The following is a 144,179-nucleotide window of genomic DNA, read 5'->3' on the forward strand; positions in this document are numbered from 1 at the left end:
ATACTGTTAACTGGGTAGTATATCACAAGTTATACGGTGTGATTGGTGTGGCTGGTATGAATCTTGGCCTTGGATTAACAAGAATCCTTTCCTCGTACGGTCTGTCTCCTCTGGGCACAGTTTCTCTAACTGAGGTCTGGAGGAGGGGCATAGAGGGAGGAGCCAGTGCACACCCAGATCTAAAGTCTTTCTTAAAGTGCCCATGTCTCCTGCGGAGCCCGTCTATCCCCATGGTCCTTACGGAGTCCCCAGCATCCTCTACGGATTACGAGAAAAAGATTTACCGGTAGGTTTAAAATCTTATTATTTGAGTGCGCCTTGGCAATATTTAAATCTTGTTCAGTGTGCCGCAACTTGTAAAAGGTTGAAAATCTCTGCTATATGGTAATAGCACAAAATTTGGGCCCTACATTTATGCATTTCTGGGATATGTAATGGACAAAATTCTGATTTACTGTAATTTATTTTATAACCAGGACATACAGTAGCTAATCCAGTTACACATTTAATGTATTTTTGTCTTTTACACCTGTCGGGGAAAACAAAAGGGTGGGGGGGTCTGTTTCTACGTCAACACTGGCTAGTGTACCGACATTGAGGTTCTGCATCTATCGTATAGCCCAGTCCTTGTTTATCAACTGCAAACCCTTCTATTCCCCTCGCGAGTTTGCTTCATTCATTCTGGTAGGGGTATATATCCCCCCACAGGCTTGTGTTAAGTTGGCGCTGCAACAACTTACAATGTGCTTAAATGATGTAGAGCAGTGTTTCCCAACCTCGGTCCTCAAGACACACTAACAGTCCTGGTTTTAGTGATATCCAGGCTTGATCACAGGTGACTTAATTAGTACCTCAGTTATTTTGATTTACCCATTTATGCTGAAGCCTGGATATCACTAAAACTTGCACTGTTGGTGTGCCTTGAGGACCGCGGTTGGGAATGCCTGATGTAGAGCATAAACACCCGGACGCTCTGCCCATCATATTAGGAGACTTCAACAAGGCCAACCTGAGTAAGGAATTGCCCAAATACCGCCAGCATGTTAAATGCCCCACGCGTGGTGACATCTTGGACCACTGCTACACAACCATAAAGGACGCCTACCCTGGGGCACTCTGACCACTGCCTAGTCCACTTGCTCCCCGCCTACAAGCAGAGAATAAGATCCGCTAAGCCAGAGGCCAAGTCTGTAAGGAGGTAGTCCAGCGAGGCTGAACTGAGACTGCAGGCATGCTTCGACTGCACTGACTGGAATGCCTTTGAGTCCGCCGCTCCTGATTTTGACAACTTTGTCGATACTGTTACTTCGTACGTTAATTTCTGTGAGGACTTATGAGTGCCGGCTAAAACTGTACGTATCTATGCTAACAACAAGCCTTGGTTTACCACTAATCTCAAGCAACTACGCCTCGCCAAGGAGGAGGCGCACAGGAGTGGGGATAAAATCAGGTACAGACAGACCAGGAATACTCTAACTAGAGAGATCAGGGCGGCTAAGAAACGGTACGTCGACAAGCTAGTGACCAAATTCTCAAACAACGACCCTAGATCGGTATGGCAGGGCCTGAAGGCTGCCACCAACTTCAAGGGTTCCTCTCCCTGCTCCGGCTCTAGTTAACAGCTGGCAGAGCAACTGAATGACTTTTACTGCACATTTGAAAATGCTCAATCCCGGGATTCCGGGATTGCAGTAGGGATCAGTGTAAGGAGCAGAGAGAGTATATGTGGAGGGCAGCGAGGGGTGAAAGGTAGCGAGGGAGGGTGGATGTAGGGAGCAAGGCAGGGTGGGTGTAGGGAGAATGTAAGGAGCAGGAAGGGAGGGTGGGTGTAGGGAGCAGCGGGACAGTGGGTGTGTAGGGAGCATGTGAGGAGCAGGAAGGGAAGGTGGGTGTAGCGAGCAGGGAGGATGTCAGGAGTAGAGAGAGAGAGAGGGAGGGAGGGAGGGTGGATGTAGGGAGCAAGGCAGGGTGGGTGTAGGGAGAATGTAAGGAGCAGGAAGGGAGGGTGGGTGTAGGGAGCAGCGGGACAGTGGGTGTGTAGGGAGCATGTGAGGAACAGGAAGGGAAGGTGGTTGTAGTGAGCAGGGAGGATGTCAGGAGTAGAGAGAGAGGGAGGATGTCTGGAGCAGTGAGGGAGTGTGGCTGTAGGAAGCGATAGTACTTACTAATTGGGCGGGCCGCGGGCAGCAGGTATGGACACACAAACACACACTGACCGCGCTGGCCGCATTTCAAATGTAGCGCTGGCCGCCAGCCAGTCAGAACTGGCAGTCAATCAGGAGCCGCGGCCGCTGCCGCATCCCTGATTGGCTGCCGGTCTGCCAGCTCTGATTGGCTGGCAGCCGGCGCTACATTTGAAATGCAGCTAGCGCGGTCAGTGTGTGTGTGGAACTACCTCGCTGACAGCCAGGCAGCGCTGAGCTATAGTGCCCAGCGCTGTCCGGTAAAAACTGCGCATGCGCACTCTAATCCCGTGAATCCCGGGATTGGAAGCTCCAATCCTGGGATTCAAATCCCGGCATTTTTGGGCCCAAATCCCGGGATCCCACCTATCCCGGGATTGGCCTCCCTTGTTCTGTTTGTGGACTTCAGCTCTGCATTCAATACTATTATTCCAGGCATTCTACTTCCTAAACTGTGCAGCTCAGGGGTATCAGAATCGCTATGCTCCTGGATGGTGAATTTTTTAACGAACAGGGAGCAACGGGTCAAGATGGGGAATTTCACCTCTGGCGTCAGGACAACAAGCACAGGCGCTCCGCAGGGATGCGTTCTTTCCCCCTTCCTATTCTCACTATACACCAACGACTGCATTTCTGAAGACAAATCTGTGAAACGCCTCAAATTTGCGGACGATACCACGCTTATTGGACTCTGAGGGGTGACACCAAAGTGCCGGCTCCTGCTCAGTGACAGGAGCTGGATGCTGCAACCCGGCTCCTGTCACAGTGCAGAAGCCAGCACTGCAGATTCAGCAGTCTCCGGGTGAAGGCCGTATCCCCCGACCCACAATGTGCCGAAAACGGGGGTTGGGACGTGAAGCCACGCCCCTTCTGCGAAGCCACACACCCTTTTCTCACACGACCGCACCGGGTGTTATAAAAGTAAGTGACGCCTCTGCACTCCCCCACTCACAATTGCAGACAACGTAGTAACTGTGGTGGAAACCTTCCGATTCCTGGGTTCCTCAATCTCCAATGATCTTAAATGGAAGACTAATATTGAGGGTATTCTGGGGAAAGCCCAGCAGAGACTGTACTTTCTACGTCAGCTTAGGAAGTTCAAATTGCCGCAAGAACTTCTAATCCTCTTCTACTCTGCAATCATTCAATCCGTCCTCTGCTCCTCAATAATAGTGTGGTTTGGCTCTGCCTCAATCCACGACAAAAATAAACTACAGCGGGTTGTAAGGTTTGCCAGAAGATTTGTTCCTATGATTTTTTCAGCAGTCGAGGATATCTATCGGGCAAGGGTAATGAAGAGGGCGGGGAGGATTATGGATGACCATTCTCATACCGCTCATGATATGTTCCGTCTGCTACCGTCTGGCAGACGGTACTGCTCGCAACTAGCGCAAACTGCTAGACACAGGAACAGCTTCTTTCCCCAAGCAATCAAATTGTTCAACTCAACACTCGCCTAGCATTACTATCATATTCAAATCGCTACTTGTGTATTCTAGTTATGGCACATGTTCTTCCTCTTTTTCTTCTTCTTTGCTGTTCATCATATGTTGTTGGGAGCTGTAGCTATCGGAAACCAATTCCTTGTATATTGTGTATTTTTGTACTGATATACTTGGCAATAAACTGATTCTGATTCCTAAGCAGCAGTAATCAGACTCTCACTTACTTTATACATAGGACAGTGAAACAGCCCTTGTATACATAGCATCTCTGTATACCAGGGTCATTTACAAAGTGCAAAATATAAACTGCACAGAACCAACCCCACGGCAGCCAGGCATTTATATTCATTGTTGAACCTCAGCTATATTTATCAAAGCCCATTGTTCAAGATTATAAGAAGTGTTCACTTATGCCCCTTTCACACTGAAGTCAGTCTCTGACCTGGGATTCTGTACACAGGTTGGAGCTGGTGCTTCAGATATACTTACACCTTTCACACCGCCTTGATGGCCCCATGTCATCACCGTTTATACTAGACGCTTCCATATTACATAATGTTCAAGTGATCCGAGCCCGTCAGTCAGAAGCCTTTTAGGTATTACTTGGGTCATGTATGATCCAGGTATGCCTTCCATACTGCAGCCAACCCGGGTCGACCTTTACACACCAAGGAAGGGCACGTGTTGCACCAGCTTACCCTGGCAATAACCAGGGTCAGAGGCTTGGTGTGAAAGGGGTATAAGTTAATGTATAGCCCTAGCAACGTGCTGTGGGGTGAGGTAGAGCCTTTCCTGTCATACTAACGTTTATACAGTGAAAACTCTGGCACAAAGTATAAGTAAAATACAATGAAGACGTTTGAAATATCTTCTTTGTATTATTCTAATTATTTTTCTAGCCAAAACTCTAGAGCAGGAATGTCCAAACTGCGGCCCTCCAGCTGTTGTGAAACTACATATCCCAGCATGCCCTGACACAGTTTTGCTGTCAGAGAATGCTAAAGCTATGTCAGGGCATGCTGGGATGTGTAGTTTCTCGACAGCTGGAGGGCCACAGTTTGAACATACCTGCCTATCTTTTCCGCACATCTCTGATCAAAACTCACAAAATTTCCAGGAGTTTATACTGCGTCACCTGTGTATAATGCCCAGATGTACCCTTGGGCTCATATATTGCATGTAAACCTGGCCCTGGTGCTAGCCATAGCCTCCTGAGCCATTTACCTCACCGCACATCCCTGAGCCTCACCAACTCTGTTGCCCCATTGTTGTACCACCTTTATCAGAAGCTTGCGGCAACCATGATCATAGTATAAAAGATATTTATATTAGTGATGTGCACCGGAAATTTTTCGGGTTTTGGTTTTGGATTCGGTTCCGCAGCAGTGTTTTGGATTCGGACGCGTTTTGGCAAAACCTCCCTGAAAATTTTTTGTCGGATTCGGGTGTGTTTTGGATTTGGGTGTTTTTTTTACAAAAACCCCTCAAGAACAGCTTAAATCATGGGATTTGGGGGTCATTTTGATCCCATAGTATTATTAACCTCAATAACCATAATTTCCATTCATTTCCAGTCTATTCTGAACACCTCACAATAATATTTTTAGTCCTAAAATTTGCACCGAGGTCGCTGGACGACTAAGCTAAGCGACCCAAGTGGCCGACACAAACATCTGGCCCATCGTGGAGTGGCACTGCAGTGTCAGACAAGATGGCCGATTTAAAAAATAGTCCCCAAACAGCACATGATGCAAAGAAAAAAAGATGCCCCAAGGTCGCTGGATGGCTAAGCTAATCGACCCAAGTGGCCGACACAAACACCTGGCCCACCTAGGAGTGGCACTGCAGTTTTCTAGCGAGAGGATGAGTACTTCCATCCTCATGTGAATCTGAGCCACTAGCCATGAACATAGGCCAGGGCCTCAGCCGTTCCTTGCCACTCCGTGTCGTAAATGGCATATTGGCAAGTTTACGCTTCTCATCAGATGCTTTTAATTTTTGGGTCATTTTACTGAACTTTTGTAGTATACTTGACGACACAGAAGTAGAGCAATGGACTACTGTACTGCTAATTATATATATATATATATATATATATATATATACACACACATACATACATACATACATACATACACACTACACTGGTGGTCAGCAAAATTCTGCACTGTCCTCCTACTATATAATACTGTGCACAACTAAAATGCACCACAGGTATGGATGGATAGTATACTTGACGACACAGAGGTAGGTAGAGCAGTGGCCTACTGTGCCGTACTGCTATATATTATATACTGGTGGTCAGCAACATTCGGCACTGTCCTCCTACTATATATACTGCGCACAACTAAAATGCACCACAGGTATGGATGGATATTATACTAGAGATGAGCGGGTTCGGTTTCTCTGAATCCGAACCCGCACGAACTTCATGTTTTTTTTTCACGGGTCCGAGCGACTCGGATCTTCCCGCCTTGCTCGGTTAACCCGAGCGCGCCCGAACGTCATCATGACGCTGTCGGATTCTCGCGAGACTCGGATTCTATATAAGGAGCCGCGCGTCGCCGCCATTTTCACACGTGCATTGAGATTGATAGGGAGAGGACGTGGCTGGCGTCCTCTCCATTTAGATTAGAAGAGAGAGAGAGATTGACCTGATTTACTGGAGCTTAGGAGTACTGTAGAACTGTAGAGAGTGCAGAGTTTACTAGTGACTGACCACAGTGACCACCAGACAGTGCAGTTTTATTTAATATATCCGTTCTCTGCCTGAAAAAAACGATACACACAGTGACTCAGTCACATACCATATCTGTGTGCACTGCTCAGCCCAGTGTGCTGCATCATCTATGTATATATCTGACTGTGCTCAGCTCACACATCTTATAATTGTGGGGGAGACTGGGGAGCACTGCAGTGCCAGTTATAGGTTATAGCAGGAGCCAGGAGTACATATTATTATTAAAATTAAACAGTGCACACTTTTGCTGCAGGAGTGCCACTGCCAGTGTGACTGACCAGTGACCTGACCACACTGACCACCAGTATAGTTAGTAGTATAGTATACTATATTGTGATTGCCTGAAAAAGTTAAACACTCGTCGTGTGACTTCACTTGTGTGGTGTGTTTTTTTTTATTCTATAAAAAAACTCATTCTGCTGACAGACAGTGTCCAGCAGGTCCGTCATTATATAATATATACCTGTCCGGCTGCAGTAGTGATATATATATATTTTTTATATCATTATTTATCATCCAGTCGCAGCAGACACAGTACGGTAGTTCACGGCTGTAGCTACCTCTGTGTCGGCACTCGGCAGTCCGTCCATAATTGTATACCACCTACCAGTGGTTTTTTTTTCCTTTCTTCTTTATACATACATACATACTACATCTCTTTATCAACCAGTCTATATTAGCAGCAGACACAGTACAGTACGGTAGTCCACGGCTGTAGCTACCTCTGTGTCGGCACTCCATCCATAACTGTATACCACCTACCCGTGGTTTTTTTTTCCTTTCTTCTTTATACATACATACATACATACTACTACTACTACTACTACTACTACTACTACTACTACTACATCTCTTTATCAACCAGTCTATATTAGCAGCAGACACAGTACAGTACGGTAGTCCACGGCTGTAGCTACCTCTGTGTCGGCACTGGGCAGTCCGTCCATAATTGTATACCACCTACCCGTGGTTTTTTTTTCCTTTCTTCTTTATACATACATACTACTACTACTACATCTCTTTATCAACCAGTCTATATTAGCAGCAGACACAGTACAGTACGGTAGTCCACGGCTGTAGCTACCTCTGTGTCGGCACTCGGCAGTCCATCCATAATTGTATACTAGTATCCATCCATCTCCATTGTTTACCTGAGGTGCCTTTTAGTTGTGCCTATTAAAATATGGAGAACAAAAATGTTGAGGTTCCAAAATTAGGGAAAGATCAAGATCCACTTCCACCTCGTGCTGAAGCTGCTGCCACTAGTCATGGCCGAGACGATGAAATGCCAGCAACGTCGTCTGCCAAGGCCGATGCCCAATGTCATAGTACAGAGCATGTCAAATCCAAAACACCAAATATCAGTAAAAAAAGGACTCCAAAACCTAAAATAAAATTGTCGGAGGAGAAGCGTAAACTTGCCAATATGCCATTTACCACACGGAGTGGCAAGGAACGGCTGAGGCCCTGGCCTATGTTCATGGCTAGTGGTTCAGCTTCACATGAGGATGGAGGCACTCAGCCTCTCGCTAGAAAAATGAAAAGACTCAAGCTGGCAAAAGCAGTAGCACCGCAAAGAACTGTGCGTTCTTTGAAATCCCAAATCCACAAGGAGAGTCCAATTGTGTCGGTTGCGATGCCTGACCTTCCCAACACTGGACGTGAAGAGCATGCGCCTTCCACCATTTGCACGCCCCCTGCAAGTGCTGGAAGGAGCACCCGCAGTCCAGTTCCTGATAGTCAGATTGAAGATGTCAGTGTTGAAGTACACCAGGATGAGGAGGATATGGGTGTTGCTGGCGCTGGGGAGGAAATTGACCAGGAGGATTCTGATGGTGAGGTGGTTTGTTTAAGTCAGGCACCCGGGGAGACACCTGTTGTCCGTGGGAGGAATAGGGCCGTTGACATGCCTGGTGAAAATACCAAAAAAATCAGCTCTTCGGTGTGGAAGTATTTCACCAGAAATGCGGACAACAGGTGTCAAGCCGTGTGTTCCCTTTGTCAAGCTGTAATAAGTAGGGGTAAGGATGTTAACCACCTCGGAACATCCTCCCTTATACGTCACCTGCAGCGCATTCATAATAAGTCAGTGACAAGTTCAAAAACTTGGGCCGACAGCGGAAGCAGTCCACTGACCAGTAAATACCTTCCTCTTGTAACCAAGCTCACGCAAACCACCCCACCAACTCCCTCAGTGTCAATTTCCTCCTTCCCCAGGAATGCCAATAGTCCTGCAGGCCATGTCACTGGCAATTCTGACGAGTCCTCTCCTGCCTGGGATTCCTCCGATGCCTCCTTGAGTGTAACGCCTACTGCTGCTGGCGCTGCTGTTGTTGCTGCTGGGAGTCGATGGTCATCCCAGAGGGGAAGTCGTAAGCCCACTTGTACTACTTCCAGTAAGCAATTGACTGTCCAACAGTCCTTTGCGAGGAAGATGAAATATCACAGCAGTCATCCTGTTGCAAAGCGGATAACTGAGTCCTTGACAACTATGTTGGTGTTAGACGTGCGTCCGGTATCCGCCGTTAGTTCACAGGGAACTAGACAATTTATTGAGGCAGTGTGCCCCCGTTACCAAATACCATCTAGGTTCCACTTCTGTAGGCAGGCGATACCGAGAATGTACACGGACGTCAGAAAAAGACTCACCAGTGTCCTAAAAAATGCAGTTGTACCCAATGTCCACTTAACCACGGACATGTGGACAAGTGGAGCAGGGCAGGGTCAGGACTATATGACTGTGACAGCCCACTGGGTAGATGTATGGACTCCCGCCGCAAGAACAGCAGCGGCGGCACCAGTAGCAGCATCTCACAAACGCCAACTCTTTCCTAGGCAGGCTACGCTTTGTATCACCGCTTTCCAGAATACGCACACAGCTGAAAACCTCTTACGGCAACTGAGGAAGATCATCGCAGAATGGCTTACCCCAATTGGACTCTCCTGTGGATTTGTGGCATCGGACAACGCCAGCAATATTGTGTGTGCATTAAATATGGGCAAATTCCAGCACGTCCCATGTTTTGCACATACCTTGAATTTGGTGGTGCAGAATTTTTTAAAAAACGACAGGGGCGTGCAAGAGATGCTGTCGGTGGCCAGAAGAATTGCGGGACACTTTCGGCGTACAGGCACCACGTACAGAAGACTGGAGCACCACCAAAAACTACTGAACCTGCCCTGCCATCATCTGAAGCAAGAAGTGGTAACGAGGTGGAATTCAACCCTCTATATGCTTCAGAGGTTGGAGGAGCAGCAAAAGGCCATTCAAGCCTATACAATTGAGCACGATATAGGAGGTGGAATGCACCTGTCTCAAGTGCAGTGGAGAATGATTTCAACGTTGTGCAAGGTTCTGATGCCCTTTGAACTTGCCACACGTGAAGTCAGTTCAGACACTGCCAGCCTGAGTCAGGTCATTCCCCTCATCAGGCTTTTGCAGAAGAAGCTGGAGGCATTGAAGAAGGAGCTAAAAGGGAGCGATTCCGCTAGGCATGTGGGACTTGTGGATGCAGCCCTTAATTCGCTTAACAAGGATTCACGGGTGGTCAATCTGTTGAAATCATAGCACTACATTTTGGCCACCGTGCTCGATCCTAGATTTAAAACCTACCTTGGATCTCTCTTTCCGGCAGACACAAGTCTGCTGGGGTGCAAAGACCTGCTGGTGACAAAATTGTCAAGTCAAGCGGAACGCGACCTGTCAACATCTCCTCCTTCACATTCTCCCGCAACTGGGGGTGCGAGGAAAAGGCTCAGAATTCCGAGCCCACCCACTGGCGGTGATGCAGGGCAGTCTGGAGCGACTGCTGATGCCGACATCTGGTCCGGACTGAAGGACCTGACAACGATTACGGACATGTCGTCTACTGTCACTGCATATGATTCTCTCAACATTGATAGAATGGTGGAGGATTATATGAGTGACCGCATCCAAGTAGGCACGTCACACAGTCCGTACTTATACTGGCAGGAAAAAGAGGCAATTTGGAGGCCCTTGCACAAACTGGCTTTATTCTACCTAAGTTGCCCTCCCACAAGTGTGTACTCCGAAAGAGTGTTTAGTGCCGCCGCTCACCTTGTCAGCAATCGGCGTACGAGGTTACATCCAGAAAATGTGGAGAAGATGATGTTCATTAAAATGAATTATAATCAATTCCTCCGCGGAGACATTGACCAGCAGCAATTGCCTCCACAAAGTACACAGGGAGCTGAGATGGTGGATTCCAGTGGGGACGAATTGATAATCTGTGAGGAGGGGGATGTACACGGTGATATATCGGAGGATGATGATGATGAGGTGGACATCTTGCCTCTGTAGAGCCAGTTTGTGCAAGGAGAGATTAATTGCTTCTTTTTTGGTGGGGGTCCAAACCAACCCGTCATATCAGTCACAGTCGTGTGGCAGACCCTGTCACTGAAATGATGGGTTGGTTAAAGTGTGCATGTCCTGTTTATACAACATAAGGGTGGGTGGGAGGGCCCAAGGACAATTCCATCTTGCACCTCTTTTTTCTTTTATTTTTCTTTGCGTCATGTGCTGTTTGGGGAGGGTTTTTTGGAAGGGACATCCTGCGTGACACTGCAGTGCCACTCCTAGATGGGCCCGGTGTTTGTGTCGGCCACTAGGGTCGCTAATCTTACTCACACAGCTACCTCATTGCGCCTCTTTTTTTCTTTGCGTCATGTGCTGTTTGGGGAGGGTTTTTTGGAAGGGCCATCCTGCGTGACACTGCAGTGCCACTCCTAGATGGGCCAGGTGTTTGTGTCGGCCACTAGGGTCGCTTAGCTTAGTCATCCAGCGAGCTCGGTGCAAATTTTAGGACTAAAAATAATATTGTGAGGTATTCAGAATAGACTGAAAATGAGTGGAAATTATGGTTTTTGAGGTTAATAATAATATGGGATCAAAATGACCCCCAAATTCTATGATTTAAGCAGTTTTTTAGGGTTTTTTGAAAAAAACACCCGAATCCAAAACACACCCGAATCCGACAAAAAAAATTCGGTAAGGTTTTGCCAAAACGCGGTCGAACCCAAAACACGGCCGCGGAACCGAACCCAAAACCAAAACACAAAACCCGAAAAATTTCAGGCGCTCATCTCTATATTATACTTGACGACACAGAGGTAGGTAGAGCAGTGGACTACTGTACCATACTGCTATATAATACGGGTGGTCACTGGTCAGCAAAATTCTGCACTGTCCTCCTATACTACAATGCAGCACAGATATGGAGCGTTTTTCAGGCAGAGAATGTAGATATTTGCAAGCACACTGAGCACAGAAACTGAGAGAACGCTGCACATCCTCTCCCTATCATCTCCAATGCACGAGTGAAAATGGCGGCGACGCGCGGCTCCTTATATAGAAAACGAATCTCGCGAGAATCAGACAGCGGGATGACGACGTTCGGGCGCGCTCGGGTTAACCGAGCAAGGCGGGAGGATCAGAGTCTGCCTCGGAACCGTGTAAAATGGGTGAAGTTCGGATTCCGAGAAACCGAACCCGCTCATCACTAGTGTGCATGTAGTTTATGGTATTCCCCCCTCCAATTTCCCTGCCCTAAGTCTTATTATTCCTCAGGAATTCTTGTATATGTGTCAGTGGTAGTCTGACCCTTTATTAACCCTATGGCTTTGGCACCACCATTATCTTATAATAGTCACAGCAGTAGTGTGTTACTACAGGGGGGCTAGACTGGCAAATCCGACCTCCGCCTCCTGGATAGGCACAAAGCTGAAGCCTAGCTTTCTAGACTCCAGATAATCGTTGGCCGTGAGCACAGCAACGCTGTTGAGCCTGCCTGATTGGGCCATGTTGGCTTTATATTACAGATGTGCAATGACCCCCATGTTTTGGTTTTAGATCTGGATTCATCTTTGTGGTTTGTTTTTCTAAATTGATTAAAAAAAAAAACCCCCACTAAAATCATGTAATTGGGTCAGTTTTTTGTTCCTACAGTGTTATATGAACCTTAGTAAAATTAATTTCCAGTCAATTTTTACCACCTCATAGGTCACAGTATTGTCCACCAATACAGGCCAAATGCTGGCTAAACGAAGCAACAGAGCAGCGGCACAAACACACAGCAGTTTAAAAGTCTGTAGCACATCTATGCAACATTGCGGCATAGAAGTGGCAGAAAAGATGGTAGTTTAACAAACTATATAACGACATAGGGGTCTATTCAATTCCAGTCGGAATTGCTGTCAAGTCAGAAAGACAGCAGTTTCCGACTTTTTTTTCTTTTTCTTAAAGGTCAAATCAGGATTTGTCCTATTCAACCGAGTTGCTGTTTTTTAAACTTGTCTAGAAACATGTGGATTAGCTGCGGAACCACGTATTTTGTCAGATTTGCAGGCATTTCCGACAGGTTTTTGGCCAGTTATCGAAAATGCTGATTCGACTTAAAAAAATAAAAAGTCAGGATCAGCATTATTGAAAAACGGGCAAAGCCGGTCAAATGCCCACAAATTGAATACTGAACTGTCGGATCCTCTCCGTCTGCGAGAGGATTCGACAGGCATTGAATATACCCCATAGAATTAATGTTTCGGAAATATGTAACACGGAAATGGAGGTGGAGTATGTAGCGGAAGGAGGCAGGTAAAAGGAGGAAGATTAGTTAATTTAGTTGTTTAAGAAAATTTACATGGAAAGAGGGAGGGAGAGGGTAGTATGGCCACCAGGTCAGCCTCCTCTGTTCCTTAACCCTTGTTAGAAAGCCTTGGTTATTAATGAAAATCATAATAGCGATAGTGAGCATGTCTAACCCCAACATCGGCTGCTGACATTATGACGGCATACCATATAATCCAATGATTATCAGACTCCACCTTCAAAGATTTCCTAACAGACCATTTTCATATTCAGCTCCTGATGGTCTTGGCTACTGTCGCAAAGTACCTATTGTTCGACACTTTGCACATGTGCAGGACCTATACTGCATCGAAAGCGGAACGGCAGAAAGAGTCAAGTGATTAACAGTCTGCAGTGATTTGGGAGCAGGGATCCCGAATGCCAGGATATTGACCAGATCACAAAAGCAGCACTCTAATGCTTTTAGGGAAGACCACTTTAACCTGTGTTGCTAAATAGAAAAGATAAGCGGAAGGGATGGGGAACGAATGAAATAAAAACGAAGCACACCACACTAAGCCGGATGAGCCATGTAAAAGATAAAGCGATATTTAATGTGACTGTTGTACAAGCAGACTAGTTTTTCACATCGGAAGCCCTAGATCGTCTCTTAACAACATAAATCACTCCTAATATAACAGAAAGAACGCCGACTACAGTTACTATCCTGACCCACTCCTTGTCCATTGGTTCACTGGGGACTGGAGAACCTATAAGAGAGAGAGAGCAATCAGATCGGTCAGACAGTGTGAGTCACAAGATACATTAGAAGCAGCAGAATTGTAACTGAAAGATTCAAAGCAGCAATGGAAGGCTCAGCATACAGTACATCATTGTCACACTGGAGAGCGTGCCTCACTGTTGCCCCAGAGCGCGTGCTTCACTGTCGCCCCAGAGAGGAGAGGCACCCACACTGTAATGAGTACTTGAAATTATAATACTGGAATTTCCTGTTGCTCCAGACTAGCACCCTCAACCCTCAAGGTCAACATGGTCAAAAGGTTGGCATGGAAATGGTCTACACACGAGAAGATATACATTGCTTTTTAATTTTTTTTTTTTGGTGTCAAATGTTCCTTCCAGCACGTGGACCCCCAATTTAATACACAGTCGCTTTGTTTGCCATGCTTCGGGCAAGGTGCTACGCTCGGCACAGGTTATTATTTCCAATAGTAGTCCACGTGGATTGTAAAGTATGAAAAAGTCATTAAAATAAATAAATAAAAAAAAAAAAAACACACACCACTCATGTTGAGCATTTGATTATTTGGCGTCGACCCTTTCACTGTTGGCCAACCATCTGCATACCTGCTGGTATTAAACAAAGTTATTTCTAATGCAAACTACTCTCTTCCAGGAAAACAATGGCCAGATTCTTCTGGGTTGGACACATGCACAGAAACATGCGCATCTCTGCAGAGGCAACGCTTACCCTCTGGACACCCGGGGGTATATTTACAAAGATTCGTGTTTTGGCCGTTTTGAAGGGTGTTTGAACTCGAATGGTATCGGGTGCATTTTACTGCAACTTTTTGAATCCTGATATGATCATTCACTAAGCTGCCGAGTTTTGCACAATCGTTTTTTCCGATGTCGATGTGATTCGTAATATCAGGCAGTGTTTTACGGGAGTGAATGAGATAAACACTGCCTGACAAAACACAAGGAATCCCGGCCGGATCTGTGAGATCCGTGCAGGGCTTCATTGTGTACCGTAAAAAGGTTTTTAAAGTGTTTAAGAATCTGGAAAAAATTGCGTGGGGTCCCCCCTCCTAAGCATAACCAGTCTCGGGCTCTTTGAGCCAGTCCTGGTTGAAAAAATATGGGGGGAAAAATTGACAGGGGTTCCCCCATATTTGATCAACCAGCACCGGGCTCTGCGCCTGGTCCAAAAAAATATGGGGGACAAAAAAGCGTAGGGGTCCCCCCGTATTTTTTGAACCAGCACCGGGCTCCACTAGTCAGAGATAATGCCACAGCCGGGGGACACTTTTATATAGGTCCCCTGCGGCCCCTGGCATTAAATCACTAACTAGTCACCCCCTGGCCAGGGTACCCTGGAGGAGTGGGGACCCCTTAAATCAAGGGGTCCCCCCCTCCAGCCACCCAAGGGCCAGGGGTGAAGCCAGAGGCTGTCCCCCCCCATCCATGGGCTGCGGATGGGGGGGCTGATAGCCAAGTGTTAAATAAAAGAATATTGTTTTTTGCACAAGAACTACAAGTCCCTGGCAAGCCTCCCCCACAAGCTGGTACTTGGAGAACCACAAGTACCAGCATGCGGGGGGTTAAATGGGCCCGCTGGTACCTATAGTTCTTCTGCAAAAAAAATACCCAAATAAAAACAGCACACACACACACCTTGAAAGTACAACTTTATTACATACATTCCGACACACACACTTACCTATGTTCACATGCCGACTCGGTCCACGTCTCGACGGCGATTCCAGGGTACCTGAAAATAAAATTATACTCACCTAAATCCTGTGTGTCGTATCCTTTTGTAATAATCCACGTACTTGGCAAAACAAAAAAACGGAAACCCGACCATGCACTGAAAGGGGGTCCCATGTTTACACACTTTGCGGTTAGCGGTGAGGTTACTTTCGGTCAATCGCTGACCGCAAAGTTCCCACCATTGGCTACAATGGAGCGCATAGGAGCTACATTGCATCACTGCCGTGTGCTGCCTGACAGACACTACAGGAGCACACAGCCAATCAGGAGGGTGCCACGATGTGGCGCTCCCTGATTGGCAGAAGGGACCCTCTTTGACAGGAGTCAGGGGGGGTCCTGGCAGTCGGGGAAAGGGGTCCCATGTGTAAACATGGGGCACCTTTGAGTGCGTGGTCAGGTTTCCGTTTTTTTGTTTTGCCAAGTACGTGGATTATACAAAGAATACAAGATTCCCTGGATTATGCGAGTATAATTTTTTTCACAGGTACCCCAAGGATTCTACATGGAGAAGAGGACCGAGCCTCGTGGGAACATAGGTAAGTATGTATGTATGTATGTATGGAGGTGTGCATGTATGTAATAAACTTATACTTTCACGGTGTGTGTGTCCTGGTTTTTTTGGGCTATTTTTTTAGTAGTAGTACTACAGGTACCAGCGGGCCCGGTTTTCCACCGCATGCTGGTACTTGTGGTTCTCCAAGTACCAGCTTGTGGGGGAGGCTTGCTGGGACTTGTAGTACTGCTACTAAAAACAATATTCAATTTTTTTTTAAAAGGCTATCAGCCCCCCATCCGCCGCCCTTGGATGGAGGGGGGGGGGGGGGGGGGGGGTCAGCCTTGGGCTTCACCCCTGGCCCTTGGGTGGCTGGAGGAGGGGGACCCCTTGATTTAAGGGGTTCCCACTCCTCCAGGGTTTCCCCCGGCCAGGGGTGACTAGTTGGGTATGTAATGCCAGGGCCACAGGGACCAGTATAAAAGTGTCCCCCGGCTGTGGCATTATGTACCTGGCTAGTGGAGCCCGGTGCTGGTTTCAAAAATACGGGGGACCCCTACGCTTTTTGTCCCCCGTATTTTTGGAACCAGGACCAGGCGCAGAACCCGGTGCTGGTTGAAGAAATATGGGGGAACCTCTGTCATTTTTCCCCCCATATTTTTTCAACCAGGACCGGCTCAAAGAGCCCGAGGCTGGTTATGCTTAGGACGGGGGACCCCACGCAATTTTTTTTTCCAGTTTTTACACTAAACAGACCCTTTCTCATAGATAACCATGCACAGATCTCACTGATCCATGCATGGTTATCCAAACTCGACTGGAAAAAGCAGGTCTATTTTTTTGCTGCTTTTTTTAACGATTCGAAAAAAAACAGACCCGCACTTGAGCACTCAGAAACTAACACCCAAATACGAATGAATAGTGAATGCCCGTATTGTATGAAATAACAGCCGTGTTTGACCGATGGTCTATTCATTCGTATTTCGGAACTTTGCAAATCAAACCATTACGAATAGTCCAAACACTGCCGAGATTGGTGCTTAGTGAATTCCCGGATTGGGACTCAGAAAAAAAAACCCACATATCGGACAAACTCGAATTCTTAGTAAATATTGGCCCCGGTGCGGCGGTTAAATAAAGGGGATGGGGCTTTGTGGTAAGGGGGAGAGTTGTCACTGGAGGGGCGGGGCTTCGTGCCCTGTTATCAGTTTTCTGGCACTTGGGGTTCGGGAAAGGGGCGGGGCTTCACGTCCCAACCCCTATTTTTCATCCCTTGGAGGGGGATCGGGAGGTGCGTGCTACCTCCCGTGGAGTGCTGTTTCTGCAGTGCCACCTCCTGCTCAGTGACAGGAGCAGAGTGCTGCACATAATGTAACAGTGACTGTTCCTCCGCACCCCCCTTGTGACGCCAGTGCATCTCTGGATTCTCCACAGACTGCATGTGTGTTGAAAACTGCTAACAGGGTCTGTGCTTGCACAGAGCTACTGCTATGTAAGTCACATTATGAGCAGACATAGGGACATATACTAAACCGTGATAAAGGTGGAGAAGTGAGCCAGTGGAGAAGTTGCCCATGGCAACCAATCAGCTGCTCTGTATACTTTTATAGTATGCAAATTAGAAATGTTACGTCAGTGCTGATTGGTTGCCATTGGCAACTTCTCCACTGGCTCACTTCTCCACTCTTATCACTGCTTAGTACATCTCCAATAGCCTTTAGTGAAATAGGAAGTTTCTGGGCGGCGGACATGCAGATGCACAGAACTGCTACTTCTCGTGGGAGTGTCCAGGACACATAGCCCACCTGCCATGCTAATTTGAGGAGCTTGAACCAGGTAGGGATGGTGTGCAAGTACCAGTACGAAGGAGGACAGCTGCAAAAAGCAGGTAGAGTAACTGCATGAAGATGCATGACTACTCACATTAGCATAACCTATATAACCTAGTAAGAGGACTGCCGTGGTCGGGAGTGTAAGTGGGCGCAGATGCATTAGACTCATAGGGTGGCATTCAATTCTTTTTGCCCTCTTCTACGCTCGTTCTGTTTCTGCTGAGGGGCGAGGTATCATTTCAGCTCGCTGCCCCTGGTGTAGCGAGGGCACCCAACCCTTTATGCAGCTAAACCTGATTTGTATGGGTGCAATATGCACGATAACGGGGATCACTTTAGAAAGGACATTGGGCGTGATGATCATGATATATCATTTGAATACCACCATAGAATGAGGCCGGGAAAGGGGGGGGGGGGGGGGGGCTTATTGATCTAATGCACACCTTTTCCAAACATATTAGATTCCTGAGCAGGTGGGAAGTACACCGGCCCCTTGGAGGACACCAGGATCGTCATGTTTCTGGCAGCTTCACGTACCGGTCTCTGATCTACAAGATAACAAAGTGTATTAGACAGGGGAGGACCTGCAAAGCTTATATTGTGGATCTAGATCACAAAGTTCCATCCAGCATTTAGATGACTGGTTAGGCCTTTACATATACTTGCACATCTCAGTGTTTCTACACTCCCTCCACCTGGAAGGGAGCATACAAAACAGTGTGCACTGTACATACGTAATGTCCACTCGTGGGCTCGCTGCGCTCACCACACTTCAGGCCCGATGCGCCTGCGGACGACATAGGATTATATTCCAGGTCGGTTGGTGGCGTGGACCACCACCTGAGTGGGGATTTCGGCCGGTGGTCAAGATTCCAGCGTCTGTCTCCTGACAGTCGGGATCCAGACAACCGGCAAATTGACTGCCTCCACTTCTAGGCACCTTCCTCACAGGTCTGCTGGCTTACGAGTGCTCCTAAGACGCAAGAAACTATAAATCTACCCAGGAATGTGCATAATGCTGTATGCCAAGCCAGGTAATAAGGGGAAAGCAACAAAACAAAAGCCAACCACTTTAAAAAAATGTATAAAAAAATAAAATGGTAAGATATATATACAAAATGGTAAGAACTTACTGTTGATAACGGTATTTCTCCTATATCCACAGGTTCCACAGGATAACAATGGGATATGATGGAGCGATAGCGGATTGGCACCAAACGATCACAAGCTTTCAGTCCCCCCAGGATGCAACGGGCCCGTCCATATATCCCCGCCCACTAGCTCAGGCAAATCAGTTGGATTCCAAAGCATTTAGGCAGGAGCATCATGTAGAGCCCTAATCAAGCAAGAAGAACACACATGCACACCCTTCCGTACAAGAAGGAAGAGCTTAGTGAGTAGAAAGATCCTCAAATCAGGTGCGTCAGGGTGGGATCCCTGTGGAACCTGTGGACATAGGAGAAATACCGTTATCAACGGTAAGTTCTTACCATAACGTATATATCTCTGGCTGGGTCCACAGGTTATCCACAGGCTAACAATGGGATTTCCCAAAGCAATTTTTAGTGGTGGGGACGCTCCTGATTGGACAGGAGAACCCTTTGCCCGAATTCAGCGGCATGAGAGGCAAAAGTATCGAAGGCCTAATGTCTAATAAGTGTGTTAATGGAAGACCATGTGGCTGCCTTACCTATCTGTTCTGCTGAAGCACCATGCTGTGCTGCCCATGAAGGACCTACCTTACGAGTAGAGTGAACAGAGACATTAGCCAGAACAGGGAGATCAGCTCAAGAATATGCTTCTGAAATAGTAATTCGAAGCCATCTTGCCAGCGTCTGTTTAGTAGCAGGCCATCCTCTCTTGTAAAATCCGTAGAGAATGAAGAGAGAATCTGTTTTTTCTGATGGCACTGGTACGATCCACGTAGATCCTTAATGCCCGGACTACGTCCAGTGACGCATCTCCCGCAGAAAGTCCCGATACCTGAAAAACCGGGACTACAATTTCTTCATTAAGGTGGAATCTAGACCCCACCTTAGGAAGATACCCAGACCTAGTTCTGAGAACTACTTTATCTGGATAAAACAGAAAAGGAGATTAACATGACAGTGCTCCTAAATCTGACACTCTACTAGCTGATGCCATAGTCAGTAGAAAAAGAACTAATAGCTGTCAACCAATTAAGATCCACTTTTAGTGGTTCAAACGGAGCAACTTGAAGGGCTTTGAGGACTAGACTTAAGTCCCAAGGCACTGTAGGAGGAACAAAAGGAGGTTAAATGCGCAGCATTCCCTGGAAAAAAGTGTGCACATCCTGCAATTTAGCAATTTTCTTTTGGAACCATACAGTCAATGCGGACACTTGCATTCTCAAGGAAGCCACCCTTGAACCTTATCCATTCCTGCCTGAAGGAATGCTAAACCCCTGGAAACTCTAAAAGATTTCGGGTCCATACCTCTTCTATTGCACCAATGAATGTAGACTTGCTATATTTGGTGATAGATACGAGCCAAGGAAGTTTTCCTTGCTCTGAGCATTGTTTGATCTACCTGTGAGAATCCTCTTGACTTCAGGATATAGATTTCAAGAGCCACGCCATCAAGACAGTCAATCCAGATATCTGTGATAACAAGGACCCTGCATTAGTAGATCTGGGCGTAGAGGAAGCAGAAATGGCATTTAACATTTTCTGCAGATCTGTGTACCAAATTCCTTCTGGGCCAAGCCAGAGCTATTAGAATCCCGGCACTTTTGTGGTCTTTTCCTCAATATCCTGGGTAGCAGGATGATTTGAGAAAACACATAAGTGAAAAGAAATTCCCATTGAAAAGACGTCCACAAAGATCACTCCCTGATCCTTTGTTCCTTACCAGATTATGGGCTCTTTGTTGTTCAGATGGGTCTCCATGAGATCTATCATTGGCCAACCCCACTTGTCTACCCGAGTATGAAATTACTTTTGGGTGCAAAGCCCATTCGCTTACCTGAATGGCGTTTCGACTGAATAAGTCTGTTGCCCAGTTTAGGACTCCTGGAACAAGCACTGCGGACAAGGCTGGAAGATGGAGTTCTGCACACTTTAGTATGTGACTTACCTCCTTCCTTGCGTGTTCCTCTCTGAAGGTTGAGGTACACTACTGCCGTTGCCTTGTCCCTGCAGATCTGGAATGGTTTTCCTTTAGGAGTGTCCCGTGCCTGAATCAGGACCATGTATATGGCCAGAAATGCTAACAGGTTTATTAGCAAGCAACTTTCTTCTGTGGTCCATAGTCCCAAGAATCATAATATTCCGGACAATGCCCCCCCCCCCCAGTCCGAATACTGGCATTTGTTATCAGGATCTCCCAACCTGATATCCAAAAGGGTGTCCCCTGGGTCTAGATGGAATGTCTGTAGCCACCAGGCTACTGACTTTCTTACCTTTTCTGGCAATACCACGTACTTGTTTGTTTATCGTCCATCTGGCCCACCTACACCACCTGGTATTCACAGGTGGTCTATCAGAGAATTTAACCAGGCACAACACTGATTAACTTCCAACATCAGAGGAGATTGACCTATCCAGTGTGATGTGGCTGTAGATAGAAACAGATGCTGCATAGGTCTTGAGTGGAATTGTGCACACTCCACCATGTCTATTGTTGACACCATAAAACCCATAATTCACATTGCAGCATGAATTGATATTGTTTGACTGTGTAACAACTCCCCTGACTGTACCTTGGATATCCTGTTCCGAGGTAATAATTTCTGCAGACTTGAATTCAGTACAGCCCTACCGGGAGTCATCCGTTGTGATGGAACCAGAGATGACTTTGCCAATTTATGAACCACCCGTGACTCTGCAGACAAGTTATTGTGTGTTGGAGATGGCACAGAAACCATTCCTGTAATTGTGCTAGGATAAAAAAGGTGGTCAAGGTATGGCAATTTTCTTATCCCCTGCTAGCGGAGATAAACTGCCATAATCATTTTGGTAAATACTCTGGGGCTGTGGCTAACCTAAAGGGTAAGGCCTAGAACTGAAATGTTGCTGAAGGATGGTAAACCTTGAGATAACACTGATGGACAGTGCTATAGGAGCCTGTAGGTAAGCATCCTGACTTATCCAGGAATACCATGTAATCTACGGTCTCCCCGCCAAAAACTTTTTGAGATTGAGAACGAAGCGAAGGATCCTTCTGACTCAAACCCAGGTTGTGCATGGGTTACCGGAATGACTATTCCTGACAAAAGCAATTTCTGAACTGCTTCATGCAAATCCCTCGCCTTCGCCTCTACCCGAGACGGGCTGGAACAGAAGAACCTTCGAGGAGGATGCTTCTTGAAAGAAAAGCATAAACTAGAGATACCGCTTCTTGCACCCATCTGTGCAAACTGAAGAAGTCGGCCCGCTACCTGGGATCCCCCAGAAGGAGACCTGTACCATCATGCTGATGGCTTATCCTCTCGTTTAGAAGCTGGCCCTCTGGTCACTTACGATCCTTTTGCTTTTCCTTTACGACCGATAAGGCCGAAAATCAGACCCCTAACCAGGGACTATATGTGGAAGGAAACGTGACCTTCTTGGAATCTGCTTCTGACTCCTGAATATCTGTTAATTCTTTACTCAACAGAGAGTTCCAGCCAAAGTTAAGTTCCTAGAACCTTCTTTGATTCTGAATCCGCTTTCCATGTATGTAAGCAAACTGCTCTGCGAGCAACTATTGTGAAGGGTGATGCCTCCATGAAGCATTACCCATATCTAGTTCTGCCTGTTACAAGCCCAGGCAGCTATCTTGCTTCTTTCCATGCAAGCTGAAGTCATGGCTGGCCTTATGACTGCCTCAGGCAGACATTATGGTTTTTTTTGAAAACCATTCCTCTTTTGACGTTGACTGCAGAGGCCATATAGATTTTTGCACTATCAAATGACATGCATATCTATTTTGGGAGGCACTTCCCTATTTTAAACAGTCCCCAGCTGGAAAAGGATATTGGAATCCCATTTACTGGGAATTCTATTTTATCGGGTGTAGCCCAAACCTTTTCCATGCATTCTGCCCTTGTGAGGAGGCCCAATTATTGTTATGGGACGTTTAAACACAGGTGCCTTATTTTTAACCCAGACTCTGCTGCCTCTAATGACAGACTAGCCTTTTCTGCTCTCATTAATTCAGCTTATTCATTAAGCTGATACGTTTTACCTGTTATTCGTATGCTGAAGTAGAGTATATAGAGCTTTCATAGTCTGATGATCATCATGTGTAGCCTGTGAAGTCGATGATTTATTTACATTTGGTTCATCAGCTTGTCTTATTGGAGAAGCTGTTGGAGATATACCGTAGGTAGGGAGCTACATGTATGGGTAAATAGTGAACCGTATTCCTGGTATTGAAGCTGTAAGAATTAACTTTTCAGCTAAACTGTACAAGGTCTGTGCAACAATCGCCCCAATGGGTCTATCTATACCTGATCAGGGATGTATTATGCTGTACAGCAAACCATTTTACACATAAACCATCCTGTACCAGATCATAGAAGATAATACAATTTTTACAAAAAAAATATGATATGAGAGTTGGTGTTACTGTAAGTGTACCCTCGTCACTTTTGCCGCTTTTAGACATGATAAATAATCAGCACTTTCACAGTGTACTACACAATTTGTGACAAACCACTTTATCTCTCTAAAGTGATATCAATCTGACCCTACCCATGCACCCGCATTGAGGATCAGAAGATCAACTGACAAACATATATTAAAATCAGTAATCACACTAGCAGTCAGTTACATGTTATATATTAGTCATATGAGCATAATATCAACTACAAACACATTTTAAAGTATGTAGGAGTACATATTACTGAATTCTGTTCTATACAGATCTTAACGTATTGAGACGCAATGCAAAGAAAACTACAGTAATGTACACAGATTCATATGCAATAGGCACTAAACTTAACTATTTATACTAACAAAAGTAGATAGAAATTTTGTGCAGTATAACCAGTACTCAGTAGAGTGGGATACAGGGAGACTCACCTCGCTTCCAAGATCGATCAATACGTTAGTGAACGCTGAGTGGATCCAGACGCTACTAGTGTACACTGCCGCTCCGGGAACTTTAAGTGAACACAGATGCACTGTGCATACAGACGCACCGGTCATACAGACGCCTGTACTGCGACCGGGTCTGCTCGCGGTAGCGTTTAGTGAACACAGACGCAGCAGCCTATGCTGCAACCGAGACCCCTCGTGGTAGCGTCTGAGACGGAAGTGAGGCAACAGTTCATGGCGGGAGACTGACGGAAACTGGTCATGAACTGGGGGGAGGGGTGACCAGGAGAGCGTCTGACTCCCCACCGCTGACATCAACCCTAGGGATTGCGGCCTCATGCTATTCATGGTGCCTTATGATCCCTAAGGCCTAGCGCTGGAGCACCCGTGGTGGCGACGCGCCAGATACTGTTTGGTAGTCTCCTCCCAATACAGTGCGGCTGTGTCCATATTCCCCTTCTAAGTGGAACCGATGCCTTACCTTCTCCCCATGCTCTGGCCACAGCCTGGTAACGTCTGCTGGACCTGCTAGTATATCCAACACAGACGCCCCGCCGAGACAGCACTGTACCGTGGGAAAGCGTTATTGCGACCCAGCGGAAAGTTGTTGGAGCGACTCTTTCCAATATGCGTATAAGACACGGTTAGGAAAGATCACTCAAAAACCATAGTAAGACTATAAAAATAAAATAAGAAAGCTTAGGGCTGCCAAGAAACAGCAGCCCTCTGACCATGATCCGGCTCCTGCCGCACCAAACAGAAAACAGATTTGCCTGAGCCAGTGGGCGGGGATATATGGATGGGCTCGTTGCATCCTGGGAGGACTGAAAGCTTGTGATCGTTTGGTGACAATCTGCTATCGTTCCATCATATTCCATTGTTATCCTGTGTATAACCTGTGGACCCAGCCGGAGAAAACGAGTTTTATGGTAAGAACTTACCTTTGTTAAAACTCTTTCTGCGAGGTACACTGGGCTTCACAAGGAAAGACATAGGGGTGTAGAGTAGGATCTTGATCCGAGGCACCAAGAGGCTCAATAGCTTTGACTGTTCCCAAAATGCATGGCGCTGCCTCCTCTATAACCCCGCCTCCCTGCACAGGAGCTCAGTTTTTAGTTAACCAGCTCAATGCAGTAGCAGGAAAAAGAGACAACAGTTAGTAGCCACATACATCACACACTCACGACAGGAGAAGTGTCAGCGGCTAATGCCATACCAACCGAAAGAAGCTAAGTGCGTCAGGGTGGGCACCTTGTGGAGCCCAGTGTACCTCGCAGAAAGTTTTAACAAAGGTAAGTTCTTACTATAAAACTTGTTTTCTGCTGCGGGGTACACTGGGCTCCACAAGGAAAGACATAGGGGATGTCCTAAAGCAGTTCCTTATGGGAGGGGACGCCCTGTAGCGGGCACAAGAACCCGGCGTCCAAACGAAGCATCCTGGGAAGCGGCAGTATCGAAGGCATAGAACCTTATGAACGTGTTCACTGAGGACCACGTAGCCGCCTTGCACAATTGTTCAAGGGTCGCACCACGGCAGGCTGCCCTAGAAGGTCCAACAGACCGAATAGAATGGGCTGTTATGCGAGCAGGAGCTGATAGACCAGCCCTCGCATAAGCATGTGCAATCAATAACCATTCTAATCCATCTGGCCAAAGTTTGCTTGTGAGCAGGCCAGCCCCGTTTGTGAAATCCAAACAGCACAAAGAGAGGGAATCAGATTTCCTAATAGAAGCAGTTCTCTTCACATAGATACGGAGAGCCCGTACCACTTCCAAAGACCGCTCTTTGGGAGACAGATCAGGAGAAACAAGTGCCGGAGTCACAATCTCCTGGTTAAGGTGGAACGAAGAAACCACCTTAGGCAAATAACCGGGACGAGTCCCAAGAACCGCCCGGTCACGGTGAAATATCAGATATGGGGAACTACAAGACAAGGCACCCAAATCCGACACTCTTCTAGCTGAAGCAATAGGCAGCAGAAAACACCACCTTAAGGGAAAGCCACTTCAGATCAGCTGAACCAAGAGGTTCAAACGGAGACTCTTGTAATGCCTCCAAAACCACCGACAAGTCCCAAGGAGCCACAGGCGGGACATAGGGAGGTTGGATACGCAACACACCCTGAGTGAAGGTATGCACATCAGGTAAGGTCACAATCTTTCTCTGAAACCACATCGACAAGGCAGATATTTGAACCTTGAGGGAGGCCAGACGCAGGCCTAAGTCCAGGCCCTGCTGAAGAAAGGCCAACAACTTGGCTATACTAAACTTGGAAGCGTCATAATGGTTAGATGCGCACCAAACAAAGTAAGAATGCCAGACCCTATAGTAAATTCGAGCAGAAGCCGGTTTCCGGGCCCGCAACATAGTTTGAATGACCGCCTCAGAAAACCCTTTAGCCCTCAAGACGGAAGCTTCAAGAGCCACGCCGTCAAAGACAGCCGGGCTAGATCCTGCTAGACACAGGGGCCCTGAACGAGGAGGTCTGGGCGTTGTGGAAGTAGAATTAGACGCTCTGACGATAGGCCTTGCAGGTCTGAGAACCAGTGCCGTCTGGGCCACGCTGGAGCTATGAGAAACATAATTCCTCTTTCTTGCTTGAACTTCTGAATTACCCTGGGCAGGAGTGACACCGGAGGGAACACGTACGGCAGCCGAAACCTCCACGGCACTGCCAGCGCATCCATGAATGCTGCTTGAGGATCCCTTGTCCTTGCTCCGAAGACCGGAACCTTGTGATTGTGTCGAGACGCCATCAGATCTACGTCTGGAAGGCCCAACTTTTCGACTAGGAGTTGAAACACTTCTGGATGGAGTCCCCTCTCTCCGGCATGTATGTCCTGATGACTGAGAAAGTCCGCTTCCCAATTCAGGACTCTCGGAATGAATATTGCCGATATGGCCGGTAGATGGCGTTCCGCCCAATGTAGAATCCGTGAGACTTCCTTCATTGCCAAACAGCTTCGAGTGCCGCCTTGATGATTTATGTAAGCCACTGTGGTGACGTTGTCCGACTGTACTTGAACAAGACGGTTCTGAATTAAATGCTGGGCCAGGTTCAATGCATTGAAGACAGCCCGCAATTCCAGAATGTTGACCGAGAGGAGAGATTCCTTCTTGGTCCACCAACCCTAAAGGGAGTGTTGCTCCAGAACCTCTGGAGACTGGCATCTGTCGTCAACAGGACCCAGTTGGATATCCAGAAGGGACGGCTCCTGCACAATCGTTGGTCCTGGAGCCACCAGTGCAGCGACAGACGGACCTCCGGAGTCAATGAGATCATGTGAGACCTGATCCGGTGAGGCAGGCCATCCCACTTGGCTAGAATCAGCCTCTGGAGGGGGCGAGAATGAAATTGAGCATACTCCACCATGTAGAATGCTGATACCATGAGGCCCAGCACCTGCATCGCCGAATGTATCGACACTTGCGGACGAGAAAGGAAGCAACGAATCCTGTCCTGAAGCTTCAGGACTTTCTCCTGAGACAAGAACAACTGCTGGTTCTGAGTGTCCAATAGCGCTCCCAGGTGCACCATGCTCTGAGCAGGGACCAGGGAGGATTTCTTCCAGTTGATGAGCCACCCGTGGGCTTGTAGAAACTGGACAGTCCTATCCAGAGGACGTAGGAGAATTTCTGGGGAATTTGCCAGGATTAACAAGTTGTCCAGATACGGCAGTATCCTGACCCCTTGATGGCGGAGTACCACCGCCATCACCGCGGAACCGTAGTTAAACCAAAATGTAACGCCCGAAACTGGTAATGGAGGTTGCCAATCGCAAACTTCAGGTATTGCTGATGTGACACTGCTACAGGAATATGCAGGTAAGCATCCTGTATGTCCAGGGAGACCATGTAGTCCCCAGGTTCCAAGGCCAGAACTATAGAGCGAAGGGTTTCCATACGGAACTTGGAAACTTTCACAAACCTGTTCAATGCCTTGAGGTTGAGAATGGGCTGGGAGGACCCCGAGTGACGACTTCCCGTACCCAGGCATCTGAAGTGGTCTTCAACCATTCCTGGGTATACCCTAGAAGCCGGCCCCCCACCCTGGGATCCCCCAGGGGGAGGCCTGCCCTGTCATGCGGCATGCTTATTGGTCTTGGAAGCTGGCTGACGGGCAGCCCAGGCTCTTTTGGGCTTCGGCTTACCAGGTTTGGAAGTGTGGGCCTGCTTGTTGTACGCCTGACCTTTTGCTTTACCTGAAGGATGAAAGGGGCGAAAGGAAGTACCTTTAGCCTTCGACACAGAAGGAGTGGTACTTGGCAGACAGGCAGTTTCCAAATCAGCCACTATCTTATTTAAGTCCTCCCCAAACAGAATATCTCCCTTCAAAGGGAGTACCTCCAGGGTTTTTCTAGAGTCCAGATCCACAGACCAGGATCTCAGCCACAATATCCGGCGAGCCAGGACTGATGCAGTAGAGGCCTTGGCTGCTAGGATACCGGCATCAGAAGCCGCCTCTTTAATATAGTGAGAAGCTGTGACAATATATGACAACCATTGTCTAGCATGGTCAGAAGAGGTTTCAGCTTCTAACTCCAAGGCCCATGCTTCAATAGCCTCTGCAGCCCATGTTGCTGCAATAGTGGGCCTTTGTGCAGCACCCGTGAGGGTGTAAATCGCTTTCAGACAACCCTCCACACGTTTATCCGTAGGCTCTTTTAGAGACGTGACGGTGGTGACAGGTAGAGCTGAGGAAACCACCATCCTAGCCACTGGAGGAGGCGTTTCCCAATTTTTAGACAGCTCTGGCGTGAGGGGATAGCGAGCCAGCATCTTCTTTTGAGGCACAAACTTCTTTCCCGGGTTAACCCAGGGTTCCTGATGTATATTTACTAGGTGGTCAGAGTGAGGTAAAACTTGTTTAATCACCTTCTGACGCTTGAACCTATCTGGTTTCTTAGGAGGGGCGGATGGCTTGGGATCATCCGTAATCTGTAAAATTAACTTAATAGCCTCCAAAATATCAGGAACATTCACATGTGAACTACCCTCCCCATGAGCAGTATCTGTGTCAGAATCTGTGGGGTCAGTGTAAGCGCCATCTTCATCAGACGAGGTGTCAGTAACAGCAGTGGATTGTGAGGAGATAAGAGCTTAGAGGACCCCTTGGTCTTAGGCGAGCGAGGGTCAGACTTTTTAGTAGTCAAGGACTGGTTCAACTTCTTCAATTGAGCAGATAAATTGTCCGCCCAAGGCGAGTTAGCTGCGGGGACCACATACGGTTGCACCGGCATAGGAGGTCCCATAGGGTGCGTTAGTTTAGTAACTAGCGTATGTAGAAGCGTGGAGAAAGTAGCCCACGGTGGGTCATTATGTACCCCCGTTGCCACAGTCCCACTGGGGGGCAAGGATCCCCCAGAACCAGAGCCCACAGCTGCTATAGTCTCCTCATAGGGGTCTGTGGCTTCAGCAACACTGGCAGTGTGTTCAGCCCCAGAACAGTTACCTTCAGAAGCAGACATGATATAACTTGCAGTATCAGGTAACACAGTACAATTGGCAGCAGCACAATACCTCTTACCCAAACCCCTGCGCATTGTAGTCAGCACAAGCAGAGATACAGGAGAGATATGGTGACCAAAATCACAGAGAAAAATACATATTAGAGTATATCTTGTGAAAATCCTATATAATTATAAAACCTGACGCACCAAGCCCCCTCAGGTTATAGAATATAGGGATAGCAAGTTGAGTGAGAGACACGAAATGGAAACCACTCAGCAAGCTAATGCACACACATATAGTCACATGTAAACAATGCAGAGGTTATTACTAACAATAATACTGCACTGGACCAGCTTATATAGCTATGTGGTCAATAGATGTAACACTGCACAGTAAGAACTGGATGTATATCACAGGGTACTTGTACCAGAGAACCCTGACTAAATGCACTCTTTCTTAACTAACACTGTCTAATAGACATGTAGAATACTTAAGTGTCATTTAAAAAGTCACAGCACTGACAACCAGGCGGCTTTACACAGGAGGATTTGCCCAAGCAGTCCCAGGAACAGTGTAGCTGAGAGAAATGGCGCCCAAACACTGACCGGGAGTGAGGGAGAGACAGATATGCAGCTCCAGGGCGGGAACATTTGCTGGAAATGGTGCCCTGGGGCTGGGGGAGGGGCTCCAGGTCTAAGCCTGATCCCCCTGCTGGCAAAGCCACCGGGTACTGTGGGCTACTAGTAAAACGGTTTTAAGAGAAACCCTGACCTGCACCCATGCCCTGGTGATCTAGTGGGATTGCCTGTACTGCCACAGTGTCCACCGCCAGCGCGCGTGGCCCCCCTCCCACTGACCGCACCGGATCGCGATAAAGTACGGGTCCCGCGAGCGGGACCAACTCACCACCTCCCGAAGCGCGGCCACGCGATCCCGGAGTGCCCCAGTCGTGTGTGCCTGGCTTTAGAAGAAAACCGGAGCCTCCTGCTGTAGTTACCCGGCAACCAGGGCTTGGGAGTGTACAGCACCGCTGGGGAGAGATGGAGCTGCAGCAGTGAATGTCACTAGACATGTACACACTGCTGCAGCCCTTGAAGTCCTCAATTTTCTTCTCAAAAAGCTCTTCTTATGGCTGCCCAGAGCAGCCCCTCTGTTATGTGCCTGCTATCTGCGGCACAAACTACAAAACTGAGCTCCTGTGCAGGGAGGTGGGGTTATAGAGAAGGCGGAGCTATGCATTTTGGGAACAGTCAAAGCTTTTGAGCCTGTTGGTGCCTCAGATCAAGATCCTACTCTACACCCCTATGTATTTCCTTGTGGAGCCCAGTGTACCCTGCAGCAGAAACATTTATAATAAATAATTCAGAAGTACTTTCTTCAGGTCTGCAAATGGGTCATCTGACATTTCATAGGCTTTGTTCCAGGCAATTGGGAAAGCGTGACAGTCCTACAACATAATAAAATCACAATCATCCCCACAATGAGCTACATAAAGATCAGTTCTTTAGTCTTACTTCCTTGCTGGCACAGCGATATACAGGGCTCCAGCGCATCATGAGGGCATGCAGAGGCACGGCAGTGAAAATATACCTGTTGGAAGAAAAAAAAAAAAAATTCAATAAGAAGAGTTAAGGGCCCCATACACTAGAATGATTATGCCCGACTTCAGCCCAATTCGGTACAATATATTGTCGTTAGTGCTGCACTTGTGATAGGTCGGTTCCTGCAGGTATGGCTGGGATCGCATGCTATATAGCGTATGCAAATCGTATGGAACCACTCCCAGGAAAGTTCAAAGGAAATCGCCTCAGACATATTCTAGTGTATGGGGCCCTTTAGAATTGCAGCACAACTAGCTGATTTTAGAAAGCACATAGCTCTCAGAAGCATAGAACAAGGATTTTATATAGAAATTATTAAATAAAATAGAGGGCACACATTTTGTTTTCATTCCCAATTCCAGATACTTTTTCATGCTGTTACTTAAGACCAGGGGCGGATTGGGAACAAAAAGCCCTGGAAAAATTTGTACTAGTGGCCCCACATGGGCAGCACCAGAGGTGTAAGGTCTAGCCATGGGCCATGGCAGCAGCACCCTCCCACCCCCCAAGACTTTCCAGATAGTGGGCATGACCAGCATCAAGGGGGAAAGTTAAAAAGAAATAAAATTAATTATGAGCACATTATATGATACACCTTCAGAATTTAGGAAACTATATCATTCTTTAGAAAGATATATTTTTTTGCTTATTACACCAACCGTATCCCAATCACTATTCACTCAATCTTATATGTCAGCCAAGCAGGCAGACAGAGCATACACTAGATCATCTGCAATCACAGGCTAAGTGGCAAAGTCATTTTCATATATGCAAATTATTTTGCATCTTATTCATTATGTCTATAAAAAGGACCACATGTCCTCAAACAAAACAGGCCCCAAGGGTGCGTCGGCCCACCGGGAATCTTCCCTGTAAGCCCTATGGCCAATCCGCCTCTGCTTAAGACTATAGACCAGTGTTTCTCAAACACAGCCCTAACATTGCATGTTTTCCTTATCTACCTGGCGTACAGGTGTATTAATTCACTTTTGGTGCCCATACAGCAACAATCAGTTAGGCTAACTAAGCATTCTGTAGAGGATTGTGTTTAGAAATCATTGATGTATGGGGTTTGCTGATCAGACAAAAACAAAATGATCAGAATCTGTGAATCAGCTTGTACAGCATGTTGGATCTTGCAGACCATTCGGGACTGTAGATTGCAACTGTATGCCAGCCATTTTACAGACAACAGAGCAATCTTAGCTTTACATGTGACTAGTAAAAGGACAACCCTTTGAGTTGATGCATGGGCACTTTCATGATGCACAGATCCGATCTTTAGATGAAAATGATCTGCAAATCACTGTAAATTATCTGCAATGTATGGATGCATTATGTTGTATTGGAGAACTGTTAAACTGAGGAAATTCATGCTGTATCGGTGTATACATTTTTGCAATTGTTGATGTATGATCTACCTAACACAGTATATCTACAGGTAGTACTAATTATTCTTGAGGACACCTTTGAACATGCACGGTTATAGTTCCAGAAGAACAGAGTTTGAGAAACACTGCTATAGAGGTTTAACTTGGGTTTTGTAATAGACCGCATAATGAGAGATATTGAGGCTTTCATCGCTATTGTAAAATGGTGTCCTAGCATGGCCAACCAGCCAGGGAATGCTGCACCTTTTAGTTCCACAGCCAGAAAACGATTGCTTAGGTAGTTGCCTGATGTAGTCGCATCATACCTTGCCAGAGACACCTGCAGCTGCTTATGGAAGCTTTAACATTTTTTAAACACAATTATATCAAATAAGGGTCAAACAGCTCTAATTAGCATAATTTGATCATTTTTTTATTTAATTTGTTAATGTCCCAAAATGTTTTATTTTTATTTTCCTTTTTAGCAAGTAATGCAGTCAAGTAGTCAATCTTGGCATGTTTTTCTAGAAATGGCTAAATAATAGAATCCATCTGTGTAGGATTATCACCTAATTCCCCATCTAATATGCATCACTAGTTAGCACTGCTGGCAGTCTGCCAGGGGCAGATGTAGTGACCATGTTAGCCCTACAAAGGGGAGGGGGCCTACATTATATCTCCCCTAATGCTTGGAAGCCAACTTCAATCTCATTATCTTCTTTTCCGTTACATTGGTAAATTACAATCACAGTAAGATGTGCAGTATAGAATCAGGGGTGCAGCGAGGGTGGCTCCAGTGGAGCTCGAGCTCCGGAAAAGTTAGAGGGCGCGCCACCACCTGCCCCCCCCCCCTTACTCTGCCCAATATACCGCAGGCCGCTGTACAGACAGCCGCATAGCAGGAGGAGAAAAAGCAGAGGGGCGCACACAGACTCGGACTCTGAGACTAGGTAGGGAACAGGACAGGTCAGAGGCGACAGCAGGAAACACTGACAGCTGGCACATGCCGGAGCTCTGCCCACCCTCTTTATATGTCTCATTGTCTGCTTGTAGCTGTGCAGCAGGGTTATTTCTTTCCTGCTACATCACTCTGTCACCTCGGCTGCAGCACCTTTCTGCCCCGGCTGCTGCAGCACCTCTCTCTGTGCCAGCTGCTGCAGCAGCACCTCTCTCTGCATTATAAGCTGCAGAGTAACATGTATAAGCGGCTCTACTGCAGCATAACATGTGTAAGCGGCTCTACTGTGTTGTGTAATGTGTATAGGGGGCTCTACTGTGTTGTGTAATGTGTATAGGGGCTCTACTGTGTGCCGTAAAGTGTATAAGGGGTACTACTGATTGGTGTAATGTGAATAACGGACAATACTGGGCGGTGTAATGTGAATAGCAGACAATACAGTAAGGTGACATCTGAATTGGTACTATGCTGTGGCCACGCACCTTCTCCATGAAGCCATGCCCCTATATTTTTGCTGCGCGCCCCTATTTTAAACATGGGGGCGCCCAAAGGAAACCTTCGCCCTGAGAGCCACAAGGTCTAGAACCGGCCCGGTCATCAATTTAGGATTTTTAAATATTTTTTATTTTCAAATGTAACGTGTACCTAAGTCAGTACAGGAGAGTGGGCGCCGAAACATACCCTTGCTCCAGGCACCATGGCACCTAGCTACACCTCTGTATAGAATGTAATGTTAATTGACTTATTTACCAAGGGAAGGGGTTACAGAAAAATGAAAGGGTAGGAGTACAAGAAAAGGGATACAGGAGTCACATACGCATATATTACAAAATATATATATTAGTGATGAGTGGATTCGGAATATAATGGAAGAACAATGGCGGCACTCTGGAGACTTTGTTCAAAAAAGTGAAAAAATCAGTGCAGTTTAATCAACGTTTCGGGGGTACTGGCCCCCGTCTTCAGGATACACTCACAAAGTGACACAGTGCAAAACAACAGACTTTTAAATGACTTACCAAGCACGCGTCCTGCCGCCCGCTCCACGCCGCTGCCGACTTCCGGACTCAGCGCTTCCTGTCCCAGGATCCGGTCACCTGACCTGATGCAAGCTCCCAGAGCCGTCATGCAGGGGTGGGAGGAAGCGTTGCTATGGAGAGCGTTATCAACAAAACAAACATGACATGATTAAAATTGTGCACAAAGGACAAATAACGGACATCAAGTGCATTATTTGATATACTGACAGAGTGTAAAGTGCTTAAACTTATATTAAAACATACATATCTGTGCTGAATACAGCTATTGCTAAATCAAGTGAAAAAACTTCTACCAGTGTATAAATGAACTATACCAATAAAAATATATAAAAAATAGCCGATGTTGATGGAATATGGAGCCAATATAGTGGACTTATAACTTACAATAAGACCTACTTCCTCTGTACCTGGCAGTAAACCTAATTTAAAGCAAATGTATCAGTAAACTTACTCATTTGAGTACAGCGTGGTCTATTACTATTTTGCCTATCTAATATAATAATTAATAAACGTGATGGCTTAACTCCAAGGTGTGTATACCACAATGTTGGCAAATCAGATAGCTCAACCTATTAAGGGCATAATGTGATGTGTTATGTTATGTCATAGGACGCGAGACAGATTATACTATACTAAGCTGCTGTTGAAGAAGGACCATTATAAAAATAGTGACAGAGGTCCGGGATCAGCAGTTGGATGAGATGATTCGTAAATTTAAAGATCGGGGTTATCCCAATGGTCTGTTACAACAGGCTCGAGACAAGGCCACGAGAATACCCAGAGGTGAACTCCTGAAGATCCAGGAGACCAAAGAAAAAGGGAAAAGATTTCCCTGGGTCAACCAGTACAACACTACCAGTAAACATACGGGTAAAAAAGCCAAAGAGTTATGGTCCATTAATAAGACGGACCATGAGTTATGGATGCTCAAAGACACAAAGTTTATGCCCAGCTACACACATAGCAGAAATATTAGAAGCATGGTTGTCAAGACTGATGTCTCGACAAAAAAGGAAACTGAGAAGTTTCTTGGGGTCTAGGAAGGGTTGCTATAGGTGCGGATGCACCACCTGCAACTTTCTTGTACCAGGGGATTCTTTTAAGCATCCATATACAGGCAAAAAAAAAATAATCTCAAAGCTGCCTACACCTGCAATTCTAAATTTGTGGTGTACTTATCATGTCCATGCGGCCAACATTATGTTGGCAAGACGGAGTGCACATTTAAAGTTAGGATGACCCAACACAGATCATCTATCAGGGCAGCCTTACAGACAGGCACAAGTGAACAACCAGTAGCGGGGCATTTTGCTCTGGCCAAACACCCCCTGGCATCATTAAGATACCGCATTATAGACCAGGTACCATTTTCCATCAGAGGGGGAGACAGAGCCAGACGACTCCTACAATTAGAAACAAGATGGATCTTAACTCTGGATACACTGAGTCCTAGAGGGCTCAAATGAGTCCCTTGGCATGGGTAACTTTTTATAATGGTCCCTCTTCAACAGCAAGTTAGTACAGTATAATCTGTCTCGCGTCCTATGACATAACATAACACATCACATTATGCCCTTAATAGGTTGAGCTATCTGTGATTTGCCAACATTGTGGTATACACACCTTGGAGTTAAGCCATCACGTTTATTAATTATTATATTAGATAGGCAAAATAGTAATAGACCACGCTGTACTCAAATGAGTAAGTTTACTGATACATTTGCTTTAAATTAGGTTTACTGCCAGGTACAGAGGAAGTAGGTCTTATTGTAAGTTATAAGTCAACTATATTGGCTCCATATTCCATCAACATCGGCTATTTTTTATATATTTTTATTGGTATAGTTCATTTATACACTGGTAAAAGTTTTTTTTAACTTGATTTAGCAATAGCTGTATTCAGCACAGATATGTATGTTTTAATATAAGTTTAAGCACTTTACACTGTCAGTATATCAAATAATGCACTTGATGTCTGTTATTTGTCCTTTGTGCACAATTTTAATCATGTCATGTTTGTTTTGTTGATAGCGCTCTCCATAGCAACGCTTCCTCCCGCCCCTGCATGACGGTTTTGGGAGCTCGCGTCAGGTCAGGTGACCGGATCCTGGGACAGGAAGCGCTGAGTCCGGAAGTCGGCAGCGGCGTGGAGCGGGCGGCAGGACGCGCGCTTGGTAAGTCATTTAAAAGTCTGTTTTGCACTGTGTCACTTTGTGAGTGTATCCTGAAGACGGGGGCCAGTACCCCTGAAACGTTGATTAAACTGCACTGATTTTTTCACTTTTTTGAACAAAGTCTCCAGAGTGCCGCCATTGTTCTTCCATTATATGTAATCCTATCTCTGAATGGCCAACCACAGAACCTCCATCCACCAAGCAATCACAACTGGCACAGCTACATTGCCAGTAGCTCGGCATTTCATGACTACACGACATCAGGTATCGGACCTCAGATCGAAGCTTATAGACTGGATACCCCCACCACCTCGAGGGGGAGACCGTACCCTGCTGCTCAAGAAGAGAGAAAGTTCATGGATCTACAGATTGGACACTATTGCCCCTAGGGGTATGAATGAAAATAATCAGTTGTCAATTTTTTTGAAATAACCTTGAACCTTAATGTTCATTAATATCCCATTCTTTGTACCCTTGTGGACACACATTATGTTTTCAGTATGTTTAGTATGATTAGTTTAACATCACTCTTGTAATTATTTGCACTTTTCTGCTATAGCACTATACACACGTTTATCCTGAAGTGATCTCACAGGTCTCTATATATACCCTATCCATATTAACCCCACTGGTAGACCCATTATTAATGGGTAAACACATATGGATCTCTAAGCCCACTGCCTATAAGAAGTAAATGCAATTTGGACATTTACTCTTGCTACACCTAGTATGACGCAGCCCACTTCCGGTATCACCAGAAGTAACGTCTGCGGTTCACTATGTCTTTTCTTTAGCTCAATGTAAGTGGCGTCACTTTAATACATCACCCTCTGTTGTGTAACCAATACATGTCCCCTTATGATGCCCTATTCTGTAAAGATAAGTTAAACCCCACTGTCCGGCTGCTAGCGCGGCTCACTTCCGGTCAATACCGGAAGTGACGCCTGCGTCTCAGCATGCGTTCTGCCAGACACATCACCTGGCCCCGGCGCGAGGGTGCTACCATGAGTAGCTCCCCCTTGGGCTCCAGGTACTTTTGAGCATTCTGCTCCACACCATGGGTACATAAAGACAAGTAGTTCGACATTTAAAGAGCATGTATGTTTTGTCAATACAGCGCGACGCACTTCCGGTGTTACCGGAAGTGATGTTTGCGTTCCACCACGCCTCCAGTGACATTGGAGGCGGGAATGGCACCATTTCCAGGGTATATAAAAGGGGCCTGTGAGGCCCATTCGGTGCTCCAGTTTCCCTACTTCATTTGACTTATGCTACACTGCTGTACTGGATGTTTTGTTGCTGTATACGTTGAAAAAGGTCCAGGTGTGGACCGAAACATTGGACATTTCCTGGAAACTGTGAGATAGACTTTATATAAATATCCACTTTTTTGATTTTTGAAAATTTAATCTGGAGAGTGCTGCCTTTTCCACATAGTGGAGATACTGTATGTATGTATGTATGTATGTATGTATGTATGTATATATATATATATATATATATATATATATATATATGTATGTATGTATGTATGTATGTATGTATGTATGTATGTATGTATGTATGTATGTGTGTATATATATATATATATATATATATATATATATATATATATATATATATATATATAATATGGAGCTTTATGGTGAAAACTTACCTTTGTTAAATCTCTTTCTGCGAGGTACACTGGATTCCACAGGGAATAACATTGGGGTGTTGAGTTGGATCTTGAACCGAGGCACCAACAGGCTAAAGCTTTGACTGTTCCCAGGATGCCTTGATGCCTTGCACCGCCTCCTCTATAACCCCGCCTCCATGGAAAGGAGCTCAGTTTTTTTAACCAGTCCAATGCAGTAGCAGGTAAAAGAGATGATAACAGTTAGTGGCCACAGCGAACCACATTTTCACGACAGGAGAAGGTACCAGCGGCTAATGCCATACAAGCCCAAAGAAGCTAAGTGCGTCAGGGTGGGCGCCCCGTGGAATTCAGTGTACCTTGCAGAACGAGATTTAACAAAGGTAAGTTCTTACCATAAATCTCCTTTTCTGCAGCGGGGTACACTGTATTCCACAGGGAACAACATCGGGGATGTCCTAAAGCAGTTCCTCATGGGAGGGGACGCACTGTAGCGGTCACAAGAACCCCGCGTCCAAAGGAAGCATCCTGGGAGGCGGAAGTATCAAATGCATAGAACCTGATGAACTTGTTCATCGAGGACCACGTAGCCGCCTTGCACAATTGTTCAAGGGTCACACCACGGCGGGCCACCCAAGAAGGTCCAACAGACCGAGTAGAATGGGCTTTGATGGTAGCAGGAGCTGGAAGTCCAGCCTGTACATAAGCATGTGCAATCACCATTCTAATGCATCTGGCCAAGGTCTGCTTATTAGCAGGCCAGCCACGTTTGTGAAAACCAAAAAAAAAAAAAAAAAAAAAAAAAAAAAAAAAAAAAGGAGATCTGATTCTCTTTGTTCTCTAAGCGAAAATGTTCTTTTCACATAAATACAGAGAGTACGTACCACATCCAAAGACCTCTCTGGAGCATAAACCTGGAGAGGTAAAGTCCAGAACCACAATCTCTTGATTAAGGTGGAAAGACGACTCCACCTTAGGCAGATAACCAGGGCGAGTTCTAAGAACTGCCCGGTCACGGTGAAAAATCAGAAAAAGGTGCCCAACCCAAGTCTGAAACCTGTCTGTCTAGCAGAGGCAATAGCCAGCAAAAACAGGACCTTAAGAGTAAGCCATTTAAGGTCCACAGACTCAAGAGGTTCAAACGGAGACTCTTGTAAGGCGTTCAGAACAACCGACAAATCCCAAGGAGCCACAGGAGGAACATAGGGAGGTTGAAACCGTAAAACACCCTGAGTGAATATATGAACATCAGGCAGAGTCGCAATTTCTCTGAAACCATATCGACAAGGCAGAAATATGAACCTTGAGGGAGGCCAGACAAAGGCCTAAGTCCAGGCCCTGTTGTAGGAAAGCCAAAAGTTTGGCAGTACTGAACTTGAATGCATCAGAATTCAAAGCAGCACACCATCTGAAGTAAGAATTCCAGACCCTATAATAAACCAGAACAAAAGCTGGCTTACTGGCCTTCAACATAGTTGGAATAACCGCCTCAGAAAACCCTTTGGCCCTCAGAACGGAAGCTTCAAGAGTCACGCTGTCAAAGCCAGTCGGGCCAGTTCCTGGTAGACACAAGGGCCCTGAACAAGGAGGTCTGGGGGCTGCGGAAGCAGAAGAGGACACTATCGAGAGACCCTGCAGGTCTGAGAACCAATGCCATCTGGGCCACGCCGGAGCGATTAGAAGTAGTATTCCTCCTCTTGCTTGAACTTCCGTATTACCCTGGGCAGGAGTGACACCGGAGGGAACACGTATGGCAGCCGAAAGTTCCATGGAATTGCCAGTGCGTTCACGAACGATGCTTGAGGATCCCTTGTCCTTGCTCCGAATCAGGAACCTTGTGATTGTGTCGAGACGCCATCAGGTCTACGTCTGGTTGGCCCCACTTGTCCACTAGAAGTTGAAAGACTTCCGAATGAAGACTCCACTCTCCGGCGTGTACATCCTGACGACTGAGGAAGTCCGTTTCCCAGTTGAGGACTCCCGGAATGAACACTTCCGATATGACTTACAGATGGCATTCCACCCATTGAAATATCCTCGACACTTCCCTCATTGCCATGCGGCTTCGAGTGCCACCATAATGATTTATGTACGCCACTGTGGTGGCGTTGTCTGACTGTACTTGATCAGGCTTGTTCTGTACCAGAGGCAGGGCTAGTGTCAATGCATTGAACGCTGCCCACAATTCCAGAATGTTTATCAGGAGGAGAGATTCCTCCCTGGTCCACCAACCCTGAAGAGAGTGTTGCTCCAACACCGTGCCCCAACCCGAAGACTGGCATCAGTCGTCAGAAGGACCCAGTTGGAGATCCATAAGGGACGACCCCTGCTCAATTGCTAGTCCTGTAGCCACCAGGTCAGTGACAGGCGAACCTCCGGAGTCAAGGAGATCATGCGAGTCCTGATCCGGTGAGGCAGGCCATCCCATTTGGAAAGAATTAACCTCTAGAGAGGGCGGGAGTGAAATAGAACGTACTCTACCATGTCGAAAGCGGACACCGTGAGGCCCAGTACTTGCATTGCCGAGTGTATCGACACACGTGGGCGGGATAGAAAGTGACCTTCTCCGGAGACAAAAAACAACAACAACAACAACAACAACAACAACACCCCCAGGTGCACCATGCTCTGAGCAGAGACCAGGGAGGATTTCTTCCAGTTGATGAACCACCCGTGGGCTTGTAGGAATTGGACAGTCAGTTCCAGATGACAAAGGAGAACCTCTGGTGAGTTTGCCAGGATCAAAATGTCGTCCAGATACGGCAGGATCCTGATGCCCTGACGGCGGAGGAGAGCCGTCATGACCTTGCTGAAAATTTGTGGAGCCATGGTTAGACCAAAAAGGTAAGGCCTGGAATTGAAAATGTAGGTTGCCAATAGCAAACCTCAGGTATTGCTGATGCGACATGGAAATAAGAATATGCAGGTAAGCATCCTGTATGTCCAGGGATACCATATAGTACTTGGGTTCCAAAGCTAGAATAACGAAGTGTTTCCATACGGAATTTGGAAACTTTCACAAATTTGTTCAAAGACTTGAGGTTGAGAATGGGCCGAGAGGACCCATTTGGTTTCGGGACTAGGAACAGCATTGAATAGTACCCCCTGCCTCTCTGAGCCAGGGGCACTGGCACTATCACTCCTGTATCCAGGAGAGATTGTACCACCAAATAGAGTTTTTCTTTTACCTGATCTGAATGAATGTTTGTTGAGCAAAACTGGCGAGAGGGACGTTTCTTGAAAGAGATGGCGTATCCGTGACTGACAACTTCTTACCCAGGCGTCCGAAGTGGTCTGTAACCACACCTGGGCAAACCATAGAAGTCGGCCTCCCACCCTGGGATCCCCCAGAGGGAGGCCCGCCCCGTCATGCAGCAGGCTTGTCTGTTTTGGAAGCAGGCTGACAGGCAGCCCAGGCACATTTAGGTTTGGGCTTAGTGGATTTGGAAGTGCAAGCCTTTTTCGGGCACGCCTGACCCTTTGCTATACCTGGCGGTCGAAAGTAACAAGAACAAGTCCTCTTATCCTTCGGAGCCGAAGGAGTAGTTCTAGGCAGACATGCAGTCTTAGCTGATGCCAAGTCAGGAACAATCTTGTTGAGATCTTCCCCAAAAAGTATGTTTCCTTTAAAAGGGATCCAGATCTACGGACCAGGACCACAACCAGAGAATCCGGCGAGCCAGAATGGACGTAGTAGACACTTTGGCCGCCAGGACACCTGCATCAGATGCCGCCTCCTGAATATAATGAGAGGCTGTAATATATGAAAGACATTGTCTAGCATTCAGGAAAATCAGATGGTAGTTCCGCTTCAGCTTCCTGAACCCAAGCTTCAATCGCTTTTGCCGCCCAAGAAGCTGCAATAGTGGGCCTATACACAGCTCCTGCAAGAGTGTAAATGGACTTCAAGCAATCCTCCACACGCTTATCCATCGGTTCCTTCAGTGAGGTGACGGTAGTGACAGGCAGAGCAGAGGACACCACCAGACGCGAGACTTGGGAAACACCACCACCGGTGGACTCACAATTTTTAACTTAACTCTGCAGCGAGGGGATAACGAGCTAGCATCTTTTTAGACAGGGAAAATTTATTTCCTGGAAATTCCCAGGATTCCTGCTGTATGTCAATCAAGTGGTCAGAATGGGGTAAAACTAATTTAGTAACCTTCTGACGTTTAAACTTATCTGGTTTCTTAGCGGTAGCTTGAGGCTCTAAGTCGTCATCAATTTGAATTATCAGCCTGATAGCCTCCAAGAGGTCAGGAACATCCATTTGTGACAGAGATTCCCCATCAGAAGCATCTGCATAAGTGTCTGAAAGGTCAGTGTAAGCGCCATCTTCAGCGAATGAAGTATCCAACACAAGTGTGGATTGTGAGGAGGTAATGGCCCGTTTAGATGACCCCTTGGTCTTAGGCGGGCGAGGGTTAGGATTTTGTTTAGCCACAGACTGATTTAATTGCTGTAACTGAGAGGACAGGGTATCTGCAAATGGCGAATTAACTGCAGGGATAATATGCGGCTGTAATGGCACAGGAGGTCCCATAAGGGGCACAAGTCTAGTTACCAGCGTAGTCCGTAAATTAGAGAAGGTAGCCCATGGCGGGTCTTGATTTGCCCCCAGTGCTGCAGACTGACTGTGGGGTATAGAACCCCCAGTACCTGGACCCTCAGCTGCTATGTTTTCCTCCGGGTGATCCGTGGCGTCAGCACTGCCTGATGCAGGATCAGCCTTGGAGCTATCACCCTGTTTAGCAGACATTATTTGTAAGCGTAACCTTAGGGTGTAATAGTACAATTTAGGCATTGTTGATCTCAATTATTTCTAAATCAACTTCCTTTAGTTCATGCTTTCTCTCTTGTATAATTAGTCGAACTAAATCTTTAGAACAATTATCAAGAATGCCATACCAAGCATCAGTAAAGGACTTTTTTTCATTACCAAATGTGGGTGCCTTTAAGATACGTAAACCTCTTGGTATACGATCAGCTTCTAAATATTGCTCCAGTGTTGTTATCTCCCAGCTCATTTTAATTTCTTTAATTAGGAGTTTTTCCATCTGTGCACAGATCTCATCTAAATTGCAGTCAGTTTCTTTTTTATTAGATCTGATGGTATTATTACCTAAATGCTCACTAAAAATTTTATGGCATTCCTCAAATCTCCGCTGCCTATTATCCATTTATAAAATCAACAATTAATATAAGTACTAATAAGCCACACACAAATTAACCAGCAGGAAAAATAAACAAGACTAAAAAATGCTAGAATGCAGCAGACAGTGGGTTAAAATAAAACATGGACAAGAAGTCGCGCAATCCCACACAAAGTCTTTGAAATATATATCAGTCCAAATGTACTTTTGCAGCAGTCCTCCTCTAGGATTAAACCCGTACTCCTCAGCACATGTGAAAAAAAGAAATAATGGAGGGCGCAATGGTGAGTATAGAATTACAAGTTTTTACTGGCATCAGTATCACTCACGTACATTTAAAGTAAAAGTTAACCAGCGCGATGTAGATCATCAGTGGAGCCTCCGGAAAACCGCACCAATGAACCCCGTCGCTCACAGGATAACAGCAGCCGCTAAATCCTTCTAGCCGCACGGACTTGAATCACAGACCACACACGCCGATACTTCAGACAATGGATCCTTGAACCTCGTCCTGCTGGCCACGCCCAACGCGTTTCGTCGTAAGACTTCGTCAGGGGGTGTGGCTAACGTCAATGTCCCATACAATTTATAGCAGACCGGCATAATTGACTTTAAGCAGCATTAATAATTGAATTACATCATATAAAATGCTAATAACATCAACAAACAACATACAATACTCTTAAAACATATATGTTATCCATAATAACAACACTGGCAGTTTTTATATAGTTTAAAATACATGAAAGATAAAATACACAAAAATAAAGATAAAATGACACTAATTACATCAATTAAGCATTTAAAATCACCTGAAAAGTAAAACCTCCGTTTCTATGTGGTTTTTTACTCCATCTATAATGTTTAGACACTATTATAAACAGGAACACAATGGAGCCAATGGCCCGACTACTATGCGTAAGAGTTAATAGCGTCTAAACAGCAAGTTTATAGTGCAGAAAATAGGTATTTAGTGTAGAAAAGGGGTAATGTCATAATTTTCATTCAGCCCAAAAGGGCTGATAGTATTGAGTGTATGTATCCAATACATTTCTCTCTTTCCCAATAATTTAGAGACATCACCTCCCCTATCATCTAATTCTACATGCTCAATAGCTTTAAAAGAAAAATTGCTGAGCAAACCCCCATTACAATAAAAAAAATGTCTAGGTACACTATGATCTTTCAATTTATTTGTAATACTCCTAGTATGCTCAAGTATACGAATTTTTAATTGTCTTTTAGTTTTTCCCACGTATCTTGCACCGCAAGAACACTCTAAAAGATAAATTACGGAGGTGGTCAGACAATTCATAAAACTTTTTATTTCCCAAGATTTTGATTTGGCACTATTCCAAATCCTCTTCCTATCTTTATCCATCAAGGGACATACCTTGCAATGATTGCATGGGAAACATCCTGTAATGCTGGTTTTACCTAACCATGTCTCACCTGGTGTATAGCTTAAATTACTTGGAGCTAATGAGTTTTTTAAGGATCTTGCTTTTTTGAATACTACTTGTGGGTATTTAGGTAACAGGTCTTTAAGAACAGGATCAAGTGCTAAAATGCCCCAGTGCTTTTGCAGAATCTTTTTAATATCATTACTTTTGGTATTATAAGTAGTAATAAAAGGCATAAAAGAGGAATCTCGTATATTACTTTTTTCTTTATAAACCAATAATTGTTTCCTATCTAGGCCATCAGCTCTTTCTTTACATTTAGTGACCAGTCCAGCTGGATACTGTTTCTCCAGAAACCTTTTTTCATAAAGTGCGGCTTGCTCATTAAATTTAACCTGCTCCCCACAATTTCTCTTTAGCCTCAGGAATTGCGAGTAAGGTATATTCGTTACCCACTTTTTCAAATGACAGCTCTTAAAGTGCACATAATTGTTGCTATCAACCTTCTTAACATATGTATAGGTATTGATGCTTTTCCCAGGGGTCCAGTCTGTTGAGTCAATCACCAAATCTAGAAACTCAATTTTGTTTTTTTGATAATTTGCTGTGAATTTCAGATTATAACGATTAATATTAAGAAAAACCATAAATCTGTTAAAATCATTCTCAGTCCCCTTCCAGATAATCAGTATATCATCTATATACCTATAAAAACTATGTATGAAATCTGAAAATGGATTATTATTAAAAATCACTTCTGACTCCCATTTTCCTAAATAAAGATTGGCGAAGCTCGGGGCATAAGGGGTCCCCATCGCACAACCGCACAGCTGGTTAAAAAAATGGCCCTGAAATGTAAAATAATTATTGTTAAGTACAAAACGTATACATTCAATTAGAAAGAGTCTCTGATCTTCACTTAGGGTTTCATCATTGCTCAGATAAAAGTAAATAGCTTCCAGTCCCTCTTTATGAGGAATACACGTATAAAGGGATTCTACATCAATAGTACACCAGCTATACTTGGGGTCCCAAACAATTAAATCAAGATTTCTTAAAACATGAGTAGAATCTTTGATGAAGGATTTTAAACCAAGTACATAATTTTTGATGTAAACATCAATAAATTGAGATAATTTGGATGTTGCCGAGTCAATCCCAGCAATTATGGGTCGACCGGGGGGTTTTATCAGCCGTTTATGGATCTTTGGCAAGTAGTAAAAGATCGCAAGTCTAGGATGTGGATTATATATATAATTAATCTCTTCTCTGCTTAAACAACCTTTCTTTAAACCATCTTCCAATAGTAGTCTAATATCTTCAACAATTCTCTGAGTAGGATCAGAGGTTAATTTAGTATAAGTAATCTCATCACCTAATAATCTAAAGGACTCTTCCAAATAATCAGTTCTATTCAAAATAACCACACCTCCACCCTTGTCGGCCATCTTAATTATAATATTATTGGAAGATGGTTTTAAGAAAGGTTGTTTAAGCAGAGAAGAGATTAAATGGCTGATAAAACCCCCCGGTCGACCCATAATTGCTGGGATTGACTCGGCAACATCCAAATTCTCTCAATTTATTGATGTTTACATCAAAAATTATGTACTTGGTTTAAAATCCTTCATCAAAGATTCTACTCATGTTTTAAGAAATCTTGATTTAATTGTTTGGGACCCCAAGTATAGCTGGTGTACTATTGATGTAGAATCCCTTTATACGTGTATTCCTCATAAAGAGGGACTGGAAGCTATTTACTTTTATCTGAGCAATGATGAAACCCTAAGTGAAGATCAGAGACTCTTTCTAATTGAATGTATACGTTTTGTACTTAACAATAATTATTTTACATTTCAGGGCCATTTTTTTAACCAGCTGTGCGGTTGTGCGATGGGGACCCCTTATGCCCCGAGCTTCGCCAATCTTTATTTAGGAAAATGGGAGTCAGAAGTGATTTTTAATAATAATCCATTTTCAGATTTCATACATAGTTTTTATAGGTATATAGATGATATACTGATTATCTGGAAGGGGACTGAGAATGATTTTAACAGATTTATGGTTTTTCTTAATATTAATCGTTATAATCTGAAATTCACAGCAAATTATCAAAAAAACAAAATTGAGTTTCTAGATTTGGTGATTGACTCAACAGACTGGACCCCTGGGAAAAGCATCAATACCTATACATATGTTAAGAAGGTTGATAGCAACAATTATGTGCACTTTAAGAGCTGTCATTTGAAAAAGTGGGTAACGAATATACCTTACTCGCAATTCCTGAGGCTAAAGAGAAATTGTGGGGAGCAGGTTAAATTTAATGAGCAAGCCGCACTTTATGAAAAAAGGTTTCTGGAGAAACAGTATCCAGCTGGACTGGTCACTAAATGTAAAGAAAGAGCTGATGGCCTAGATAGGAAACAATTATTGGTTTATAAAGAAAAAAGTAATATACGAGATTCCTCTTTTATGCCTTTTATTACTACTTATAATACCAAAAGTAATGATATTAAAAAGATTCTGCAAAAGCACTGGGGCATTTTAGCACTTGATCCTGTTCTTAAAGACCTGTTACCTAAATACCCACAAGTAGTATTCAAAAAAGCAAGATCCTTAAAAAACTCATTAGCTCCAAGTAATTTAAGCTATACACCAGGTGAGACATGGTTAGGTAAAACCAGCATTACAGGATGTTTCCCATGCAATCATTGCAAGGTATGTCCCTTGATGGATAAAGATAGGAAGAGGATTTGGAATAGTGCCAAATCAAAATCTTGGGAAATAAAAAGTTTTATGAATTGTCTGACCACCTCCGTAATTTATCTTTTAGAGTGTTCTTGCGGTGCAAGATACGTGGGAAAAACTAAAAGACAATTAAAAATTCGTATACTTGAGCATACTAGGAGTATTACAAATAAATTGAAAGATCATAGTGTACCTAGACATTTTTTTAATTGTAATGGGGGTTTGCTCAGCAATTTTTCTTTTAAAGCTATTGAGCATGTAGAATTAGATGATAGGGGAGGTGATGTCTCTAAATTATTGGGAAAGAGAGAAATGTATTGGATACATACACTCAATACTATCAGCCCTTTTGGGCTGAATGAAAATTATGACATTACCCCTTTTCTACACTAAATACCTATTTTCTGCACTATAAACTTGCTGTTTAGACGCTATTAACTCTTACGCATAGTAGTCGGGCCATTGGCTCCATTGTGTTCCTGTTTATAATAGTGTCTAAACATTATAGATGGAGTAAAAAACCACATAGAAACGGAGGTTTTACTTTTCAGGTGATTTTAAATGCTTAATTGATGTAATTAGTGTCATTTTATCTTTATTTTTGTGTATTTTATCTTTCATGTATTTTAAACTATATAAAAACTGCCAGTGTTGTTATTATGGATAACATATATGTTTTAAGAGTATTGTATGTTGTTTGTTGATGTTATTAGCATTTTATATGATGTAATTCAATTATTAATGCTGCTTAAAGTCAATTATGCCGGTCTGCTATAAATTGTATGGGACATTGACGTTAGCCACACCCCCTGACGAAGTCTTACGACGAAACGCGTTGGGCGTGGCCAGCAGGACGAGGTTCAAGGATCCATTGTCTGAAGTATCAGCGTGTGTGGTCTGTGATTCAAGTCCGTGCGGCTAGAAGGATTTAGCGGCTGCTGTTATCCTGTGAGCGACGGGGTTCATTGGTGCGGTTTTCCGGAGGCTCCACTGATGATCTACATCGCGCTGGTTAACTTTTACTTTAAATGTACGTGAGCGATACCGATGCCAGTAAAAACTTGTAATTCTATACTCACCATTGCGCCTTCCATTATTATATATATATATATATATATATATATATATATATATATATATATATATATATCTATCTATCTATCTAATTTCCCGGCGCTCAGCATACCGATGACAGGTTGCAGATATCTATTCTCCCACTTGGAATGTCCACGACACCCCTGTAGGGAGAATAAATAGCGTGCCCGCAATGGGCTCTTTTGCGCTCGTCCCGTTGCCGGCATTCTGCAGTCAGGATTCTGACCACCGGTATGAGGGGCGCCGGTATATCGATACCAACCCTATATTTTTTTATGTTATATTATATTATATTATATAACACTGAATCCAAAATGGTTAACAAAAGAGTTATACAAACGTAGTACAGACCACATAAGATAAACATATTAAGAAGAGTCTGCTTCTTTTAAACTAAATGGCAATGGGTCTATCACAGAAGATTTGGTCAATATTTGGAACCCTTACTGTCTGTACTATATTCATGCCAAGCCATCCACTTCACAAGTGAGGTTGGAGTAGAGCAGGGAATAGAAGCAGTTTCCATGGTGAAATGAAAGTGGACTTTGTGAACTACTTTAAGTAAGGAGGAGGTTGCTTCGAACATGGTGCTACGGCAGCACATGCAGCAATCAGAATATGGCCTAATACATACCGCTGATGGGGCAACACTGATGCAGTATAAAGGTGAAGTGCTAGAATTGGAGAAGGAGAGTAGAGGTCAAACCCAGGACTTTAAGAGAAAACGTCCGCCCAGAAATTACGGAGCAGAGGGCATATCCAAAAAACAGGAAAGACATGACCTACGTCTCCGCAATCTCGCCAGCAGAATTTGGAGCAGGAAAACCAAATTCTACACAATCTATTGGAAGTGAGGTATAACCTATTAATTATGCATCTCTCCTGTATTTGATTAAGACAACGAGACATACAATAGGACGTAATGTAAATTTTCTCCCACTGGGCATCCAATATAGGACAGCCAAAATCTAGTTCCCCACGGAATTGTAAAGACATCTCAGAGGGACACAACCCCAATAGGAAAGGTTACATCTGCTACCTCCTAAAGTGAAATGGGACAGTATTTCATTAGGGGGTAAACCTAGAAAGCCCAGTCACGTGTCACTACGGAACCAGTAACTGATTTAGTAGTATTGAAATATATCCCTAGAGTGGAGAGAATAGCGGGCTTGTAATGGAGGGAATGAAAGAAGCACTCCTCCATCCATCATATTGCCTATAGTTGTAATGCCCCGAGAAAGTGAAATTAGAGATATTAAGAACTGGAATGAGTTTGGAAATGGCCTGTAGAGAGAACTATAGTAGGGAGGTATATCTCAGGGACCAGCGAGACCAAATTTGTCACACACAAAGAATCTTTTGTAGAGAGAGCATGGGCAAAGCAGAAGGTCGCATATGTGTGAGCATCTACAAAAGGTCCACCAGAGGAAGACCGTAACAGTGAGAACTTAAGGGACATCCGGCATTTCATTATGGGCTGGCAAAACCATTCCTGAAGCTGGGCAAGTAGGCACGCTTCCCAGCATTTCATTAACTCCAGGAGGGCCAACCCACTGCGATTCTTAGGAATGATCATATAACCACGTGATTCTCTGAGGACATCTGTTCCAAATACATTTACTCAAAATAGAGCTGCACTTAGGGAAAATTTAAAAAAGGTAGAGTTTGAAAAAGTTACATAAGATTAGGCAAAAGGGACATCTTAAACGCTGTTAAATCGACCTACCCAAGAGTAAATTACATATTTCATCTCCATAGAGAGTCACGGTTATAAATAAGGCTCAAAAACAAACATTCAACAGTCAAAGGTTTGGTGGCCTTAGTATCGGCCAATGCTTACCAGCCCATTCACTTTTAAAGAGCGTTCTGTATGATTGACATGAATGAGGAACCGCTTGTATTGCGAATGGAAGCTCAGTCCGTTGTATGTTGCAGGAGATATCTCTTGTGACATATTGTTATCACCAGTAAATGGGCACCTAAGGGAAATCACAGATAATTACCATATGTTTGCTCATTAATGAAAAGCATACATTTCTTCTGCAGCCCTTTATAAGTCTGTGCATGGATTCTGTAAGACATCAGAAAGCTCTCTCCGATTAGCCACCATTACCTACAAAACCATCATCACTACCTCCCCTTCATACGTAACTACTCACTCTAGATCTAGCTCTGGCCTGGACCTCACCTGATAAGCACTCTCTCATGCCTGCCTACAAGCCTTCCTCCCTCTGATACCCACTTAGTGTATGGTACTCTCCATCCCTGTAATCAGACTCTCCTACAGCCTTCAAATCTTATCTGTTCATTACAGCTTACCCTACTCCCCACCTATATTCCCCCTACTAATGTACCCTTCACAGCTGACCCATCTCCACTCCGAGCCGTACTTGCTCCTCTCGTTTCAGCTGTGCATGTAAGCTCACGAACAGGACCCTCCCTTCCCTTAGTTTTCAGGTCTGCATTTATTTATCTTATATATCCTTGTGTTATACATATCCTGCGTTCCCACTGACCAGAGCATTATAGAACCTACAAATTAATAAAAATGCAGAGTAACTAGGGTAGTGCCAGTGGTGTCTGGCACACAGCGCATATGCTCTGTAGGTGCAGAATCGCCAGCAGCACCCCAAGGTTTTGTCTGCTCATCGACACCGCTAACTGCAGCACCCAGCTACTTGTTACATTAACACTACAGATAGCCGGCAGTGCTGCAGTTGCCCGTCCTCATGTTCCACCCCTCCCGGCTTCCCCCTCTGTGGCCGCAGTATTTGGGCGGAAGGGAGAGCAGGGCACTGACTGAGTTTCTCGATAGTCAGCCCACGGCATACAGGTCCAGCAGCCAGGAAGGTTGAACAGTCCAGCCCGGCCCCCAATAGCAGCAGCACTGCAGTGTATTGCATGCACCCGACAGTGACTGGCCCCACCCTGCCCTCACTCACAGAGATGGGGGAAGGGTGAGTGGCTGAAATTGAACGCTATGTACATTATACAGTGATATATATATATATATATATATATATATATATAAACCACAGCACTCGCCACCCCAGAAGCGGGGTGCATGTAGCCCATGGCCACCTACTTAAATATATACAAACAGAAAATTCAGCACTCACCATATAGCAAACTCACTTTTCTAATATTTGCAGTTATATTATGTGTGATACAGTTGCCAGGTTTTAATTTTTAAGACTCTGATAGTGTAGGACCTGCATGAAGATGGGGTACCTTGGCAAGCGGTTTGCAGGCTTCCGTGCATTGGCCAATTCACTAACTAAAATGTGAGGATAAGTGAGCTTGCTATGGCGAGTGCTGAATTTTCGGTTTGTATTTATGTAAGTAGGTGGCCATGGGCTACATGCACCCCACCCTATGAGTGGTAAGTGCAGACATTGCTCCCCGCTTCTGGGGTGGTGAGTGCTGTGGTTTTATATTTGTTTGTACAGTGCAGGGTTAATCTTTGGTTAACTCTTATTAACTGTAGAGATGAGCGGGTTCGGTTTCTCTGAATCCGAACCCGCCAGAACTTCATGTTTTTTTTCACGGGTCCGAGCGACTCGGATCTTCCCGCCTTGCTCGGTTAACCCGAGCGCGCCCGAACGTCATCATGACGCTGTCGGATTCTCGCGAGGCTCGGATTCTATCGCGAGACTCGGATTCTATATAAGGAGCCGCGCGTCGCCGCCATTTTCACACGTGCATTGAGATTGATAGGGAGAGGACGTGGCTGGCGTCCTCTCCGTTTAGAATTAGAATAGATTAGAGAGACACTTGATTTACTAATTTTGGGGAGCATTAGGAGTACTCAGTAGTGTACAGTGCAGAGTTTTGCTGATAGTGACCAGTGACCACCACTTTTATTTATAATCCGTTCTCTGCCTGAAAAAAGCGATACACAGCACACAGTGACTCAGTCACATACCATATCTGTGTGCACTGCTCAGGCTCAGGCCAGTGTGCTGCATCATCTATTATCTATATATAATATTATATATATCTGTCTGACTGCTCAGCTCACACAGCTTATAATTGTGGGGGAGACTGGGGAGCACTACTGCAGTGCCAGTTATAGGTTATAGCAGGAGCCAGGAGTACATAATATAATCCGTTCTCTGCCTGAAAAAAGCGATACACAGCACACAGTGACTCAGTCACATACCATATCTGTGTGCACTGCTCAGGCTCAGGCCAGTGTGCTGCATCATCTATTATCTATATATAATATTATATATATCTGTCTGACTGCTCAGCTCACACAGCTTATAATTGTGGGGGAGACTGGGGAGCACTACTGCAGTGCCAGTTATAGGTTATAGCAGGAGCCAGGAGTACATAATATATTATATAGTGAGTGACCACCAGACACACAGTGCAGTTTATTTTAGAGATGAGCGCCTGAAATTTTTCGGGTTTTGTGTTTTGGTTTTGGGTTCGGTTCCGCGGCCGTGTTTTGGGTTCGAACGCGTTTTGGCAAAACCTCACCGAATTTTTTTTGTCGGATTCGGGTGTGTTTTGGATTCGGGTGTTTTTTTCCAAAAACACTAAAAAACAGCTTAAATCATAGAATTTGGGGGTCATTTTGATCCCAAAGTATTATTAACCTCAAAAACCATAATTTACACTCATTTTCAGTCTATTCTGAATACCTCACACCTCACAATATTATTTTTAGTCCTAAAATTTGCACCGAGGTCGCTGTGTGAGTAAGATAAGCGACCCTAGTGGCCGACACAAACACCGGGCCCATCTAGGAGTGGCACTGCAGTGTCACGCAGGATGTCCCTTCCAAAAAACCCTCCCCAAACAGCACATGACGCAAAGAAAAAAAGAGGCGCAATGAGGTAGCTGTGTGAGTAAGATTAGCGACCCTAGTGGCCGACACAAACACCGGGCCCATCTAGGAGTGGCACTGCAGTGTCACGCAGGATGGCCCTTCCAAAAAACCCTCCCCAAACAGCACATGACGCAAAGAAAAAAAGAGGCGCAATGAGGTAGCTGACTGTGTGAGTAAGATTAGCGACCCTAGTGGCCGACACAAACACCGGGCCCATCTAGGAGTGGCACTGCAGTGTCACGCAGGATGTCCCTTCCAAAAAACCCTCCCCAAACAGCACATGACGCAAAGAAAAAGAAAAGAAAAAAGAGGTGCAAGATGGAATTATCCTTGGGCCCTCCCACCCACCCTTATGTTGTATAAACAAAACAGGACATGCACACTTTAACCAACCCATCATTTCAGTGACAGGGTCTGCCACACGACTGTGACTGATATGACGGGTTGGTTTGGACCCCCCCCAAAAAAGAAGCAATTAATCTCTCCTTGCACAAACTGGCTCTACAGAGGCAAGATGTCCACCTCATCTTCACCCTCCGATATATCACCGTGTACATCCCCCTCCTCACAGATTATCAATTCGTCCCCACTGGAATCCACCATCTCAGCTCCCTGTGTACTTTGTGGAGGCAATTGCTGCTGGTCAATGTCTCCGCGGAGGAATTGATTATAATTCATTTTAATGAACATCATCTTCTCCACATTTTCTGGATGTAACCTCGTACGCCGATTGCTGACAAGGTGAGCGGCGGCACTAAACACTCTTTCGGAGTACACACTTGTGGGAGGGCAACTTAGGTAGAATAAAGCCAGTTTGTGCAAGGGCCTCCAAATTGCCTCTTTTTCCTGCCAGTATAAGTACGGACTGTGTGACGTGCCTACTTGGATGCGGTCACTCATATAATCCTCCACCATTCTATCAATGTTGAGAGAATCATATGCAGTGACAGTAGACGACATGTCCGTAATCGTTGTCAGGTCCTTCAGTCCGGACCAGATGTCAGCATCAGCAGTCGCTCCAGACTGCCCTGCATCACCGCCAGCGGGTGGGCTCGGAATTCTGAGCCTTTTCCTCGCACCCCCAGTTGCGGGAGAATGTGAAGGAGGAGATGTTGACAGGTCGCGTTCCGCTTGACTTGACAATTTTGTCACCAGCAGGTCTTTCAACCCCAGCAGACCTGTGTCTGCCGGAAAGAGAGATCCAAGGTAGGCTTTAAATCTAGGATCGAGCACGGTGGCCAAAATGTAGTGCTCTGATTTCAACAGATTGACCACCCGTGAATCCTTGTTAAGCGAATTAAGGGCTGCATCCACAAGTCCCACATGCCTAGCGGAATCGCTCCCTTTTAGCTCCTTCTTCAATGCCTCCAGCTTCTTCTGCAAAAGCCTGATGAGGGGAATGACCTGACTCAGGCTGGCAGTGTCTGAACTGACTTCACGTGTGGCAAGTTCAAAGGGCATCAGAACCTTGCACAACGTTGAAATCATTCTCCACTGCACTTGAGACAGGTGCATTCCATCTCCTATATCGTGCTCAATTGTATAGGCTTGAATGGCCTTTTGCTGCTCCTCCAACCTCTGAAGCATATAGAGGGTTGAATTCCACCTCGTTACCACTTCTTGCTTCAGATGATGGCAGGGCAGGTTCAGTAGTTTTTGGTGGTGCTCCAGTCTTCTGTACGTGGTGCCTGTACGCCGAAAGTGTCCCGCAATTTTTCTGGCCACCGACAGCATCTCTTGCACGCCCCTGTCGTTTTTTAAAAAATTCTGCACCACCAAATTCAAGGTATGTGCAAAACATGGGACGTGCTGGAATTTGCCCATATTTAATGCACACACAATATTGCTGGCGTTGTCCGATGACACAAATCCACAGGAGAGTCCAATTGGGGTAAGCCATTCCGCGATGATCTTCCTCAGTTGCCGTAAGAGGTTTTCAGCTGTGTGCGTATTCTGGAAAGCGGTGATACAAAGCGTAGCCTGCCTAGGAAAGAGTTGGCGTTTGCGAGATGCTGCTACTGGTGCCGCCGCTGCTGTTCTTGCGGCGGGAGTCCATACATCTACCCAGTGGGCTGTCACAGTCATATAGTCCTGACCCTGCCCTGCTCCACTTGTCCACATGTCCGTGGTTAAGTGGACATTGGGTACAACTGCATTTTTTAGGAGACTGGTGAGTCTTTTTCTGACGTCCGTGTACATTCTCGGTATCGCCTGCCTAGAGAAGTGGAACCTAGATGGTATTTGGTAACGGGGGCACACTGCCTCAATAAATTGTCTAGTTCCCTGTGAACTAACGGCGGATACCGGACGCACGTCTAACACCAACATAGTTGTCAAGGACTCAGTTATCCGCTTTGCAGTAGGATGACTGCTGTGATATTTCATCTTCCTCGCAAAGGACTGTTGAACAGTCAATTGCTTACTGGAAGTAGTACAAGTGGGCTTACGACTTCCCCTCTGGGATGACCATCGACTCCCAGCGGCAACAACAGCAGCGCCAGCAGCAGTAGGCGTTACACGCAAGGATGCATCGGAGGAATCCCAGGCAGGAGAGGACTCGTCAGACTTGCCAGTGACATGGCCTGCAGGACTATTGGCATTCCTGGGGAAGGAGGAAATTGACACTGAGGGAGTTGGTGGGGTGGTTTGCGTGAGCTTGGTTACAAGAGGAAGGGATTTACTGGTCAGTGGACTGCTTCCGCTGTCACCCAAAGTTTTTGAACTTGTCACTGACTTATTATGAATGCGCTGCAGGTGACGTATAAGGGAGGATGTTCCGAGGTGGTTAACGTCCTTACCCCTACTTATTACAGCTTGACAAAGGGAACACACGGCTTGACACCTGTTGTCCGCATTTCTGGTGAAATACCTCCACACCGAAGAGCTGATTTTTTTGGTATTTTCACCTGGCATGTCAACGGCCATATTCCTCCCACGGACAACAGGTGTCTCCCCGGGTGCCTGACTTAAACAAACCACCTCACCATCAGAATCCTCCTGGTCAATTTCCTCCCCAGCGCCAGCAACACCCATATCCTCCTCATCCTGGTGTACTTCAACACTGACATCTTCAATCTGACTATCAGGAACTGGACTGCGGGTGCTCCTTCCAGCACTTGCAGGGGGCGTGCAAATGGTGGAAGGCGCATGCTCTTCACGTCCAGTGTTGGGAAGGTCAGGCATCGCAACCGACACAATTGGACTCTCCTTGTGGATTTGGGATTTCAAAGAACGCACAGTTCTTTGCGGTGCTTTTGCCAGCTTGAGTCTTTTCAGTTTTCTAGCGAGAGGCTGAGTGCTTCCATCCTCATGTGAAGCTGAACCACTAGCCATGAACATAGGCCAGGGCCTCAGCCGTTCCTTGCCACTCCGTGTGGTAAATGGCATATTGGCAAATTTACGCTTCTCCTCCGACAATTTTATTTTAGGTTTTGGAGTCCTTTTTTTACTGATATTTGGTGTTTTGGTTTTGACATGCTCTGTACTATGCCATTGGGCATCGGCCTTGGCAGACGACGTTGCTGGCATTTCATCGTCTCGGCCATGACTAGTGGCAGCAGCTTCAGCACGAGGTGGAAGTGGATCTTGATCTTTCCCTAATTTTGGAACCTCAACATTTTTGTTCTCCATATTTTAATAGGCACAACTAAAAGGCACCTCAGGTAAACAATGCAGATGGATGGATTGGATACTAGTATACAATTATGGACGGGCTGCCGAGTGCCGACACAGAGGTAGCCACAGCCGTGAACTACCGCACTGTACTGTGTCTGCTGCTAATATATAGACTGGTTGATAAAGAGATAGTATACTCGTAACTAGTATGTATGTATAAAGAAAGAAAAAAAAACCACGGTTAGGTCACTGGTATATACAATTATGGACGGGCTGCCGAGTGCCGACACAGAGGTAGCCACAGCCGTGAACTACCGCACTGTACTGTGTCTGCTGCTAATATATAGACTGGTTGATAAAGAGATAGTATACTCGTAACTAGTATGTATGTATAAAGAAAGAAAAAAAAACCACGGTTAGGTCACTGGTATATACAATTATGGACGGGCTGCCGAGTGCCGACACAGAGGTAGCCACAGCCGTGAACTACCGCACTGTACTGTGTGTCTGCTGCTAATATATAGACTGGTTGATAAAGAGATAGTATACTCGTAACTAGTATGTATGTATAAAGAAAGAAAAAAAAACCACGGTTAGGTCACTGGTATATACAATTATGGACGGGCTGCCGAGTGCCGACACAGAGGTAGCCACAGCCGTGAACTACCGCACTGTACTGTGTCTGCTGCTAATATATAGACTGGTTGATAAAGAGATAGTATACTCGTAACTAGTATGTATGTATAAAGAAAGAAAAAAAAACCACGGTTAGGTCACTGGTATATACAATTATGGACGGGCTGCCGAGTGCCGACACAGAGGTAGCCACAGCCGTGAACTACCGCACTGTACACTGGTTGATAAAGAGATAGTAGTATACTCGTAACAACTAGTATGACGACGGTATAAAGAATGAAAAAAAACCCACGGTTAGGTGGTATATAATACAATTATGGTTGGACGGACTGCCTGCCGAGTGCCGACACAGAGGTAGCCACAGCCGTGAACTACCGCACTGTACACTGGTTGATAAAGAGATAGTAGTATACTCGTAACAACTAGTATGACGACGGTATAAAGAATGAAAAAAAAAAAACACGGTTAGGTGGTATATAATACAATTATGGTTGGACGGACTGCCTGCCGAGTGCCGACACAGAGGTAGCCACAGCCGTGAACTACCGCACTGTACACTGGTTGATAAAGAGATAGTAGTATACTCGTAACAACTAGTATGACGACGGTATAAAGAATGAAAAAAAAAAACACGGTTAGGTGGTATATAATACAATTATGGTTGGACGGACTGCCTGCCGAGTGCCGACACAGAGGTAGCCACAGCCGTGAACTACCGCACTGTACACTGGTTGATAAAGAGATAGTAGTATACTCGTAACAACTAGTATGACTATGACGACGGTATAAAGAACGAAAAAAAAACCACGGTTAGGTGGTATATATTATAATACAATTATGGATGGACGGACTGCCTGCCGAGTTCCGACACAGAGGTAGCCACAGCCGTGAACTACCGCACTGTACACTGGTTGATAAAGAGATAGTAGTATACTCGTAACAACTAGTATGACTATGACGACGGTATAAAGAAAGAAAAAAAAACCCACGGTTAGGTGGTATATAATACAATTATGGATGGACGGACTGCCTGCCGAGTGCCGACACAGAGGTAGCCACAGCCGTGAACTACCGCACTGTACTGTGTCTGCTGCTAATATAGACTGGTTGATAAAGAGATAGTATACAATACTACTAATATACTGGTGGTCAGGCACTGGTCACCACTAGTCACACTGGCAGTGGCACTCCTGCAGCAAAAGTGTGCACTGTTTAATTTTAATATAATATTATTTATCATGTACTCCTGGCTCCTGCTATAACAACCTGCAGTGCTCCCCAGTCTCCCCCACAATTATAAGCTTTATATACAATACATTGATGTGCAGCACACTGGGCTGAGCAGTGCACACAGACTGAGTCACTGTGTGACTGTGTATCGTTTTTTTCAGGCAGAGAACGGATATATTAAATAAAACAAACAACTGCACTGTCTCTGGTGGTCACTGGTCACTGTGGTCGTCAGTCACTAAACTCTGTCTGCACTCTCTTCTAATCTACAGTATCACAGCAATCTCTCTCTCTCTCTCTCTTCTAAATCTAATCTAAATGGAGAGGACGCCAGCCACGTCCTCTCCCTATCAATCTCAATGCACGTGTGAAAATGGCGGCGACGCGCGGCTCCTTATATAGAATCTGAGTCTCGCGATAGAATCCGAGCCTCGCGAGAATCCGACAGCGTCATGATGACGTTCGGGCGCGCTCGGGTTAACCGAGCAAGGCGGGAAGATCCGAGTCGCTCGGACCCGTGAAAAAAAAAAGTGAAGTTCGTGCGGGTTCGGATTCAAAGAAACCGAACCCGCTCATCTCTAGTTTATTTAATATATCCGTTCTCTGCCTGAAAAAAGCGATACACACAGTGACTCAATCAGTCACATACCATATCTGTGTGCACTGCTCAGGCTCAGGCCAGTGTGCTGCATCATCTATATATATTATATATCTGTCTGACTGCTCAGCTCACACAGCTTATAATTGTGGGGGAGACTGGGTAGCACTACTGCAGTGCCAGTTATAGGTTATAGCAGGAGCACATAATATTATATTAAAATTAAACAGTGCACACTTTTGCTGCAGGAGTGCCACTGCCAGTGTGACTAGTGACCAGTGACCTGACCACCAGTATATAATATTAGTAGTATACTATCTCTTTATCAACCAGTCTATATATTAGCAGCAGACACAGTACAGTGCGGTAGTTCACGGCTGTGGCTACCTCTGTGTCGGCACTCGGCAGCCCGTCCATAATTGTATATACACCACCTAACCGTGGTTTTTTTTTCTTTCTTTATACATACATACATACTAGTTACGAGTATACTATCTCTTTATCAACCAGTCTATATATTAGCAGCAGACACAGTACAGTGCGGTAGTTCACGGCTGTGGCTACCTCTGTGTCGGCACTCGGCAGCCCGTCCATAATTGTATATACCACCTAACCGTGGTTTTTTTTTCCTTTCTTTATACATACATACTAGTTACGAGTATACTATCTCTTTATCAACCAGTCTATATATTAGCAGCAGACACAGTACAGTGCGGTAGTTCACGGCTGTGGCTACCTCTGTGTCGGCACTCGGCAGCCCATCCATAATTGTATATACCACCTAACCGTGGTTTTTTTTTCTCTCTTTATACAGTACATACATACTAGTTACGAGTATACTATCTCTTTATCAACCAGTCTATATTAGCAGCAGACACAGTACAGTGCGGTAGTTCACGGCTGTGGCTACCTCTGTGTCGGCACTCGGCAGCCCGTCCATAATTGTATATACCACCTAACCGTGGTTTTTTTTTCTCTCTTTATACAGTACATACATACTAGTTACGAGTATACTATCTCTTTATCAACCAGTCTATATTAGCAGCAGACACAGTACAGTGCGGTAGTTCACGGCTGTGGCTACCTCTGTGTCGGCACTCGGCAGCCCGTCCATAATTGTATACTAGTATCCAATCCATCCATCTCCATTGTTTACCTGAGGTGCCTTTTAGTTGTGCCTATTAAAATATGGAGAACAAAAATGTTGAGGTTCCAAAATTAGGGAAAGATCAAGATCCACTTCCACCTCGTGCTGAAGCTGCTGCCACTAGTCATGGCCGAGACGATGAAATGCCAGCAACGTCGTCTGCCAAGGCCGATGCCCAATGGCATAGTACAGAGCATGTCAAAACCAAAACACCAAATATCAGTAAAAAAAGGACTCCAAAACCTAAAATAAAATGGTCGGAGGAGAAGCGTAAACTTGCCAATATGCCATTTACCACACGGAGTGGCAAGGAACGGCTGAGGCCCTGGCCTATGTTCATGGCTAGTGGTTCAGCTTCACATGAGGATGGAAGCACTCAGCCTCTCGCTAGAAAACTGAAAAGACTCAAGCTGGCAAAAGGCAAAGCACCGCAAAGAACTGTGCGTTCTTTGAAATCCCAAATCCACAAGGAGAGTCCAATTGTGTCGGTTGCGATGCCTGACCTTCCCAACACTGGACGTGAAGAGCATGCGCCTTCCACCATTTGCACGCCCCCTGCAAGTGCTGGAAGGAGCACCCGCAGTCCAGTTCCTGATAGTCAGATTGAAGATGTCAGTGTTGAAGTACACCAGGATGAGGAGGATATGGGTGTTGCTGGCGCTGGGGAGGAAATTGACCAGGAGGATTCTGATGGTGAGGTGGTTTGTTTAAGTCAGGCACCCGGGGAGACACCTGTTGTCCGTGGGAGGAATATGGCCGTTGACATGCCAGGTGAAAATACCAAAAAAATCAGCTCTTCGGTGTGGAGGTATTTCACCAGAAATGCGGACAACAGGTGTCAAGCCGTGTGTTCCCTTTGTCAAGCTGTAATAAGTAGGGGTAAGGACGTTAGCCACCTCGGAACATCCTCCCTTATACGTCACCTGCAGCGCATTCATAATAAGTCAGTGACAAGTTCAAAAACTTTGGGTGACAGCGGAAGCAGTCCACTGACCAGTAAATCCCTTCCTCTTGTAACCAAGCTCACGCAAACCACCCCACCAACTCCCTCAGTGTCAATTTCCTCCTTCCCCAGGAATGCCAATAGTCCTGCAGGCCATGTCACTGGCAAGTCTGACGAGTCCTCTCCTGCCTGGGATTCCTCCGATGCATCCTTGCGTGTAACGCCTACTGCTGCTGGCGCTGCTGTTGTTGCCGCTGGGAGTCGATGGTCATCCCAGAGGGGAAGTCGTAAGCCCACTTGTACTACTTCCAGTAAGCAATTGACTGTTCAACAGTCCTTTGCGAGGAAGATGAAATATCACAGCAGTCATCCTACTGCAAAGCGGATAACTGAGGCCTTGGCATCCTGGGTGGTGAGAAACGTGGTTCCGGTATCCATCATTACTGCAGAGCCAACTAGAGACTTGTTGGAGGTACTGTGTCCCCGGTACCAAATACCATCTAGGTTCCATTTCTCTAGGCAGGCGATACCGAAAATGTACACAGACCTCAGAAAAAGAGTCACCAGTGTCCTAAAAAATGCAGCTGTACCCAATGTCCACTTAACCACGGACATGTGGACAAGTGGAGCAGGGCAGGGTCAGGACTATATGACTGTGACAGCCCACTGGGTAGATGTATGGACTCCCGCCGCAAGAACAGCAGCGGCGGCACCAGTAGCAGCATCTCGCAAACGCCAACTCTTTCCTAGGCAGGCTACGCTTTGTATCACCGCTTTCCAGAATACGCACACAGCTGAAAACCTCTTACGGCAACTGAGGAAGATCATCGCGGAATGGCTTACCCCAATTGGACTCTCCTGTGGATTTGTGGCATCGGACAACGCCAGCAATATTGTGTGTGCATTAAATCTGGGCAAATTCCAGCACGTCCCATGTTTTGCACATACCTTGAATTTGGTGGTGCAGAATTTTTTAAAAAACGACAGGGGCGTGCAAGAGATGCTGTCGGTGGCCAGAAGAATTGCGGGACACTTTCGGCGTACAGGCACCACGTACAGAAAACTGGAGCACCACCAAAAACTACTGAACCTGCCCTGCCATCATCTGAAGCAAGAAGTGGTAACGAGGTGGAATTCAACCCTCTATATGCTTCAGAGGTTGGAGGAGCAGCAAAAGGCCATTCAAGCCTATACAATTGAGCACGATATAGTAGGTGGAATGCACCTGTCTCAAGTGCAGTGGAGAATGATTTCAACGTTGTGCAAGGTTCTGATGCCCTTTGAACTTGCCACACGTGAAGTCAGTTCAGACACTGCCAGCCTGAGTCAGGTCATTCCCCTCATCAGGCTTTTGCAGAAGAAGCTGGAGGCATTGAAGAAGGAGCTAAAAGGGAGCGATTCCGCTAGGCATGTGGGACTTGTGGATGCAGCCCTTAATTCGCTTAACAAGGATTCACGGGTGGTCAATCTGTTGAAATCAGAGCACTACATTTTGGCCACCGTGCTCGATCCTAGATTTAAAGCCTACCTTGGATCTCTCTTTCCGGCAGACACAGGTCTGCTGGGGTTGAAAGACCTGCTGGTGACAAAATTGTCAAGTCAAGCGGAACGCGACCTGTCAACATCTCCTCCTTCACATTCTCCCGCAACTGGGGGTGCGAGGAAAAGGCTCAGAATTCCGAGCCCACCCGCTGGCGGTGATGCAGGGCAGTCTGGAGCGACTGCTGATGCTGACATCTGGTCCGGACTGAAGGACCTGACAACGATTACGGACATGTCGTCTACTGTCACTGCATATGATTCTCTCAACATTGATAGAATGGTGGAGGATTATATGAGTGACCGCATCCAAGTAGGCACGTCACACAGTCCGTACTTATACTGGCAGGAAAAAGAGGCAATTTGGAGGCCCTTGCACAAACTGGCTTTATTCTACCTAAGTTGCCCTCCCACAAGTGTGTACTCCGAAAGAGTGTTTAGTGCCGCCGCTCACCTTGTCAGCAATCGGCGTACGAGGTTACATCCAGAAAATGTGGAGAAGATGATGTTCATTAAAATGAATTATAATCAATTCCTCCGCGGAGACATTGACCAGCAGCAATTGCCTCCACAAAGTACACAGGGAGCTGAGATGGTGGATTCCAGTGGGGACGAATTGATAATCTGTGAGGAGGGGGATGTACACGGTGATATATCGGAGGGTGAAGATGAGGTGGACATCTTGCCTCTGTAGAGCCAGTTTGTGCAAGGAGAGATTAATTGCTTCTTTTTGGGGGGGGGTCCAAACCAACCCGTCATATCAGTCACAGTCGTGTGGCAGACCCTGTCACTGAAATGATGGGTTGGTTAAAGTGTGCATGTCCTGTTTTGTTTATACAACATAAGGGTGGGTGGGAGGGCCCAAGGACAATTCCATCTTGCACCTCTTTTTTCTTTTCTTTTTCTTTGCATCATGTGCTGATTGGGGAGGGTTTTTTGGAAGGGACATCCTGCGTGACACTGCAGTGCCACTCCTAGATGGGCCCGGTGTTTGTGTCGGCCACTAGGGTCGCTAATCTTACTCACACAGCTACCTCATTGCGCCTCTTTTTTTCTTTGCGTCATGTGCTGTTTGGGGAGGGTTTTTTGGAAGGGACATCCTGCGTGACACTGCAGTGCCACTCCTAGATGGGCCCGGTGTTTGTGTCGGCCACTAGGGTCGCTAATCTTACTCACACAGCTACCTCATTGCGCCTCTTTTTTTCTTTGCGTCATGTGCTGTTTGGGGAGGGTTTTTTGGAAGGGACATCCTGCGTGACACTGCAGTGCCACTCCTAGATGGGCCCGGTGTTTGTGTCGGCCACTAGGGTCGCTAATCTTACTCACACAGCTACCTCATTGCGCCTCTTTTTTTCTTTGCGTCATGTGCTGTTTGGGGAGGGTTTTTTGGAAGGGACATCCTGCGTGACACTGCAGTGCCACTCCTAGATGGGCCCGGTGTTTGTGTCGGCCACTAGGGTCGCTTATCTTACTCACACAGCGACCTCGGTGCAAATTTTAGGACTAAAAATAATATTGTGAGGTATTCAGAATAGACTGAAAATGAGTGTAAATTATGGTTTTTGAGGTTAATAATACTTTGGGATCAAAATGACCCCCAAATTCTATGATTTAAGCTGTTTTTTAGTGTTTTTGGAAAAAAACACCCGAATCCAAAACACACCCGAATCCGACAAAAAAAATTCGGTGAGGTTTTGCCAAAACGCGTTCGAACCCAAAACACGGCCGCGGAACCGAACCCAAAACCAAAACACAAAACCCGAAAAATTTCAGGCGCTCATCTCTATATATAATATTATATATATCTGTCTGACTGCTCAGCTCACACAGCTTATAATTGTGGGGGAGACTGGGGAGCACTACTGCAGTGCCAGTTATAGGTTATAGCAGGAGCCAGGAGTACATAATATATTATATAGTGAGTGACCACCAGACACACAGTGCAGTTTATTTAATATATCCGTTCTCTGCCTGAAAAAAGCGATACACACAGTGACTCAGTCAGTCACATACCATATCTGTGTGCACTGCTCAGGCTCAGGCCAGTGTGCTGCATCATCTATTATCTATATATAATATTATATATATCTGTCTGACTGCTCAGCTCACACAGCTTATAATTGTGGGGGGAGACTGGGGAGCACTACTGCAGTGCCAGTTATAGGTTATAGCAGGAGCCAGGAGTACATAATATATTATATAGTGAGTGACCACCAGACACACAGTGCAGTTTATTTAATATATCCGTTCTCTGCCTGAAAAAAGCGATACACACAGTGACTCAGTCAGTCACATACCATATCTGTGTGCACTGCTCAGGCTCAGGCCAGTGTGCTGCATCATCTATATATATTATATATCTGTCTGACTGCTCAGCTCACACAGCTTATAATTGTGGGGGAGACTGGGGAGCACTACTGCAGTGCCAGTTATAGGTTATAGCAGGAGCCAGGAGTACATATTATATTAAAATTAAACAGTGCACACTTTTGCTGCAGGAGTGCCACTGCCAGTGTGACTGACCAGTGACCTGACCACACTGACCACCAGTATAGTTAGTAGTATACTTATATTGTGATTGCCTGAAAAAGTTAAACACTCGTCGTGTGACTTCACTTGTGTGTTTTTTTTTTTTTAATTCTATAAAAATAAAACTCATTCTGCTGACAGACAGTGTCCAGCAGGTCTGTCATTATATAATATATAATATATACCTGTCCGGCTGCAGTAGTGATATATATATATTTTTTATATCATTTATCATCCAGTCGCAGCAGACACAGTACGGTAGTTCACGGCTGTGGCTACCTCTGTGTCTCTGCACTCGGCAGGCAGTCCGTCCATAATTGTAATACCACCTAACCGTGGATTTTTTTCATTCTTCTTTATACATACATAGTTACATAGACATCTTCTCTTTATCAACCAGTCTATATTAGCTGCAGACACAGTACAGTACGGTAGTTCACGGCTGTGGCTACCTCTGTGTCTGCACTCGGCAGGCAGTCCGTCCATAATTGTAATACCACCTAACCGTGGATTTTTTTCATTCTTCTTTATACATACATAGTTACATAGACATCTTCTCTTTATCAACCAGTCTATATTAGCTGCAGACACAGTACAGTACGGTAGTTCACGGCTGTGGCTACCTCTGTGTCTGCAGTCGGCAGGCAGTCCATAATTGTATACTAGTATCCATCTCCATTGTTTACCTGAGGTGCCTTTTAGTTGTGCCTATTAAAATATGGAGAACAAAAATGTTGAGGTTCCAAAATTAGGGAAAGATCAAGATCCACTTCCACCTCGTGCTGAAGCTGCTGCCACTAGTCATGGCCGAGACGATGAAATGCCAGCAACGTCGTCTGCCAAGGCCGATGCCCAATGTCATAGTACAGAGCATGTCAAATCCAAAACACCAAATATCAGTAAAAAAAGGACTCCAAAACCTAAAATAAAATTGTCGGAGGAGAAGCGTAAACTTGCCAATATGCCATTTACCACACGGAGTGGCAAGGAACGGCTGAGGCCCTGGCCTATGTTCATGGCTAGTGGTTCAGCTTCACATGAGGATGGAAGCACTCAGCCTCTCGCTAGAAAAATGAAAAGACTCAAGCTGGCAAAAGCAGCACAGCAAAGAACTGTGCATTCTTCGAAATCCCAAATCCACAAGGAGAGTCCAATTGTGTCGGTTGCGATGCCTGACCTTCCCAACACTGGACGTGAAGAGCATGCGCCTTCCACCATTTGCACGCCCCCTGCAAGTGCTGGAAGGAGCACCCGCAGTCCAGTTCCTGATAGTCAGATTGAAGATGTCAGTGTTGAAGTACACCAGGATGAGGAGGATATGGGTGTTGCTGGCGCTGGGGAGGAAATTGACCAGGAGGATTCTGATGGTGAGGTGGTTTGTTTAAGTCAGGCACCCGGGGAGACACCTGTTGTCCGTGGGAGGAATATGGCCGTTGACATGCCAGGTGAAAATACCAAAAAAATCAGCTCTTCGGTGTGGAGGTATTTCACCAGAAATGCGGACAACAGGTGTCAAGCCGTGTGTTCCCTTTGTCAAGCTGTAATAAGTAGGGGTAAGGACGTTAACCACCTCGGAACATCCTCCCTTATACGTCACCTGCAGCGCATTCATAATAAGTCAGTGACAAGTTCAAAAACTTTGGGTGACAGCGGAAGCAGTCCACTGACCAGTAAATCCCTTCCTCTTGTAACCAAGCTCACGCAAACCACCCCACCAACTCCCTCAGTGTCAATTTCCTCCTTCCCCAGGAATGCCAATAGTCCTGCAGGCCATGTCACTGGCAATTCTGACGAGTCCTCTCCTGCCTGGGATTCCTCCGATGCATCCTTGCGTGTAACGCCTACTGCTGCTGGCGCTGCTGTTGTTGCCGCTGGGAGTCGATGGTCATCCCAGAGGGGAAGTCGTAAGCCCACTTGTACTACTTCCAGTAAGCAATTGACTGTTCAACAGTCCTTTGCGAGGAAGATGAAATATCACAGCAGTCATCCTACTGCAAAGCGGATAACGGAGGCCTTGGCATCCTGGGTGGTGAGAAACGTGGTTCCGGTATCCATCATTACTGCAGAGCCAACTAGAGACTTGTTGGAGGTACTGTGTCCCCGGTACCAAATACCATCTAGGTTCCATTTCTCTAGGCAGGCGATACCGAAAATGTACACAGACCTCAGAAAAAGAGTCACCAGTGTCCTAAAAAATGCAGCTGTACCCAATGTCCACTTAACCACGGACATGTGGACAAGTGGAGCAGGGCAGGGTCAGGACTATATGACTGTGACAGCCCACTGGGTAGATGTATGGACTCCCGCCGCAAGAACAGCAGCGGCGGCACCAGTAGCAGCATCTCGCAAACGCCAACTCTTTCCTAGGCAGGCTACGCTTTGTATCACCGCTTTCCAGAATACGCACACAGCTGAAAACCTCTTACGGCAACTGAGGAAGATCATCGCGGAATGGCTTACCCCAATTGGACTCTCCTGTGGATTTGTGGCATCGGACAACGCCAGCAATATTGTGTGTGCATTAAATATGGGCAAATTCCAGCACGTCCCATGTTTTGCACATACCTTGAATTTGGTGGTGCAGAATTTTTTAAAAAAACGACAGGGGCGGGGGCGTGGCCTAGCTGCAGATCTGGGCAGACGTGTTGCAGTGGAGCTCCTGCCTTACGCCCGAATAAACTGCCATTCTGCTGCTCCTTAGTGATTTTGGGGACCCCCCTTTATCAGCTGGGGTATACCTGTATCGGGCAGTGAGGTCCGCGGAGCCGGCGGGTGTCCCCTACACCCGTGCGGGTTGCGGCCTTCTGTCCCAGGTGAAGCCGGGACCTCCGTCTCGCTGCTGCCCCGGAGGAGGCGGCCTTGGGTGGCTGGAGTTCGCCAGAGGGGGTGCCCCCCACCACATCGGGATTCTACTCCCTGCGGGACGCTTCACTTTGTTCCTCGGTGGGAGGTGAGTGTTGCCCGCTGCCCCCTTGCCTCGGATGGAGGCCCGCGGGACGCCGTCGTTGCGCTGAGGGGAGCCGAAGGCGGGAGGACTGTGCCGCTTTCCCCAGCCGAGACTACTCCGCCCGCTTACCGCCCGGATTGGCGGGTCCCGACCTGGGCGCCGCACGGCCACTGCACCCGTCCCTGACTACCCGACTGGTGACCTCCGGAGGCCTAGACGGCCGGGAGCTTCCACGGAGGTCGGGACACGGGAGGCGCCATTTTGATTACTGGCGCTGCGCCCACACTTGGACCCCTTGCAGCGGATGTGCTTCTGGCGCTGCCTGGGGAGACTTCATCAGAGCCTCTGTCCCCCGGGCGCTCTCTGGGGCCGCACCGGATACTCACTGTAAAATAAGGGGGGAAAATAAAAATAAAAATAAAATAAAAATAATAATAATAAAAATAATAAAAAAATAATTATTATAGGTTCCTTAAAATCACTCTTGCTCCCCTCACCCACGCTCCAACTCCCTGTAAACATATTCTCCTTCTTTCTGCCTGCCTGGGGTTAGTGTCCGCGGAGCCGGGAGGGGCTCTAGGCCTCTCTGCGGGTTGCGGCCTACCCCACCCACTCAGACCGGGACCTCCAGCTACCAGCCGGCCGCGCTGTGGAGCATCGCAGACCCTCCGGATCCCTGCCGCGAATCGACGGTGACCGGCCCGACCCCTACTGCACTCACTGCTTTGGGTCTCGACTTGTCCTCTCAGTGCGGCCCGAGCTCCCTGAGACGGCCGCAGCTCCTCTTGAACCGGAAGCGCCTCCATCATCTTACGACTGACGACCCGATCGTTTAGGCGGCCCAGGACGCCGCATATCGTGGGGAACCTTCTCCCAGTGGACCCAGTGGCCTCATCCTTACCCTGCTCCCCACCCTCCGAGGCGGGTCCCGGGGTGCACATCTGCCGCCCTAGAAGTCTCTGCAGCACAGCCAAAAAGGAAGGGGAAAAAAAAAGGGGCCTGCAGCATCCAGCAAACCTGCAATATTGTGAGTACCCGCTGTCTCCACAGCACCTATTTCTTATCTGCACCCCTGCTCCATAGAAACCCACGACAGGAACCCAGAGTCGCCATTTTACTTTCTGGCACCCAGCCAGAGTAAAGAAAAGCCGCACTATACCACACACTCCTCACCTCTGTAAGAGCCCAGATTCTGTTTACACCACCGCCGGCACCGGTTATGGAAGTGCTTTAATACCAACCATGAGTGACCGGGCCACTGAATAGGGGGTTGGACTGCGACCTGCCTCGACAGCGGAGCTGGCACCTGGAAAAGACGCGGTCTCAGCGTTATGACACTCGGATCCATACATCCCAGACCTATCCTTAAGACGACTTGCAAGATGATTTAACGCAAAATAATCATATACTACATGTGCCATAGCTAAATGGTTGGACTCCATATATAACACTCTGGCACCCTACCCCCAGCCCCGCGGTTGGAGGATCAGACCTGACCAGAGTACTTGCTCATTAAACGGACTGACCTGTGTCCTCCTATCAATAATTTTTCTTCCCTTTTTCCTTTTTTACCACCACTCCTATCCTCCCCTTTTTTTTATATATACCACTATGTCCAAAAACAAAAAAGCAACGCAAGCTCAGACTAACTTCTTTGGCTCAAAGACTAAGGGCCCACAGAACCCCACCATGGCCGCAAGCTCCCCCCCCTCCCCGTGTTTCTCGGAAGCGGGTATCGATCCCCAGATACAGGCGGTTATGTCGAGCCTACTGGAGGGAGTGCAGTCCGCGTTCAAACAGGAACTCTCGAACGCTATAGCTGAATTTAAATCGGATCTTACAGTTCTCGGTATCCGGACGGACGCTTTGGAAACAAAGACAGACGATCTCTGCCGCTCCCAACACCGCATTGACAGTGAACTCGCTAGATTGCACGAGGAAATGGAGACCCTCAAGGAGCGACAAGAGGACCAAGAAAATCGCTCGCGTAGAAATAATCTTCGCATACGCGGCGTCCCAGAATCGGTCCTCGGCCCATCGCTACCAACATTCTTGAGAGAATTCTTCACACACTTGGTACCGGACCTTACGGTCGAAGAATGTCTCTGCGACAGGGCACATAGAGCACTCCGGGCAAAACCGTCTCCCGCCCAACCACCCAGGGATGTTATTGTCCGTTTCCATTACTTCCGCTCGAAGGAAAAAATTTTGTCCTCAGTTCGAGATTCATCGGAGATCCTGTTCAAAGGCACGCAGTTGCAGATTTTCCAGGACCTGGCACCCTCCACCATCCAAAAACGGCGAGACCTCCAACCGGTCACCCGGATCCTGCGACAACACCAGATCAGATATAGATGGGGATTCCCCTTCCATTTACACGTTTCGGTTAATAACTCTGTCCACTCGGTCAAGACCCTAACCCAAGGACAGGAATTGCTGGCAAAGCTAGATCTCCTCCCAACATCAGCTGAAGATGACATGGCGGCCTCATCATCTAAACCGCCACACCCTCAGCCCCCTCTTCCTGACTGGACACGGGTGACCCGACAGCGCAATGTGGACAAGGATCCTCCCTGAACTGGGGAAACCCCCCCGACGTGTATAGTGCACGAACTGACGATGCAACGCCTCCACGACTCGAAACGAGTGGGAGCAGTGGAGAACTCGACATCAGCTCAAATACCAGTATCGTAACTATCCTCGGTTAATGCTGTTATAATTAAGTTATGATTGTTTGCACCCCTGTGGTATTCCCCCCTCCCCCCCTTCTTTTTTTCTCTTTCCTCCCCCTCCCCTCTTGCCCAATTCCCCCCCCCTCCCCTCCCCCTCCCTATTTTTGGTTTTATGTTTGCATTTTTGTTGCTAGGACACAGTTCTCAGAGTCCTATATTATATTATGTCTGCCATAAATGTAAAATGGTTATAGCCACCCTCAGCCCTTGTGGCCCGGGAGACTCATATCCTCCCACATGGTAGCTCAGTTACCCCCCCATAATCCCTTACTGTTGTTAATAATGTTACTTATTAGATGCTTTTCCCGTGCGGCCCCTGAGTGGGACCCACAAACACAGGGATGTTTCCCCATTTGGGGTATTTCTTCTTCTTTTCTATGTTCTTCTTTCTCTCTCTTTTCTTGTGGCCTCTGCTCGACCTTCCCGCTCCTTCTCTCGCTTGGCCTGGAGGGGTGGCCTTCGCCTTGCATAAATTGTACCTTGCTGGACTATACCCGGCAAAACGCCATACTCCTCCACGTAAATAACCATGTCTCTTAAAATATTTTCGGTCAATGTAAATGGCCTGAACTCCCCTAGGAAGCGTACCGTGTTCCTGAGTGCTTGCAGACGTGAGAAAGTTGACGTAGCATTCCTACAGGAAACACACCTCACCGGTCCCCACACCCGGCTTCTGGGCAAATGGTTCTCCCAGTCCTATTTTGCCTCAGCAGACTGTAAAAAACGGGGTGTAGCCATCTTAGTTCATCGTAATATCCCGTTTATCCATTCCAGGACAGTGATAGACCCAGATGGACGGTTCCTTATGGTAATGGGTACCCTCCGTTCTAAGGCTCTCACTTTGGTCTCCGTCTACGCCCCCAATCAAGACCAATCTTTGTTTTTTGACTCTCTCTCTAAACGCCTATCACGAGAAGCACAGGGAAGCATTATCATGGGTGGCGACTTTAATACCATAATTGACCCCTTGCTAGATAGATCCAGTCCTCCGCCCCACGCTTCTATAACGACTCTCCCCCGGGCTTCCCGCACACTCACCGCCATCATGAAACTCCACGGCCTCTGTGACACTTGGCGTTCCCAAAACCCCCACATCAAAGATTTTACGCACTTCTCTGCTCCACATCAACACTACTCCAGGATTGATATGATCCACATATCCTCTGCCCTAGTGCCATTGATCTCGGATACGGGCATCACACCACTGACTTGGACGGACCACGCTGGGGTCTACCTCCTCATAGATATACACCGAGCGCCTCATAGGAAATACAAATGGCGCCTTAACGACTCGCTTCTACAACACCCTTCTGCACTAGAGGAAACTAGACTAGCGATCGCACACTATTTCACCGAAAATATGTCTCCTGACATCCCACTTAATATCCTTTGGGAAGCGCACAAAGCCACGATCCGCGGCACCTTGTTAGCAAAATCGTCGGCAATTAGGAAAAAAGCTGCACAGGAGATAGCCTCCCATCGAATCAGAAATAGCCACCTTACTATCCAAACATAAAGTATCCCCCGATCCCTCTTTACTCACTCAGATAGACTCCCTCCGGGGACAGCTAAACACCCTCCTATCCAACCGTGCGGCACTAATACTTCGGAAACTGCAACAACGCTTCTACGACAAAATGGATAAAATAGATACCCTATTAGCCAACAAACTTCGTCGTAAGCAGGCGCTGGGCGCAATAGATAAATTGTACTCGTCACAAAGGGGAACCTATACATATGACCCTGAACTGATGGCTGAAGATTTTCGCCTATTTTATAGCTCCCTTTATAACCTACCTGACCCGCCCCTGCTGTCTCCTGACGGATCTGGGGGAGTGCGCTCATACCTATCTGATACCCCCCTCCCAACCCTATCTGACAATCAATTGGAAGCCCTTAACAGTCGAATCTCGGAGGAGGAGACAATAGCCGCCATACGATCTATGCGCTCGTCGGCTGCTCCAGGGCCGGACGGTTTCACAGCCCAATATTATAAACTCTTCGCGAAGGAACTGGCACCACACCTAGCCTCCTTGTTTAACGGTATCCTCGAGGGAGCCTCCTTCCTGCCGGAGACAACCCGGGCCAACATAGTGGTAATCCCAAAGCCTGACAAAGACCCGACTAGTTGCTTAAACTACAGACCAATCTCATTACTGAATGTTGACTTGAAGATATACGCGAAAATATTAGCTAACCGTCTGGGTCCCTTGATGCCCGGCCTGGTCCACCCGGACCAGGTCGGCTTCATCCCTGGACGCCAGGCGTCTGACAACACCAGAAGGGCAATAGATCTAATATACTCAATCCAAAAACGGAAACTTCCCTCTCTCATTTTGGCTCTCGATGCGGAGAAGGCCTTTGACCGCATATCGTGGCCTTTTGCCTTCGCAGTCCTTGACAAAATGGGATTCTCCGGAAACTTTCTAGAGGGAATCAAAGCACTCTACCGCTCCCCGTCAGCCCAGGTCATGGTTAACGGTGTCTCCTCCTCCAGTTTCGGAATCACCAATGGTACCAGGCAGGGATGCCCCCTTTCCCCCTTAATTTTTGCACTAGTCATGGAGCCCCTAGCAGCAAGGATCCGTAATAACAGTGCAATCCATGGAATACCCACAGGCCTTTCCGAACACAAGATAGCGCTATATGCCGACGACGTCCTGATCTCTCTCACTGATCCAGCCCAATCTCTCCCTGCTCTTCTATCCGAGATCAATTCATACTCCCAGCTCTCTGGCTATAAAATAAATGTGAACAAAACAGAGGCCCTCAACTTTTATATCCCGGCAGCTCTTAAACAGGACCTTCAAACTACCCTCCCCTGTAACTGGCATACCAAGAAAATTAAATACCTTGGTGTGTACTTGACTCACCATCACCACCAACTTTTCCAAGCAAATTATCCCCGTTTATTACAGATAATTAAGGAGGACTTGGTGGATTGGTCCAGTTATTTTATATCGTGGATAGGCAGAATCAACTCCGTTAAGATGAGCGTGCTCCCCCGACTCCTGTACTTATTTCAGACCCTCCCGATTTACGTCCCTACCTATGTCTTCAAGACCCTACAACGCCAATCCTCCCTTTTTATTTGGAACCACAAACGCCCACGAGTCAGACTTAAACTGCTCCAACGCCCCTCCAGAGGCGGCGGCCTGGGTATCCCGGACTTTAAGAAATACTTTTACGCCGCGCAACTCGCTCAATGTGCACAATGGTGCAACGAGGGCGGAACAAGGAAGGTCTGGGTGGGGATTGAGGCGGAGGAGACGGGCCTAGCCACGCTATCTTCTCTATTGTGGCTCCACCGGAACCGGCGTCCCCGTGCGGCCCTATCGCACCCTGTAGTAGGTCGCTCCCTAGCGACTTGGGACCTGACAAACAGACGGTTCAGCTTGGCCCCATACCCGTCCCCGCTAATCCCGTTGTTTCACAACCCAGCCTTTCCGCCAGGTATGAGTGGAGCCACGCATACATCTTGGCGCTCGAGTGGTATACTATATGTTAATGATATCACCTCCACAGCTACTTTCCCACAATTCACAGATATCCGTGAAGGAACAGTAATCCCCTCATCGGACTTCTTTCGCTATCTGCAAATTAGACATTTCCACTCCACCACCACCACTACCCTTCTCCACAGACATCTATCCCCCTTCGAATACATTAGCTGGAAACGCACCAACACTAAAGGCCTCATATCAGATATTTACGCCCTCCTGGACGACCTCCCCACAACATCCCGGGCCCCTCACGAATCAGCATGGGAAAAGGAACTGGGACTTACTATAGACAATGAAGACTGGGTAGATATATGGGACAATGCCGCTTCCAGCTCCATATGTGTGAGAATTAAAGAAAATATCTATAAATTACTATACCGATGGTACTATGTCCCTTCCCGTCTGCATACTATGTTCCCCGGCACCCCAGATGGATGCTGGAGGGGCTGTACGGACAGTGGTTCATTCTTACACATATGGTGGGCTTGCCCCAAAATCTATAAAATATGGGGTGAACTCATCACTTTGCTTTCGCGCCTATTTGACACCTCCATCTCCCCTGATTCCCAATACTTCTTGCTCCCCATGTCCCTTCCCACCCTCAATAGACACCAAAACAAACTATTCCGACATATAGTTTCGGCAATGACTTGCCAAATTGCCACAGACTGGAAGAACCCGACCCCCTCACCAATGCCGGTGATAATTTCCCGGATATGGTATGTCCACAAAATGGAATACATGACCGCAGTCATTCGTAACACTTCGAAGCGATTTGATAAAGTATGGTCCCCGTGGCTAATCCTGCAACAGGCTCCGTCTCCATTTATAACCTGACACGGCATGCCAAGGCCCTATTCACCTCCTGCCCCCGAAGGCTACCCCTCCACCCCATCACCCTTTCTCTACTCCCCCCCCCTCTTCTCTTCAACCGGAGGTGCCCAGCCTCCTATGCTTTCCTGTTCCCTCCTGCTCGCTATCTGAGCACTTTCCTCCTCTCATCTCTTCTGCTGACTCTCTATGACGGAAGGCCACTCCGTTGCCGAGAGTTCCCCATCTCTTATGCTCTGACTTGAATCTCTAAACATGGGAAAACACAAAAACAAAAATCGGATCTACTCTGTTGTTGTAACAATTCACCCTAATTATGCCTGTTCTTTAAGCACCCAAGATGTTCGGGTGTTCTGTTATGTTATCATTGTACTTATTTTACGATCCATCCAATAAAATGTGTTTAAAAAAAAACAAAAAACGACAGGGGCGTGCAAGAGATGCTGTCGGTGGCCAGAAGAATTGCGGGACACTTTCGGCGTACAGGCACCACGTACAGAAGACTGGAGCACCACCAAAAACTACTGAACCTGCCCTGCCATCATCTGAAGCAAGAAGTGGTAACGAGGTGGAATTCAACCCTCTATATGCTTCAGAGGTTGGAGGAGCAGCAAAAGGCCATTCAAGCCTATACAATTGAGCACGATATAGGAGGTGGAATGCACCTGTCTCAAGTGCAGTGGAGAATGATTTCAACGTTGTGCAAGGTTCTGATGCCCTTTGAACTTGCCACACGTGAAGTCAGTTCAGACACTGCCAGCCTGAGTCAGGTCATTCCCCTCATCAGGCTTTTGCAGAAGAAGCTGGAGACATTGAAGGAGGAGCTAAAAGGGAGCGATTCCGCTAGGCATGTGGGACTTGTGGATGCAGCCCTTAATTCGCTTAACAAGGATTCACGGGTGGTCAATCTGTTGAAATCAGAGCACTACATTTTGGCCACCGTGCTCGATCCTAGATTTAAAGCCTACCTTGGATCTCTCTTTCCGGCAGACACAAGTCTGCTGGGGTTGAAAGACCTGCTGGTGACAAAATTGTCAAGTCAAGCGGAACGCGACCTGTCAACATCTCCTCCTTCACATTCTCCCGCAACTGGGGGTGCGAGGAAAAGGCTCAGAATTCCGAGCCCACCCGCTGGCGGTGATGCAGGGCAGTCTGGAGCGACTGCTGATGCTGACATCTGGTCCGGACTGAAGGACCCGACAACGATTACGGACATGTCGTCTACTGTCACTGCATATGATTCTCTCAACATTGATAGAATGGTGGAGGATTATATGAGTGACCGCATCCAAGTAGGCACGTCACACAGTCCGTACTTATACTGGCAGGAAAAAGAGGCAATTTGGAGGCCCTTGCACAAACTGGCTTTATTCTACCTAAGTTGCCCTCCCACAAGTGTGTACTCCGAAAGAGTGTTTAGTGCCGCCGCTCACCTTGTCAGCAATCGGCGTACGAGGTTACATCCAGAAAATGTGGAGAAGATGATGTTCATTAAAATGAATTATAATCAATTCCTCCGCGGAGACATTGACCAGCAGCAATTGCCTCCACAAAGTACACAGGGAGCTGAGATGGTGGATTCCAGTGGGGACGAATTGATAATCTGTGAGGAGGGGGATGTACACGGTGATATATCGGAGGGTGAAGATGAGGTGGACATCTTGCCTCTGTAGAGCCAGTTTGTGCAAGGAGAGATTAATTGCTTCTTTTTTGGGGGGGGTCCAAACCAACCCGTCATATCAGTCACAGTCGTGTGGCAGACCCTGTCACTGAAATGATGGGTTGGTTAAAGTGTGCATGTCCTGTTTTGTTTATACAACATAAGGGTGGGTGGGAGGGCCCAAGGACAATTCCATCTTGCACCTCTTTTTTCTTTTCTTTTTCTTTGCATCATGTGCTGATTGGGGAGGGTTTTTTGGAAGGGACATCCTGCGTGACACTGCAGTGCCACTCCTAGATGGGCCCGGTGTTTGTGTCGGCCACTAGGGTCGCTAATCTTACTCACACAGCTACCTCATTGCGCCTCTTTTTTTCTTTGCGTCATGTGCTGTTTGGGGAGGGTTTTTTGGAAGGGCCATCCTGCGTGACACTGCAGTGCCACTCCTAGATGGGCCCGGTGTTTGTGTCGGCCACTAGGGTCGCTAATCTTACTCACACAGCTACCTCATTGCGCCTCTTTTTTTCTTTGCGTCATGTGCTGTTTGGGGAGGGTTTTTTGGAAGGGACATCCTGCGTGACACTGCAGTGCCACTCCTAGATGGGCCCGGTGTTTGTGTCGGCCACTAGGGTCGCTTATCTTACTCACACAGCGACCTCGGTGCAAATTTTAGGACTAAAAATAATATTGTGAGGTGTGAGGTATTCAGAATAGACTGAAAATGAGTGTAAATTATGGTTTTTGAGGTTAATAATACTTTGGGATCAAAATGACCCCCAAATTCTATGATTTAAGCTGTTTTTTAGTGTTTTTTTAAAAAAACACCCGAATCCAAAACACACCCGAATCCGACAAAAAAAATTCGGTGAGGTTTTGCCAAAACGCGTTCGAACCCAAAACACGGCCGCGGAACCGAACCCAAAACCCGAAAAATTTCAGGCGCTCATCTCTAATTAACTGTGGCCACAAGCTTTTTCATGCACCCCTATGTAAACTCAATTGTTCTAAACCTGTGTCAGCTGCTCCTTAGCAATTTATCAGCCAGTGTCAGGTGACTAGTGTACCTTTAAAAGCCATAAGGTATGTGGCAGGTGCACATTAAACCTAGTGGGCATACTGTATTTGCAGTTATATTATGTGTGATACAGTTGCCAGGTTTCAAGGATAAGCGAGTTTGCTATGGTGAGTGCTGAAGTGTGTGTGTGTGTGTGTGTGTGTGTGTGTGTGTGTGTGTGTGTGTGTGTGTGTGTGTGTGTGTATAATTATATATATCTATATATATCTATCTACTTGTTATTACTCACCCCCCCTCCAAAACCCACTCTCAAATGTTCTAACAACTTTTCCTTCCCATTCATAACTCCCCAAACACCCTGACAGGGCCGTAACTAGGGTGGTGCAGATGGTGCATTTGCCCTGTGGGCACGCCGTTGCATCTACCCAGATTGGCTGCCATACTATGTGCCAGACAGCTGTAGCACTGTCCATTGTAGACATTATAGAAAGCAGCGTCTTCTTCGTGTGCTTGGCTCTCCCTCCTGCTGCTGGCGAGCAGGTGAGGGAGACGGGTGAGGGCAGGAGCGGGGACAGGTGAAGAGAGGAGGAACAAGAGCTGAGAGAGGATCCGGCGAGTGAGTGGAGCAGACTGGTCAGTGTTGTGATCAGAAACATTGGGACAGCATGAGTATGAGTTGCTGCCTCCCCAGGTTATGCGTTACAGAAGCACTCGTATGTCATACTAATGTGTTTAGTGTTGGTCAGACACACTTTACACAGATATCTCACAGTGTATGGCCACGAAATCTGCGTTCCACCCCTCATTTCCCTGTTCCTCTCCTGTGAAGAGACAGGGGAAATGTCAGGCAGGCAGGCAGCCAGCCAGTAACAGCAGCACATACACTGCCTAGTTTGGCCATTCAATTATCAAATCTTTCGGAAATGCTGGACAGTGTCAGCTTGTCCGGTAATTAGTGGTCAGTCACAGCAATGCTCTATACCAGGCCTGACCAACCTGTGGCTCTCCAGATGTTGTGAAACTACACATCCCAGCATGCCCTGCCACAGTTTTAGCATTTCCTAATAGCACAACTGTGGCAAAGCATGATGGGACTTGTAGTTTTACAACAGCTGGAGAGCCACAGGTTGGCCAGGCCTGCACTATACAGTTATCTGTGTGATCTATTGACAGATAATTGTATAGTGAATGTCCAGCTTCTGATATACAGTATCTATATACATTAAATAGTATTGTACCATGTAAAACCATTTTAGAGGACCTTCCTATGAGGGAGATACCATTTTTTTATGTACCTACATGACATGAGATGGAAATATATTGCAGCCATTTCCTATTTTTTGAAATGAGACTGAAAAAGGTGTCACGGACAGGAAACAGTCTTGAGCAAATAGACATCCTACGTTGGTACAAGGTAGAAAACCAAATATATTTAAACATAGAAACATAGAATTTGACGGCAGATAAGAACCACTTGGCCCATCTAGTCTGCCCCTTTTTTATTTTATCCTTTAGGCAATCTCAACCCTTTTTTAACCTTAATTCTTTGTAAGGATATTCATATGCCTGTCCCAAGCATGTTTAAATTGCCCTACAGTCTTAGCCTCTACCACCTCTGATGGGAGGCTATTCCACTTATCCACTACCCTTTCTGTGAAGTAATTTTTCCTTAAATTTCCCCTGAACCTCCCCCCCTCCAGTCTCAATGTATGCCCTCGAGTTCTAATACTTCTTTTCCTTTGAAGAATGTTTCCCTCCTGAACTTTGTTAAGACCCTTGATATATTTGAAAGTTTCTATCATGTCCCCCCTTTCCCTTCTCTCCTCCAAACTGTACATGTTAAGATCTTTTAGCCTTTCCGGGTAAGTTTTGTGATGTAGGCCATGCACCATTTTAGTTGCCCTTCTTTGTACACTCTCTAATGTATTTATATCCTTCTGGAGATAGGGTCTCCAGAACTGGACACAGTATTCCAGATGGGGCCGTACCAATGACCTATACAGTGGCATTATCACTTCTTTTTTCCTGCTACTGATTCCTCTCCCTATGCAACCAAGCATCTGACTTGCCTTTCTCATTGCTTTGTTGCATTGCTTTCCTGCCTTCAAGTCACTTGAAATAGTGACTCCTAAATCTCTTTCCTCCTCAGTAGTTTCCATTATAGTACCCTTGATACTATACTTAGCCTTTGGGTTTTTGAGACCCAAGTGCATGATTTTGCATTTTTTAGCATTAAACTGTAGTTGCCACGTTCTTGACCATTTCTCAAGCCTACCTAGGTCATTAATCATTTGTTTGACCCCTCCCGGTGTGTCTACCCTGTTGCATATCTTTGTATCATCTGCAAAAAGGCATATCTTCCCTTCAATACCATCTGCAATGTCACCAACAAAGATATTAAAGAGAACTGGACCAAGTACAGATCCCTGGGGTACTCCACTGGTAACATTTCCCTCCATAGATTGCACTCCATTAACTACGACTGTCTGTTTCCTATCCTGCAACCAGGTTCTTATCCATTTAACTGATTTATAATCCACCCCCAGGCTTTCAAGTTTATTTAGCAGTCTGCGATGTGGGACAGTGTCAAATGCCTTACTAAAGTCTAGATATGCTATATCTACAGCTCCCCCTTGATCTATTATTTTCATCACAGAGTCAAAAAAGTCAATAAGATTTGTTTGGCATGATCTCCCACCAGTAAATCCATGCTGTTTTGGATCCTGTAAGTTGTTTGATTTAAGATATTCCACTACTCTTTCTTTTAATAGTTTTTCCATTACTTTCCCTACTACTGATGTAAGGCTTACTGGTCTGTAGTTACTTGCTTCTTCCTTGCTTCCACTTTTGTGCAGTGGAACTACATTTGCTCTTTTCCAGTCCTCTGGAATAGCACCTGTATTTAGTGACTGGTTAAATAATTCTGTTACAGGTGTAACCAGCACATCTTTTAGCTCTTTGAGTATCCTTGGGTGTATCCCATCTGGTCCCATTGATTTATCCACTTTTAGTTTTGAAAGTTCTGTTAGGACCTTCTCCTCTGTAAATGTATTTTCATCTACCTCATTTTTATGAATGTCCTTGCAACTTAACTGTGGCCCCATCCCTTCTTCTGTAGTAAATACTGAGCAAAAATAATTATTTATTTAGGTGATCTGCTATTGCCTTGTCTCCCTCCACCAAATGCCCACTCTCTGCCTTAAGTCTTATTATTCCTCCATTTGATTTTCTCCTTTCACTTATATACTTAAAAAAAGTTTTACCCCCTTTATCTGACTGGGCCATTTTCTCCTCAGCTTCTGCCTTTGCACGTCTGATCACTTTCTTAGCATCCTTCCGTCTGTCCAGATACACCTCTTTGTCGTTATTATTTTGAGTCTGTTTGTATTTCCTAAAAGCCATCTTTTTTGCTTTCACACTAGTTGATACTTCTTTTGTGAACCACACTGCCTTCCTTTTCCTGGTGCTTTTCCTAACCATTTTGATACAAAGGTCTGTTGCACTTAGTAATGCACTTTTCAGTTTTTTCCACCTCTCCTGCACTCCTTCCAAGTTCCTCCAGTCTGCCAATGAATAACTTAAACATCTCCCCATTTTTGCAAAGTCAGCATTTCTAAAATCCAACACCTTTGTTTTTGTGTGACAGGAGTTGGATCCTGTCTTTATACTAAACCATACTGCTTGATGATTACTGGATCCCAGGTGCTCACCCACATATATCAAATATCCTATCACCATTTGTAAGAATTAGATCAAATATTGAGTCTTTGCGAGTGGGCTCCCTCACCAATTGCTTGAGAGATGCTCCCTGTAAGGAATGTAAAAATTTGCCACATGTAGCTGAACTTGCAAAAGACCCCTCCCAATTTACATCAGGTAAATTAAAGTCTCCCATGATTATGACTTCTCCCTTAAAAGCCATTTTAGAGATTTCCAACAATAGGTTACTGTCCAAATCCTGCCCCTGGCCTGGTGGTCTATAGATCACCCCAATGCGAATAATGTCCTTCCCAGTTTCTATGGTGACCCAAAGGGCCTCAGTTTTGGCTTCAATATTTTGTATTAAAGTAGCATTTATGCTTTTTTCACATACATTGCTACCCCTCCTCCTATTCTTCCTATTCTATCTTTCCTAAATAAATTGTATCCTGGTATAGCCAAGTCCCAGTCATGATTCTCATTGCACCAAGACTCTGTAATTGCCACAAAATCCAGGTTATCCCTTGTCATTATTGCAATTAGCTCTGGAATTTTGTCTCCTAAGCTCCTAGCATTTGCACACATAGCTTTAAGAATTTTGTCTGTGCATTTGCTATTAGTAGCCATGTCCAGAGCGTACAAATAAATGATACGTTTAAAGTTGAAATTACCTGTTTGGGGATGTTGCTCAGTATTTGTTTTCTTTTACTAATCGGTAATCATACTCTGTCTTTTACACCATGACTACACCTTACTAAATATAAAGATATAGTACACCTGAACACAATGGTAAATGTTCAAAGGAGGTAAACACCAGTCAGTATGCAATAATAAAATGTTTCACCGAGCAACTTCCCCACACATGCAATGACATTTACAAGAAATCATTACATCAAGAAACATACATAAGTTTGCCTAAGAGAGAACTGTAGTGAGCAGATTGGGGATGCCTTTTCATAGGTTTTTAAAAACAGATAATATGCATAAGATGAATTACCTACTTTTGAGGCATTAAAGCAGTTCTTTTGTGGTAGTGTTGGTGTGTTGATGTTTCCCTTCTGTTTTCCTTCGGCTTAACGCAGGCATAACGCTATTTTTATAATAACACCTTTATGTCAGCACTTCTATGGAAGCACGACCAGCCGATGGCTATCCAGCCGTATACTAGACTTCAAATAGGAACAATATCCATGTGAATGCAATGATTGCAAACTCCACCCAATACAACCCCCCCTTTAAGCTAAGGCCATAAATTAGCTTAGAAAAACAGACATTACATACCAATAAGGCAGCCAACTATATCTTTACAAAGAGAACAAAAAAAAAACTCGCTTTTTCAATATACCTAGACTATTCAATCATGATATTCATTTGACATAATCAGCAAATGCAGTACAACTTGCTGGGATGTGTAGTTCCACGAATCATACCTAGACTATTCAATCACGATATTTAGTTGGTTACACATCTATATACCTTATGCAAATCACCTTATACAATGTGACACACATCTCACCCATTATCCAGAAAAAGCCATTTAAGCTCATGCTCCGAGTCTTCAGTTGGGGTAGCCCAGCACTGATGAAGAGTTAATGTAAAGTTCAGTTCTGTGCTCTGCAATATTCGGACTTCAACAGGAATAGGGTCTTGAGGCTGCTTTACCACAGGATACTCTCCATCAATATAGTATTTCATATACAGGTCATCTGAGTATTACATGAGAGTCATGTTGTAGACTAATGCCAAGTACAAGATGAACTGTAAAGTTACATGGAACTACATAACTCAGAACAGAAGTATGGTCTAGAATTGAATCACAAGGCCCATTGGACCACACACACACACACGACAATACACAAAAGCAACATGTTGTGGACTAATGCCAAGTATAAGATGAACTGTAAAGTTACATGGAACTACATACAGTATCTCAGAACTCTAAAGTAACAAGTAAGTAACTACAAAAACAGTCACGTAAAGTTGAACGCCAGTGGCGTAAATCTTGTATTCCAAGTGACTTCCTCACATATAAGACTGTCTACCATTCTTACCGTAATGCTCTGGACACTGCCAAACATACATATTTCCAAACTCTTATCGCTGCTCAAGCCTCTAACCCCAAACAACTTTTTAATACATTTAAATCACTTCTCAACCCTCCTTCACCCAACCCGCCAGCCACTATCAAGGCGCAAGATCTTGCTTCCTACTTAAAGGACAAGATACACAAGATCCAAGATGAAACGGTATGCTCTTCCTCAACCAGTGATCTACTGAATTCCTTACCTGAACCCTCTGGCACTCTCTCTTCATTTGATCCCACTAATGAAGATGAAGTATCAACACTCTTCTCATCCTGCTACTCTACTACCTCTCCTCTTGATCCTATACCCTCACAAATAAGTAAAGCTCTGTCTCCTGTGCTCATCCCAACCTTAACCAACATCTGTAATCTCTGTCTGTCTGTCTACTGGTATCTTTCCTTCACTGTTAAAGCATGCAGTGATTACTCCCATTCTGAAAAAAACAAAATTCTGACCTTAACTCTCTCTCAAACTACCGTCCCATCTCTCAGCTCCCATGTCTCTCCAAGCTACTTGAGAAACTTGCCTACACTCGCCTCACACACTTTAACTCCTACAATTTATTGGACTCCCATCAAGCAGGCTTTCGCTCCCAAAAGTCCACAGAGACAGCACTGACTAAAGTAGTGAATGATCTAGTCACTGCAAAGTCTAAAGGCCATTACTCACTACTCATTCTTCTAGATCTCCCTGCTGCTTTTGACCACTCTCTTCTCATACAAACACTGCACAGGGTCTTCAGGACACGGCCCTCTCTTGGTTCCTATCCTACCTACAGTATCTAATAGCTCTTTCAGTGTCAGTTTCTCTGAATCCACCTCCTCTTCGCTACCTCTTTCAGTTGGAGTACCACAAGGCTCCGTCTTGGGTCCTCTGCTTTTCTCAATCTATACCTCATCTCTTGGGAAACTAATCAGTTCTTTTGGATTTCAGTATCATCTGTACGCAGATGATACTCAAAGCTACCTATCCTCCCCTGATTTGTCTCTATCTGTATTGGGTCAGGTCACTGAATGCCTCTCTGCCATTTCATCTTGGATGTCATCTCGCCACCTCAAACTTAATATTTCCAAAACAGAGTTAATTATATTTCCACCAGCCAATAGCAGTTACCAACCTGATGTTTCTATATCTGTTGAGAACTCTAGAATCAACCCTACACCACAAGCTTGCTGCCTAGTTGTCATACTTGACTCAGAACTGTCCTTTGCTCCCCACATTCAATCTGTCTCAAAATCATGTTACATGCATCTAAGAAACATATCCAAAATACGATCATACCTTACACAAGACACTGCTAAAACCCTAATCCATGCTCTCATTATCTCCCGCATCCTCTTACTGGTCTTAGTAAGAAGAGACTTTCACCATTACAATCCATTCTGAATGCAGCTTCGAGGCTAATATTCCCCGCTAGACATTCATCGTCTGCAGACCCACTTTGTCAGTCCCTCCATTGGCTACCGGTATTCTACCATATTCAATATAAAATACTGTTACTTACATACAAGGCTATTAACCATACATCTCTTCGCTTATCTCAAAATATCCCCCAACCCAGCCCCTTCGCTCTTCACAAGATCTAAGTCTTTCATCCACACTCATTACTTCCTCCCATGCCCGATTACAGGACTTTCTGCGGGCTGCACCCACTCTGTGGAATGCCCTACAACGTACAATAAGACTCTCCTCTAGTCTTCAAACGTTCCCTGAAAACTCACCTATTCAGACAAGCTTATCAAATTCCAGAACCGATCACATTACCTTCATAGCTTTCCTATCCAATGAGATCCCCACAGTACAGCACACACACATCCCCCACATATTTTCTTTCTTTCTTCACGTTCCTGTCCTCCTGACCCTGGTTCATCACTGCTGTGATGCGATATCATGCAGCCCACCAAGAACTTTTGCAGTCTGGTGGACAGCTACTGTATGCAATAGATAGTAGCTATCCTCGTGTATCAATGCCTATTTCCCCATAGATTGTAAGCTTGGCTATATAAGAAACGGTTAATAAATAAATAAATAATAAATGTGAAGTTCAGTTTTGTGCTCTGCAATATTCACACTTCAATAAGGAATAGGGTCTTGAGGCTGCTTTACCACAGGATACTCTCCAATATAGTATTTCATATACAGGTCATCTGAGTATTACATGAGAGTCATGTTGTGGACTAATGCCAAGTATAAGATGAACTGTAACAATACATGGAACTACATATCTCAGAACAGAAGTATGGTCTAGAATTGAATCACAAGGCCCATTGGACCACACACACACACACACACAAAATACACAAAAGCAACAGACTTGGTAACTGGCAAAATAGATTGTGACCGAGTACAAGACATTTGCTTCTGTTTTTGAGCTGCTCTACGGCCAACGTCAATATACAGTAGTTCTGCATGTGGGCGAGTATTTATTGTTGGGTCCATACGCTACAACACATAGGAGTTAAAATGTGCAGAATAATAACCTTTAGCAAACCTCATCTGCAACGTGGATGGTTTAGGACCAGCATCAGGAAGAGGCGATGATGGGACAAGTACACCAGTGTTCTGTGCAGATGGAACACTGGGATTCAAGCTACATTGGATGTGCAGCCTACACAGATAGAGAAGAACATATGGTTACCATTAATACTATACATTAAATGCTCAGACACCCAATCAGCAATAATCAGCCATGCTAGGTTCATCCATGCTAGATTCAGACAAACAAGACATATCAAAAGGTTACCTTAATGGGCTGCCCAGCTCTGCAGCCGTTACATTCTGGCTTCTCACATTATCAGTCTCTGCAACCATAATGTTCTCATAGCTCACTGTACCATCCCGTTCCTGTGTGCCATACAGATAGAGATATTTATATACACACACATTTTATATAAAGTCTGATGACCTGACATACTACAGGCCGCTAAACTCTGCAGGACAGATGTTTTTAACCCTTTGCTTTCACATTTATCCAGGTATTTGTCCTGTTGTATCTTGCACGTTTTTTAGCTTTGCATGCTATTCTTTTTCATATGATGACCTGTTAATGCATTAAAAATTGACCAGGAGGGATTGTAAATGATGGTTTATTAGTTACACTCCATGGAGCCCTCCCATACACTACAGTACACTTGTGGCATGGGGAATGAAAATTACAGCAGGTAAGTTGACTTTCTCCACCTAACATGAGGAAGATGAGATTTCAGTCCATACAGAGATCGGACACAATGGTCTCTAGAGGGGGAGTTATGGCACTGACTAAACTGCACCAAGAGTCTCATGCCACTAGTCATTACCACTACTGCTGAAAATCTAACTTTAGTGGGAGGTTACTCAATCCTTCTACAGAGCATAAGTGCAGGAGTTGCCCATAGCAACCAGATTCCAACTATAATTTATAGAATGTACTAGATGCTGACTGGTTGTTAAAGACAACAACTCCACTTGTCCACTTTAGAAGGTTTGATAAATTTTCCCCTATTATATTTTCTTATTGTGGTATTAAATCAAATACCCTACTACATTTCCTGTTACTACCGATGCTGTGCTGACTGATGGCATCAAGGCAACCTAGTGGAGATCTAGTACAGATGGTTCCATTTAAGTGTATAATTCCCATTCTCTCTCAGTGGCGATCCAATCAATTAAATGTCAATCCGAAATCTAGTTCATACTTACAGGATAGATTAGATAGATCTCTGATGGCTGCATGTGAAATCCTGTCTAGCAGTATTCTCACCACTAAGCTATTACAACAGATAAGTATAGATTTATGCATTAGGAATATTGGGGCGGATCCCCCCAAATATATTCCCCCTCTGGGAGGCTGAGACATTTCTTCTCCACACTTACGCTAGAGGTTGTTCCACAGGCTGAAAGACTGAATTGGAAAAGAACAAATCCAGAGGTCCTCAGTGTGGGGCTACATGCCGCATCTCTTCCTTTCATCATGTGGATGGAGTCTAGCCGGAGGGGAGGCTGGGTTAGGTCTTTAGAGACAGCAATTGAGATGAGCGCATCCTTGGTACATCGGACAGTCACTGGCAATAAGATTGTACAGACAAGGCTCACATTTAGTATACTTTGGGCCTAATTTAGCATTGAACGCATCTACAATGCACTGACATGCTGAAGCCCTTCTGGAGTGTGCGCAGCGCAGAAGCCACACTGCTCGTGCGCACACAGTGAGATGCGACAGTTTGTGAGATGCAGACCATTTGCGGGGTGGCCCATGGAGGCTGCGTGACGTAACACGCAGCCACTGCGAGACATAACGCACCCGCTGCAAGCCTAAACATTATGGGTAGCAGTCTGCCTTCACAGCTAGGCTGTGCAGACAGGGGGCTACCCTTAACACGCGAGCGCTTCACTGCTGAGCAATGCGTTCACATGTTAGCAGGGAAGGGAATGGGTGATGGGCCCAGCATGCGGGGTGGACTTGCCCTGTGCTGGGCATCCCCCCCTTCATGCTTGTGTAAAGGGTTGTAGTTGTGAGATTTTTTGCAGAACTACAACCCATGCTGTATCAGGGCCTGTGGCCCTTATTCAGCTTCAGTTTTGCAATTTTAGCAAAACTGCAACTGTCTGCGATCTCATGCTGGGGACCGCTCAGCACAGGGCAAGGCCGCCAGGAAGCAAATACCTGGCAGCGATGTGATCGCAATGTAATTGCATCACTGATTTGTGGAAGCCCCCCTGCCTCCGCAGCCAGCCAGACGCAGGGCAGCCATTGTCAGGTTGCAGCCACTGCCCGTGACGTCACACAGCGGCCCGTTTCGGTCGACCCTCTCACTCAATGCGAGTCGACACCCCCGCAACGCTGCATTGCAGCCCCGTTTGGCCCCGCCTGATTGACAGGCAGAGGCGTTCGCATAGTGAGATGTGATCGCAGTTCTCCGGCCTGTGTAGTATGGTTCCTGGGCAGTGCAGGACTTAGTGGGAAAATGTGATCCCATATCAGTAGTGACAGCTACTGAGTAGGGGCCTATATTCAGTCATTGGATGAACTTAGACATACCATTCAATCGTCCTACCTTTATGTCCATAGTAACAGGGGTTAATTTGGTCTTCGCTGTCAAAGCAGCATCCCTGTTTGGTGCACATACAGCGAGAGATTGGGGAAGCGGCACAAGCAATTCTCTCCTTAAGTGGGACAACTGAGCAGTGATCAGGAGCTGATCTATTTAGAGCTGAAAGAGGATGGTTATTAGGGATTGTCTGTTATAAAGGATAATCTAAATTAAGCAAGATATTGATAATTTGAATACATAATAAATTGACCTAATATCCCCCATCTGGCCAGGCCTACACGGAGCAAAATAAAAAGTCTGTATTTCAATACAATTAGCAATTCAGCCCACAGTTTAGTTACTAAGCTTTGTTCTCGGTGAGTACAAGTCCCAAATTAAAAACAATTATCTTAATATTATACTTTATATGGCACCACAAGGGGTCTGCAGCACCTTATATTGTAAATAAAAAGTGCGAGTAACACAAGAAAAAAAAAAAAAGTGACTTACAGCACAGAACATTGCAGGACATGGACAAGATTTATAAACATTCCTGCCAGTGGCGTAACTAGAAATTTTGCACCCCAAAGGCAAAAAAAAAAAAAAAGTTTCCAGTGCTTCCCCCCCCCCCACCACTTAAAAAGTAAAGCATTTGCGCGTGCCATAGGTATGTGCTCCGAAATGGGGGCTTGGTCTCATTGCAAGGGGCATGGCAGTGCAGGAAAATACTACTTTGTTTTTTTTTTTAGTTCATTTAAGCCTTGGATGAAGATAATGTGGACGGAGATAGAGTACCAGCTAATCAGGACCTGCCATTGTATAAACACCCTGTGGCATGGCAGTTAGGAGCTGATTGGCTGGTACTCTCAGTCCACTTTATCTCCACCCAAGCCTTAGTACAGAGGTTCCCAAACGCAGTCCTCAAGGCACCCAAACGGTCCAGGTTTTAAATGTATCCGTGCTTGACCACAGGTGACTAAATTAGCACCCAAGTCAATTTGATTTAACCATCTGTTATGAGCCATGGCTATACCCAAATCCTGGACTGTTGGGGTGCCTTGAGGATCGCATTTGGGAACCTCTGCCTTAGTAAATAGACCCCAGGTTAGCATTTATTTAAATCTATCAAATTCCCCAAAATGTTTGGGGCTCGGCAGCCCTGGCCATCAAGTTAGGTTTATCATTCCATCCATGCACAGGTCTCCAGATACATGGCACCTGCCATGGTCCAGGGACCAATTTCACTACTGTGCATGAGCTGTGCCCATTTTGGATGTGATTTTTTCCACGGCTGCAGCACCCGATGCTGAACTCCAAAAAGGTAATTATTAAAATACTGGTGCAGTATCGGCTCCCCTTGGACCAAGGGGCACGTGTGCACTGCACACGTTGCACCCATTATAGAAACGCCAAATGATACCACTACTAAATTCCTACTCCAGTAATATACAGTACAGTGCATATGACTTACCCTCCAGTTTAGGGCATTTCAGCTCTTTAATTTGTGGGTGCATCCATTCTCCAGAAACTAATTCCCTTTCAATTAGTAGCATCATTTTATTGTTGTAATCCTAAAACAGTTTATTAAAAAAAAACAACAACAACATTGATAGTTGTTAGAGATAAAAAAAGGGAGGGGGGGTGTCGGGGGTCAGTATGGAGAGGCCCCAGAGGTCAGTCATGACAATACCACCTGATATTAGAGACATCAGTGTAGTACAGTATACAAAACAAAGTGTTAACTTAACACCCTCCGATGCACTCTAACAAATAGGATGAGTATATGTAATACAGTGTTAATAGATGAAATACAGTATACCAGAAAGAACAGTTTCCAGAGTCCCATCAAGATCACTTCCGACGAGTGCGTAGTCCTTGTGTTCTCATCTACAATGAGAAAAAGGGAGAGTAGAGAGAGATCTTATTTTCTATTTCCAATACAGTGGTCACTAGTATTTAAATAAGGGGAGTCTCAATCCTTTGCTGATATGGGTAGTGAAATGTTCTAATTCTGAAGTCTTAAGGGTTCACCCTCGTACGTTATGATAGACTGATGCTCACTCTAGCTTACACAAAGCCGAATGATGGTATGCACATAAAGGTTTCTTTTATGCTTCTTCCTCATTCAAAACATCATACTTATTCAATTATAGGTGTTTCAAAGAATGCTCACATGTGTGCTTACATATGCTAGAGCGGTTCCACACGTAACGGTTTCTTTAACTCTTCTTCTGTCTTTAATTTTCGCTCATTAACTCGTGGTTATAGTGCAAAAACAAGACAAAAAAAAAAAAAGTGTTAATGGTATATTAGTGCTATACACTTCTCTCCCTTGGATTTATACCTCTGGATCAACGGGATGTGAAGTATTAAGGCTTTATAGGTTCACTCTTAGTGTTTAAAAAGGCTAAACGGCTCACATGTATGCTTACATGTGAATCAGTGATGCCGTATACATAAAAGGTCTCTGATTAACGTATAGTAAAACACCACAACCCAAATCCCCAAGTTGATTTTGTGTAAAATCTTGTGAGAACCAGTTGATCAGTACATCTTGAATGAAACCTTTATACGCATAGAACCAGTGTATACATGTAAGCATACAAGTGAGCACTTGAAGAATACCGTTTATCACCGCTAATGTGGGGATTTGGGTTATGGTGTTTTACTATACACTAATCAAAGTTACCTTTATGTATGCAGTACCACTGAAAAAGTATAAAAGAAACCTTTATGGGCATACCATCATTCGGCTTTATGTAAGCATCAGTCTATCATCACGCACGAGGGTGAACCCTTAAGACTTCAGAATAAGAACTTTTCACCACCTATATCGGCAAAGGATTGAGACTTTCCTTGTTTAAATTAAATACTAGTGACCACTAAATTGGAAATAGAAAAAAAGATCTCTCTCTACTCTCCTTTTTCCCCCCATTGTATATGAGAACACAAGGACTACGCACTCGTCAAAAGTGACCTTGATGGGACTCTGGAAACGGTTCTTTTTGGTATATTGTATTTCATCTATTAACACTGTATTACATATACTCATCCTATTCGTTAGAGTACCCCTGATGGTGTTAACACTTTCGGTTTTGTATATTGTTACCCTTGTGACTGGTTACACATTCACGTTGACACCCACTGTAGCTGCTCTAAAGTGCACAGTGAATAGCTCTTATTTTTATATAGTGTAGTACAGTGTTTAGCACACAAAACAGACCTTGCCATGTGATTACACTAGTACTAGGTGGCCCTCTTAACTTAAATTCCCAAATAAAAGTCTGTTAATAAAAATCTGTTTTGCTTAACTTGGATATCAGCTGTAGGAGGAACAGAAGGTATTCCTCCCTTCTAGGCACCTGTGTCCCCCCACCCTTGGATGCTGTACCACTTCACTGCTTCTTACCTGTGTGAGACAAGTAGGAGCAGAAGGTATAAAGCGGAGGGAGATGTTAGCGCAGCTGCTCCTCCATGTCAGAATAGGAATGTGATGCCGACTAGTTACATCATAGACCAGTGCCCTATTTAACTTAAATATAAAGCATTGCTCAGCACGGCTGTAATTGTAGTATAAACACTTAATGAGCGACATTTAAATCAGTGGGTTATATATATATATTTTTTTAGGGACGCATATATTGGTACCCTAGATGAAGACCACCTTATATCAACTATTAGCAGATATAGCACTGAATGATTGTCTATAAACATATTATAATACTATCCCTTTAAACTGGGGCCGCTATGATTCATACAGATTCTGTGGCTGACTGACTTCAAGCCTGCATTGCACCTGGTTTTAATCAACCACAGAACCTGTGTTATCCATGAACACCCTAGTTTAAAGGGATTGTATGGGAAATCCATAGCATCATAATTAGTCAATTGCAGCAAACTACTAATAGGCCCTACACACTGGGTGATAATTCACAAAGATATGAACGATCTCGTTCATTAATGAACGAAATACCATTCATATCTTTGAGTGTGGAGGCACCAGCGATGAACGAAGCGCGGCCCCGCGCTCAATCATCGCTGGTGCCCCGTCGCCTGTGCATGCAGACCAATATGGACGATCTCGTCCATATTTGCCTGCACTTCTATGGAGCCGTGTGATGGGGAATGGGAGGGAGGGAGGGGAGGGGGGGAGTGAAGAAACTTCACTACCCCCGTCACTGCCCACCCGCCGCCGGGTCACCCATCTCCGCCGTGGGGTGGCCCGGCGGCAGATCGTTAAATGTGTAGGGCCCTTAACACAGAACTTACCTGTTCATAGACATAACATCCATCATAGGAAGAATGCAAGGTCACAGATCCACTTGAATTTCTCAGGATCCAAGTCCCACAATTGCGGCTGTTGGATAAAACCTGGGCGCTCCCTTTCTTGTCTGCAGATGCAAAGTGTAAAAGTCAAGAACGTCATATTGGTACAAATATATAAAACAACCTATTGCAGTGTCGGGGATTCTCATATTAATTCCTTACCCAGTGCACTAAATTTAACAGAAATTAACCTGTGACGTTTTGTAGGCACAACGTACTGAAAACCCTGAGAGGTACAATATAATCCAGGTATGCTAGGAGGATTTATGCTCCAGAAACCTTCCTCAGCAGTAGATAAGAGGGTGTAGTGACATAGAAGCATTAACAAGCCCACTGCACAGCAATGTACAGCCATTATTCTGATCATATACCAGTGCTAGCAGCCTGCAAACTACAGTTAGGTCCAGCACATTTGCAGGTCCTGGATTGCCATTTGTAGGTATGTATTAGCCACAAATGAGTTAATTGATGACACTTGTGGTTGCACAGCTATATCAATTAGCTTGGTAGAGATATAAGATTATGCACAGGCATGCATTTTTTGCTAAAGATGTATGGTTCGTTAGTACAGACATACAGTTCTGTGCCACACAGGTGAATAAAATCACTGCAACCTATGGAATTATCTATGGCACAGGTTCTCAAACTCGGTCCTCAGGACCCCACACAGTGCATGTTTTGCAGGTGAACCAGCAGGTGCACAGGTGTAGTAATTAATCACTGACACATTTTAAAAGGCCCACAGGTGGAGCTAATTATTTATTGTGATTCTGTGACAAGACCTGCAAAACATGCACTATGTGGGGTCTTGAGGACCGAGTTTGAGAACCTCTGATCTATGGTAATGCAATGTTTTCCCTTGTTTTCTGCAGAAAATGTCCCGTAGGGATCAACTGGTCTTTTAGTGCCATGCGGTAGCACAGTGGTTAGTGTTGCTGCCTCATAGCACTGGGGTCATGATTTTGATTTCCAGACATTGGTGTGTAGTTTGTATGTTCTCCCAATGCTTGCACATAATATTTAGCTACAAATCCTACAATTTGTGCTCAGTGATTAGTGTCACAATTGTATTCCAAAAACTCTATTACATCTCTGGCATTCTGAGTTTACTGAGTACTATAAAGGGATGCAGGAGTAAATGTGATAGCCAGTGCGTTACAGGCATCAGTGATTTTACAGCAAGTCTGCCCAATGTGTTTAAAAGGGCAATCATTTAAAGGGCAAAACCCTTGTGCCTTTTAAATGGTTACCCCTTTAAAACATAGGGCATAGTCGCTGATGCCTGCATTGCGGAGGCCATTACATTTACCTAGCAGAGCTTAATGATCAGCAACTACCATGAAGATCCTGAATGTATTTTCTAGAAAGGGTTCTCATGTCAACCAGACTCTTGTCCTGAAGCAGGGGTGGATGCATTGCAAGCCACACGCAATGGAGAGTTGGTGTGGTTGAACGATTACTTGCTACTGTCATGCAATTCCTACAGAGTGTGCGCACAAATGCACTGTTGCGTTCGGAGTAGCTGGCATCAAAAATGTTCTCTTCTGCTTTGTCATTTATATTCCTGTTCTGATTCCCTTGACAAAGTCCTTAGCGTATTTTACAGAAATGCTTGTAACTTTAATTCAACCAGGTTATTGTAAATGGAAAAGAAATTCGAAAATCAGACTGTAAAAATAAGTCCGGTTGACAATGTGATGAACTCCAGGAAGTTTTGCAGGACTATAGGGCTGAATTCAAATCTTTTAGCCGCTGGCAGCCACTAGATGGTGCCCAATGGAGATATTCAAATATAGATACGTTTGGACGCAATTGGCTGCTAGCGTCTACATTTCAGCTCGCACCCACTAAGGGGGGCGAGCTGTAATGTGTGAAAAGTGCCCATTAGTTTAGTAGGGTTTAGTGGCTTTACGTGGCTAAACCCAACACTAATGGGTGAGATCAGCGCGATAGGGGGCATCAAATGAATATCGCCCCCTGCGATCTCCCGTCACTTTAGACGGGAGATCGGGGGGTGATAACATTTGAATCCCCCCCAATATCTTAAATTATTTATGTACAGTATTTTTCAATAATTTGAGGAATAAAAAATAAATAAAATACGTTAGACATTTCCAAAAATATAGTGGATTCCAGTGTATACATGAAAGACCTACAGCGCTCATAGCAGTGGCTGAGAATGTACAAGTGTAATTCTTATCTAGCACCCCCTTGTGGTGAAAGTGGTCAAGCAGTGGTCAGTGTGAAGGCCGGTCAACACCTCACACCTATTGAGCTCTGGGCCTAATGCCCAAATCCATCTCTAGCCCATAAGTGCATACCTCCCAACATGACCCTATCCAGGAGGGACAGAATGCTCTGCTCCTGGATTTTTCTCTTAATGTATGTTTGCCGGCACCTGTTTTGAGCAAGTTAATGGATAAAAATAGGTGTTTCAGCACAGGTGATGGTAATCATAAATTAAGATGGAAGTCCAGGAGCAGAGCATTCTGCTCCTCCTGGAGAGGGTCATGTTGGGAGGTATGTAAGTGTAATGCTTGAATTTACACAGTCCTATGTGCCTAGCATCTGAATTTAAAGTCCTCCCCACAAGCCATGTTTGTAGGGTTAGGGCAAAACCAATTTTTAGCCCCATTACATTAAAGTGACAGTGCCTGCTGCATTTACACATGTAGCTATGCTCATCCAGCCTGCAGCTTGGCATATTCGTGGCAATCCAGGTGCAGTAAGTGTGCCCGCCACAAGGACGCACACAAGCTTCTAAGTATGCACACCCATAGGAATAAATGGTCGGCGTATTAAGCTGCTGCTCAGCATACTAATTCATACATAGTGTGCAGCTAAGCCGCAGGATGGATGTATGTGCCTAAAGCTGAATTCTGTGGTTCTGGGGTATCTACCCTTTTAAACAAAGCATGAAAGCTCCACTGTCTGAAGACTCATAGGTAAGGACTGATGCTTGTACTACACTACCGCTATATAATATAAAGAGCATCAATGACCACCATACAAAGCAGAGAGCATCACAGTGACCATGATATAATGCAGAGAACATCACAGTGACCACCATATAATGCAGACAGCATCAGCAGCTGTCAGATCAGATAATACAGAGAGCGCCAGTAACTGGCATAAAATACAGAGAGCACCATTAACCATCATACAATACTGACAGCACCAGTGACCACCACATAATACAGAGAGCATCAGTGACCATCATATAATACAGACAGCATCAGTGACCGCCATATATTACAGCATTAGTTTAAAAACTAAAAATAATTGAAAGAAACCATTCCAGTGCTGAGGAGGGGTGAAAATGAATAACAACCTGTTGTGATTTTTTTCCACTGCAGCAGCAGTGTCACTATCAGCAAGCCATCCCTGCTCTTCGACAGTGCCAACCTTAAACTAGTGACTGACAGGCTGTAGCCCAGCCTTGCCCAGTCACTCTTCATAGTCGCTAGGCTGATCATGCCTCGCTCTGCCTCTGTGGGTGTGTGCTCCTGTGTGCCGCTGGTTGCTTGTGTCAGTAAAATGGATTCATTTGTGCATGCACAAAAGAAATCTCACAGGACGTAGGCTGGCCAGTCCAACCGTGCCCATGCTACTAAATTCAGGGAGTTGCATGGTACCAGCAGCTGCCCTGCTGGCGCCTCCACCCCCTCTCTATCACTTGGGGCATGTGCCCCATCTGCCTCCCCTAGGTGTGCCTCTGCTCTTGAGTGTCCTCCAGTAACAGAAGCAGGGCCGTAACTAGGGGTGCGCAAGCGGTGCCGCTGCTTAGAGTCTAGGGGGAGGCATCATCGCTGAGCCATGGCTCCTGCATTTGGCTTGCAGGATTGCTTGAACGACACCATGCAGCCTGTAGAGCCATGTAGACGCAGCAGGCCCTTCTTCCTGGTCCCGGCACGGGGCAAGAAATCACCCTGCTATGGCACTGCACTGGGCTCCATTAGTGAACAGAAGAACACTGTAAACAGGATAATAATCTGATTACGCTGGCTGGTACTGATCTTGGTCTCTGTTGCCGCTTTATTCATATTAAAGCACTGGTTCTACTAGTCCTACTGTCACACCACCATCTACAGTTATTATTTGCTTCCTCCTGTATCAGTTGTTCTGCACACCTGTTGGATTGCAAGCTCATTGGGACAGGGTCATCTTTACCCTCTCTTTCATGTAATTGCATGTAAGTTATTTGTGTTACAACCATGTCAATGTACTGTATAACATTGCTTAATGTTTTGGCAGTTTGTAAACAAAACAAATAAATTATCATAAAACTACAAATTATGATTACGAACAGAAACAAAACTATACTGTAGTTCATACATTCACACTATAACTTATTGTTTTAGGGGCTAATTCAGAAAACGCACAGCAGCGATCAGGTCTGAACTGTGCATGCACCGCAGTGCGCATGTGAGCGCGAGAGATGCTATCAGCATTTCAGCCCAATGATCGCGCAGAGGCGTTCGCTGGGTGGGAGGGGGCGGCCCGGCGGCATTTGCCGGCTGTTTTGGGGGCGCAGTCCGGGCAATGCAGGCGTGCCCAGAACGTGCCGGGGCAGGCCGCAGCAGCTGCATCACACGCAGCCGCTGGGACCCAGGATGCGACAAGTAGCTCCCTGTCAGCACGCAGGAGCTGCACAGGTAGTGAGCTACCTGTCAAGTACAAAAGTGGCGATGCTTTTGTACTTGTGCAGGGGGGGAGGGGGTCGAGCCTGACATGTGGGGCGGACTAGCCTCGTGCTGGGCGTCCCCCCCGCATGTCGGAGTAAATGATCGCAGATGTGATAAAACTCTGCATTACCCCGTAAGTGTTGCTGACACAAACATGCAGTGTGTAAAAACTGTCCAGTAACAGTGAGTTCTTCAATTAATTAACTTGCTGCCAATGGTCACGATCAATCAAGAAAGAAAAATAATGGGACTCTTCCAGAGAAACAAACACATTTGGCAACTTATCCTATAGTAGGCATATTTAACAGTAAAGACATGTTGTGCAACCTCAACTTATACCACTAGATGGCAGACATGTCATGAATCATAAACTGCAATAATCAGAAGTGCAAGTACTGTAGTTCCAAATCTTTTATAATGCAGCATTTAGGGGGTATTTATCAATGCTTGGAGAGAGATAACATTGTGAGAGATAAAGTACCAACCAATCAGCTCCTAATGGACATTTTTAAAACACAGGCTAGGGGTCTCCCCTCATTTTCTGGGAGGGGGTAGCCAGAGGTCTGCATTTGGGTGGGTTGAAAAACACAAAAGTGATGGTGTAGTTTGGCCTTAGTGCCCAAAAGTTGCCATCAGTGGTCAATATCAACTGGGCAAAATTTCAACCCTCTGAGTCAATATCTTGTGTTCTGTCAAGCACCTCAAAGTTTAAAATTTTTAGTAAAAATTGTGAAAATTACATGTTTTTGAAGTTTTGCCGGTCCAACGTCAAAGTTTTCTGGCGAAGTTTTCGCACGGCGTACGCATGCATTCGCACACTTGCATGGGGCAGCTTTTCACTCTTATGGGCGGCGACTATCTGATCGCAGACCTCTGCAAATTTGCAGAGGAGCGATCAGGTCTGAATTAAGCGCTAGGTCCTGTGAAACCCCCCCATTTTTGTTGCTAAAATACAAAAGTCCCGTGAAAACCAGCGGACCTATGTATTTTCGCTGCACTTATCGCAGATCTAGTAGGTGCTTATTGCAAAACATAATCCCTGATAAGTGCCGACATTGGGAGTAGGAGCATACCACATTGGGGCTAACAGGATAGGCTCCGGTGAACCAATTAGCTGTGGTAAATTACCACAACTAATTGGATAGCCCCTATGACTTTAACCGATTTTGTCCTTATGTCCACAAGGTAGGGTGGTTGGGTTGGACATGGGCCGAAACTCCAACTGCAGGTGGTGAGTTCTGAGTCACCCAGTAAGTATAGGGTGGGCTTCCTCGCTAGACGTTCATCGTCTCCAGATCCACTCTGGATTCAATATAAAATACTTTTACTCACAAACAAGGCCATTAACCAAACTACACCAACGTACATCACTTCGCTTATCTCAAAATATCTCCCAACCCTACCTCTTCGCTCTTCACAAGACCTGCGTCTCTCATCCACACTCATTACTCGCTCCCACTCACGATTGCAGGACTTTCATCGGGCTGCACCCACTCTGTGGAATGCCCTACCACGCGCAATAAGACTCTCCTCTAGTCTCCAAGCCTTCAAGCAATCCCTGAAAACTCACCTCTTTAGGCAAGCATATCAAATTCCAGAATCGCCCACATAACTTTCATAAACCTTCCTATCAAATTGCACCACTCTGCACAGTCCACACATATCCTCACATGTCTTCTCATTCTTCACTCTCCCTTCCTCTCGACCCCGGTTCATCATTGCTGTATGACCATATCATTCAGCCTACCAAGAACCTTTGCAATCTGGCGGACAACTATGCAATAGATTGTAAGCTTGCAAGCAGGGCCTTCCTACCTCTATGACTGTTTGTTATTACCCAGTTTTGTTATATCATTGTTATTTCCAATTGTAAAGCGCAACGGAATTTGCTGCGCTTTATAAGAGACTGTTAATAAATAATAAATAAATAAATAATAAAGGGTGCATAAAACATGACTTGATTTCTTTGAAAATCCTCAGATTTTCATTACTTTTGCCATTTTCAATGAGCTCTTCATACCAATCACAAATGATTCTCGGGTCATGGCAATTACTCGTACATTGGGAGACCCAAAGATCACTTTTATGACCTCCATGACCAACTTTGAGTTTGGACGGACCAAACTTCAAAAATCTGTAATTTTAAAAAAATGTACAAAAAATTCTAAACTTTGAGGTGCTTGCAGGAACAGAAAATATTTACTCAGATGGTTGAATTTTTGCATAGTTGATATTGACCCCGAATGGCAACTGTTGGGCACCGAGTCCAAACTCCACCATCACTTTCGTGTTTTTTTAACCCACCCTAGTGCTCAGTCAGTTGGGTATGGGTCAATAGGTCGACAAGATTTAGGTCGACAGTCATTAGGCCAACCACTATTGGTTGACATGCACTAGGTCGACGGGGTGACTAGTATGACATGGTCATTAGGTCGACCTGAACAAGGTCGACATGGAAAAAGTTTGATATGTGTTTTTTTACTGTTTTTGGTGTCGTTTACTTCATAAAGTGACGGGGAACCCAAATTAGTGCACAATGGCCCTCATTCCGAGTTGTTCGCTCGGTAAAAATCTTCGCATCGCAGCGATTTTCCGCTTAATGCGCATGCGCAATGTCCGCACTGCGACTGCGCCAAGTAAATTTGCTATGCAGTTAGGAATTTTACTCACGGCTTTTTCATCGTTCTGTCGATCGTAATGTGATTGACAGGAAATGGGTGTTACTGGGCGGAAACAGGCCGTTTTATGGGCGTGTGGGAAAAAACGCTACCGTTTCCGGAAAAAACGCAGGAGTGGCCGGAGAAACGGAGGAGTGTCTGGGCGAACGCTGGGTGTGTTTGTGACGTCAAACCAGGAACGACAAGCAGTGAAATGATCGCAGATGCCGAGTAAGTCTGGAGCTACTCAGAAACTGCTACGAGGTGTGTAATCGCAATATTGCGAATACATCGTTCGCAATTTTAAGATGCTAAGATTCACTCCCAGTAGGCGGCGGCTTAGCATGAGCAAATCTGCTAAAATCCGCTTGCGAGCGAACAACTCGGAATGACCTCCAATGTCCCATCGCATGGCTCGCTTCGCTCTCCATGCTTCGGGCAAGGTGCCTCGCTCCATTACCACTGCGCTCGGCACAGGTTACCATTCCCAATTGTAGTCCACGTGGATCGTAAAGTATGAAAAAGTTAAAAAAATGAAAAATAAATTTGAAAAACTCATGTTGACCTTTTTCCATGTCGATCTTGTTCATGTCGACGTAATGACCATGTTGACCTAATGACCATGTCGACCTAGTGCATGTCGACCAATAAGAGTCGACCTAATGACTGTCGACCTAAGTCTTGTCGACCTAATGACCGTAAGCCCAATCAGTTATAGCTGTCATTTTTTAGGAATTAGAGCATTTGGTGCCCCACTCACTTAAAATGGCAAACTTATCTTTTCCGCAGCATTTGGTAACATTGCCTGCGGTTAACATGTGATCAAGAGTGATCACAAAGAGGGGGCTCTCTTCTTTCTAAAATGATTGCCCCTTAATTAGGAGATATTTCGCCATGCCTGGACTACATACATTTTCTGCAGTGCAGGGGATTAATGGCTGGCGATCAGTGTGATATTTTTGTGGGTATACTGTTTCAAGGAGATGCACTTAATTTACCTGCAGTCAGGAGATTAACGCCAGAATCCCGACAGCCGGCAAAATGCTGACGGTCGGAATACCAACCACAGCCCCTAGTTCCCACTCGGGTGGTAGTCCGTGGCGAGCCCTTGAGGGGACTCAGTTTGCTCGCCGCTGGGATTCCAGTTGTTGGGATCCTTGTGTCGGTCTCTTGGCCGCTGGGATCACGACCAACGGTATTGCATACCAGACCCGTTTCAAGCAAGAGAGTGTCCCCATCTTTCTAATCAGGAGCTGATCTCCAATTTTTTTTGTGCCTTTAGGCTGGGCAGCGGCACCTATTTGAAATAACAAGAAGTTGTGCACATAATTGTCTGACAATATTTCAAGTACTCATTTGTCAAGATATGTTTTTTACACTTGCTGCAGGCATAGCCATTGGTCTTGAATGGGTTTGTAAGGAGACAGTCCTGTAATTCTTTTGGGTGTGTATCTGTGTTAGTATTGAAAAAGTTTATAGCAGTTCATGTTGTGTATTTGCAACAGCGTATTTAGACCTGTACACATTCTATGCTATGATAAGCAACGTAAGGCTAATGGTGGTCATTCCGAGTTGTTCGCTCTGTAATTTTCTTCGCATCGCAGCGATCTTCCGCTAATTGCGCATGCGCAATGTCCGCAGTGCGACTGCGCCAAGTAAATTTGCTATGCAGTTAGGAATTTTACTCACGGCATTACAAGGTTTTTTCTTCGTTCTGGTGATCGTAATGTGATTGACAGGAAGTGGGTGTTTCTGGGCGGAAACTGGCCGTTTTATGGGTGTGTGTAAAAAAAACGCTGCCGTTTCTGGGGAAAACGCGGGAGTGTCTGGGCGAACGCTGGGTGTGTTTGTGACGTCAAACCAGGAACGAAACTGACTGAACTGATCGCAGTTGCCGAGTAAGTCTGGAGCTACTCAGAAACTGCTAAGAACTGTCTATTCGCAAATCTGCTAATCTTTCGTTCGCAATTTTACTATGCTAAGATTCACTCCCAGTAGGCGGCGGCTTAGCGTGTGCAAAGCTGCTAAAAGCAGCTTGCGAGCGAACAACTCGGAATGAGGGCCAATGTCCTGCCTGGTGTACTTCATCCTATACAGTATGTAAAAACTCAGAACATGGGGTACACATGGGGCACACAAACCTAACATACGCACAATGTAATAATATAACCTTTTAACATATATATGTTCTGAACTTCGCCCGTTTATAATAGTTTCTATTAATAAGGAGAATACAGGAGTTTGAACCCTAATGATTCCACAGTTGCCCTGAAACTTAAGAGTTTTCTATAGTAATAATGCAAAAACAGTGCACCGCTGTGAAAACAAAGTAGCCATGTGACTTTATACATTTTTGCACATTTTAACAGAACACTTGCTGACATAGAGACAAATTGCATCTTCCATGGGAAAATGACATTTAATTGAGCACATAGACACATGCAGACGGAGGTTTCTTTAACAACAGAAACTAATAATTCCCTCTACAGGGATAATCTACACTGTTCCAATCTAGCCATCATAAGGTTTGTATGACAGAAGTTCCAGGTTTTATAATTCATGATGATGCACACAGCACACATCCTTGCAAAATTGCTCTGTATCTTAGAGAGGGACTGGCAAAACTACTCGGCACTCAAATGCTGGGTAATGCCAGGATTTGCAAACATTTCTGTCTGAAAGGGTATTACTGTAGTGAATTTTCACTGAATCACTCTCTGACGTGACCTGCAGCTAGTAATGAGTTCCAGCACCTGAGACTGGTTACCACGGTTATTATAGATGTCCTTAAGGAGCCGTTTGTGAGCAGCTCACAGCCAGTTCATTGATGGTCTTTGTGTCAGATGTAGGTCTTCTTGTAGCATCTGTTTAATCCTAAATGGTATTCAGTTATCTTGATTTATCTTGTTTTAAATCAACCAATTTCCATTCTCCTGATTAGGGTTCTTGTTCCTGTCTGCTAGCCTGACGTTGACCCTGCGTGATCTTGCTGTTTTTACCATTCTGATCCTGAGGTACTGGCCCTGAACATTACAATCCCTGTAATGTGCCATATTTGTTCTTCAGGAGGCTTTCCACCTAGCAACAGCAGGTGGGTAAGGCAGCAAGCCTCCTGAAAAACGCTGAGGGAGAGAACAGTGAAAGAATTTTCACTTCTTCTCCCCACACATGCAGCGGCTGGAGGGGGCGTGCGCATCCGCGGTCACGTGCACGTTGCGTCACGTGCACGCTCAAGGTCACGTGAGCGCGCGCCCCAGCTGCTGGTTATATTTTTTCTGTCAGCGCTGACATGGAGGACTGTGTCTCTGTTTCTGCAACAGATTCCCTCACACTGTCCTCCATGGCTGTCAGTAATTCAGGGAAAAGAGCCCATAAAAGGACTTCATCTCCTTCTCCCTCATCATCTGCCTCTTCAGAGGAAATTTCTATTAAAAGAAAGAAAACATTTTCTGCCAGGAACTTCATTAGTCCTGACTCATCAGACTTTGAGGTAAGCAAGTCCCCTCAGCAGAACACAGGGTTATCTCCTCACTCAGGGGGAGATGTACTAAGCCTGAAAAGTGATAAATATCACTGTAATAAAGCACCAACCAATCGGCTCCTAACTGCCATGTTACAGGCTGTGTTTGAAAAATGACAGTTAGGAGCCGATTGGCTGGTACTTTATCACTGTGATATTTATCACTTTTCAGGCTTGGTACATCTGGCCCTCAGGGAGCCCTTTGTTGCACAGGAAAAAAACTGAAAAAGACAGATAAAAGCAAGTCTTAACAAAAGGGGACCTGTTCAGGTGATATTTCCCCATTTCCTGGCATTGTCCGTAGCAGACAACCTAACAGTGCTCGGAGCAAGCACAAAAGTCCTGCCCGTAGCTGGCAAAATATATCTGTCCGTAGCAGGCAGCATGAAGGTACCCGCTCACAGTACATGGGGTCACCTCACCTGTTAAACAGCCACATTCTTCCTATAAGGAACATGGTCATTCTTCCGCAGTGGATTGGGAATCCGAGGAAGTGACAAGATCCTCTGCTTCTTCCCAGCGTCGGGAATTTAGTGATATTCAATTGGCCAGAGTGGCTTTAGGGGGAAAAACACCTCCGCCTAAACTATACGCCACACACTGGGCACTGAAACATGATTCTGAAGTTCAAAAATTCACTCAGCTGGCATTTAGAGCAATACTCATTAAAGAGGATGAGTTAGTGTTGCGCTCTTATACCGGGTTATCAGATGTGCCCGCACTAATTGCACCTGGTATAGACCCAGCCCTATCTTCTATAGTGGATGAAAAGGAGACATAACGAACGACCCCACTGACCGCTTGTTTAGAAAAATACAGTATAAAATTGCGAACGCAGCTGGCCCCCTCTTGTATGTACTTGATAAAGCCGAAAGAGAAGGGGAATCCAGCGTCTCTCCGGATTCACTAGTGGCATCCAAGCTAGCTCTTCTTAAGGCCATTAGCAGAGCTACGCTTATTATAGGCCAGACATTCAATCATATCACTAATACCCGCAGGTCTAGATGGTTAACTAGTGCAGGACTAGCTGACATGGCTCCAAAGTCCCTAGAATTCCCCAATTTGGATAACGCCGACCTTTTTCGGTCCCCAATTTATTGAGAAAGTAAAAATACGTCATAAGGCTCGTAAATCCTTCTCTGACCTCAAAAAAGGCAACAAACAGTTCAAGAGGCCCTTTTCCCAAGGAGGCCGGACTTCGAGAGCGACCCGAGACTTTCAAGGCACAAGAAGAGCTCAGACAGGAGGCTTTGGTAACAGAACCAATGATGCTTCCAGAGCATCGACCTCCAACACTTGGAACAACTCCAGAAGAGGTCCCAACTACGGTAAGCTTACTCACTCACACTGTTCCACACAAAAGAAAAGACTAAAGGAATCATTCACACAATGGCAAGAGATTATCACAGACAAATGGTTGCTACGGATAATTCGGTCTGGGCTAAATCTTCCACTAGCTCGTTTCCCACACCAAATAAGTCAGATTCCTTGTTCAAGGAATTGCAGTCCTCATCTAGACTAGTGATGAGCGGGTTCGGTTCCTCGGAAACCGAACCCCCCCGAACTTCACCCTTTTTATACGGGTCCGAGGCATACTCGGATTCTCCCGTATTGCTCGGTTAACCCGAGCGCGCCCGAACGTCATCATCCCGCTGTCGGATTCTCGCAAGATTCGGATTCTATATAAGCAGCCGCGCGTCGCCGCCATTTTCACTCGTGCATTGGAAATGTTAGGGAGAGGACGTGGCTGGCGTCCTCTCCGTTTATTCACTGTTGATGCAAATATTTGTGCTTGCTTAGTTATATCTTAATTGTGGGGACTGGGGAGCAGCTGTATATTAATATAGGAGGAGTACAGTGCAGAGTTTTTGTTATGCACACCAGTGCCAGCAGGAAAGTACTGGTGTCAGAACTGTTATGCACTCCAGTGTCTGCAGGAATGTACTGGTGTTTGAACTGTTATGCAAAACAGATGGACTCACAGACAAACTGGGGGATATGACATAACGTACACAGAAGGTGATAGGGTAACAAAATACACACAAAGTGAACAGAGAAGCCCAGAGGCTAAGGAACTGGGTATCTCCCTTGTATTAGAACTGCTAAGATGGAAAAAGCAAGATGTTGTGTTTTAATACGTAGAGTACCCGAAATGCTGTTGCTAAGGGCAACAGCAAAACCCTAAAGGGTTACCAACGGGTGTGGCAGTAAACTCCTTGGTCAGAGATGGAATGATAGACACAAGGAGAATCTCCACAATCCTAATTCTCACTTGCAGTGCACAGGTTTTAGCTTACTGCCACTAAACTGACCCCTGACACCTAGCACAGTGAGACAGGATTAGACAGGCAAGTCTTAGAATACAGCCGCAAACTTGCTAAGTTCACAGAGTAGTAACAGAACCCCAGCAAGCTAAACGACTGACTCCAGTCTTACTGCTAGGTCTGGATTGGCAGAGTGTAATACCAAATTCCCAGGCCTATTTGCAGTAAGCAACAAACAAATACAAAGCTACACAGTACTGGCTAACGTTCATGAACTGACTAACCAACAAAGATTCAGCAGCATCTGCTTACCCTGAAAAGAGGCCTTATAAAGCAGGTGCTGTCCACGCCCCACTCAGACCTCACAGACTGTGAGCACAAAAACCAGCACCGGATCCCCTGCCGTGCACGGAGCCTATAACCACTGCACAGCAAAAGACCCGAACCGGAGTATCAGCTGCGCTCAGGTTACTCCACTAGCACTTGTCTCCCGGTTGCCATGACGACGTGGCAGCACAGGGCAGGAGACCCTAACAGTACCCCCCCTCTGACGAGGGGTCAAAGAACCCCTACCACCGGGTTTATCGGGGAACTGCGAGAAGAAAGAGCGTATCAGTCTGGGGGCATGAAGATCACAACTGCGCACCCACGACCGCTCCTCCGGGCCATACCCCTTCCAGTGCACCAAAAATGACAGCCGACCCCGAACCACCTTGGAGTCAAGAATCCTTTCAACAACAAACTCCCTCTGGCCACGTATCAGAAGAGGGGAAGGTCTTCCACTGGTAGAAGGATTACTAATCGCCCGTTTTAAAAGGGAACAATGAAATGTTTTATTGATACCCAAAGAACGGGGCAGATCTAACTGAAATGCCACCGGATTGATAACCCTGGTGATCTTATAAGGGCCGATGAACCGGGGCCCTAACTTATGAGATGGCTGTCTCAACTTCAAATTCTTGGTAGACAACCAGACGAAGTCTCCTAATTTGAAGCTGCAGGGTCTTTTCCGCTTATCAAAAACCCTTTTGGTCACTAATGACACAGACACAAGGGCTTTCTTCACTTTCCGCCAAATACCTCTAAGGACCGAAACCACAGAGGAACCACCAGGCGTGGAGTCCACGGGGTCAAAAGAATTGGCCTTAGGATGATGCCCATACACACAAAGGAAGGGAGAGATCCCTGTAGCAGAGTGAGCCGCGTTGTTATAGGCAAACTCCGCCATGGACAGATGAGCAACCCAGTCAGTCTGACACTTGGAGACATAACACCTGAGGAACTGCTCCAAGGACTACTGCTCCAAGGACTGGTTCACCCTTTCAGTCTGCCCATTAGACTGCGGATGGTAGCCTGACGACAAGCTGACAGAAATCTGGAGATCGGAACAAAATGCCCTCCAGAATTTGGCCACAAACTGGGATCCGCGGTCAGAGACCACATCAAGTGGCAACCCGTGGAGACGCACAACATGCAGCATAAATAATTCAGACAGGCGTCTGGCTGATGGCAGCCCAACCAGTGGAACAAAGTGCGCCATCTTCGAAAACCTGTCAACGACAACCCAGATGGCTGTCATCCCCGAGGATTTGGGCAAGTCCACCACAAAATCCATTGAAATGTGGGTCCATGGCTTAGATGGGATAGAGAGTGGATGTAATGGGCCAACAGGAACCCCTCTAGGAGTCTTATTTCGGGCACAGATGTCACATGCCCGAACCCACTGATCCACATCCTTAGCCACCGTGGGCCACCACACCGCCCTAGATAGCAACTCCCGAGTTCTGGCAATACCCGGGTGACCTGCCGACTTCTTGGCATGGAATTCCAGGAACACTCGCTGTCTTAACCTAGGAGGCACAAACAAAAGACCTACCGGAAGGTCTGGAGGAGCCTGCTCCTGTGCTCTAAGGACTAATGACAAGAGGTCCTGGGTAATGCCCACTTTAATACATGATGGGGAAACAATGGGCAACGGCTCCTCGGTGGTCTCCTGGATTGGAGCAAAACTCCGCGAGAGCGCATCAGCCTTGATGTTTTTTGACCCAGGGCGATATGTTATCAAAAAATTAAAGCGAGCAAAAAACAAAGCCCATCGTGCCTGCCTGGCATTGAGACGCTTCGCTGACTCTAAATATGCCAGATTCTTATGGTCAGTGAGAATTGAGACCACAAACTTAGCCCCCTCAAGCCAGTGTCTCCACTCCTCGAGTGCATCCTTAATAGCCAACAATTCCCGGTTACCCACGTCATAATTCATCTCGGCAGGCGAAAATTTACGGGAAAAGTAAGCACAGGGATGAAGGCGATTATCAGACACTCCCATCTGAGAAAGCACTGCCCCAATACCCATCTCAGAGGCATCCACCTCCACCACAAAAGGACGCTCTGGATCTGGGTGTCGCAGCACCTTGGCCGAAACAAATGCCCTTTTGAGACGGGCAAAAGCCGCTTTAGCCTCACAAGACCAGTGAGCAACATCCGCCCCTTTCTTAGTGAGTGCCACCAAGGGCGCCACTATAGACGAAAATCCAGCGATAAATCGTCTATAAAAATTTGCAAAGCCCAGGAAACGCTGAAGCGCCTTCAAACTAGTGGGCTGCACCCAATCCAGGACTGCCTGTACCTTGGAACCCTCCATTTGGAAACCTTCTGGGGAGATAATATATCCTAGAAATGCGATTTGCTGAACTTCAAATTCGCACTTCTCCAGCTTCGCCCCAAGCCGGTGGTCTCTGAGTTTCTGGAGGACTAAGCGTACATACTTCCGATGTTCCTCCAGGGAATGGGAGAAGATTAGGATGTCATCTAAGTATACAACTAAGAATCTATCCAAATATTCCCTGAGCACATCATTCATGAAATCCTGGAAGACTGCCGGGGCATTACAGAGCCCAAAAGGCATCACCAAATATTCATAATGCCCTGAGTTGGTATTAAAGGCAGTCTTCCATTCATCCCCCTCTCTTATTCGGATTAGATTGTACGCACCGCGTAGGTCAATCTTAGAAAAAATGGTGGCAGTACGAAGCTGGTCAAACAAGACCGAAATGAGAGGCAGTGGGTATGAGTTTTTAATCGTGATACGGTTCAATTCCCTGAAGTCGATGCAGGGTCGCAACGAACCGTCCTTTTTACCCACGAAGAAGAACCCCGACCCAACTGGAGACTGTGAAGGTCTGATAAATCCCTTAGCCAAGTTCTCCTGAATGTACTCTGCCATAGCCTGAGTCTCAGGACGTGACAGGGAGTACAACCTGCTCTTGGGAAGCTTAGCATTTGGCAACAAATCAATGGCACAGTCATAGGGGCGATGGGGAGGTAGTACCTCTGCAACTTTTTTGGAGAACACGTCCGCAAAATCTGCATAACACCCTGGCAATCCTGGCAAACTTAGCTGCGAGAGCCTGACTGGAAGGCTCAAGCAACTCCTGAAACAATCAGTACCCCAACTAAGAATCTCCCCAGAGACCCAGTCAAATTGAGGATTGTGGGCCCTTAACCAGGGTAACCCCAACACCAATGGGGCAAAAGTACAGACAGTCACATAAAAGGACAATTTTTCAGAGTGTGTGGCTCCAATAAACAAAGAAATCTGGCTAGTGCAAGAGGTAATTTTACCTTGGGATAATGGTTCCCCGTTTAACCCACAAATCTCAATTTCCGATGCCAAGGGTACTAAGGGAACAGAGTGTTTCAGGGCGAATTGGCGGTCCATAAAAACCCCGTCGGCCCCACTGTCCACAAAGGCCTCAGTCTTGACAGTTTGACCGAGGATCTTCAAGGTCACCGGAATGATAAAAGTCTTCTTGGGAAATTCTGACTTCTGGCCTGACAGGATATTTCCCATCACCCTCAGGCCCTGAAGTTTTCCGGCTTTTCTGGGCATGATACTACCACATGACCTTTATTCCCACAGTACAAACACAACCCCTGCTGTCTCCTCCGCGTCTTCTCACGCGAGGAGAGGCGGGTAGCCCCAATCTGCATAGGCTCCTCAGAAAATTCCTCAGAGTCTGAGGTTCCCTTGGGAAGGAAGGAAATCTCAGTCTCCCTTTCAAGCCTACGCTCTCTCAGCCGTCTATCCACCCGGATGGATAACTGCATGAGCTGATCCAAGCTATCAGGCAAGGGATATTGTACCAGTTGGTCCTTTATCTGGTTAGAAAGACCTCTTCGGTACTGGTGTCTCAGGGCTGGGTCATTCCACTGGGTATCATGGGCCAACCTCCGAAACTCCGTACAGTAAACCTCAACTGGCCTTCGCCCTTGCTTAAGGATCGAAATCTGAGCCTCGGCTGAGGCCGTCTTGTCAGGGTCATCATACAACATGCCCAGTGCCGTAAAAAAAACATCAACACTTTTAAGCGACGGACAGTCAGGCTGCAACCCATATGCCCAGACCTGTGGGTCTCCTTGTAGCAAGGAAATCACTATGCCCACCCGCTGAATCTCCGACCCAGAAGACTGAGGCCTAAGCCGGAAGTATAGCTTGCAGCTCTCCTTAAAACAAAAGAACTGCGAGCGATCTCCAGAAAAACGATCCGGGAGATTTACTTTCGGCTCCTTAACCCCTGCAGGTGCTGCTTCTGCGGGAGCTCCGCCAGCAGCCTGGGAGGTGTGCATTTTAATGGACAAATCATTAAATTGTCGAGTCAGGACCTGCACCTGATCGACCACCTGTTGCAACGTATTTTGAGGGGTATGCTCCATATTCCCACAAAATTTCAACAGGAGTATTAGGCTGCTGAATATGTTATGCACACCAGTGCCAGCAGGAAAGTACTGGTGTCAGAACTGTTATGCACTCCAGTGTCTGCAGGAATGTACTGGTGTTTGAACTGTTATGCAAAACAGATGGACTCACAGACAAACTGGGGGATATGACATAACGTACACAGAAGGTGATAGGGTAACAAAATACACACAAAGTGAACAGAGAAGCCCAGAGGCTAAGGAACTGGGTATCTCCATTGTATTAGAACTGCTAAGATGGAAAAAGCAAGATGTTGTGTTTTAATACGTAGAGTACCCGAAATGCTGTTGCTAAGGGCAACAGCAAAACCCTAAAGGGTTACCAACGGGTGTGGCAGTAAACTCCTTGGTCAGAGATGGAATGATAGACACAAGGAGAATCTCCACAATCCTAATTCTCACTTGCAGTGCACAGGTTTTAGCTTACTGCCACTAAACTGACCCCTGACACCTAGCACAGTGAGACAGGATTAGACAGGCAAGTCTTAGAATACAGCCGCAAACTTGCTAAGTTCACAGAGTAGTAACAGAACCCCAGCAAGCTAAACGACTGACTCCAGTCTTACTGCTAGGTCTGGATTGGCAGAGTGTAATACCAAATTCCCAGGCCTATTTGCAGTAAGCAACAAACAAATACAAAGCTACACAGTACTGGCTAACGTTCATGAACTGACTAACCAACAAAGATTCAGCAGCATCTGCTTACCCTGAAAAGAGGCCTTATAAAGCAGGTGCTGTCCACGCCCCACTCAGACCTCACAGACTGTGAGCACAAAAACCAGCACCGGATCCCCTGCCGTGCACAGAGCCTATAACCACTGCACAGCAAAAGACCCGAACCGGAGTATCGGCTGCGCTCAGGTTACTCCACTAGCACTTGTCTCCCGGTTGCCATGACGACGTGGCAGCACAGGGCAGGAGACCCTAACAGTTTTGCTGATCAGTGACCACCAGTTTTATCCGTTCTCTGCCTGAAAAAAAACGCTCCTTATCTGTGCTCAGTGTGCTGCATATATCTGTGCTCACACTGCTTAATTGTGGGGACTGGGGAGCAGCTGTATTATATAGCAGGAGTACAGTGCAGAGTTTTGCTGACAGTGACCACCAGTATACGTTGTCTGCCTGAAAAACACTCCATATCTGTTCTCAGTGTGCTGCTTTATTGTGGGGACTGGGGACCACCAGTATAATATTATATAGGAGGAGTACAGTGCAGAGTTTTGCTGACCAGTGACCACCAGTATACGTTGTCTGCATGAAAAACACTCCATATCTGTGCTGCATTGTAGACAGTATATAGTAGGAGTACAGTGCATAATTTTGCTGACCACCAGTATATAATATATAGGAGTACGGTACAGAAGGCCACTGCTGTACCTACCTCTGTGTCATCAAGTATACTATCCATCCATACCTGTGGTGCATTTCAGTTTTGCACAGTTTGCTGACCACCAGTATAAAATATATAGCAGTACAGTACAGTAGGCCACTGCTGTACCTACCTCTGTGTCGTCAAGTATACTATCCATCCATACCTGTGGTGCATTTCAGTTTTGCACAGTTTGCTGACCACCAGTATATAATATATAGCAGTACGGTACAGTAGGCCACTGCTGTACCTACCTCTGTGTCGTCAAGTATACTATCCATCCATACCTGTGGTGCATTTCAGTTTTGCACAGTTTGCTGACCACCAGTATATAATATATAGCAGTACGGTACAGTAGGCCACTGCTGTACCTACCTCTGTGTCGTCAAGTATACTATCCATCCATACCTGTGGTGCATTTCAGTTTTGCACAGTTTGCTGACCACCAGTATATAATATATAGCAGTACGGTACAGTAGGCCACTGGTGTACCTACCTCTGTGTCGTCAAGTATACTATCCATCCATACCTGTGGTGCATTTCAGTTTTGCACAGTTTGCTGACCACCAGTATATAATATATAGCAGTACGGTACAGTAGGCCACTGCTGTACCTACCTCTGTGTCGTCAAGTATACTATCCATCCATACCTATGGTGCATTTCAGTTGTGCGCAGTATATATAGTAGTAGGCCATTGCTATTGATACTGGCATATAATTCCACACATTAAAAAATGGAGAACAAAAATGTGGAGGTTAAAATAGGGAAAGATCAAGATCCACTTCCACCTCGTGCTGAAGCTGCTGCCACTAGTCATGGCCGAGACGATGAAATGCCATCAACGTCGTCTGCCAAGGCCGATGCCCAATGTCATAGTAGAGAGCATGTAAAATCCAAAAAACAAAAGTTCAGTAAAATGACCCAAAAATCAAAATTGAAAGAGTCTGAGGAGAAGCGTAAACTTGCCAATATGCCATTTACGACACGGAGTGGCAAGGAACGGCTGAGGCCCTGGCCTATGTTCATGGCTAGTGGTTCAGATTCACATGAGGATGGAAGCACTCATCCTCTCGCTAGAAAAATGAAAAGACTTAAGCTGGCAAAAGCACAGCAAAGAACTGTGCGTTCTTCTAAATCACAAATCCCCAAGGAGAGTTCAATTGTGACGGTTGCGATGCCTGACCTTCCCAACACTGGACGGGAAGAGCTTGCGCCTTCCACCATTTGCACGCCCCCTGCAAGTGCTGGAAGGAGCACCCGCAGTCCAGTTCCCGATAGTCAAATTGAAGATGTCACTGTTGAAGTACACCAGGATGAGGGTATGGGTGTTGCTGGCGCTGGGGAGGAAATTGACAAGGAGGATTCTGATGGTGAGGTGGTTTGTTTAAGTCAGGCACCCGGGGAGACACCTGTTGTCCGTGGGACGAATATGGCCATTGACATGCCTGGTCAAAATACAAAAAAAAATCAGCTCTTCGGTATGGAATTATTTCAACACAAATGCGGACAACAGGTGTCAAGCCGTGTGTTGCCTTTGTCAAGCTGTAATAAGTAGGGGTAAGGACGTTAACCACCTAGGAACATCCTCCCTTATACGTCACCTGGACCGCATTCATCATAAGTCAGTGACAAGTTCAAAAACTTTGGGTGACAGCGGAAGGAGTCCACTGACAACTAAATCCCTTCCTCTTGTAACCAAGCTCCTGCAAACCACACCACCAACTCCCTCAGTGTCAATTTCCTCCTTACACAGGAAAGCCAATAGTCCTGCAGGCCATGTCACTGGCAAGTCTGACGAGTCCTCTCCTGCCTGGGATTCCTCCGATGCATCCTTGAGTGTAACGCCTACTGCTGCTGGTGCTGCTGTTGTTGCTGCTGGGAGTCGATCGTCATCCCAGAGGGGAAGTCGGAAGACCACTTGTACTACTTCCAGTAAGCAATTGACTGTCCAACAGTCCTTTGCGAGGAAGATGAAATATCACAGCAGTCATCCTGCTGCAAAGCGGATAACTCAGGCCTTGGCAGCCTGGGCGGTGAGAAACATGGTTCCGGTATCCACCATTAATTCAGAGGCAACTAGAGACTTGATTGAGGTACTGTGTCCCCGGTACCAAATATCATCTAGGTTCCATTTCTCTAGGCAGGTGATACCGAAAATGTACACAGACCTCAGAAAAAGAGTCACCAGTGTCCTAAAAAATGCAGTTGTACCCAATGTCCACTTAACCACGGACATGTGGACAAGTGGAGCAGGGCAGACTCAGGACTATATGACTGTGACAGCCCACTGGGTAGATGTATTGACTCCCGCCACAAGAACAGCAGCGGCGGCACCAGTAGCAGCATCTCGCAAACCCCAACTCTTTCCTAGGCAGGCTACGCTTTGTATCACCGCTTTCCAGAATACGCACACAGCTGAAAACCTCTTACGGCAACTGAGGAAGATCATCGCAGAATGGCTTACCCCAATTGGACTCTCCTGTGGATTTGTGGCATCGGACAACGCCAGCAATATTGTGTGTGCATTAAATCTGGGCAAATTCCAGCACGTCCCATGTTTTGCACATACCTTGAATTTGGTAGTGCAGAATTATTTAAAAAACGACAGGGGCGTGCAAGAGATGCTGTCGGTGGCCAGAAGAATTGTGGGCCACTTTCGCCATTCAGCCACCGCGTGCCGAAGACTGGAGCACCACCAAACATTCCTGAACCTGCCCTGCCATCATCTGAAGCAAGAGGTGGTAACGAGGTGGAATTCAACCCTCTATATGCTTCAGAGGATGGAGGAGCAGCAAAAGGCCATTCAAGCCTATACATCTGCCCACGATATAGGCAAAGGAGGGGGAATGCACCTGACTCAGGCGCAGTGGAGAATGATTTCAACGTTGTGCAAGGTTCTGCAACCCTTTGAACTTGCCACACGTGAAGTCAGTTCAGACACTGCCAGCCTGAGTCAGGTCATTCCCCTCATCAGGCTTTTGCAGAAGAAGCTGGAGACATTGAAGGAGGAGCTAAAACAGAGCGATTCCGCTAGGCATGTGGGACTTGTGGATGGAGCCCTTAATTCGCTTAACCAGGATTCACGGGAGGTCAATCTGTTGAAATCAGAGCATTACATTTTGGCCACCATGCTCGATCCTAGATTTAAAACCTACGTTGTATCTCTCTTTCCGGCAGACACAAGTCTGCAGAGGTTCAAAGACCTGCTGGTGAGAAAATTGTCAAGTCAAGCGGAACGTGACCCTTCAACATCTCCTCCTTCACATTCTCCCGCAACTGGGGGTGCGAGGAAAAGGCTAAGAATTCCGAGCCCACCCGCTGGCGGTGATGCAGGGCAGTCTGGAGCGAGTGCTGACATCTGGTCCGGACTGAAGGACCTGACAACGATTACGGACATGTCGTCTACTGTCACTGCATATGATTCTCTCACCATTGAAAGAATGGTGGAGGATTATATAAGTGACCACATCCAAGTAGGCACGTCAGACAGTCCGTACGTATACTGGCAGGAAAAAGAGGCAATTTGGAGGCACTTGCACAAACTGGCTTTATTCTACCTAAGTTGCCCTCCCTCCAGTGTGTACTCCAAAAGAGTGTTTAGTGCAGCCGCTCACCTTGTCAGCAATCGGCGTACGAGGTTACTTCCAGAAAATGTGGAGAAGATGATGTTCATCAAAATGAATTATAATCAATTCCTCCGTGGAGACATTCACCAGCAGCAATTGCCTCCACAAAGTACACAGGGACCTGAGATGGTGGATTCCAGTGGGGGTGAATTAATAATCTGTGAGGAGGGGATGTACACAGTGAAAGGGGTGAGGAATCGGAGGATGATGATGAGGTGGACTCTGTAGAGCCAGTTTGTGCAAGGAGAGATTGATTGCTTCTTTTTTTGGTGGGGGCCCAAATCAACAAGTCATTTCAGTCACAGTCGTGTGGCAGACCCTGTCGCTGAAATGATGGGTTCGTTAAAGTGTGCATGTCCTGTTTATACAACATAAGGGTGGGTGGGAGGGCCCAAGGACAATTCCATCTTGCACCTCTTTTTTCTTTCATTTTTCTTTGCATCATGTGCTGTTTGGGGACAATTTTTTTTTGAAGTGCCATCCTGCCTGACACTGCAGTGCCACTCCTAGATGGGCCAGGTGTTTGTGTCGGCCACTTGTGTCGCTTAGCTTAGTCACACAGCGACCTTGGTGCACCTCTTTTTTTCTTTGCATCATGTGCTGTTTGGGGACTATTTTTTTGAAGTGCCATCCTGCCTGACACTGCAGTGCCACTCCTAGATGGGCCAGGTGTTTGTGTCGGCCACTTGGGTCGCTTAGCTTAGCCATCCAGCGACCTCGGTGCAAATTTTAGGACTAAAAATAATATTGTGAGGTGTTCAGAATAGACTGAAAATGAGTGTAAATTATGGTTATTGAGGTTAATAATACTATGGGATCAAAATGACCCTCAAATTCTATGATTTAAGCTGTTTTTGAGGGTTTTTTGTAAAAAAACACCCGAATCCAAAACACACCCGAATCCGACAAAAAATTTTCAGGGAGGTTTTGCCAAAATGCGTCCGAATCCAAAACACGGCCGCGGAACCGAATCCAAAACCAAAACACAAAACCCGAAAAATGTCCGGTGCACATCACTCATCTAGACGAGATACTTTCAATAGCCCTGCTCCAGGGAAAAATAGAACTGGCAAACCTAACAATAAAGGGATAAGTAAGCCACTTGTTCCCAATATTAAAACAAGACGGTTCAATAAGACCCGTTTTAAATGTCAAGGGGTTGAACCGATACTTAAAAGCAAAAAAGTTTTGCATGGAAGGAAGGTATCTCAGACATTCCTTATCTGCTCACAAGAGACTGCTTCTGCATAAAAATAGACCTGAAAGAAGCTTACCATTCTATATCAGTTCACCCCAACCACAGGCGATTTCTCAGGTTCTCTTGGAAAGGCACTTTGTACCAGTGAACTGTCATGGTGTTTGGCCTCTCTTGCGCACCCTATATATTTACACGGGTCATGAAGGCCGTTATCTCCCACCTGCGTCAGCAGAGTGTACTATGCATTGTGTATCTAGACGACATACTTCTGGTACATCCAAACCTCAAGACCATTCTGAGACACAAAGAAGTAACCCTCTTCTTATTAGCCGACTTGGGCTTCACTATAAATACCCAGAAGTCCGTCCTGACCACAACCAAAGCATTGACATTTCTGGGGTTCAACCCATTCTTTCTCCCTAGCGGTTCCACCAGAAAAATGGGTAGATGCAAAAAATTACATACAGAAAACCACCAAGAAATGCAGATTATCCCTACTTGGCAAAGATTATTGGGAAGATGATTGCGATGTCCCCAGGTTTCCGACATGTACCCCTACTATGCAGGGAACTTCAGGGCCTTCTAAGAACCCTGATTCATACTCATTATACCTGGAAAGAGACAATATTTCTTTCCAGAAGAGCAAAAATGGAGCTGTCTCATTGGAACAGTCTCTCTATACCTCCTCCTCGACCTCTCCTAGACCCCACACCATCCATGACAATAACCATTGATGCGTCCTTAACAGGTTGGGGGGATTCTCTCAGGAGAAAGCAGTCAGAGGCACTTGGTCAGCCGAGGAATCCAAACTGTTTATCAACATCCTAGAACTACGTGCAGCAAAATTAGCTCTAACGGCGCTAGTTCCCAGTCACGTAAAAAACACCTATTTAACTATGCTTAGACAATATGACCGCAGTGTCATACATAAACAGAATGGGGGGCACCAAGTCAATTTCCTTATGCAGAGAAGCATTAGAAATATGGGACTAGGCCACTCAAAGGGACATAATTCTTCTCGCATCATACGTTCCGGGACAGCTAAACGAACTAGCAGACTCGTTATCCTGCGAAAAAATTTCCCTAGACTCCGTGGCTCTAATAAGGTCTTTCGGATAATACTCCAGACCTTCGGGAACTTGGAAATAGACCTATTCGCTAGTGATGAGCACCGGAAATTTTTCGGGTTTTGTGTTTTGGTTTTGGGTTCGGTTCCGCGGCCGTGTTTTGGGTTCGAACGCGTTTTGGCAAAATCTCACCGAATTTTTTTTGTCGGATTCGGGTGTGTTTTGGATTCGGGTGTTTTTTTCAAAAAACCCTAAAAAACAGCTTAAATCATAGAATTTGGGGGTCATTTTGATCCCAAAGTATTATTAACCTCAATAACCATAATTTCCACTCATTTTCAGTCTATTCTGAACACCTCACACCTCACAATATTATTTTTAGTCCTAAAATTTGCACCGAGGTCGCTGGATGACTAAGCTCAGCGACCCAAGTGGCCGACACAAACACCTGGCCCATCTAGGAGTGGCACTGCAGTGTCACGCAGGATGGCCCTTCCAAAAAACACCCCCCATACAGCACATGACGCAAAGAAGAAAAAAAAGAGGTGCAATGAGGTAGCTGTGTGAGTAAGCTAAGCGACCCTAGTGGCCGACACAAACACCTGGCCCATCTAGGAGTGGCACTGCAGTGTCACGCAGGATGGCCCTTCCAAAAAACACCCCCCAAACAGCACATGACGCAAAGAAAAAAAGAGGCGCAATGAGGTAGCTGTGTGACTAAGATAAGCGACCCAAGTGGCCGACACAAACACCTGGCCCATCTAGGAGTGGCACTGCAGTGTCACGCAGGATGGCCCTTCCAAAAACTACTCCCCAAACAGCACATGACGCAAAGAAAAATGAAAGAAAAAAGAGGTGCAAGATGGAATTGTCCTTGGGCCCTCCCACCCACCCTTATGTTGTATAAACAGGACATGCACACTTTAACCAACCCATCATTTCAGTGACAGGGTCTGCCACACGACTGTGACTGAAATGACGGGTTGGTTTGGACCCCCACCAAAAAAGAAGCAATTAATCTCTCCTTGCACAAACTGGCTCTACAGAGGCAAGATGTCCACCTCATCATCATCCTCCGATATATCACCGTGTACATCCCCCTCCTCACAGATTATCAATTCGTCCCCACTGGAATCCACCATCTCAGCTCCCTGTGTACTTTGTGGAGGCAATTGCTGCTGGTGAATGTCTACACGGAGGAATTGATTATAATTCATTTTAACGAACATCATCTTCTCCACATTTTCTGGATGTAACCTCGTACGCCGATTGCTGACAAGGTGAGCGGCGGCACTAAACACTCTTTCGGAGTACACACTTGTGGGAGGGCAACTTAGGTAGAATAAAGCCAGTTTGTGCAAGGGCCTCCAAATTGCCTCTTTTTCCTGCCAGTATAAGTACGGACTGTCTGACGTGCCTACTTGGATGCGGTCACTCATATAATCCTCCACCATTCTTTCAATGGGGAGAGAATCATATGCAGTGACAGTAGACGACATGTCCGTAATCGTTGTCAGGTCCTTCAGTCCGGACCAGATGTCAGCCTCAGCAGTCGCTCCAGACTGCCCTGCATCACCGCCAGCGGGTTGGCTCGGAATTCTGAGCCTTTTCCTCGCACCCCCAGTTGCGGGAGAATGTGAAGGAGGAGATGTTGACAGGTCGCGTTCCGCTTGACTTGACAATTTTCTCACTAGCAGTTCTTTGAACCCCAGCAGACTTGTGTCTGCCGGAAAGAGAGATCCAAGGTAGGTTTTAAATCTAGGATCGAGCACGGTGGCCAAAATGTAGTGCTCTGATTTCAACAGATTGACCTCCCGTGAATCCTTGTTAAGCGAATTAAGGGCTCCATCCACAAGTCCCACATGCCTAGCGGAATCGCTCTGTGTTAGCTCCTCCTTCAATGTCTCCAGCTTCTTCTGCAAAAGCCTGATGAGGGGAATGACCTGACTCAGGCTGGCAGTGTCTGAACTGACTTCACGTGTGGCAAGTTCAAAAGATTGCAGAACCTTGCACAACGTTGAAATCATTCTCCACTGCGCTTGAGACAGGTGCATTCCACCTCCTATATCGTGCTCAGTTGTATAGGCTTGAATGGCCTTTTGCTGCTCCTCCAACCTCTGAAGCATATAGAGGGTTGAATTCCACCTCGTTACCACTTCTTGCTTCAGATGATGGCAGGGCAGGTTCAGGCGTTTTTGGTGGTGCTCCAGTCTTCTGTACGTGGTGCCTGTACGCCGAAAGTGTGCCGCAATTCTTCTGGCCACCGACAGCATCTCTTGCACGCCCCTGTCGTTTTTTAAATAATTCTGCACTACCAAATTCAAGGTATGTGCAAAACATGGGACGTGCTGGAATTTGCCCAGATTTAATGCACACACAATATTGCTGGCGTTGTCCGATGCCACAAATCCACAGGAGAGTCCAATTGGGGTAAGCCATTCTGCGATGATCTTCCTCAGTTGCCGTAAGAGGTTTTCAGCTGTGTGCGTATTCTGGAAAGCGGTGATACAAAGCGTAGCCTGCCTAGGAAAGAGTTGGGGTTTGCGAGATGCTGCTACTGGTGCCGCCGCTGCTGTTCTTGTGGCGGGAGTCAATACATCTACCCAGTGGGCTGTCACAGTCATATAGTCCTGAGTCCGCCCTGCTCCACATGTCCGTGGTTAAGTGGACATTGGGTACAACTGCATTTTTTAGGACACTGGTGAGTCTTTTTCTGAGGTCTGTGTACATTTTCGGTATCGCCTGCCTAGAGAAATGGAACCTAGATGGTATTTGGTACCGGGGACACAGTACCTCCAACAAGTCTCTAGTTGGCTCTGCAGTAATGATGGATACCGGAACCATGTTTCTCACCGCCCAGGATGCCAAGGCCTCAGTTATCCGCTTTGCAGCAGGATGACTGCTGTGATATTTCATCTTCCTCGCAAAGGACTGTTGGACAGTCAATTGCTTGGTGGAAGTAGTAAAAGTGGTCTTACGACTTCCCCTCTGGGATGACCATCGACTCCCAGCAGCAACAACAGCAGCGCCAGCAGCAGTAGGCGTTACACGCAAGGATGCATCGGAGGAATCCCAGGCAGGAGAGGACTCGTCAGAATTGCCAGTGACATGGCCTGCAGGACTATTGGCATTCCTGGGGAAGGAGGAAATTGACACTGAGGGAGTTGGTGGGGTGGTTTGCGTGAGCTTGGTTACAAGAGGAAGGGATTTACTGGTCAGTGGACTGCTTACGCTGTCGCCCAAAGTTTTTGAACTTGTCACTGACTTATGATGAATGCGCTGCAGGTGACGTATAAGGGAGGATGTTCCGAGGTGGTTAACGTCCTTACCCCTACTTATTACAGCTTGACAAAGGCAACACACGGCTTGACAAATGATGTCCGCATTTCTGTTGAAATACTTCCACACCGAAGAGCTGATTTTTTTGGTATTTTCACCAGGCATGTCAATGGCCATATTCCTCCCACGGACAACAGGTGTCTCCCCGGGTGCCTGACTTAAACAAACCACCTCACCATCAGAATCCTCCTGGTCAATTTCCTCCCCAGCGCCAGCAACACCCATATCCTCCTCATCCTGGTGTACTTCAACACTGACATCTTCAATCTGACTATCAGGAACTGGACTGCGGGTGCTCCTTCCAGCACTTGCAAGGGGCGTGCAAATGGTGGAAGGCGCATGCTCTTCACGTCCAGTGTTGGGAAGGTCAGGCATCGCAACCGACACAATTGGACTCTCCTTGTGGATTTGTGATTTCGAAGAACGCACAGTTCTTTGCTGTGCTTTTGCCAGCTTTAAGTCTTTTCATTTTTCTAGCGAGAGGCTGAGTGCTTCCATCCTCATGTGAAGCTGAACCACTAGCCATGAACATAGGCCAGGGCCTCAGCCGTTCCTTGCCACTCCGTGTGGTAAATGGCATATTGGCAAGTTTACGCTTCTCCTCCGACGATTTTATTTTAGATTTTTGAGTCCTTTTTTTACTGATATTTGGTGTTTTGGATTTTACATGCTCTGTACTATGACATTGGGCATCGGCCTTGGCAGACGACGTTGATGGCATTTCATCGTCTCGGCCATGACTAGTGGCAGCAGCTTCAGCACGAGGTGGAAGTGGATCTTGATCTTTCCCTATTTTTGGAACCTCAACATTTTTGTTCTCCATATTTTAATAGGCACAACTAAAAGGCACCTCAGGTAAACAATGGAGATGGATGGATACTAGTATACTTATGGATGATGAGCGACTGCCGACACAGAGGTAGCTACAGCCGTGGACTACCGTACTGCGTCTGCTAGTATAGACTGGATGATAATGATATAAAAAATATATATATATCACTACTGCAGGACAGGTATATATTGTATAATGACGGACCTGCTGGACACTGTCAGCACTGCAGACTCCTAAACTACTAGTATGAAGAAGATAGAAAAAAAAAAAACCACCACAGGTAGGTATACAATTATGGACGAGCGACTGCCAGTGCAGACACAGAGGTAGCTACAGCCGTGGACTACCGTACTGCGTCTGCTAGTATAGACTGGATGATAATGATATAAAAAATATATATATATATCACTACTGCAGGACAGGTATATATTGTATAATGACGGACCTGCTGGACACTGTCAGCACTGCAGACTCCTAAACTACTAGTATGAAGAAGATAGAAAAAAAAAAACCCACCACAGGTAGGTATACAATTATGGACGAGCGACTGCCGACACAGAGGTAGCTACAGCCGTGGACTACCGTACTGCGTCTGCTAGTATAGACTGGATGATAATGATATAAAAAATATATATATATCACTACTGCAGGACAGGTATATATTGTATAATGACGGACCTGCTGGACACTGTCAGCACTGCAGACTCCTAAACTACTAGTATGAAGAAGATAGAAAAAAAAAAAAACCACCACAGGTAGGTATACAATTATGGACGAGCGACTGCTGACACAGAGGTAGCTACAGCCGTGGACTACCGTACTGCGTCTGCTAGTATAGACTGGATGATAATGATATAAAAAATATATATATATATCACTACTGCAGGACAGGTATATATTGTGTAATGACGGACCTGCTGGACACTGTCAGCACTGCACACTCCTAAACTACTAGTATGAAGAAGATAGAAAAAAAAACCCCCACCACAGGTAGGTATACAATTATGGACGAGCGACTGCCAGTGCCGACACAGAGGTAGCTACAGCCGTGGACTACCGTACTGCGTCTGCTAGTATAGACTGGATGATAATGATATAAAAAATATATATATATCACTACTGCAGGACAGGTATATATTATATAATGACGGACCTGCTGGACACTGTCAGCACTGCAGACTCCTAAACTACTAGTATGAAGAAGATAGAAAAAAAAAAACCACTACAGGTAGGTATACAATTATGGACGAGCGACTGCCAGTGCCGACACAGAGGTAGCTACAGCCGTGGACTACCGTACTGCGTCTGCTAGTATAGACTGGATGATAATGATATAAAATATATATATATATATCACTACTGCAGGACAGGTATATATTATATAATGACGGACCTGCTGGACACTGTCAGCACTGCAGACTCCTAAACTACTAGTATGAAGAAGATAGAAAAAAAAAAACCACCACAGGTAGGTATACAATTATGGACGAGCGACTGCCGACACAGAGGTAGCTACAGCCGCGGACTACCGTACTGCGTCTGCTAGTATAGACTGGATGATAATGATATAAAAAATATATATATATCACTACTGCAGGACAGGTATATATTATATAATGACGGACCTGCTGGACACTGTCAGCACTGCAGACTCCTAAACTACTAGTATGAAGAAGATAGAAATATAATGAATGACGGACCTGCTGGACACTGTTAGCAGAATGCGTTTATAGAATAAAAAAAAAAACACCACACGAGTGTTTAACTTTTTCAGGCAGACAATATACTGGTGGTCACTGCTGGTCAGTCACACTGGCACTCTGGCAGCAAAAGTGTGCACTGTTAAATATGTACTCCTGCTATAACTGCTCCCCAGTCTCCCCCACAATTAAGCTGTGTGAGCAGTGAGCACTACTCAGCACAGTCAGATATACATAGATGATATTATCATGCAGCACACTGAGGCTGAGCACAGATATGGTATGTGACTGTGTATCGTTTTTTTTCAGGCAGAGAACGGATTATATTAAATAATAAATAAAACTGGTGGTCACTAGTATAACTATCAGCAAAACTCTGCACTCTCTGAGTACTCCTAATGCTCCAGTAAATCAAGTGTCTCACTCTCTATCTAAACGGAGAGGACGCCAGCCACGTCCTCTCCCTATCAATCTCAATGCACGTGTGAAAATGGCGGCGACGCGCGGCTCCTTATATAGAATCCGAGTCTCGCGATAGAATACGAGCCTCGCGAGAATCCGACAGCGGGATGATGACGTTCGGGCGCGCTCGGGTTAGCTGAGCAAGGCGGGAAGATCCGAGTCTGCCTCGGACCCGTGTAAAAAGCGTGAAGTTCGGGGGGGTTCGGTTTCCGAGAAACCGAACCCGCTCATCACTACTATTCGCCAGTCCCACAAATGCTCAAACACCACATTTTGTATCCAGAATATGGACCAAAGGAGTATAGAGGATGTCCTTTCCTTGGACAGAACTACCTCACCCCTATGCCTCCCCCCCCCCCCCCTTCCTCGGTGCTTCTCCTAAAAATACTTCAGAAAATCAGGGAAGACCGGGTACCCCGCATGGTGTTAGTGTACCCAGTGTGGCCATCCAGGGTATGGTTTCCCCTAATCAACCAACCACGGATAAGCCCCAAAATTCCCCTGGGTCTATACAAGGAGTGCTTTCAGGGAACCCTCGACATACTAGAGACTCTTCTCCAGTGCATGTGGATGGCAATATCTCGAGGTTGCTAACCAACCTTTCCTTAGCTTCTCCCACGAAGGCTCTAATTAATGCATCCCTTAGGTCTCGTACAAGAGCTAGATATTGCGCTATTATTAAAGAATTTGATTCGTGGTGATTCCAACAAAGTACTGATAACCAAAGCTCCCTACTCCACTTGGCCCTAGCCTCAAAATACCAAATGGGGCTGGCGTCAGCCACAATAAAGTCATACGGCTCTGCACTAGCCATTATGATCCCAAATTTAACAGATAACAAATTATATTTGCGTCTGCATAGAGGCATCCATCTCTAGGCCTATACTGCCAAAATATTCAAACACATGGGATATAGAACCATTCCTATCTTTCTTGGCCTCGTGGGACACAGACACTAATATCTGCTTACTATCTCACCAACTAGCATCTTTGCTGGCTCTGGCTATAGCTGCGAGAGGAGCTGAGCTTACCCTTATTCACATCTCAAACCCATGGCTAATTGGCTATCACTCACGCCAACAGGATACCACATTATACTCAAAGGACACACTAAAACGTCCTCCTTTAAGAGCCCAATCGTAGAGTTTGATATTATTCAGGATCCTAAAGAACCTAAACTATGCGTAGCCTCTTGTTTATCAACATAGCTTTCCCAGACAGAACTATTAAGGGATAATATCATCCAAATCTTCATTACCTGTAGAAAACCTTATCGCCCCGCTAGACCCTCCAGTATTAGAGGGTGGATAGTAGCTTCTATGAAAGACGCAGGGATCGATACAGACCACTTCAAAAGCCATTCCCTGCGGGGAGCAGCTGCAACAAGAGCGGCTGCTAAAGGCATCCCTTTGCAGTCAATCATGCTAGCTGCAAGATGGTCCTCCGCTCGCACTTTTGCAAAACATTATTGGAGGACAACTGATTCACAAAAAATCGAGTTCCTCAGAGCAACCACCAGGAATGTGGTAGTCTGCCCACCTGCTGTTGCTAGGTGGCAAGCCTCCCGAAGAACAAAACACTAGTTTGCAGGAATCTATGACCTGCAAACTGGATTTGTTCTAGGGAACAGGATTGCCACCTAGCAACAGCTCCCACCCATCCCACCCTTGGTTTGCACCATTGTTGCTAGGGTTGTTGTTTCCTCTACAGAACTCTATATAAGATAGTGATATTCTCCCTCTTGTTGTTCCAGTAGGCGCGCCGAGGGACCCAACGAAGCCTCAAAGAGCTGCCAATAAAGAAAAGAAATAGACTATTTCCATTTTGGATGTCAGGGCCTGAAGTTCAGCTGATACTACCTGCAATTTCTTGTTTCTGCTATTTCTTATAGCGCAAAGTTAGTTGCAGTTGAATAAACCATCCCTGGTTTCAAAGCACTGCTGGTAGCTCTTCTTTTTCAGTGACTAATACAGGGCTACTTAAACATTAAGGTTATACTGACTTTATCTCTGTGCCTAGGGACAGGTTTTGCCACCAGTGAGCTTCCGAAAAAATCTAACCAGCGGCTGGGGCGCGCGTACTCACATGACCATGAGCGTGCACGTGATGCAACGTGCACGTGACCACGGGCGCACACGCCCCCGCCAGCCGCTGCATGTGTGGGGAGAGGAAGTGAAAATTATTTTACTGTCCTCTCCCTCAGTGTTTTTCGGGAGGCTTGCTGCCTTACCCACCTGCTGTTGCTAGGTGGCAATCCTGTTCCCTAGAACAAATCCAGTTTGCAGGTCATAGATTCCTGCAAACTAGTGTTTTCTGCAGCTATCCTGCACGCACAAGTCAGTACCCTGCTCTCTCCTCACCTTTAGGAGCAGCAGCATAGGTGTGCACAGGAACCGACACAGGGGTGCCATTCTCAGAGTTCCCCCCTCCGCCGGGTAAAGGACTACCTCCTCCACCTCTTGCATTGGGACATAGGGTCTAATTCAGTATGGAACGCATCAGCAATGCGTTCACATATGGAATCCCCTGTGGGGTGTGCGCGTGCGCACATAGTGAGATACGATGGCATCACACTTATGCAAGCGCCTCTGTCTGATTGACAGGCAGAGGCGTTCGCGGGGTGGGCAGGGGCTTCGACGCGGCTTTGGGGGGGCATGGTTCCGGACAATGGAGGACGGGCAACCCGAAACAGCCGCTGCAACCTGAAACATGGCTGCCCAGCGACTGCTATGCTGTGTAGGCAGGGGGTAACCCTTAATATGTGACAGCGATGCGCTCGCATTTCAGCGGGGAATACCATAATGTGTCAGCTCTTGCGAACGCCTATAAGGCATAATCGGCAGTACTGTACAGTAATATATGCAGTAGCGGATCTTGCCACGGGCAAGCAGGACTTTTGCCCGGGGTGCCGCTGCTGCTATGCCCCCCGCTGCCGCTGGCCGCTGTCCCGCTGGCCGCTGTCCCGCTGTGAAGGAAAACTAGACGCTATGCGTCTAGTTTCCCTTCGTGGACTGCCCGCTGTGAAGGGAAACTAGACGCTACGCGTCTAGTTTCCCTTCGTGGAGAGGACCTTTTCTGTAATGATGTGCGGTGCGCGTTGACGCCATCGTGCACCGCACACCAAAGGTCCTCTCCACGAAGCGAACTAGACGCGTAGCGTCTAGTTTTCCTTCGTGGAGAGGACCTTTGCTGTGCGGTGCGCGATGACATCATCGCGCACCGCACATCATCTCAGCGGCACTACTACTGTACAGGGGGCGTAACTGACCACGCCCCCTGTATGAAGCCACGCCCCCTATGGCTGCCCGGGGCGCAAAAAGACCCTGAGCCGGCCCTGAATATATGGCGACTCTTATTCGCATTCCAGGGTATTTAGGTGCCTTGCTGTAGCTCAATATAGCCTCTTCCTGTCATTAAACATAAGTACATTACGGGACATATCCAATTAGCCACAATTTTTTTGTGACAAAAAATAATGGTGGTCATTCCGAGTTGTTCACTCGGTAATTTTCTTCGCATCGCAGCGATTTTCCGCTTATTGCGCATGCGCAATGTTCGCACTGCGACTGCGCCAAGTAAATTTGCTATGCAGTTAGGAATTTTACTCACGGCATTACGAGGTTTTTTCTTCGTTCTGGTGATCGTAATGTGATTGACAGGAAGTGGGTGTTTCTGGGCGGAAACTGGCCGTTTGGGAGTGTGTGAAAAAACGCTACAATTTCTGGGAAAAACGCGGGAGTGGCTGGAGAAACGGAGGAGTGTCTGGGCGAACGCTGGGTGTGTTTGTGACGTCAAACCAGGAACGACAAGCACTGAACTGATCGCACTGGAAGAGTAAGTCTCGAGCTACTCAGAAACTGCAAAGAAATTTCTATTCGCAATTTTGAGAACCTTTCGTTCGCAATTTTGATAAGCTAAGATTCACTCCCAGTAGGCGGCGGCTTAGCATGTGCAATGCTGCTAAAAGCAGCTTGCGAGCGAACACTCGGAATGAGGGCCAATGTGCTTATTGCTCATAGAAGAAAAATATGGGTGCAATGATTTTCTCTATTAAAAGCTGGGTTAAATATTGAAAAAAAAATGTGGAAAACAGTCTGTACCCTATAAATCAGGTAAAAAATGATAGAAAGCTGTTTTTTAAGCAAAAACTCCTCTAGTTATTTTTAGGGGTGCATAAAAAATTAAAAATGCCTGTTACATGATTGTTTTTGTTATTTCAAGCCATTATAACCAACCAATCAGCTCCTGTCATTTTACAGGCTGTGTTTGAAAAATGTCGGGAGCTGAGTTGATACCCTATCTCTCTCCACTTTAACTCTCTCCGAGATTTGATAAATCTCCCCCGCAGAGTGATGTGAGAGGATGGAAGAATATTATGTGAAGAAGTAATAAAGTGCAGGCTCAGTATCAAATTGAACCAGAGGATGAATCAACAGAGCAGTACATGTTTCAATCAAGGCCATAGAGATAGACGCCGGGCCCGGGTACTATAGGCAGGGGTTAAAGTGAGCCAAAACGGGGCGGAACTGTGTTCCATCAGTTCCACTTGGAGATGGAATGCAGTTCCGCCTCCTCCAGCTCACCTGACCCGATGTGTGCCCGGTGGCGCACAGGAAGATGCCGGGCGCCCGCTGAGATTGGGTTACCAGCGGGCACCCGGCTCTCTTTCAACAGCAGAAGCTGGTGGCAGGAGCTCACTACTGAGCTCCTGCTTCCGGATTCCGGCTCTGTCAGCGTGCGCTATGGGAGAGACATCATGACGTCTCTCCCATAGTGCCGAGGAGTGGGCGCCGGAAGGACTGCATCGGTCGGACGTGGGAGCGGGGCTTGGTGAGTATGGTGTGTTGTTTTTTTTTTTTTATATGTGTGATTGGTTCTACTGGGGGCAAGCTACTTGGGGCAAACTACAAGGGGGCATTACTACTGGGGGCATAAGTACAGGGGCATTACTACTTGGGGGCATTACTACTGGGGGCAAACTACCAGGGGGCATTACTACTGGGGGCAAACTACAAGGGGGCATAACTACTTGGGGGCTAAACTACTTGGGGGATAAACTACAAGGGGGCAAACTACAGGGCGGCATTACTACTGGTGGCATTACTACAAGGGGGCACACAACAAGGGGGCTAAACTACTTGGGCCATAACTACAGGGGCTAAACTACTGGGGGCATTACTACTTGGGGGCTAAACTACAAGGAGGGAAACTACTGGGGGCAAACTACAGGGGGGCATTACTACTGGGGGCTAAACTACACAGGGGCAAACTACAAGGGGGCTAAACTACTGGGGGCTAAACTACTAGGGGAATAACTACAGGGGCTAAACTACTGGGGGCATAACTACAGGGGCTAAACTACTTGAGGGATTACTACTTGGGGGCTAAACTACTTGGGGGCTAAACTACAAGGGGGCAAAATACAGGGGGGCATTACTACTGGGGGCATTACTACAAGGGGGCACACAACAAGGGGGCTAAACTACTGGGACCATAACTACAGGGGCTAAACTACTGGGGGCATTACTAGTTAAGGGCTAAACTACAAGGGGGAAAACTACTTGTGGCAAACTACAGGGGAGCATTACTACTGGGGGCTAAACTACATGGGGCAAACTACAAGGGGGCTAAACTACTGGGGGCTAAACTACTAGGGGCATAACTACAGGGGCTAAACTACTGGGGGCATAACTACAGGGGCTAAACTACTGGGGGCATAACTATAAGGGCTAAACTACTGGGGGCATTACTACTTGGGGGCTAAACTACTGGGGCCAACTACATGGGGGCCAAACTACAGGGGGGCTAAACTACTGGGGGCATTACTACTTGGGGCTAAACTACTGGAGGTAGAACTACAGGGGACATTACCATGGGGTCTAAACTACATGGGGGCTAAACTACAGGGGCTAAACTACTGGGGGCATTACCACTGGGAGGCTAAACTAAGGGGGGGGGTAAACTAATGGGGTCATAACTGCAGGGGCATTACCACTGGGGGCTAAACTACTAGGGGCATAACTACTGGGGCTAAATGACTGGGGGCATTACTACAGGCGACATTACTACTGGGGGCAATACTACACAGGGGCATTACCATTAAGGGCATTACTAATGGGGGCAATACTAATGTAACTAATTGTAAAGGGGGCACTTCATAAGGGGCATCACTCCTGGGGACATAAGGGGCACTAATACTGGGGGCATTGCATAAAAGGGGCACCACTACTATGGGCTCTATATAAGGGGCACTACCACTGTGGGCACTACCAGTACAGTGGACATTGCATAAGGAGCACTACTATGTGTATTACGGGGTGCTACTACTGTGGGCATTATGTGTATTAGGGGTGCTACTACTGTGGGCATTATTACTATTGTGTGACCACGCTGCTTTGCAGACCACACCCCCTTTGGGTGCGTGCCTACGACGCGCGCAATACCTTTATTACATGGGCGCCGGGGGGGAGGGGGTGGAGTTCCACCACCTCTCTAGGACCACTTTAAGCACTGACTATAGGGAGTGTGACCTAACCAGGGAGGCATGGTCACATGCCTACAAAAAATTATACCCAAAACTCAATTGTGGAGGGGCGTATCATTTTACCTTGCTTGCTCTGGGAAGCAGGTCGCCCCTCCTCGGACGTTGACATCTTCCCAGTGTTATTTGCAAAGATATCGATTATGCACTAGAGAACAAAGGATCTGGCACAGTGCCAAAGTCTTTGCTTTCACTGTGCAGCGCCATCTTCCTGAAGATATCACTGGGAAGTGGAGGAAGGTAAGTAAACTAGGAGGGGGAAGGCAGCAGATCCAGTCATCCACCGAACCACTCCTGCACCTAGACGCTAGTGTTTTCAATTATATCTGGTGCTTTCAGTTTGTACAGACAGTGGCACCAAGAGAGGGGAGGAGAGGGTACAAATTACCCAGGCCCAGGTCTAAAAGAGGGTCCCAGTGATGGCCCAGTGGGGCCCCGGGCTTCCTCCCTCTTAACTTACATCAGCAGCTGCAGCTTTTCTCCTCAGCCCAGCACACGCTGCTGTGTGCTGGGCTAGTGTGTGGCCATGGTGGCAGTTAAAATACAATTTTTTCTGTATTTTTTCTAAGGATGCATGGCCACGCCTCGTGTGATTACACCACGCCCCCTGAAAAGTACCTGGGCCCAGCCAGGCTCTCGACTGCACTGTGTACAGAGATCACTTTACTGTAGAGAATACTGCTCTTGAAGATGGTGAAAGCAGCGCTATGCCTCATATTCAGGATGAGTCTGCTACATACTGTACTAGTCTACTTTTGAAAAAGCATTTCAGGGAGTTTGTGCATCTATAAGCATGGCACTGAAGAGGGTGTGTATTACTCCATCTGAGAGATGGGTCATAAAATTGACTGGTGTACAGCTTTAAATGAGCTCCAACGTAGTTTGGCACATATAAACTACTAGGTGCTTCATCGCGCCCTACGGGCGCTCTTCACACCGTCGCAAGGGGCTACGCCCCTTTAACCCTTGCATTGCCTTTCTGGGGTTCTGGGGTTCAATATTTGTATTATATGGAGTATTACCTGCATTCCTTTGTTAAATGGTTAAGTGGTTAAATATTGCACAATGAAAGTGCGTGCGATGGTGAAGGAGGCGCAGCCCCTTGCGACGGCGTGAACAGCACCTGCAGGGCATGATGTACTAAATGTAGCGGGTGCGGGGGGGACTGCGGATGGGGGAGGGTGTCTGTAGATGCTGCGGGTGGAGGGGGGGCGGAAGCAGGGGGGGCCCGGATGGGGAAGGGTCGGGAGGTGCTGCGGATTGGGGAGGGGCAGAGGAGTGGGGGCTGAAGATGGGGGAGGGGTCCGGAGGCACTGCAGGTGGGGGAGGGGCAGGGGTGCCACGGGTGTGAGAGGGGCAGGTGCGGGGATGTTGCGGATGGGTGAAGGGTTCCGGAGGTGCTGTGGGATGGGAAGGGGCGGGGGTGACGGGGGTGGGGTAGGGGGTCCGGAAGCACCATGGGTGGGGGAGGAGCAGGTACAGGTGGTGCGGCAGATGGGGAAGGGGGTCTCGAGGCGCTGCAGGTGGTGGAGGGGCAGGTGTGGGGGTGCCGTGGGTGGGGGAGGGGTGGGGTGAGGGGGGGACCAGGGATTGTGGAGGGTGTCTGCAGATGCTGCGGGTGGAGGGGTGGCAGGTGTGGAGGGAGACATATATGGGGGGTGGATGGTGGAGGGGGCCTGGAGGTGCTGTGGGTGGTGGAGGGGCGGGGGAGTGGGAGCTGCGGGTGGTGTAGGGGGTCTGGAGGCACAGCGTGTGGGGGAGGGGAAGGTACGGAGGTGTGGTGCATTGGGGAGGGGTCTGGAGGCGCTGCGGGTACTGTACCTGCCAAAAAGGTAGTTGGAGGGTATGCAGTAACAGGGCCAGGACAGGGGTGACAGGGTCAGAACAGGGGTGACAGGGTCAGGACAGGGGTGACAGGGTCAGGACAGGGTGACAGCATCAGAACAGGGATGACGGGGCCAGGACAGGGGTGACGGGGCCAGGACAGAAATGATAGGGGACCAGATAGGGGTGACATGGCCAGGGTAGGGGCGGCATGACCAGGACAGGGGTGACAGGGTCAGAACAGGGTGGACAGGGCCAGGACAGGGGTGACAGGGCCAGAGTAGGGGCGACAGGGACCAGGACAGGGGTGACAGGGACAGGATAGGGGTGACATGGCCAGGGTAGGGGCAGCAGGACCAGGACAGGGGTGACAGGGCCAGCATAAGGGTGAAAGGGCCAGGATACGGGTGACAGGGCAAGGCCAGGGGGTGACAGGGACATGACAAAACACAGGCACGGGAGAGATTGGTATTAGGGACAGAACAGTGGTGACAGACAGATGTGTCTTACCGGAGTCACTGCTGCTGGCTGCTGCTGTACCACTCCAACCTGTTGGGATCTGCTGCTGGTGGAGACTTGGCATGGCTGACTCTCTCAGGCTGGAGTCCTGCTTCCTCTGCCCGTCCGCATCCCTCCCCCCCACTCCTCAGTCACACACCGCGGACCTCGCGCGGCTGCCGGGCACTGTCGTTAGGGGAGACTGGGAGTGACTGGTTAGCCCCCAGGAGACGCTGCGGCTGGAGGGAGGAAGGGGTCATAGCATGCACGCGGCGTGGACCTCGCGGCTGCCGGGCACTGTGGTAAGGGGAGACTGGAGTGACTGGTTAGCTCCCAGGAGACGCTGCAGCTGGAGGGAGGAGGGGGTCGGAGCATGCACGCGGCGCGGACCTCGCGGCTGCTGGGCACTGTGGTAAGGGGAGACTGGGAGTGACTGGTTAGCTCCCAGGAGACGCTGCGGCTGGAGGGAGGAGGGGGTCGGAGCCTGCAAACAGCGCGGACTTCTGCAGCGCTATCCGCCGGCTAAAGTGTGTGAAGGAGCTGGGCGCACCTCACTGCGGGTGGCAGTGCTGCAGCCAGCGGTGGGGTTGCCGGGGCTGGAGATAACAGAGGCAGTACGGAACCTGCACAGCGGCAGGTGCCCCACAAAACTGCAGCTAAGAAGCGTGGAGTGTGCCAGAAAGTGACGCTCCTCCGCGCCAGAGAGCCCCTGCTGAGTTTGCTGATGTGGGGGGTCAAGCACACAGTGAGCCGGTGCCCGTCTGTCTGTACAGCATACCCCCTCACACACCCCCATACTTTCCCACTGTCCCGATTTTCGCGGGACAGTCCCATTTTTTTTAGTCTGTCCCGCTGTCCCACCCGTGGGCCGCAGTGTCCCCCGATGGGGGGCAGTTGGGAAGCTCCTGAACTCGCTGTTCTGCTTAGCAGAGCAGCGGTGAATAGATGCGCACAGCGTCTATTTAGTGGAGACAGATGGAGAGGGGGCATCAGGGGGTACGGATAAAGGGGGGGGGGTTCCGGCAGCAGAGCTTGATTAAGGGGGGGGGGGCAGGGGGTACGTACCGTGGGCCCCACAGTTTTAGGGGCTGGAGTAGCTCTGTCCCAGCTCTGAAGCTCCCCGTCCTGCCAGCAGCAGCATTGTGCTACAGTCAGCACACGCTGCTGCGTGTTGGCAGGTCTGTGGTGTTGCAGGGAGGCAGCAGCCTCCCTGCTTTCTTCTGCCTGTGCGGGTGTGTACAGTGGCAAACGCAGGATTTGCATGGGGGGGTTTCCAGAACTGGGCGGAGCCAATCACGGGGGTGGGGACTGAGGTGACCCAGTATATGCTGGGTCCGTAAAACTAGTGTGTGTGTGTGTGTGTGTGTGTGTGTGTGTATGTATATATATATATATATATATCTACACATATATAATAATACACATACATATATATATATATATACATACACACACACATACATATACACATAGCATATTAAACATGCATACATATATATATATATATATGTACGTACGCACACATAGGGGTAAATTTACTAAGGTGGGAGATTTTTAGAACTTGTGATGTTGCCCATCTTACACATACACACGTCACACTCAAACACACATATACATGTAATATACACACACATGTCAAATTCATACAAACACACCAGCCAAGACTTCACCACAACAGGCTGCCTCTCTGTTATGCCCCCTCCAGGCAGCCCCCTCCAGGCTCCACGCCTCCATGCTCCCACCAGGCAGTCCCTGCCCCTTTCAGCAGTCCAAACGCCAATCAGAGCCATCTAGGTGTGACCTGGGAGTAAATTCCCGGGTCGCACCATTCAGACCTAGGCCAGGTTGTCTACCCGGGACTTAGATCCCGGGAAAAACCCTGGTCAATTGCAGGGTCGGCCACCCGGGAACGTGTTCCCAGGTTGGGGCCTTTCAAACATGCCAAAATCCCAGGTTGATGCACGTTTATGTGCAAAATCCCAGAATTTTGAAGGATGTCTGTAAGGGGTATGTTAGGGGTCTATTCATGATGCAGTGAAAAGAGTGGAGAAGTGATCCAGTGGAGAAGTTGTCCATGGCAATCTATTAGCTGCTCCGAACAATGGTACGGTATGCAAATTATAAATGTTACTTCAATGCTGATTGGGAAACTTCTCTACTGGCTCACTTCTCCACACTTTTCACTGCTTCATGAATAGACCCCTCTATGTGGTTATTCACACAACCACAAACCCTTCTTCTTATGGAGCCAGATTTTTTCATAGAACAAAGGTCATCACAATAAGCCACCGTTTGTAGCTAGCCTGGCTCCAGCAACATGTCACACTCTTACTCCTTTTTCCCTCTTTTGAAAATCTAAACCTCTTCTGGATAAATACCCCAGGGAAATTCCAACAATGCTCTGGGCAATGTAACGCAATTTATTTTTGTCAGTTGTAATATACACAGTATATTAAAATAAATATTTATATTCTCATGAAATGGTCCAAATGGTCTACATATAATACCGAACTAGATTCTTCATTTGTAGTTGCCCCGCTATTTGCTGTGACAGAGTTAAATGAGCTCAATGCCCCCTGACCGCCTATTTCTCTCTGTATCCTGTGCATTAGCCTATTTATGCATATGTGCCTATCGTAGATCTTTACAGTATATTTTTGTACACCACCAAAAGTATGTAACCATGTATTGTAGTGTATTTCACTTTATGTCTGACTCTGAACCCTCCCCCAATGTTTTCCCTACTTCTTTTTTTCTGTTCCCCTGACTTATTTGTACAAAAAAGAGAGAGGAGCATTCCTTTTTTTCTTCCCTCTCACCTTTCAATAAAAATGTAATGTTTAAAAAAAAAAAAAAAAATATATATATATATATATATATATATTTATATGTTGCCACACATATCACTTTTTTTATTGATGTATTTGTATATGCTTTAAAAAAATTTTTTATAAACACAAGTTGGCACATGGTCTTGAGCACTAGAGGGCTCTATAGACGATGGTCTACAGGCCACATCCCCAGGTTTCCAATCATTGCTACCACAACTTACACACTGAGGAAAATAATAACACATAACAGTAACAATTAATTTGATACTATTTCAAATTTAGTCTGCCCCCTTAGGGAACCTCAGTAGCACCCACCACTGGGGCCGTACTACCCGCTTTGGTAGCACAGTAGTTTTCATTTCTTTAGCATCATCCATGTAAAACAATGCAAGTATTATAATCCATGACAGGATATCACATCTTCTAAGCAAAAACTCATATGTATATGTATACATGCCATCTTAACAGCAGTGCAGGCCCTGCACTGGGGCCCCTACCCATCCTCCATCGGTAGGGGTGGTGGGGCTATCAGCGACAGGTTTGATGTCCCGCTGGTAGTAGGGGGTGTTCTATATTCCACTCAGCATGCAGGACCTTACAAAACTCTAAGTCAGACAGAACCCGAGAAATCTGTCTGGGTAGAGCAATTAACAGGCTTGGGTGAGGACCACTGCTTTGTAGTTGGATAGCTCTAGTTCCCCAGGGTTGATATTCAAAAATCTGGTACCCCTGGAAAAAGTGGACCCTCAGCTATCAGTCTAGGACCCTTATACTCTTGGGGCCCTTGGGCAACTGCCTATAGAGCCCATATGAAAAGTCAGCCCTAGATATACATATATATATATATATATATAATATATATATATATATATATATAAAAATATAACAAGGGTGCTATAGTGGTATCGGCGACCACTGGTGTTTATGAATCATAAATACTGCTATATATGCTATATATAAGGTACATATAAAAATGATCAGGTTGCCAAAATATAATGAAAAAATATATATAAAGTTTATTTAATGGTAATGACAGGGTACAAGCTGTTACCTTGTACTAACAATTCCCTTCAATGTCAGTCAGTCATTCCTCAAGGATGCAGCCAGCTGGAGAACAGATAACACTCAGCAATGGTTTAAGTTATAATGTTAAGCACCATATATCTGTTCTGAAAATGGCTCCCAATCGTGGTTTATTTATACACAAAAAGAAGGTGTTATGGCTTTTAACCAATCAGGATATAGAATATACAGTTCACACTATAGCTAGTTTATAGTTTATAGTTTATAGTTTCACATCTGTATCTGTAAGATTTTCTCCACATACTCTGCAGTTCTCTTGAAGTTGGTACATTTAATTGTCTGGTAGCAATTGGATTGCGGTCTAACTTCTGCATAGGTTTCAGCAAACATCAGGTATTCTGGTAGTTTCACTTTAGGATTACAACAATCAAGTGTAAGTAACTATCGAATTATCCAGATGACACCTTTTAACCACAATGTAAATCTACAACAGAATCACTAAACCTTTTGCAATCAAATATTATTTTCAAAAAAACAGTTACCCTTATGTTTCTCTGCAAAGTCTTTTTTAAGTTCTACTACTTTACTGAGGTGTTCCTCAATGGCTTCTTCAATTAATTCTTCAATTAATTCTGTCTGATTTAAATAATTACAACATGCTTCTGCCACTATCAGACACATTCCGTCATCCTTAGATGGAAGGAAGTCTAAAAACCATTCTGTGGGCCTGCATTGAAAGCGTTCCTTGCTGTACCAAATGTTTTTCCCAATGTGACTCCTAACATTGTTTAAAATAAGGATGCATATCCTTTCTGTCTACTGCCCTTCTTTTCCATGGATCTATTTGCTAATTGGTGTGACTTTAATACTGTGTTTGGGTAGGGCTCTAGAGATGAGCGCCGGAAATTTTTCGGGTTTTGTGTTTTGGTTTTGGGTTCGGTTCCGCGGCCGTGTTTTGGGTTCGACCGCGTTTTGGCAAAACCTCACCGAATTTTTTTTGTCGGATTCGGGTGTGTTTTGGATTCGGGTGTTTTTTTCAAAAAACCCTAAAAAACAGCTTAAATCATAGAATTTGGGGGTCATTTTGATCCCAAAGTATTATTAACCTCAAAAACCATAATTTCCACTCATTTTCAGTCTATTCTGAATACCTCACACCTCACAATATTATTTTTAGTCCTAAAATTTGCACCGAGGTCGCTGTGTGAGTAAGATAAGTGACCCTAGTGGCCGACACAAACACCGGGCCCATCTAGGAGTGGCACTGCAGTGTCACGCAGGATGTCCCTTCCAAAAAACCCTCCCCAAACAGCACATGACGCAAAGAAAAAAAGAGGCGCAATGAGGTAGCTGTGTGAGTAAGATAAGCGACCCTAGTGGCCGACACAAACACCGGGCCCATCTAGGAGTGGCACTGCAATGTCACGCAGGATGTCCCTTCCAAAAAACCCTCCCCAAACAGCACATGACGCAAAGAAAAAAAGAGGCGCAATGAGGTAGCTGTGTGAGTAAGATAAGCGACCCTAGTGGCCGACACAAACACCGGGCCCATCTAGGAGTGGCACTGCAGTGTCACGCAGGATGTCCCTTCCAAAAAACCCTCCCCAAACAGCACATGACGCAAAGAAAAAAAGAGGCGCAATGAGGTAGCTGACTGTGTGAGTAAGATAAGCGACCCTAGTGGCCGACACAAACACCGGGCCCATCTAGGAGTGGCACTGCAGTGTCACGCAGGATGTCCCTTCCAAAAAACCCTCCCCAAACAGCACATGACGCAAAGAAAAAAAGAGGCGCAATGAGGTAGCTGACTGTGTGAGTAAGATAAGCGACCCTAGTGGCCGACACAAACACCGGGCCCATCTAGGAGTGGCACTGCAGTGTCACGCAGGATGTCTCTTCCAAAAAACCCTCCCCAAACAGCACATGACGCAAAGAAAAAAAGAGGTGCAATGAGGTAGCTGACTGTGTGAGTAAGATAAGCGACCCTAGTGGCCGACACAAACACCGGGCCCATCTAGGAGTGGCACTGCAGTGTCACGCAGGATGTCCCTTCCAAAAAACCCTCCCCAAACAGCACATGACGCAAAGAAAAATAAAAGAAAAAAGAGGTGCAAGATGGAATTGTCCTTGGGCCCTCCCACCCACCCTTATGTTGTATAAACAAAACAGGACATGCACACTTTAACCAACCCATCATTTCAGTGACAGGGTCTGCCACACGACTGTGACTGATATGACGGGTTGGTTTGGACCCCCCCCAAAAAAGAAGCAATTAATCTCTCCTTGCACAAACTGGTTCTTCAGAGGCAAGATGTCCACCTCATCATCATCCTCCGATATATCACCGTGTACATCCCCCTCCTCACAGATTATCAATTCGTCCCCACTGGAATCCACCATCTCAGCTCCCTGTGTACTTTGTGGAGGCAATTGCTGCTGGTCAATGTCTCCGCGGAGGAATTGATTATAATTCATTTTAATGAACATCATCTTCTCCACATTTTCTGGATGTAACCTCGTACGCCGATTGCTGACAAGGTGAGCGGCGGCACTAAACACTCTTTCGGAGTACACACTTGTGGGAGGGCAACTTAGGTAGAATAAAGCCAGTTTGTGCAAGGGCCTCCAAATTGCCTCTTTTTCCTGCCAGTATAAGTACGGACTGTGTGACGTGCCTACTTGGATGCGGTCACTCATATAATCCTCCACCATTCTTTCAATGGTGAGAGAATCATATGCAGTGACAGTAGACGACATGTCCGTAATCGTTGTCAGGTCCTTCAGTCCGGACCAGATGTCAGCATCAGCAGTCGCTCCAGACTGCCCTGCATCACCGCCAGCGGGTGGGCTCGGAATTCTGAGCCTTTTCCTCGCACCCCCAGTTGCGGGAGAATGTGAAGGAGGAGATGTTGACAGGTCGCGTTCCGCTTGACTTGACAATTTTCTCACCAGCAGGTCTTTCAACCCCAGCAGACTTGTGTCTGCCGGAAAGAGAGATCCAAGGTAGGCTTTAAATCTAGGATCGAGCATGGTGGCCAAAATGTAGTGCTCTGATTTCAACAGATTGACCACCCGTGAATCCTTGTTAAGCGAATTAAGGGCTCCATCCACAAGTCCCACATGCCTAGCGGAATCGCTCCGTGTTAGCTCCTCCTTCAATGTCTCCAGCTTCTTCTGCAAAAGCCTGATGAGGGGAATGACCTGACTCAGGCTGGCAGTGTCTGAACTGACTTCACGTGTGGCAAGTTCAAAGGGCATCAGAACCTTGCACAACGTTGAAATCATTCTCCACTGCGCTTGAGACAGGTGCATTCCACCTCCTATATCGTGCTCAATTGTATAGGCTTGAATGGCCTTTTGCTGCTCCTCCAACCTCTGAAGCATATAGAGGGTTGAATTCCACCTCGTTACCACTTCTTGCTTCAGATGATGGCAGGGCAGGTTCAGTAGTTTTTGGTGGTGCTCCAGTCTTCTGTACGTGGTGCCTGTACGCCGAAAGTGTCCCGCAATTCTTCTGGCCACCGACAGCATCTCTTGCACGCCCCTGTCGTTTTTTAAAAAATTCTGCACCACCAAATTCAAGGTATGTGCAAAACATGGGACGTGCTGGAATTTGCCCATATTTAATGCACACACAATATTGCTGGCGTTGTCCGATGCCACAAATCCACAGGAGAGTCCAATTGGGGTAAGCCATTCCGCGATGATCTTCCTCAGTTGCCGTAAGAGGTTTTCAGCTGTGTGCGTATTCTGGAAACCGGTGATACAAAGCGTAGCCTGCCTAGGAAAGAGTTGGCGTTTGCGAGATGCTGCTACTGGTGCCGCCGCTGCTGTTCTTGCGGCGGGAGTCCATACATCTACCCAGTGGGCTGTCACAGTCATATAGTCCTGACCCTGCCCTGCTCCACTTGTCCACATGTCCGTGGTTAAGTGGACATTGGGTACAGCTGCATTTTTTAGGACACTGGTGACTCTTTTTCTGAGGTCTGTGTACATTTTCGGTATCGCCTGCCTAGAGAAATGGAACCTAGATGGTATTTGGTACCGGGGACACAGTACCTCCAACAAGTCTCTAGTTGGCTCTGCAGTAATGATGGATACCGGAACCACGTTTCTCACCACCCAGGATGCCAAGGCCTCAGTTATCCGCTTTGCAGTAGGATGACTGCTGTGATATTTCATCTTCCTCGCAAAGGACTGTTGGACAGTCAATTGCTTGGTGGAAGTAGTAAAAGTGGTCTTACGACTTCCCCTCTGGGATGACCATCGACTCCCAGCAGCAACAACAGCAGCGCCAGCAGCAGTAGGCGTTACACGCAAGGATGCATCGGAGGAATCCCAGGCAGGAGAGGAATCATCAGAATTGCCAGTGACATGGCCTGCAGGACTATTGGCATTCCTGGGGAAGGAGGAAATTGACACTGAGGGAGTTGGTGGGGTGGTTTGCGTGAGCTTGGTTACAAGAGGAAGGGATTTACTGGTCAGTGGACTGCTTCCGCTGTCGGCCAAAGTTTTTGAACTTGTCACTGACTTATTATGAATGCGCTGCAGGTGACGTATAAGGGAGGATGTTCCGAGGTGGTTAACGTCCTTACCCCTACTTATTACAGCTTGACAAAGGGAACACACGGCTTGACAAATGTTGTCCGCATTTCTGGTGAAATACTTCCACACCGAAGAGCTGATTTTTTTGGTATTTTCACCAGGCATGTCAACGGCCATATTCCTCCCACGGACAACAGGTGTCTCCCCGGGTGCCTGACTTAAACAAACCACCTCACCATCAGAATCCTCCTGGTCAATTTCCTCCCCAGCGCCAGCAAAACCCATATCCTCCTCATCCTGGTGTACTTCAACACTGACATCTTCAATCTGACTATCAGGAACTGGACTGCGGGTGCTCCTTCCAGCACTTGCAGGGGGCGTGCAAATGGTGGAAGGCGCATGCTCTTCACGTCCAGTGTTGGGAAGGTCAGGCATCGCAACCGACACAATTGGACTCTCCTTGTGGATTTGGGATTTCGAAGAACGCACAGTTCTTTGCTGTGCTTTTTCCAGCTTGAGTCTTTTCATTTTTCTAGCGAGAGGCTGAGTGCTTCCATCCTCATGTGAAGCTGAACCACTAGCCATGAACATAGGCCAGGGCCTCAGCCGTTCCTTGCCACTCCGTGTGGTAAATGGCATATTGGCAAGTTTACGCTTCTCCTCCGACAATTTTATTTTAGGTTTTGGAGTCCTTTTTTTACTGATATTTGGTGTTTTGGATTTGACATGCTCTGTACTATGACATTGGGCATCGGCCTTGGCAGACGACGTTGCTGGCATTTCATCGTCTCGGCCATGACTAGTGGCAGCAGCTTCAGCACGAGGTGGAAGTGGATCTTGATCTTTCCCTAATTTTGGAACCTCAACATTTTTGTTCTCCATATTTTAATAGGCACAACTAAAAGGCACCTCAGGTAAACAATGGAGATGGATGGATACTAGTATACAATTATGGATGGACTGCCGAGTGTCGACACAGAGGTAGCTACAGCCGTGGACTACCGTACTGTACTGTGTCTGCTGCTAATATAGACTGGATGATAATGAGATGTAGTATGTATAAAGAAGAAAGAAAAAAAAACACGGGTAGGTGGTATACAATTATGGATGGACTGCCGAGTGCCGACACAGAGGTAGCTACAGCCGTGGACTACCGTACTGTACTGTGTCTGCTGCTAATATAGACTGGATGATAATGAGATGTAGTATGTATAAAGAAGAAAGAAAAAAAAACCACGGGTAGGTGGTATACAATTATGGACGGACTGCCGAGTGCCGACACAGAGGTAGCTACAGCCGTGGACTACCGTACTGTACTGTGTCTGCTGCTAATATAGACTGGATGATAATGAGATGTAGTATGTATAAAGAAGAAAGAAAAAAAAACCACGGGTAGGTGGTATACAATTATGGACGGACTGCCGAGTGCCGACACAGAGGTAGCTACAGCCGTGGACTACCGTACTGTACTGTGTCTGCTGCTAATATAGACTGGTTGATAATGAGATGTAGTATGTATAAAGAAGAAAGAAAAAAAAACCACGGGTAGGTGGTATACAATTATGGATGGACTGCCGAGTGCCGACACAGAGGTAGCTACAGCCGTGGACTACCGTACTGTACTGTGTCTGCTGCTAATATAGACTGGATGATAATGAGATGTAGTATGTATAAAGAAGAAAGAAAAAAAAACCACGGGTAGGTGGTATACAATTATGGATGGACTGCCGAGTGCCGACACAGAGGTAGCTACAGCCGTGGACTACCGTACTGTACTGTGTCTGCTGCTAATATAGACTGGATGATAATGAGATGTAGTATGTATAAAGAAGAAAGAAAAAAAAACCACGGGTAGGTGGTATACAATTATGGATGGACTGCCGAGTGCTGACACAGAGGTAGCTACAGCCGTGGACTACCGTACTGTACTGTGTCTGCTGCTAATATAGACTGGATGATAATGAGATGTAGTATGTATAAAGAAGAAAGAAAAAAAAAACCACGGGTAGGTGGTATACAATTATGGATGGACTGCCGAGTGCTGACACAGAGGTAGCTACAGCCGTGGACTACCGTACTGTACTGTGTCTGCTGCTAA

The 144,179-nt window shown here is 46.2% G+C and overlaps 1 protein-coding gene across 1 annotated transcript; it reads right to left on the bottom strand.

The window, feature by feature from the left end:
- Window positions 1-13,544: 13,544 nt before the first annotated feature.
- On the bottom strand, window positions 13,545-93,767 carry LOC135050100 (zona pellucida sperm-binding protein 4-like). Its single transcript, XM_063956258.1, has 12 exons — window positions 93,507-93,767; window positions 93,288-93,409; window positions 90,490-90,589; window positions 89,043-89,198; window positions 87,862-88,049; window positions 86,753-86,853; window positions 86,490-86,617; window positions 83,442-83,631; window positions 50,308-50,446; window positions 30,801-30,876; window positions 18,237-18,341; window positions 13,545-13,721 (listed from the first exon to the last, which is right to left on the bottom strand). Exons 1-12 carry the CDS (start codon window positions 93,709-93,711, stop codon window positions 13,588-13,590), a joined length of 1,644 nt encoding a protein of 547 aa, XP_063812328.1. The 5' UTR covers window positions 93,712-93,767; the 3' UTR covers window positions 13,545-13,587.
- Between the last annotated feature and the right edge of the window lie 50,412 nt (window positions 93,768-144,179).

This window comes from Pseudophryne corroboree, chromosome 2 (assembly GCF_028390025.1).
Source record: "Pseudophryne corroboree isolate aPseCor3 chromosome 2, aPseCor3.hap2, whole genome shotgun sequence".
NCBI lineage: Eukaryota > Metazoa > Chordata > Amphibia > Anura > Myobatrachidae > Pseudophryne > Pseudophryne corroboree.

Coding starts and splice junctions, on each gene's coding strand:
- LOC135050100 (XM_063956258.1), bottom strand. CDS start 93,711: ATGATCAGAATAATGGCTGTACATTGCTGTGCAGTGGGCTTGTTAATG. Junction 89,199..90,489: donor GAAATGCCCTAAACTGGAGG/GTAAGTCATATG, acceptor ATCCTCTTTCAG/CTCTAAATAGATCAGCTCCT. Junction 13,722..18,236: donor ATCTAATATGTTTGGAAAAG/GTGTGCATTAGA, acceptor TCTCTCTTATAG/GTTCTCCAGTCCCCAGTGAA.